Source organism: Xyrauchen texanus, chromosome 16 (genome assembly GCF_025860055.1).
Source record: "Xyrauchen texanus isolate HMW12.3.18 chromosome 16, RBS_HiC_50CHRs, whole genome shotgun sequence".
Lineage (NCBI taxonomy): Eukaryota > Metazoa > Chordata > Actinopteri > Cypriniformes > Catostomidae > Xyrauchen > Xyrauchen texanus.
In genome coordinates, this window is record NC_068291.1 from 20,782,897 (window position 1) to 20,927,075 (window position 144,179).

General features: G+C 40.3%; 1 protein-coding gene across 1 annotated transcript; it reads right to left on the bottom strand.

Moving 5' to 3' along the window:
* Nucleotides 1-33,954: 33,954 nt before the first annotated feature.
* On the bottom strand, nt 33,955-98,134 carry LOC127657323 (inhibitory synaptic factor 2A-like). Its single transcript, XM_052146058.1, has 5 exons — nt 97,990-98,134; nt 73,254-74,385; nt 61,450-61,521; nt 34,179-34,626; nt 33,955-34,056 (listed from the first exon to the last, which is right to left on the bottom strand). The coding sequence occupies exons 2-4, from the start codon at nt 74,378-74,380 to the stop codon at nt 34,455-34,457; spliced, it is 1,371 nt and encodes a 456-aa protein (XP_052002018.1). The 5' UTR covers nt 74,381-74,385; nt 97,990-98,134; the 3' UTR covers nt 33,955-34,056; nt 34,179-34,454.
* Between the last annotated feature and the right edge of the window lie 46,045 nt (nt 98,135-144,179).

The following is a 144,179-nucleotide window of genomic DNA, read 5'->3' on the forward strand; positions in this document are numbered from 1 at the left end:
AATGAATTAACATAACTTTACTTCCCCTTCTGTCGCTCTCTCCACGTTGTGTCGGAGAAGCGACACTAGGGGTCTCTCTTGAGTGCCGATATCCACCTCTGATCTATGAAAAAAGGCCAATGAGAGTTGGCAGCCAGTATTTGCATGTCCTGCCCCCGGACATACGGGTATTTAAGCGGCGCAAATACGGGAGTTCATTCAGAAAATTTCTTCGGAGCCGATGGTCTGTCTGCAGTTTGCTGCGAGTTTACACACCACTATTACGTTCCTGTTCCTCTGACGATCTGCATGCTGTTGGATTTGACGGCGCACAACAGCGGCTTTCTCCTACTTTGCACGGCGTGCATTGTTGCCCCTGAGCGCTCGACAGCGCAGACACACACACATACTGTGTATTAAAAGAGTTATTTCCCTTAAAAGAGTGAATTTCTCTAAAAGAGCAAAACACAGCGGCGTTGAACGTCCTTTTCAGGACGCCGTCTTTTCAAGATGCCCTTCCACCCCTGTGTTGTTCCTGGATGCGGTAGAGTGCTCTCCGCTTCAGACGGCCACAGGCGCTGTCTCGTGTGTTTGGGCCGCGATCACACCGAGGCGGCGTTTGTGGATGGCTCATGTTCTCACTGCGAGAACATGACCATGACCACGTTGCGGTCGCGGCTTGCTTTCAACAGAAAGCAAGCCACCCCAGCTGCACCCCGCATTGCTCCTTCTTCCCATGGGATTGAGGACGATGCGGTTGGAGCTGGGGGCGATTTGGGGGCGGTAGCGGGTGCAGTTTCGGCGGGTAACCCCCCCGCGAACCTCCCGCTGACACGCTCGCTGGTCCCCGTCCACGCTCGCGGCAATAGCGGCTTGCCTCACGGCCTGGCTGTCTATCCTCCCGAGCCCGAAGCAGATGAGCTCGCCGCTGCATCGGAGAGTGTGATGTCTGATGCCGAGGACTCCCCTGGACTGCCGCCTTCGGGCCAGCAGGCCCAGGCTGAGGCCGACGCTCAGATGTCTGACATGCTTTCCCGGGCTGCCGTGAGCGTGGGGTTGGATTGGAACCCTCCATCCTCCCCACAGCCTTCACGGTTGGATGACTGGTTCCTGGGGGCAGCTGGCCGTTCACGGCCACGCATCCCCCCGGTCCCGTTTTTCCCAGAGGTGCATGATGAGCTAACGTCTACGTGGAGAGCCCCGCTCTCTGCTCGTCTAGGTGCCACCCGCTCCACTCTCACCACCCTCGACGGCGGAGAGCGCCACAGATACGGGGCGATTCCCCAGGTCGATAGGGCAGTTGCGTACCATCTATGCCCCGGTAGCCCTACCTCCTGGCGTGGCCGCCCCGTACTCCCATCCAAGCCCTGTAGGACAACATCCTCGCTCAACGCGAAGGCCTACAGTGCGGCTGGACGCGCTGACCCTTGCCCTGCATGCGATGGCCCTCCTGCAAGTCCACCAGGCCAAAGCACTCAGAAACATGCACGGGGTGGACCTGATCCTGATGTGCTGCAGGAACTGCGCTCAGCGACCGACCTTGCCCTGAGAGCGACGAAGGCCACAGCGCAGGCACTCGGACAGGCTATGGCCACCCTAGTGGTCCAGGAATGCCATCTCTGGCTCAATCTGGTCGAGATGCGTGAGGCTGATAAGAACCGCTTCCTGGACACACCTGTCTCCCAGACTGGCCTTTTCGGCGACACCGTCGAGGACTTCGCCCAACAGTTCTCCACGGTGAAGAAGCAGACGGAGGCCATCAGTCACATCATGCCCCGCCGCAGACGGGGGCTGTGGTACCCACATTCTCAATAAAAGAGCTATTTCCTTTGCCTCTGGGTCACCTGGCCCGCAAATGCCGTTCTCACGGCAATCTGCTTTCAGATTACGACAGTCCCGGTACACCGGACGCGGTGATCCCGCCTTCCGCCTGCCCATGACTGTCCCCCGGCCAGCTGGTTCAGACGAGTCCAGAGGACGCCAGCATCAGACCTCCTCCTCAGTCATGAACCCACCCCCTGCCGGGTGCGCGGAGCAAGGTAAGTGCTTTGAGTCTATTCTCAGCACCTCAGCCTCAGGCCGCAACGAAGCCGCCCGACGCTGCACTACCTGTTCCGCCCGCTCGCAGGCCCGCCGGTACGTCCAAAATACTTGTCCCTTTGGTGCCCCTAGCGCAGAGCTGGGAAGCGTGGCTTTCGCTTCCCAACGCATCACGCTGGCTGCACGGACCATTCGACTTCGGTTACGCAATTCAGTTTGCCCGGCTCCCGCCCCCCTTCAGGGGCGTCCGCTTTTCCGCAGTACACGGCGAGCATGCCAGTTCCCTGCGCACGGAAATTGCGACCCTCTTAGCCAAGGGCATGGTAGAGCCCATCCGTCCAACCGAAATGAGGAAGGGTTTCTACAGCCCTTACTTCATTGTACCGAAGAAAGGCGGCGGCTTACGACCAATCCTGGACCTGCGAGTTTTCAATCGGGCCTTGTTAAAACTTCCGTTCAAAATGCTCACGCAGAGAAATATTCTGGCTGGCGTTCAGCATCTAGATTGGTTCGCAGCGGTAGACCTGAAGGACGCGTACTTCCATGTCTCAATTCTGCCACGACACCGACCCTTCTTACGGTTCGCGTTCAACGGCCAGGCGTTTCAGTACAAAGTCCTCCCCTTCGGCCTGTCTCTGTCCCCTCGCGTCTTCACGAAGGTCGCAGAGGCGGCCCTTGCCCCGCTACGAGTAGCCGGCATCCGCAGAGACCAGGTGCTCCGGCACCTCAGCCGTTTGGGGCTTCAGGTCAACTGGGAAAAGAGCAAGCTCACTCCGGTTCAGAGCATCTCTTTTCTCGGATTGGAGTTAGACTCAGTCTCAATGACAGCATGTCTCACGAGCGAGCGTGCTCAGTCGGTGCTGGACTGCCTCGCTTCCTTCAAGCCAGGCACAGTGGTCCCTCTAAAACTTTTCCAGAGGCTCCTGGGGCATATGGCGTCCTCCGCGACGGTTGCGCCGCTGGGGTTGATGCATATGAGACCACTCCAGAACTGGCTCCAGACTCGAGTCCCGAGACAAGCATGGCACCACGGCACGCATCGGGTAAGGATCACCCCCGCCTGCCTCAAAACACTCCGACCCTGGACAGACCTCTGCTTTTTACGGGCAGGAGTGCCCCTGCAGCAGGTGTCCCGATGTGTTCTGGTCACAACCGATGCCTCCCGGTCCAGGTGGGGTGCCGTGTACAGCGGGCACGCAGCAGCGGGCCATTGGAAAGGGGCCCCGCTGCGTTAGCACATCAATTGCCTGGAGTTTCTGACCATCCTTCTTACTCTCAGGAAGTTCCTCCCGTTAGTTCGGGACAAACATGTCCTTGTGAGATCGGACAGCACCACGGTGGTGGCGTACATATATCGCCAAGGCGGCATACGCTCCCGCCACATGTCACAACTCGCCCGCCGTCTCCTCCTATGGAGCCAGCAGCGACTCAAGTCACTGCGTGCCACTCACATCCCCGGCAAGCTCAACGTCGTAGCAGACGCGCTACCACGACAACGCCTGCCTGGCGGGGAGTGGAGGCTTCACCCCCAGTTGGTCCAGCTGATTTGGGAACGGTTTGGCAAGGCCCAGGTAGACCTGTTTGCCTCCCAGGAAACCTCCCACTGCCCGCTCTGGTACACCCTAACAGAGGCTCCCCTCGGGACAGACGTGCTGGCCCTCAGGGCTGCGTAAGTATGCATTTCCCCCAGTGAGCCTTCTTTCACCGGTGCTGTGCAAGGTCAGGGAGGACGAGGAGCAAGTCACGTCAGTGGCCCCCTACTGGCCCACTCGGACTTGGTTCTCGGAACTCAGACTTCTCGCGACAGCTCCTCCCTGGCGAATTCCCCTGAGAAAGGACCTCCTCTCTCCGGGACGGGGCACGCTCTGGCACCCACGCCCAGACCTCTGGAACCTCCATGTCTGGTCCCTGGACGGGATTCAGAAGAGCTAGCCGGCTTACCGGCGACCGTTGTGAATACAATCAACCAAGCCAGAGCCCCCTCTACCAGGCACCTTTACGCCCTAAAGTGCCGCTTGTTCGCAGATTGGTGTTCTTCCCAAACTGAAGACCCGCAGAGATGCGCGATCAAGTCAGTGCTCCTGTTCCTACAGGAGAGGCTGGACAGGAGGCTGTCCCCGTCCACCCTCAAGGTGTATGTTGCCGCCATTGCCGCCCACCACAATCCTGTAGACGGCAAGTCTTTGGGTAAGCACGACCTGATCCTCAGGTTCCTGAGAGGCGCCCGGAGGTTGAATCCCTCCCAGCCAGGCCTAGTTCCCTCCTGGGATCTCTCGGTAGTCTTGGCAGGACTCCAGAGACCTCCCTTCGAGCCGCTTGAATCAATTGGACTCAGGGCCCTCTCTCTTAAGAAGGCCCTGCTGATCGCGCTCACCTCTATGAAGAGGGTCGGGGACCTGCAAGCGTTCTCTGTCAGCGACACTTGCCTGGAGTTCGGTCCGGCGGATACGTCTGTGATCCTAAGACCGCGACCGGGAAATGTGCCCAAGGTTCCTACCACACCATTCCGAGATCAGGTAGTGAACCTGCAAGTGCTGCCCCGGGAGGAGGCAGACCCAACCCTTTTGTTGCTATGTCCAGTGCACACCCTGCGCATTTACCTGGACTGCACACAGAGCACCAGACGCTCTGAGAAGCTCTTTGTCTGCTTTGGGGGACGGCAGAAAGGGAATGCCATCTCCAAACAGAGGCTCGCCCACTGGGTTGTTGACAACATCACACTGGCTTATCACACCCAGGCCGTGCCCCTACCCTTGCGGGTCCGAGCTCACTCAACAAGGGGTGTTGCATCCTCGTGGGCACTGGCCAAGGGCACCTCCCTAGCAGACATCTGTAGAGCCGCGGGTTGGACAACACCCAACACCTTCGCGAGGTTTTACAACCTCCGTGTTGAGTCGGTTGCGTCTCGTGTTTTCTCAGGTCCAAGCCCGTAGAACTTCGGTAACACGTGAGCCGACCGGCCGGGTGGATCGCTTGCACCCAGCGCCTTTTCCTGACGTCAAGGTAAAGTAGTGCACCTTCTTCCCAGGGCGCTCCACTCCGAGTCGGGCCCCTGGTCGATTCCTCCCCAGCCCTCCGGGTCCGCGGTTCATCGGAGGAACTTCGCCGACCAAGCCACTGCGGGTACCCTGATGGCTACCCTGTACTGGTATAGGTGCTCCACAGGTAAGGCCTCCTGCGCGGACTCCCCTGTGTGTAATTCCACGGTTCTGTCCCTTACGAGCGGACCCCGTGTCTCCCTTAGGCAGTTACAGCTGCCCGGTCGCCGTGCTGTAGCAACTCCCCCTTTCGAGGCTGGATCTACCACCGCACCATACTTTCCACACGAGCCCTAAGACGGCCGTGTGACGCCTCTACCACTTTTCCTCCCCAAGAAAAAGGGCAGGTGTGGTCTCCGCAGGGTCTGGGTAAGACCCCCTTCCCTATATGTGTGTAAGGGCCCCGGCCGTGATTGCTCTATGCGAGAAACATAGAGAGAAAAGAGGCCCAGCCAGGCTGGCCCGTTCCCATGTTGGCAAACATCGCCTTGTTCCCCTCCCAGTGTAACTAGAAGGATTCCGACGTTCTTATGGGGCATTGGGGAAGGGTACATGCAGCCAGGTACAGACGATGCGCGGCACTGGATGAAATCCCTGCCCGCCTCTGTATCGGCGGTTCACGTACACGGTTCAGCGCATGGCAAGATTGGAATGGGTCCCCTAGTGTCGCTTCTCCGACACAACGTGGAGAGAGCGACAGAAGGGGAACGCTTGGTTACGTATGTAACCTCCGTTCCCGAGGGAGGGAACGACACGTTGTGTCTTTCCTCCGCCATGTCGCTGAACCGAGCCACTGTTGTGGCCGGACCATTTCCAGCTCCTCAGAAAAATCCTGAATGAACTCCCGTATTTGCGCCTCTTAAATACCCGTATGTCCGGGGGCGGGACATGCAAATACTGGCTGCCAACTCTCATTGGCCTTTTTTCATAGATCAGAGGTGGATATCGGCGCTCAAGAGAGACCCCTAGTGTCGCTTCTCCGACACAACGTGTCGTTCCCTCCCTCGGGGAACGGAGGTTACATACGTAACCAAACGATTTACATATTGCATATAATACATTTGACTTTTCTGCCAAGGATCTCTCATTGTCCTTCATACTTTGTAATAAACTTTGAATTGTAAATCATGTAGGTCAATTAAAACTGTATATTTTTTTTTATTTTTTTTTTTTATTAAAGGCAAACACAACTTTATTATGCCGAAATCACAAGAATATTAAGTCATGATCACGAGAAAACATCCTTTGTTATGTCGAGATCACGAGAAAACGAGACAGAAAAATAATAATAACGCAAGGCCTCTTTGAGCTTCCGCATTCGCCTCTTGCGGAGATGAATTTGGCTGGTGTGTGTTTGGACGGAAGTGTTGTGGACAGTGTGTTGTGGAATGGTCAGAGCTGCGTGGCAGCGAGTTGCGTTAAAATGTCTGCGTTGGTTTCAATATAATTTGTCATTAGACTGTTGGTCGATTGAAGGGAGTTCTGTGTTGCATGATGCCCCTGTATTCAGAATGCAATAAATCATGTTCTGAAGGGCACTTTGGAGGGAGAAACAATTGTGATATTCATGTTAGAAGAGGAACAGTCGCTGAAAAGAGCACGCTCCCTAAACAAGCTGCGGCGAGGTAATGAGGCTGACAGGCATCACCTGTGCTACAGAACCTGATTAAACATGCTGGGGATGAAATGGTGGTTGGATTGAATATTTAATCTTTGTTTCTCTCGCTTTCAAAAAATTGAATTCAAATGGCATAAAGCCAGAATGGTGCTGGCACTGCTTTACAGGTGGAAAGTTTAGATGATTAGCTGTTGTAGTGCAAGAGCAGCCAGTTTGCAGCAGCAACTTCACGCTATAAACTGCTTCGTCGAATGGAGCATAGAAAGACAGACAGGGTAAAAATACACACATATAAATATTCACATGTCAGGAGAGTTGTCACAGAATGCAGGTAAGCAGTAGTTTATGTACTCCTGCTCGTGGGCTGTGATTTGTCAGATTAAAATTAACATGCTCCTCCCGAACCTCTCTTAATTAACTCCATTTTGAGGTTAAATTATCAAATTTTTTGTAATTGGAAATTAGTGATTTATGACATTATATTATGTTGTCCACTTAATACAATACATTGTTAATACAAAACAAGAAGTTACCAAATGTAACAACAAAATTAACAATAAAAACTGTGTAAATATGCTTTCAAAGAGTGAAACCATGAAACTCTTAAATTATTCAAGCCCAGTGCCTGTTGGGAACACCAGCTTCAAAAAGTTAAGGAAAATTTACATATTTTATTAACCAGTGAGTTGTACTGAAATTAGCAAATAATTATGACAAGGTTTTCTACTTTAGAATTGATACATGATGAAGCGTTGTAAAGATAACAAAGAACCATAAATAAAGCTAATGTATTAATATTTACATTTAAATGTAGGATTTACTTAATGGGGGTCATTTTTTGAGTTTGAAGAGACTAGGTGCTTAGCCCAAACACAGACCCACTGCATCCCAAGCGCAAAATACAGCTAAATGCATTACTGATTAATTGTTTGCATTGTTTTGGTAGAACACTTTATTCCGTTTCAGTAACAACTCCTGTATCTACACTTTTCTGTTAATGCACACCATACTCTTTGTCTTTCATGGTGTCTACATCTTATTTTACTAATTGTTGTCTGTCTCTGTGACTCTTTCAGGGTGTCTCCATCTATTTCTTGTCTGTGTCTCTCTTTCCTCGTGTCTCCATCATATTGTACTATTTGTTGTCTGTCTGTCTTTCCTAGTAGGCTTATCTCCCTCATATTGTACTATTTGTTGTCTGTCTCTGTGTCTTTCCTGGTCTCTTCATAATATTGTACTCTTTCCTGGTGTCTCCATTATGTTTCACTCTTGCTGATTGTCTCTGTTTTGTGTCTGGTTTGCCTCTTTTTGAGGGGGGAGCATCAGACTGTATCTCCTTGATTTGAGTTCGTCAAATCTGTCAATTACCACATCATGCTCTAAATCAACTACACCATCTTTTTCAATGGACAGAACTGCCAGGTGATTAAGTCTATCCTGGTTTATTTTGCTCCTTAGCCATGTATGTAGATGTCGGAGGACACTGAAAGATCTCTCACAGCTGCAAATGCTCACAGAAATGCTTAGTGTATAAAGGCTGTTTGACTCTGAAAACCGTTTTTTCAAGTGGCACTGAGCATGTTAAGGGTCTCACCTGCCTTCTTTTTCCTAGCTAAGTACTGTTTGGCTATAAGTATATGATCTTAGCTGTAATTTGTAGTGTGTGGCTTCATTTGCTATAAACTCTTCAGAGAGGAATGTGGCTGAGCCTGGGTGGCAGGCCATGATGACTTTCATGTGATTAGCTCCCACACCAGAAAACCACTGGTCAAGCTATCTAAGCATTCTGTCAAGGCAGGGAAAAAACAATTTCCTTTTCAGATTATCTGCACTACTGAGTTCAGTGCTTTGGCCGCAAGAGGATTCTAACACATAGTCGTCCATCCTCTTCTGTTTGTGTCTTGGACCATCAGATGGCTCCTGGATGTGACTGGCCTCACATATGGTTTTTGCTTTGTTGTACAGGTCTCCAGCCATATTGTCAGTGCACTTTGCTGCAAGTGCATCATAGACTGCTTGTGCCAAGTTTACAGTCTCACCTTGAAGATATTTGTGAGTGATAAAAAGAGTACACACTCTAATGTGTCAAAGAAGTCACTGGCTTCTGTGACTGCAGGTGTAACATAAAACCAGGTTTAGTTAATTTGCATAACAGTGGATATATATGTTGCTTGCACGGAAGCGAGCCTGTACGCCACCAACTACACCACTCATAACTGACACACCATCATAAACTTGAGCCACACACTGCAGGTTCTCAAGGCCATTTGACATCAGCATTTGCTCTATTGCTTTAGTGATGAACTCTGCATCAAACCCTCTCAACTTGTTGAGTCCAAGGAAACGTTTCTTTAATTTAAATAAATCTCCATTGAGCCAGCAGAACTTAGGCAGTAGCCCTCCACTAAGCTTAACAGCAAGCAAGCTAATCAGGCGTTGGCTCAAAATAGCATCGTACAGGGTCGGAAATGCCCCCAAATTCTATATTTGAATTGCTCCTGTTTGAGTTGTTTTTTATATTGATAACATAACAGTCAATCCTCTGTGGTCAACGGAGGAACCGGTGCGATCACCTGACTTTTTTCCTGATAACAGCAGAAAGAAAGTCTGTCATTTTTGGTCATACAGATAAGAGAAAGACATCATTCGAAACTATAAAGGTTTTACTTTTATTTGTGTACACTCACAATAACAGCAAAACATTGTGTTTTTAAAAATAAAGAAATCATACCGACTTTCATCTCCTTGAAAGTCTGTCTGAAGCACGTCACGAAAATGAACTGAAACTCAGCTTATACTTGCCTTGCAGACATGAGAAATATGTCTATAGAAAGCTTGAATTGTCTACTTTTAAATTAACAAATTGAAACCGAAGACAAATATTCTCTGATTGTGTAATACGTATGAAACCAACGAGAGGCACAGTCTTTCTTGTTTGAGCTCATTATCATTTTTTGGAAGAAGAATGCATCTCACTCACAACACAGTTTGTGCTGAATAATGTAATCAGACTTAAGTCATTGATATGAGCACAAATAGTTCCAAACAAAGAAGAAAAGTGGTGTTTCGTTGCTGAATGATTCAGTGTTTTTGAATAAATCAGGTGTGTTAATCCTATGACCCATTCATAAAGAATGTCACTTGCTTCATGAATGAAGCACCCGGTTTGAACAAATCAATGTAATGAATGATTCAATAACTCACTCGTTAAGACTTGCCACCACCTATGTGGTTTTTGTTCATATTTATAGTATCATTTAATCAGTGATCACATTAAAGTTACTGATAGCAGAGACAGTATATGTAGAAATAGTGAATGCATAGATCAGCTGAATAGTGAATAAAGATCATTGTCTCTTTATGAAATGGTGAATATTCAGGTATTCAGGTGAATATTGTTTCTTTTGCATTCAAGTACGTTCAATTTCTTAAAAAGTTTCCCTAAATTAATTATCCCATCAGTGAAATGCTTTCATTTTTGCTGATATGGCTTGTCGTAGCATCAGAGATTACTTTAAGCGAGTTTCCGTCTAAGTGGCATACATAAAAGTAAGGGCTTATAACTCTACAAAAAGTAAGGTAGGATCAATTGCATGGTATAATTTGAAGAAAATTGATTTTGCTCATGTTTGGAAGCTCTTATATTACAAAACTGATGTTTTTACTGAACCTAATAACTACTTAATGTACATTTGCAAATGCCACAATAAACCAGAAACATAATTACACAGAATAAGTAACAAGTAATAAGATCCAGCATTGTTTCAGTAGTGCGCATGGTAAATCAAGACCTGTCAATCTAAACGATCAGTCCAATCCAAGCTGTTCAGCTGTGGCCGATTGGTCTTTACACATCATCCCTTCCCACCATATCCACAGACATACCTGAGATCAGGTATGCTCTTATTATAAGTTTAAGAGGTTAATCAAGATAGCTGTTTGTTAACTATAAATGAACACATTAGCTGTTATGTTGTATTTAATTAATTTAATGTAGAACAGGTTAGTTTTTTTTTATTAAATATGCTATAAGTTGATAATTGTCATTTTCTTCAATCTTCTGATTATTAGAACATCTAAAATATGTTGCTTGTAAGTGTCTGCTTCAGCCAGTGGAAGGCATGGTACAAGTGTATGTGTGCACATGATCAAGATGGTACCACCTCTACCTCATTTTGATCTGATTTGAGCATATACTGATAGAATAATGTATTCTGCTGCTTCTTCTTTAAATTAAAGTTAAATGCAGAGCCTAGGGAACAAAGTAAATTGTTTATGCATATTATGAAAATATTATTTTAGTAATAACTTTTTCAAATAAATAAAATACAATCCTGCTAGTACCTGACTTTTTCAAAAAATTGTCTGTATTTTCATTTATAATGTATTTTATATAAATTACAAAAAAGTGATCAATTATACCTATAACTACCAGGCATGGTCATTTTGACCGCACAGGACTTCTAATGTTAATCTTTCCCATGGTTGATGGTTGCTTAGTAACTGTCATTGCTAGCGGTCTCGAGTGCTATCGCTAATTTGCTCACAAATACAAATTATTAGATTAAACTGGCTGATCAGTACAATTGTTGAATAGAATAGAAGTGTCTGAACTGAATGAAATCTCTCAATTGGGTATTTGTTCTTTATAGATTGTAGAGTTTGGAATCTAGCAGTCAAAATGACTGCTATGGCCATTCTAGTAGAAACAAAAATACGGTAGTTCTAGTGTTAATGATAAAAAAAAACAAATTATACTCTTATTTTTAAAATAATATACATATGTTTATATAAACACATTTTGTCACTAAAAGGAAACTCTTTTCTTGTCGTGTGTGTACATACGCTTTACCAGCAATGATATAAAGTAATAGCTAGGTGGTTTATATACTGGGGAGGAGTCGAGCAAATTAAGCGGTGCATTCCTATGATTGCAAGACATGCAAGTAGATGTCTGTATATAATCGCTCAGCAATCCCGTTATGGTTAATAATCGGAGTAAAAATATATTATTGGAACTGGATCAAAAGACCCGGTGCTAGTACACAAAGACCCAGGGCTTAAGCCCCGGGAACCAGAGAGCTGCACGGGTCCGATTTTGTAAATCTGCACCCGCCCGTACCCGCAGTGCTTAAAACCGCATCCGACCCATTTTCCGACAGCAGCACTAATTAAAATCCGCAACCCGACACGATCCGCTTAAAATTGAACGAGACCCGACCCGCACCCGAAATAAAATCAGTTTAGCCAATCACATTATAGACACACTTTTTTCAAATTTTTATTGCCTTTGGCGGATTGCCTTAAGACAAGGACAACAGCTGAAGCTGTCAAAAAGCCGATAGCCTATACAGAACATGGCTAACGTTACCACAAAACAATGCAATTTCGTCTAGCACATCAGACAATTTCCCACCACACATAGGCCTACTTAACAGTTTTAAATTAGACAGTAACAAACAGTGTAGGCTATGTGATAATTTTAAATGAATGAAAAGTCCAGTTGTTTGCGAATCCTAAACGCTACATACACCGGCAACTAGGTATAAACAGCCTTACAATTAGGGCCGAGACGTGAAACTGTCCCATTTATGAATCCAGTGCGAGGTGATTAGATCCTATTTGTGGTGTTTTAAATTGCTGTGTAAAAAAAGCACATCATCCACTGTTGACGGTTTCAGCTGACTCCTCCACTCTTGGATAACGTATCCAGCACAAGAGAAGTCTCGCTCACTTTCAGCGCTGGATGCAGGGATGGCGAGGATAGACCTCGCAATCTGGGCAATATTAGGGAAAAGGTGAGCATGGTCTTGCCACCATGACAAAATGTCAAAATGGTCATCTTTTGGCGATTTGTGAATCATGATTTGTGAATCTTTTGATAAATATGCATTTATTTTTACATTTGCACGTGACTGTTTTGAACCCGTGTTTAGACCCGCGTTTCCCCGTGTCCGACCCGAACCGCATCCGTATCCGACACAGTTTTTCACCCGTTTGACCAAAATTTGCGGACACCCGAACCCGTGCAGGACTCTGCCGGGAACCCAGGCCTAATGACGCCACTGGGTATCGCTGTCCTTTTCTTCATATCGCTGCCCATGTTGTTTTGTGTCTGTGCAGACACTGTAGTGACCTTTAACTTTTGTGTCTGTATCAGAAAAATACAACTTCATAAAAGGACAAATGTCTAAAAATGTAATTCCTCTCTCTGGTGTAGTCTGTATATTCTGTTGTTTTTCTGACATACTATCCATATAGCACACACTAATTATAGGTATAAACTCACTCTTACTCTTTTTGCCTTTGCCATTCTCACTCATATGTAGGTTACAGTGTACCAAATATAGCCCACAATATAGACTTATTTAATTAAAACAATTACATAAATTGTGCTATAATATGAATATCTGTTGTATGAAATTATACAGGTATGCACTTTATTTTGTCAGTAGCATGAGTGCTGTGCTGGTCTAGACTGATAGTTCCACTCTGCTGGCTTCAGCTCTCTCAGGCTAAAGCTGCAGTACTGCTGTTGTGCTTAGATCCAGGCTACAGAATAGCTCAGGCAACATAATGCAGTTATCACCACGACTCTGAAAGCCCAGTAAAAACAAATCGGTCTCCAGGTGCGACTCTCTGATCCTGCACTGTGCTGCAGCTTGAGGGCTTTGATCTCTGGGAGGAATTGTTCAGTGTCTGTTTTCATGACTTTTCATGATGTTTCTAAAGTACTTCTTTTGAATGTAAAGCATCAACCCATAAATATGCCTTTTCTTTATTTTATAGGATTAGGATGTAATATTGGTTAATCCTTAATCTGTAATAGTTACTTTTGTGTATATGAGTCATATGGGAGGTATTTATGTGTATTGTATGAAACTGTTGTGAAAGGTTCATAGAGAAATCTAAGCTCTTACTTTATTCTCTGTTTTCAGATAAATCCTTATGTGGAAGGGCGGAGGGCGGGGCCGGGTTGTGATTATACACACCCGGTCCCTTATCAGGCTAATTAAGCCTCCGAAATAGATAAAGTCCGAGGGCAGATGGTGGTGCGACGAGAGAGATTTTATGGATATGTCTGTCATGTGTGTGTTTTTGTCTTTTGTTTAAGTTTAATCATTAAAATATGATTTATATTGACAAGCCGGTTCTCGCCTCCACCTTTCCATTGAACTATGTTACACCTTAGTTCCCCTTCTGTCACTCACTCGAAGTTGTGTCGATGTAGTGACAATAGGGGTCACACTTGGGAGCCCCAAACACCTCAGATCTTTGAAAGAAAGGCAAAAGGAATTGGCAAATGGAATTTGCATGCTACTCCCCCAGACATATGTGTATAAAAGGAGCTGGAATGCATCCACTCATTCAGATTTTGTTTTAGGAGCCGAGCGGTTGAATTCCACTGCCGGTCCATTCACCTCTCAACGAGAATGTTTGCTGTTGGATATATGGCGCATTCCAGTGGCTTTCTCTCCGTCTGCTCTATCAGTGCAGAGTACGCCCCAGGGTGCTTCAACAGCGTCCCCCTGCATCCAAGCAACAGGCAGCTCTGCCTCAACCAGCTCTCAGCCCCAGCGTTGAGTACCTCGCAGGTGGCGCACGACCTCCATCTCCATGACTTCCTCTATAAACCGAAAGGCTCCTAAGAACTCCTGAGACAGAAGACCCAGGGAGTCAGACGTTCGCTCCGGAGCTGGGACCAAGATAGTCGGCAAGAAAATCCTTGTTTTTCCACACTGTTAATAAGAGAGATTTCCCCACTTCCTGGGTCATCCAGCCGGTGCGTGCCATTCTCATGGCACACTGGCTCCAAAATCCTACAGTCCCGGCTCCCCGGACACAGTCACCTCGCCTCCGGACCCGAGACTGCTCAGCCCCGGCAGGCCAGCACTGACGAGTTCCAAAAATGCCTTTCCAGGACCTCTTCCTCAGCCTCTAACCTAACCTAACCTCTAACGGAGCAAGGTAAGTGCTTTGAGTCTTTTCTCAGCTCCCATGCCCCTGGATGCTCTTCTGCCTCCCAAAACGCTATTACTTGCTCCGGTATGTCAAAATCTTGCCTCGACATTGACCCTTTCAACGGTTCGTGTTCGATGGCCAGGCATATCAGTACAAGGTCCTTCCCTTCGGCCTGTCCCTGTCCCCACGTGTCTTTGCATCCACATACTCAATTATATTGAGGACTGGCTCATTCTGGCTCACTCTCGAGAGTTGCAAAGCACTCACTGGAAACAGGTGCTCAGGTAAAAAAAATAAAAATATTTGTCAAAACATTTTTGACTTAGTCATTATTTGATTTATTCAAATAATTACTTGGGCATCCTCAACTGCGGTCGCACCACTCGGGTTGATGCATATGAGACCACTTCAGCACTGGCTTCAGACTCGAGTCCCAAGATGGGCATGGTGCCGCAGCACATACCATGTGATAATCACCCACTCCTGCCGCCAGACGTTCAACCTCTGGACAGACCTCTGTTTTCTGCAGACAGGAGTCCCCTTACAGCAGGTGTCCCGATGCGCTGTGGTCACCACAGATGCCTCCAAACAGGGTTGGGGCACCCTGTGCAATGGGCACACAGCTGTTGGCTCCTGGACGTGGCCCCGGCTGAGTTGGCATATCAACTGCCTAGAGTTGCTGGCTGTATTATTTGCCCTGCGGAAGTTTCTCATGCTACTTCGGGACAAGCACTACTTGATCCTTTCAGAGAGCACTACCACGATAGCGTACTTATATTGCCAAGTCGGCATGCTCTCTTGTCACATGTAGCAACTCGCCCACCATCTCCTACTTTGGATTCAGCAGTGACTCAGGTCACTGCACGGCACTCATATCCCGGGCAGCCTCAGCATGGCAGCGGACGCGATGTCACAACAGGGCATGCTCAGCGGAGAGTGGAGGCTCCACCCCCAGGTGGTCCAGCTGATTTGGGAGTGGTTCAGCAAAGCAAAGGTAGACCTGTTCGCTTCTCAAGAGACCTCTTACTGCCCACTCTGGTACTCCCTAGCAGAGGCTCCCCCCGGGTCAGACACGCTGGCACACAGCTGGCCCTGGGGGCTGCACAAGTACGTATTTCCCCCAGTGAGCCTACTTGCACGGGTGCTGTGCAAGGTCAGGGAGGACGAGGAACGTAGTCTCTCTAGTGGCCCCCTATTGGCCCATGTGGACTTGGTTCTCTGATCTTATGCTCCTCGCGACAGCACCTACCTGACGAAATCTCCTGAGGAAGGACCTCCTTTCTCGGGGACTGGGCACCCTCTGGCATCCACACCCAGACCTCTAGAACCTCCACGTCTGGACCCGGGATGGGATGCGGAAGATCTAAGTGGCCAACCACCTGCTGTTGTAGACACGATCAACCAAGCCAGAGCTCCCTCTTCCAGGCAGCTTTACACCCTGAAGTGGCGTCTGTTCGCAAATTGGTGTTCTTCCTGATCTGAAGACCCGCAGAGATGTGCAGTCAGATCAGTGCTCTCATTTTGTCAGGAGAGGCTAGAGCAGAGACTATCCCCCTCCACCTTGAAGGTATATGTAGCCGCTATATCGGCTCACCGAGATGCAGTGGACGGTAAGTCCTTAGGGAAGCACGACCTGATCATCAGGTACCTTAGAGGTGCCCAGAGGCTGAACCCTCCCAGGCAGACCCAGCCTTTTCGTTTCTGTGTCCGGTGAGTGATTTGCGTACCTATCTGGACTGCAGGCAGAGCTTTAGATGTTCTGAGCAGCTCTTTGTCTGCTTTGGTGGACAGCGGAAAGGGAACGCGGTCTCCAAACAGAGGCTAGCCCACTGGGTCATCGACTCCATCGCTTTGGGCAATCAGACCCAGGCCATGCCTGCCCCTTGCGGGTTCAAGCACACTCGATGAGAAGTGTGGCATCCTCATGGGCACTGGAGAATGGCACCTCCCTAGCAGACATCTGCAGAGCAGCGGGCTGGGCAACACCCAATACCTTTACGAGATTCTACAATCTCAAGGTTGAGTCGGTTTCGTCCCGTATTCTCTCAGGTCTAAGCATGTAGAACTCGGTAATACAGAATGACTGACTGGGAGTTCCACTTGCACATAGCGCCCTTCCCCTCCACTGTGGTGATCACGTGCACTCTTTCTTCCAGGAGAGTCCACTAAACTCATGCTCCCTGGATATCTTTCCTCCATAGCCCTCTGGTCCACGAATTCAGTGGAGGAATTCCCGACCAGACCCACTATGGGGACTAACTACTCTGTACTAGAATAGGTGCTCCACAGTGTTTGGCCATCACGGCAGTTCACGTACACTGTTCAGCGTATGGCGTGATTGAATAGGGACCCCTAGTGTCGCTTCAATAGACACAACGTCGAGTGAGCGACAGAAGGGGAACGTCTAGGTTACTATTGTAACCCCCGTTCCCTGAAGGAGGGAACGAGATGTTGTGTCCCCCCGGCCTCGCTGTACCGAGCCACTGTAATGGCCGAACCTCATTCTCGGCTCCTCAGTGTAAAACCTGAATGGACAGAAGCATGATTCCCTCATTTTATACCCGTATGTCCGGGGGAGGGACATGCAAATTCTGTCTGCCAATTTCTCATTGGCCTTTTTTTAAGTTCAGAGGTAACCAAGGCCTTCAAGAAAGACCCCTAGTGTCACTTCAATCGACTACCTCCTAGACATTATATTTAATGCATTATAGCTTTATTAAAGTTCAAATAATACAGAAGCAGATCATGTAAATAACTGCAAACTCCGAAACTGGCATTTCTCTGTGCAGTCAGCGCCTCCTCGAGTTAAAGGTGGATTGAAGTGAACAAAAAAACAAGAGAGGGCAGTCTTCACCCCATTATACACTGCAACAAAATACATTTCTGATTTGTTTTTGTTTTGTATTTTGTTTTGTTTTTGTTAAATCAATGTACATTTTCTTTAGCAGCTATATTGCAGAAGAAAAAAAATGTATCTGAGTATACTGAATAGAATATTAAAAATACAATATTTTAAAATATCTAAACATATTTTAAAATAGATGCATTCACCTGAGAAGCAGCATATAAGATATTTAGACTTGCATTTAGAGAAAAAATCTTGAATATAAATATATTTTGTCTTTACTGCACTCACAGAAGTATAACCAGGTGAAATAAATACACTTGTCTTAAATATAAGTGTATACAAAATACACTTTTATATTTAACATATATCTTGTTTTAAGGATTTTTAGACAATGTTTAATGGAAAACATTACAAAAACACTTGATAACAATAGGAGTTTTTGCAGTGAATTTCTTTAAAGAAATTGAATTTTTTTTGCCCTTTAATTCAATGAGTGTCAATTAGAGGTATTTTTAAAGATTACAATTATTAATCATTGCAATAATCACCGAATAGTTGAATATAAATTATAATATCGTATGGCCCACTCGCCAGTACAAAAACTTACGCAGCGGGCCCCACTCCAGTTGTCCAAGAAGAATTTCTAACTGCAGCCCCTTGTTGTGCACCTGTGTAGATCTGAGATTCAGGTTAATGGAGGGATAACATTGGACATTATAAAATGGAGATTACTAAGCATGTGTGTTCCGAGAGAGGGTGTGTGGCTCTGCTCGGAGGTCTTTTTGGATTAATTTTGTAGCTGCTGGCTAGCACGAGTAAACCTCCACTCCACTGAGCAGAGAGAAGACAGTACCCAAGGAGCTGTCCTCCTCTCTCCTGCAGACCCTTGGCATGCATTATTCATGCATTATCTTCCAGGCATAGACCTGCGCCCTGGGCCTTTTGACCAGTCTGATCCCTGCATGAACTACTGCTGAAATTTTTTTATTTCTTCTGTAAGTTTTATGGGACAAATTCAAGCTACCTAAATCAAATTGAAATCTCCCGACTCCTGCTTTCTAGTGCTTGTGGGGCACCATGGCGTGAAATTGTACAGGCTTTAATGGCTACGGGACAATTTCAAAGGCTATTAGAGTGTTGATAGCAAGAACTGAGCAGTTAGTGGCTTACTGTAAATAAACACAGTCAGGGTCAGAGGGGAGAACAAATGGCCATATAAACATCAGTATTATGTTCCTCACTTTCTCACATGACCTAAACCTGTCATTTGTTTCTCACCCTGTTCAACTGTGGTACAGGATAACACAAGCACCATGCTGTTATAGTGTCTCATATTATTACGCTCTACATCTGACAAAACAGGGCAAGTCTCAAATGTGAGAATTGGGTTTTTAGGAAGACCATGTTTAACTGCTTCTTTTGATTTAACATTGTGCAGTCCACTTGTCACTAAGGTTTTATCATGTCTCTAAAATAGAACACATACAGTAATAGACGTACAGTAAAAGAACATGTAATAGAATGCAAGTATTCCATTAAATTTCTCGCACTCTTATAACATGATGCAATGCAATAAAGCATCACTAGCCACCAGTGATAAAGCGTTAGTAACTGCTAATTTTCTATTACGTCTGGCGCACTAACATGACGCAATCAAAAGAATCATTAGCCACGTGTTCTATTATGTCCCTTGCACTCTTATAACATGACGTGTTGCAATAAAGCGTCACTAGCCTCTAGTATTCTATTACATCTCATGCTCTCTTATTCCATGACGTGATGTGATTAAGCAACAGTAGCGGCTATTATTCTATTAAGTCTCTTCCTCTCTTATAACTTTATGCAATAAAAAGTAGCTGCATGTGTTCTAATATGTCTCTCACACTCCTTTTACATGACACTACATGATAAAGCTACACTTGACGCGATGCAATGAAGTAACACTAGCCGCTAGATTTCTATTATGTCTCTCGCACTCTCATAACATTACATGACATATTAAAGGGTTAGTTCACCCAAAAATAAAAATTAGCCCATAATTTACTCATCCTCATATATCCTAGGTGTATATGACTTTCTTCTTTCAGCCAAACACAAATACATTTTTTTACAAGTTATAGTAAAAAAAATTTCCTGGCTCTTCCAAGCTTTATAATTGGAATGAAAGTTAACTTCGATTTTGAAGCCCAAAAAAAGCGCATCCATGGCCGTCCATGCATTCACTGGCTTCCTCTATCCTCTGCGCTTCCACATTCATCACTTCTCACCTGCAATTACACTACACCTACATCATACACTGGAACTCGACTCTCTCATGAACACGCGGAGGGCCGTTACCGGAATTATAGTTTATGAAGTTATAAATATGGAAATTTTTCTTACAAAAACGCATTGCTTCCCTTCAGAACGCCTTTATTAACCCCCTGGAGCCGTATGGATTTTAGATGGATGGATGAGCTTTTTTGGGCTTCAAAATCTAAGGTATTCATTCATTCCAATCATAAAGCCTGGAAGAGGCAGGATATTTTTTATATAATTCCGATTATGTTTGGCTGAAAGAAGAAAGTCATATATAACTAGGATGGCTTGAGGGTAAACCACCAACCCTGCGATTAGCGGCCAACCCGCTCTACCACCTGAGCCACAGCCGTCCATCAAGGCCTCTTGAGGAAAACTATGGTTGGTGCTGGAAGAGGTATTATGGAGTTCAGCTGGCAGTTCTCACCTTGCAGTCTGTGTTGGTCATAATGCACCAGTGTAGTGACGGGGACGCTATACTGTATAAAGGCACTGTCTTTCAGATGAGACGTTAAACTGTGGTCCTGACTCTCTGAGGTCATTAAAAACCCCAGGACACTTCTAGAGTAGGGGTGTAACTGGTGTCCTGGCCAAATTTTCCCATTGGCTTCTATCCATCATGGTTTCCTAATAATCCCCTATATATGAATTGGATACATCACTTTACTCTCCTCTTCACCAATAGCTGGTGTGTGGTGGACATTATGGCGCATTATGGCAGATTTGCATCATCAAGGTGGATGCTGCAGTCTAGTGATGGTTGAGGAGGTTACCCTGATTCTATGTAGAGTGCTTTGCGTACCTTGAAATGCCCTGTATAAATGTAAGGAATTATTATACCATGACGAGACGTGAAAAAGCGACACTAGTCTAGCCAATAGTGATAAGCCTAACCACATCTCTTGCATTCTTATAACATCACACAACACGATAAAGCTAGACTAGCCGCTAGTGTTCTATTACGTCTCCATGATGCAATGCAATGAAGCAACACTAGCAGCTGTTACGTCTCTTGTGCTCTTACACCAGCCATGACAATGGGAAGTGACTTGCAACAGGCCATACTGTTGTTTGCATAGTTATTATATTTGCATCGTCGTTATCGCGACCCACCATGGACTTGTATTTGTCAAAAATCCAGCTTCTTATAATGTCAAATTAAATCCACCTTACATTAATCATAAAATATGGTTTGATTGGTTGTGGTTGTGCAGCCTTGTTCAGCAGTTTTGTGTTTATTGTGGAAAGACACCTCTGCAATCTTATCACATCGTTTCTGGTTAAGACATGACAATACAGTTTAATTCTCCCAGTGGTCAGTCCCCTCTCAACTGAAAAAAAACAAAACAATGCATAGTTGATCAACAGTATATGTTATGTTCTGAATGCTGGTCCACAACACTGGATGCTTTTGTGTTGGTGTTCTAATAAGGCTTTTTGACTAGCTTAACCAGCAGACTTCCTTAGCTTTACCAGAAAAACATACTGGTCGACCAGCTTCAACAGTTTGATCATTTTTGCTTCTGAAGAACATGGCTATGGTTGTCCAGAAGAAAGACCGGCACTAACCAAGCCTAGACCAGAATGGCAATTGTTTAAGCTAGTCATTTCAGCAAGTCTACCACCACTGATTGATACAAAATGCATCTTGCATTCTGTTGCAGGGTGTTATTAAAAAGAAAGTGTTGAATTTATTTGTTTTCTTTGTATTTAATAAAAAATCTCAGGGATACCCAAGTGAATTTTCCTACCCGGATGAAAATTACATTGTTTGGATGTCTTTCATACCTTGGGAACCTTAATGGAGTTCTCATTTGTGATTCATTTATAATGCCAAAAATGCATGCATGAAATTAAATATCTTTGTCTGATGTTTCTGCTAAAAATCCTTTGGAGAAAAAAATACAAACAAGACAATTGTTGACATAGTAACAGTATAGAGCAATAAAATGTATGTGAATAACATGGTTCAGATATTATGATCAAAAACGTTTGAGTTCAAATTGAAATCTTTTAATATCAGACTTTGTCACAAACTGTGCTCAAAGTTTCCAAGTTTCCATAGTTGATTTATTCTAGAGAAGACACAAATTAAATTAAAAGGGTATTTGTCTTTGGAAACATATCTGAGAATAGAAGACATACTGTAAAGGAATAGTTCACCAAAAAATAAAAAATCTGTCATAATTTATTCAAGCTCTTACTGTTTCAAACTCATTTGACTTTCTGTATTCTGCTTAAACACAAATGTAAATGTTTTGAAGACTTGAAATATGACACAAACTACGTTTCCTTCCTAGTATTTTTTTGCTAAATATGTTTTAGCGCATCAAAAAGCTGATGGAAAGCCAATTATTGCAAAACTTTCACAAGTTCGACATCATATTTTCCATTTAACTCTACCACATAAACTCTATGTCGAGACTTCAAATGTCGCGAATGACAGAGTTTACACCAATCGTTAGCCTGCGTTAATCATGAGGACAGTATACATCCTTGAAAGATCATTTATTGTACATTATTATGGATTGATCTTAATGGCATATAGATCCGATGCTGCAAACATGACCCTTCCACGAGTACCAACACTAATGTCTCGTATCCTGCACATCGACAAGTGCACAGAGAACAAATTAATGGCCACTGTTTGTGATTAATTTTATTGTGGTATCCGTTTATTTATTAAAGTTGCTTTTACACACCATTCAAAATAATAGACGGCAGTCAAGGAATTAGCCCACAATACAAAAAACATATAATTTCTATGGACAAAGATGTTTTAAATTAAAAATACATACACAATTGTCATGTTCTCTGTTGTCTTTTGTTTTTGTGCTTTCATGTTGAAGTTTAGTTTAGTTCTTGTTTCCTGTTTGGTTTTTGTAGTCCTTTGTAGTTTCATTTTATGATTGGTTTTCCCCTGATTAATTCTCATTCCCTAAATGTTTCCCAGGTGTTCCTCATTCCCTTGTTTGTTCCTTTTTTTGTATATAAGCCCTTTTAGATTCCTTGTTAGTTCTTGCATGTGTCACTATGCCCTGTGCTAGGTTTCCTTTGGTTTGTCCCTGTATTTATTAATAAAAAGTTGCATTTAGATCCACATTCTCTGCCTGCCTTCGTCACAACAATACTAGGAGAAAAGCATCAGTGTGTTTTTTTGGAACACAAACATATAGCCCGATTCTATAAAATTATTGTTTAGTTTACTTTTGAAAAAATGCCAGCAAAATGCCCTGTATACAATTAAATAAATTACAATACGAAAAAAGCATTACATTAAAAAAAAAATTTTATATAAATATATATTTTTAGACCTATACATGCCTTTTTCTTTATACAAACTTAAATTAGCCTTACCCTGTTCTGTAAATTAAAAAAGTCTGGACATTCTCAGAATGTTCTACACTTTTTTTCAAGACTATAAACTATCAGAACCATTTGTCCATTGCTGAGTTCACTTTTAGATAACGAGATTTTGAACATTTTAAAACGTTTAAATATTTTAAATCTAATCCTCTTTACCTCGGATAGAATTTGATGAGCTTCTTCAGAAAATGTAAATTGCATTATGACACTAAAATTAATTTGAGATGACAATCAAGTTCAGTTAGTCGTTAAAAGTTGCTGGACAAATATGCGGGACATAATGCAGTTGTGATGGCGATGCTTTAGATTAGATGATTGTTCAAAATAGCCCATTGAATATCAGAAACGTATCATATGTAATCCCTGATATTATACAGCATAATTTTTTCTTTAATAGCTGTGCACACAGCATATACACATCGATGGATGATCCTTATACTAAGACTGAAAGTTTCCCTCACTACTTGGTGCAGGTTGCCAGCTTGAACAGGGCCATGACTTTCGGGTCAGAACCGGTGGCAACCTGCTATAGACACAACATCAAGACCAAAATTACAGTCCTATCAGAAGGACAACTGGTCCCTTTTGATTGCAATTCCTCCTTTTCTGGTTGATTTTATTTGTGAAATTAAAATGACAGTAAGCTGTCTAATTTCACTGAATTGTCTCAATACTCTCCCCATTTTACCAAAAGAAGGAAAAAATTAGGGTAATCTGGGAGGCAAATTAGTGATAAACACACATTTATGTATGGCTTAAGGGCAGATTTATTTTGCAATAAAACAAAATTTATGTGACAAAGTGTTTTTTAAGGCCTGACGTCATCACGCACACCATTTTTATTGATAAAAGGCCATTCGAATGGAACCACGCAAAAAAAGTTTTTTTACACATTTTCACTTTGTCGATAACAAAATAGCATGAAAAGTGGATGGAAACTAGGCTAATGTTGCAAGGACTATTTTTATTTTTTTACAATTTTACATCCTTTTTGAAGCCTAAAAAAATCAGAATCACTATCCACGACCACTGTATTGAAAAAAAAAAAAAATCTTTTTTTTTTTCTTTCTTTTGTGTTCCACAGAAGAAAGAAAATAATTTGAGTTTGAAATTACATGACAGTAAGTAAATTATAAAACCATTTTCATATTTGGATAAACTATTCATTTAAAGGTGCACAGTTATTTTTTCCATATTAAAAAGTTAAATAATAAGTAAATGAATAATAATTTTAATAAAATATATATAAAATCATGAGGACTCATATGAGATAAAGACTCCAGTTACATCAGTAACTTTATAAAAGCTGTTTTATTCTACATGGAGAGGGTGTCCTCATGGGGGCTGTCATGTTGCCCAGCCGAATACTCACATACTCATTTAACCACCCTGTTATTGGACACTTTACATTGTATTCAATTAATCATGACTGACTGTGAAGAGTGAATTTTTACTAAGGCATTTGTAACTGAAAACAATTGCGTTTGAATAATGCCGCATCTACCAGTGTTGTAGTACACGTTTCCAGGACTCGGACTCAAGTCGCGATATTGCTGACTCGTGACTTGTCTTGGACTTGAACACTAATGTCTCAGACTTGGACTTGAGCATTGGGTGCATTCTGACCTGGAGGAGAGGACTCATTACAACCGTTAACTTTTGTGTTCTGCAATGTACCGGTTGCACGAGTGCGAATCTCTGCGCTCACACACAGTTTTGGAACCACTTGGAAATGACCTCTGTGGTCGAGAAAACTGGCAGAGACTGGGAAACAACTTCTGTGGTCGAGAAAACTGTCAGAGACTGGGAAACAACTTCTGTGGTCGAGAACACTTGCAGAGACTTCCATTTACATTTATGCATTTGGCAGACGCTTTTATCCAAAGCGACTTACAGTGCACTTATTACAGGGACAATTCCCTCGGAGCAACCTGGAGTTAAGTGCTTGCTCAAGGACACAATGGTGGTGGCTGTGGGGATCGAACCAACAACCTTCTGATTACCAGTTTACCAGTACTGTTTTTTAGACCACTACACCACCACCACTCCAGGACTTGTAAACGACCTCTGTGGTCATGTACATGGGCAGAGACTTGGAGATGTCCTCTGTGGTCGTGAACATGGCAGAGACTTGGAAATGATCTCTGTGGTCATGTACATGGGCAGAGACTCGGAGATGACCTCTGTGGTCGTGAACATGGGCAGAGACTCGGAGACAATCTCTGTGGTTGTGAACACTGGCAGAGACTTAAAAATGTAAACTCCTCTTCTCCTCCTCTGGACAGCCAAAATAGGCAACGCAGGCTCTGGGGCAGACGAGGCTGGCAATGCTGGCTCTGGGACGGACGAGGCTGGCAACGATGGCTCTGGGACAGACAAGGCTGGAAATCCAGGCTCTGAAACGGACAAGGCTGGCAACGCAAGCTCTGGTATTGACGAGGCTGGCAATGCTGGCTCAGGGATGGACAAGTCTTTCAGCTCGTTGACCTAGGTAGGCATGGGCATTGGCTCGATGCCCGTGGCAGGCTTTAGTGTAGGCTCGTTGCTCGTTGCAGGTGTGGGCATGGGCGTTGGCTCATTGTCTGTGGCTGGCGTTGCCGTGGGCGTTGGCTCATTGCCTGTGACTGGCATTGGCTAGTTGCTTGTGGCAGGCATGGGTGTTGGCACATTGGTCATGGCAGGTGTGGGCATCAGCTTGATGGTCGTGGCAGATAAGGGCACTGACAATTTTTGAGAAAGAGTCTTCTTGGCAGATAATTCAACTTGGAGACAAGGGCCATGAAAGGCTTCAAGCAATGAGTTGTGGAGAAGACAGACGTGGCTTTGACATGGCATGGAGCAGGCTGAGGTTTGACTTTGACATGGTATGGAGAAGGCTGAGGCTTGGATGTGACATGGTATGGAGCAGGCTGAGGCGTGGCTGTGACATTGCATGGAGCAGACACAGGCATGGCTGTGACATGGCATGGAGCAGACATAGACTTGGCTGTGAAATGGCATGGTGCAGGCTGAGGTCTGACTTTGACATGGTATAGAGCAGACACAGACACAGACATGGCTGTTCCATTCCATACAATACAAACATTTTTGTTGCAAGGGTATTATGCTATAAATGTGGTTTATGAGGGCATTTCTAGTGTCCCCATGATTCAAATCGCTTAAAAATACTAAACAATGTTTTTTTTTTAAATGTAAAACTGGAAAAAGTTTCTTGTGAGGATTAGGTTTAGGGGTAGGCTTAGGGGATGAAATCTAAAGTTCGCACAGTATAAAAATCATTATGTCTATGGAGAGTCCTCATAAGGATAGCCTCACCAACGTGTGCCAATAAACTTAAAATGGCAACAGAATTGTGACTTGACAGGACTCGACTCTGACACACTATTGGTGACTTGGATTTGGACTTGGACTTGAACAGTGCAGACTCGAAATCGACTTGGACTCAAGATCTAGTGACTTGACTACAACACTGGGTGTCAGTATAAGTCCAAGATGACATAAACAGAAATTACTGTTGCACTTTTAAGCAAAAGTCTCAAATTTATCTCCATTTAATCTTCATACTGTCTAAGAGAAACATCTGAAATATTATGAAATAATTCAGAAATATTATTTATGATGGATACCAAGCTTCCACTACCCTTTTAAATGTCCAAGTAAATCATATGCATATTGACTTTAGGCTCAGTAACATACACTTTCCTGAGTAAACTACCCTGCGCAGCTGCAAATAACCCAGTTATAGTCACTGATGCTGATCATTGTATCTTCTCAACCCATATTTTAGCATTGTAAAGCAGCATTTGAAAAAAGCAGGCTAGTCACATTTAGACTGATCACAAAATGCAGCATCCATACATTTAAAGCATAATAGAGCATTGTAGTTGCTGTAATGGTGCATGGAGATCTGGATAGGGCCACGTGACAGATTGCCCTAGGATAAGCATTTTACAAGTAGATTCGGCTCTTGCTCACATTAACCTTAGGCTGTAATTTCCATTAAAGCCCCTCAAACTTCTGTTGTCACGGAAATTCTACAACCCTTGTTAAGCCCACTGCTGAGTCTGAGTATCCTCATAAACATTTAAAGGGTTGAGGGCATGGGCCCCGGCTGCTTACTTTTAAAGCCTGCTATGCTCAAGTCCTCTGTCATTTATTAATGAGCTCTTAGGAAGCCTTGAATTTATAAAGCGTTGAGCAGTGGAGATTAAAATTTAGCTCAAACCAGTTGTTCACCACCCCCATCTGGCTGTCGCTGACACTATCTCACACCACTTTTCACTCTAGCGATTGTAATTACTCTTAATGCTAAAGTGTAATTAGTTAACGGAAGGTGGTTTGAGCAGTTCACTGTTTAAACCTTGCTCCTGCTGTGGGTGATACTGAGTTTTCCATTTAATTTGTACTGTTCCCCTCTCTCTCTCTCTCTCTGCCTCTTTCTTTTTTTTCTGTGGTTTTTCTGCTTGGTGATGTAGGGAAAATGACTATGAGGGTGACCCTGGCTGTACCTCATGTAAATGTGTTCTCTCAGTACGGCAGACAGGTCTCTGCTTCAAGGGCCATCACAAATGTTGTTACAGTTATTCTTTTGCCATTGCCTTTTCCAACCCAGGTTTAACCTTCCTGCTATTTTTGGGGACTGAGAGAGCCAAAATACATTTTAATTGCTAGCAAATAAATAAATAAAAATTACTTAAAATGAGGGTTGATTTTACTGTTCAACAGAACATTTGAGATCTGCGTTTGAACCTGCAATTCAGCAAGCTAATCATTTGACTAAGAAGCCTCATTATCTTCTTCATAAATTAATGTTAATTTTTGAAATTAATTTTCTGTAATTAAATAACTTTTTTCATTTCAAGTTGAGGTATTATAGAGCTCCTTACTGGGAGGGAATTTCCTATTTTCTATTTTCTGAAATAGTTTTGCATTCTCTCACAACATGTTTTATGTTCTCTTGTAATTACAATATTATAGGTTCCCTATTATATACCTATTAGCATTATCCATCCCTTATGAAAATTAACCATGATTATACTATTGCAACAAAAGTTTAACCATGGTTTTATGTAGTAAATGTACCGCAACCATGACAACGTTATTTTGCAGAATTATCATGATTTGTATTACCATAGTTGTGGGTTTTCTATTTATTGTTATGGTTTTACTAAAAATATTACAGTTGAAACATGTACAGTTTTGGGATTTGTGTGGTTTTTCTACAAATACTATACTTAAACCATGGTTCATTTTTATAATAAAGCTATTGCAAGAAATGTAAAACTTCAGATATTAATTTCCCAAACTGTCCCCTTAGGGGCTCAAATATCCTAACACTTCTTTGCAAATACCAAAAGACTAAGGCTGTGGTGAATTTTAAAGGTGGCTACTAAGATAACTGGGTCTTATTTCAATGCTTGGGGTTTGTGCTGAGGATAAATCATATATGAGTAACTGTAATTGCCCCAATAACGGCTCATGCTTTGAATACCTCTGTCCAACAAAATCCATATTTTGCCAATGGCCTTTTCAAAAACCTTTAGCTGGGAAAAATCTGTGTGGCTTTAGTCCCATGACCTAATAATAATATGTATAGACTATCACCATAGAATAATAACTATCTTGATTTAACTGTAGTCTTCCCCAAAAGAGAATCAATACCTAGATAAAAAGCTGCTGATATTTCACACTGAGTAGTAGTTTAAACCTGTAAGCAGCAATGCTCTGAAAAGAGATGAGACATGACAGTGTACTGAGGTACTCTTTAATACTCATGTTCTGTTGAGATTGGCTTTCTTTATGTTTGGGGTTGGAGAACCCCTAATGCTATAAATGTAAAGATAATAGTAATTTGAACCTTCATTTTCTCTCTAAATTCTTTTATATGTTCCTCTGACTTTATATTAACCAATTAGGCAGATATTACTAAAGCTTTAACACATCTGGTCTATCACAAAGATCACTTTTATCACTGTTATCCAATAGTATAACAGTCTGCATCTGTAATCTAAAGGAACATTGTATCTGTTTGGGATCAATTTGACCCCATTAAGAACACATCAATAAAGCATCTCCTTTTGTGTTCCACGTGAGAAAGTCATACAGTTTGAACGACATGAGGGAGTGTAATTATGACAGAATTTTCATTTTTAGGTGAACTTCTTTTTTAAGTAGAGTTGAAATAACAAGGACATAACCACAATCTGTTTCCAGACTCATTGTGGTCATGATTTCCATAATGATGAGCTCATTAGCTTAACTTGGAGCTGTCATCAGTCTCTCAAATAAGGAGTGAATGGTACATGCAAATTCCAGAGGCACTCAGTCGAAGTAATATCTCTGTGGGTCTGCACTGTTAGTTTTGCTATGTTTAAATGCAAGAGAGTTCAGAGGAATATTTTATCACTTGAGTCAAAGTGACTGACAATATCTTGGCAGCAGGTGTTCCACTGGAAGCTGTCCAATCACAGGGCATGTCTGTGGAGTGTGCCAAAGCTGAAGCCAATCAATTTTACAGAGAAGTGTTCCAACCGTCTCATGCTGCTGCTGAGTCCTGTTCAAAGCACTATTCAATCATGTCAGTGAATTGAGTTTCACCACTGCAATCCACTTTGTGAGAATCCAAAACAACCCTCACTCCTTTGGTCTTATTCTGTTGCAGTGGTTCCATATTTACATTGGACATCAAGCAGCGACCCAACTAGATACTAAAATTGTTTATTGAACAAAATTAAATAAAAGTATAATTAAAATCAAAAAATATTTGGATAGTTCACACAAAAATTCAAAATTTGTCATTATTTATTCAACCTTGCTCCAAACCAGTGTGACTGACTTTCTTCAGTGAGCACAAAAGGTGTATTTTTAAAAAGTGAAAATTTAAAAAATGAAAGTAAGCCATGGGGCGGGGAGTTGCCCCTGTAAAACAGGTTTCATTTTGGAGACGTGGAAAACGGTGAATACATTTAAGGTAAGGAGGTAGTTTTAGATGGATTGCCACCGGACTAATGGAGTTGGCAATGGGAAATGGCCTGATAAACTTGGGACGCAGCTTATGTGAGGGGAGTCGGTGCAGGATGTCCTTATTGGACAGCCAAACCTTTTGCCCACACACGTAAGCTGTAATCATCCCAGTGCAGAACACATGGTTAATGACTGATACCGCTGTCTCCCTCGCTGAATGTAATTTGTGGGAGGGGAATAAAATGAGCCACCTTCGAGAACCAGTCCACTACGGTCAAAATAACTATGTTGCCATGGGGGGGATGCCAGTTATGAAATAATGCCCACTGGGCATGTGGCATGGGGCACAGTATTTCGTAGCACCGCACAAACTTTAATCTCCACCTCCTAGGATACCATGTTATCCACACAAGTGGCAGGTAGAATGGTATCCAGTATGGCGGTGGAGGTCTCGATCTCAAAACATCAAGATAGGGAGTCGGGCTTGACATTTTGACAGCCCGGGCAAATAAGATCATGTGAAAAATTGTGCCCAGTGAGCCTGTCTAGAGTTGAGGCATTTGGCGCTACAAATATTCTTTAGGTTCTTATGATCTGTCCAGACCACGAAAGGTACCCTCGAACCCTCTAACCAATGATGCCACTCACCCAAGGCCAATCGGCGTTGACCAATCCGAAAGGCATAACCAAGTATTCAAAGGGCCCCATATGGGTGTTAAAAGCCATCTTCCATTCATCCCCTTTCCTAATACGGACAAGGGGATAAGCGTTTTGTACAAGTCGAACTTTGAAGGCTGAGGACATCAATGGCAAAGTGCTGTCATTCAGCCCCCGATAATCTAGAAGAAGCCTTTATTTTTTTATCACACATTATACATTTGCACATATACAGTAAAATTCTTTATTTTGCATATCCCAGCTTAGCTTGGGTCAGAATGCAGGGTCAGCCATGATACGGTGCACCTGGAGCAGATAGGGTCAAAGGCCTTGCTCAACGGTCTGACAGTGTCATCTTGGCAGTGCTGGGGCTTGAACCCCCAACCTTATGTTCAGTAACCCAGAGCCTGAGCTGCTGAGACACCACTGCCCAAATAATCGTCTATATAGGGTCTAAGCGAGCCATCCTTCTCCATGAAGAAGAACCACGGATGAGACCAGCTGCCAGAGAATCATTGATATGCCTGTTCATGGCCTCCTTCTCGGGAGTCGAGAGTGAATACAGCCGTACTGATGCGGCGAAGTGCCCGGAAGCAGTTAATTCGTACAGTCGTATGGGCAATGAGGAAGGGTCGCGGCACAGGACTGACTGAACACCACCCTGAAGTCATAGTATGTCAACAGTAGTCCAGATGAGTCCTCCGGTTCATCTTGCAACTAAACACAAGTCTGGGCAGGGGAAACAGCAGAGTTAAGACAAACAATAAGGACTCCAAGCAAGTATTGGTTGACCAGTCTATGTGTGGGTTGTGCGTTACCAACCAAGGATGCCCCAACACTACTGGTGCTGATGGAGTTTGGATAAGGTAGAAAGACAATAGCTCTGCATAATTTCCAGAGACTAAGGTGACTGGGTTTGTGGATTGAGTGATGACGGACAGCGGCGTGCCACTTAGGGTATGGGTGGTGATGGGTTTATCCAACTGGACCATAGAAAATCACCTCAGAAGCCAATTTGAAATCCATAAAATTCCCTTTGGCTCCAGAATCAACTGAGGATCGAGATCCATACTGCAGCTGGACCTGGAGAAGTGTCCAAAGTCCAGGGGTTTTGTCTGTCCAGTCCATTCAGGAGACGTAGTTGTTTTTCCCTGCGTGAGATTTGAGTTCTAGCGACTTGCATCGGCTCAGTGTCGGGCCATGATACTGGTGAGTTGACTGAAGAGGCAGAATGGGTAGGAGGATCAGCCTCCAGGGTAGGTGGAAAGCGGCATTGACAGTGGCGATGGCGTAGAGTCAGGTGTTGATCGACTCGGATAGCCAAATCCAGCAAGTCATCGAAGCGCAGAGGCAAATCCAAAGAGTAAATCTTGTCCAGAACGTCGTCAGAAAGACCATGCAGAAATCGATCCCACATAGCATGGTCATTCGCTATGTTTTATGGTATTGGCATATTTTTATTTTTGGCATTTGACAGACCAGACTAATTATTCACTTTCTTTTTAGGGATAATAAACTCTGTGCAGACTTTTTAAAATGTCTCCTTTTGTTGTCCACAGAAGATAGAAAGTCATATGGGTTTTTAGCAACATTAGGGTAAGTGATAGCTTTGTTTTTTCCTATCAGTGGCCCTAGAGCAGACGTGCAACCCACCCGTTAAGAACCACTGATCTAAAGAACATACATTGGACCAGGACAGTCGAGTCACAATATTTTTCTGTTTCTTTATTGTAAATGCACTGTGGTTAGAAACTGTATAAAATGTAATATTGCACAATATAAATTAATTGCACTTTAGCAAGGTATAATGATGCATCTGTGTATGCTACAAGAATAAGATATTCAGGTAGTATGTTCAAATTAAACAAGTTATTTGAATGAGAACCTGTGTAATGGAGATATTGTAAGGTGACCAAGTATTTTCTGGTTGAACATATTGTTACTAATACTTTTAAATATATGTTTAGATATATATATATATATAACCTATAGTTATCAAAATATCCTCCAGTTTGATGAAGGTTCTAGGACTACTAAATAAATGCAGTGTTTGCACTGTAGTAAAAGTGAGTCTCTTGAAGAAAGTTGACATTTCTGAATATCTAATACAAAGACTGTTTAAAGCTAAATAAATACTAAGGACAATTTGTATATACATACATAGCCCTCTATATGTTACCTGCATTATTATACTCCCGAACTTTTGTGTTGTGATTGTTTAATTACTTTGCTTAAAGTGGGAAACAAGCACAAGATTTCAGTGATTGACTGCCATCATTTTTAAATTTTAATTGAACAAATGACAAGTAAGCTTGAACAGAGGGGTGTGTGTGTTGTAAGATATAGCCTCTAGCTATAGTTCTGTGTTTCCACGTTGTGTACTTTCCACCACATGACACTGAACACTGTTCTAGACAGAATCTAGACAGAGTTATGGTGTTCTCATGCTTTTTCAGTACGGAACAGTTTAACCAGTCTTGACAAAATCTACAACCAATTCAGTCATATTCTCAATAAGTCCAAAAACTAAACTTGGAATTTAACTAGGTTTCACGCTTAGGTGTTAAATACAGCATCATATTGACCAGCAAATAATTTCAGCCCTGAATAACTGCAGAGTTGATTTGCTCCACATTAAATTTCTCATCATGAGCTGAATTTTACTGTGAATTTTACTGTGAATACTTCGGGAAATGAAATGCCAAAGTTTTTGTGGAGTATTATTTGATACATAAATCTATATAATTGAAAGACAATCACAGTTAGTATTTTCATAAATATAGAAATCTTTTAGCTTTTTTTTTTCCATTTCTTTTTTCAGAACACAAACCAGTTAAACCCATTTTCATTCATAAATTTGTAGCCTAACCATTGCTGACATTCTAATTGTGCATCGTCAACATTTTCCAGGAAAAATATCCCTGCAATGTCATAGATTATGGTGCATGCAGTCAACAGATTCTGCATTCACTCATTAGGTATGATTTCATTTATTCTCTCATAGAATAATAATCCATTTTCATTTAAATCATCTCTATTTAAAATTTGAGAGAGAGAAATAAATAAATGAAGAAAGAAAGAAAGAAAGAAAGAAAGAAAGAAAGAAAGAAAGAAAGAAAGAGAGAATACTGGGAGAGAAACAAATGTATCTCAGGTATCAAATATACTTAATAATTCTCAAAAGTTTGTGCTTTGCTGATTAGATGCCTTTGATGTACGACTCCAAAGTAGTTTTGTGGCAAAACAAGCATTTCACTTTGACGTTTCTTTTCAGCTCTTCTGGCCCCCTAAATTAAGAAGAGATAAATGAATAGAGAGGAGAAAGAAATCTCTTTCTCCAAGCAAGTATTAACATATATCATTATTAAAAACATACACACTGCATGTAATAACAGCCCTGCTCTCTTACCTTGCAAACATGTCTAAAACTAAGGAGCACAGTGTAATCCTTTTGGAAAATCTGAGTGCAGGTGAATTCAATAGTTCCCAAACTCAGAAGGTTTATTAGAGGGTCATTATTAGAAAACAACTGGTATTCCTTATTAAAATCCAAACAGTGGATAGCAGTGAGCCACCAAGTCACCATGTTTATCCAATAAGAAAAGCAGAATTCCACAAGAATTTGCTTGTTGTGGTGGTCTGATGGTGCAGAGATCCCAAATCCAAACAAATTCCTAGGTGTATGTTAAAGGAACCAGAGTTTCCAGCGAGCGTGCTTCTTGGACTTGCGTTTGGGAGTGGAGGTGAACACCTCATGTGTGTAAGGCAGAGAGGGGTAGGTCAGCTCCTCTAATGGACACAGTCTCTTCATTAAGGGCTGCAGTTTGTCCTCCTGAAGTTTAAAATCTAGTTCCACACTAAAAGAGGAAAAACAGCAGCATTTTAGGCACACTGTAAACCCTAGTAAATTACCAGAACTCAAAATATTGAGGCAGTTAGTTACATCCATTTTCATACAAGTTAATAAACTCCCATAAACTTTCAGATTTTGTACTACACATGCATGTTAAATGCTCTTGACTTGAAATACTGAATAAGCTAACTCATACATTTATCTGGCAAAATGTAAATGTATCTATTTGGCTGAACTTTAAATTACCATGTAAGCTCAACTTAAATAAGTAGAGGAAACAGAACTAGCAAGTACAAGTGAAAACTAGCTAGTACAGTGAATGCTAGCATGCTAAATGCAAGCTAATTGGAACACAGTGCTTTAATTAGCATAGCAATTGCTCAACAAGTAAAGCTACAGTATATTCTGTAGAACTATTGAGCCAGAAATATGCCAAAACAATTTGAAATTGAATTGTGTAAATTTGAATGATAGACTTTTGAATTTGAATTATAAGTGTGATTTTTGCCAAATTTAATATTATGTTGTATTTTAAATGGGTTTGAATTTCAATTTTTTAAACTTCAATCCTGGACATTTCATATTTAACCAAATGTAATTTTTTTTTTTATGGCAAAATTATTTTCAAACAGTAAATTTTTGGTTCTGAATTCTTACACTGTAAATTTTCCATTTAAAAAAAAATACAGCTTCAAGTTTTCAAGATGAAGAAGAAATTCAGAACACCAAATTCAATATTCCAAAATTCAAACCGCAGAAATTCAGATCTACAGAAAGTGGGTCAGAGATCAAGCTTCCGTGTTCCACAGGGAAGAGTAGAGGGTCTCGGAAAAGACGAACGGAGCATTTTGGCCGATTACAGGTTGAGGTGCAATAATTCTCTGGCACGAGCGTGATTCAACAGGTCGCCATTCTGACCATGAAGTGGTTCTTAAACTTTTATGATTTATATTGTTATGGTTAGCACGTTAGCAAATTCTCAGCACATGAGACATATGTCTAAGCGGTCTCTGGTATTTGTTTAAGTATAAGGTATATTTAGTATGAAATTGATTAGTATTCATAAGAGTAAGCATAACATATAACTCAATAATTAATGTAATTCTGCTTCATTCTGTGATCGGAATCCACATCAGATCCCAGTCGGATGTTATTTCAGACACTTGTTTGTGTTTGTAAGTGCGTTTTGAGCTCAAGACATGAACATCACGAATGATCATTCAGATGTGTGTGATTTAGCAGGCGTGATTACATTATACGATTAATTTCATGCAAATTGTAGGAATATTGTAAGGCATTTAATGGCTAATTTACACACGAACTCCAGCAAACGTTACAAACACAGTAAGACTGTCATTCTCACGCGTGCACATCCCTATTGATCTTTAGTCATTATGCTATTTATTTTTTGTTTGACTGGCAGAATAATTTTAAACTGAACATTTCATGTGTTCTTGTCATAAATCTTCAAAGCTGCAAAATAAGTTTAAACAAGCAGCATAAAAAGGTTAGATTTTGGGTAATGTTGATTAATGTTAATAATAACAATGTAAAAATGTATAAGCCTTTTTACTGTTTCATAATTTTATTCATTAGTTCAACGCCATTAATCCGCACGCGTTATTGATGCTCGCACGCGTGATAGAGTAGCCTAAAGCTGCGTACACACTGCCAGCGACTTTGTCGCTGCAGGTCGCCAGTGTCTGGCGGTGAAGTCGCTAGTGGGCGTTCCCACTACTGGTTGCCTAGTAACGTTTATAAATGACATTCACGGATGTCATTCCATTGCTCTTGACAGTAAATCGCTTTTCTTGGGGCTAAAAGCAAACATTTTGGAGGGAAAAGACTAAATATAAATGGAATCAGTACATAAAATGCTTTATATCAAAGATGAATGAGAAACAAGGCGTGCTGTTTGCCATAGCGGCTGTTTATCAAACGCCGGTCTGTCTGGGTCCACAAAACCATACAATTTCGGAGTCAGCACGGCGAGTACCACTGGCTGGTGCAAGAGCTGCGGCTGGATATACCATATCCATATCATAGAGCACTGGCAAATTGCTAACAGCAAGAATTAGCCTTTCATCCATCTTTCCATTACTGCAGGAGCTGAGAGAGAGAGAGAGAGAGAGAGAGAAGGATCACCTGAGCTCGTGTCGCCGGAAGTCGCTGTGCTCTCATTGAAAATGAATGGGATGGAGTTGCTGTCGCGCGATGTCGCTGGCAGTGTGTACGCAACTTAAAGCATTTTAAACCCTCGCACGCATTGTTGACACTTGCTAAAGTAGTTAATTGCCGCACTCTGAAACGGGAAGATTTTGCGCGCGCACAGGGGTGCCGCCAGGAATTTTGGGCCCCATGACAAAAAAATCTAATTGGGCCCCTTCTGCGCAGCTGTTGTCACCACATCTCTAGGGCCTAACTTTGCCATCAAAAGCTTTACATAACTCTAATCAAAGGCTTGAACCTGTCTTGTTTCTTGTAGTTCAATACTAGTACTAGCACAATATTTACTGCCAGTGATTTGTAAATGCAGGTCTGCATACAGTATGCAGTTCACTCTTTGATGCAAGATTAAAAGCCACCATAAAAAAGGCAATCCTTTACAGTCTCAATGTATTTTTATTGTAAAATTAATGACAGATTATAAAAAAAAAGAAAAAAGAAAAAAACTAAATATACATTAACTTTTTATTCAAAGTAAATTAACATCATCATCTCAAAACAATGAAAACAGCAGATTTTTTAACTTAACTGCACATATATGCCAACAACAAAATAAAGTTGACGTGTAAAATGGAATTTTCACATCAGGGTTATTATAGTGCTACAAAACAGATCAAGTGATCACTAAATCAATAGGTTTTGAGGTTTGGAATATGGTCATAAACTTAAACTACATGAAATGTAGGCTAACACCTGCAGCTAGCTAATTTTTTTTTTTTTTTTTTGAGCTAGCTAGCTTATTTCACTACAGAGACTGAGCGCAACGCGTCATAATCTGAAGACCACGCCCACCGGGAGGGAAGACAATCCAACTGTCTCCGTTGACTTTGCATTGCAAGAGGCTGCCTCCTTGTCATTTATGACATATAACAAAAGACAGAAAATGCCTAACTAAACCCAGAAATACATTTTTATAAGCTTCAGAACCATAAAAGCCAGCCTTTAAGGAGACAAAAGTAGATACAGGCAATAAGACGTGAAGCATCAGAAGGAAGAATGGGTAAATTGAATATATCTCCTCCTCTCAGGTTCACATAGGGTGGTGAAATAAGCAAACGACATGGTTAAAATTATGAATGCTGTTTTTGTTTTTTCTTTTTACAATATCATGTCGCGTTCCAGTGGGCGTAGTTCTCAGAGTAGTTCGGGTAGTAGTCTCCTTTTATGTCCTGAAACAAACCGTTTTTTGGTGTCGACAGCTTTTAAAAAATTATTTCTGGGTTATTTAGCTTGTTTGCTGTATACCTTGTCAAACAGCAGCTTTTAGACATTGTTTTTTTTTTTTTGTTATAAGTCATAAATGACAAGGAGGCAGTCTCTCGCAATGCAAAGTCAATGGAGACGGTTGGATTGTTCCGTGGCCTAAATACGCTCTGTCTCTATGGACAACAGGTTAATACCACTCACAGACTAAAGGCTACCCACCTTTCTTGGTGAAAAACTGGGTTACAGATTGACACCCTTTCCTTTGTCTTTCCTCTCTCTCTTTTCTCTCTTTCCTTTTTTGGAAACCAGATTTTCTTATACTGCTCAACATTTTAATCTGTGTTTCTGGCGCATTGACTAACTGTCTGCAACTAAACACTGTCATTCACTCACTGATGAGCGGGCTAAGGCAGGACCAAACCATTTCATGCAGATACAGGGGGGTGGTCGGTCAATATGGATGTTTACTTTTTGGTCAATGGGGATATTTAACTTTTATTGCCAAAATAAGTAAAATCAAAGACATAATTCATTTTATTATTATTTGAAATATACTCAATGATGATGGTTTATATAGTGTATAATATAATAAAAAAAAAATTTAATTAAATTAGTTTTTACCTATTTGTTGGGGCCCCCTGTCATTCAGGGGCCCTTGGAATGGTCCTAACCTTTCCCCCCTATACGGCGCCCCTGCGTGCGCATGACATCTTCTGCGCGCGCAATACAAGATCTTGCACGCGAGGATATGCTTGACAGCACGCGCAAGACAATTCCCCAAAGTCTCCCTCACTATTTAATCTCATCTGCTGCTTTTGCTTGCTCAAACACTTTTGTTTTTGGCAGTCATGGGGTGGGCTTTGCTCTTTTGATTGTAAACTAAAATGTCATTGGTTACTTAACCTTTTCCGGAAGTCTTTTTTATTATAGTTTTTTTTTAATTATTCTTGTATGAACATCAACAGAAAGGCAGTCATACATTTGTAAAGTCATTTACAAACAAAGACTGAGATTACAATTACATTTACACATCATATTCTCCACAACATACCAAACAATAAATTACAAAAAATAAGTAAAATAAAAGTTTTAGAATAAAATAAAGAAGGAGAATAGGATATTTTTACATTACAAAACCAATCCTTCAACAAAGAATACACATATTTTGTTTTGGGACTTTTCATCCCACTCAATGTCTCTAAATACATTGAAAATTCCTCTGTATTTCAATGTTCAGTTCTTCCTTTTTCCTTGCACAGCTTTACTCTATGGTGCATGCGAGCATCAATCAGTGTGTTTGAAAATACATATTTATAAAATTGTGCCATTAAAAAAAAAAAAAACTATTCAATTTGGTTAAATATGAAATGTCCAGGATTGGAGTTTAAAAAATTCAAATTCAAACCTATTTAAAATACAACATAATATTACATTTGGCAAAAATCACACGTATAATTCAAATTTAAAAGTCTATAATTCAAATAGTGTTGGCATATTTCTGTCTCCATATAGTTCAGACATGTGAAACTCTGAAATTACTTTCCTTTTCTGCTGATGTAACCTAGGTTATGTGGCTATTGGATAATCAGTGTGTTTACATGCACAGCAATATGCTGATAACTATCAAAAACTAGCTTATTTAAGAAATAATGGGAAAAGCAATACTATAATATTAAAAAAGTTTATTTGCTAAAAGTTCATTTTTTTTATCAATGTTTAGGAGTAGAATAGCATATACTGTAGATGACCTCAAAGCAATAGAAAAATAAATACACTAAAATTCAAATTTTGGTCTCATGGGGTCTTCAAAAGTTATTTCTGCCTTAGCAGAATATATACAACCTCATTTTTTATCCTTTGAACATTATGACTAAGCTTTTTAGCACAGTCTCAGTTTATAGTGTGTGTGTGTGTGTGTGTGTGTGTGTGTGTGTGTGTGTGTGTGTGCGTGCGTGTATGTGTGTTTGGCTGTCCTCCCATAGCCGTCTGACCTAGTCTTCCCTCTGAAGTCATCCCATGACAATCAGCAGATTCCTGATGATTGCATTGGCTAAACTCCCAGATTAACAGTCAGAGACAGCTTTAATCTGATCTAAATGAAATAATTCACAAAGCAGCAGGGCCCTCATACTGACTCATCAGTATAAAGAAAAAGCACAGACAAGCCAATAAACCAAAGGCCATTAGTACTACTCACTTTGTACAGCCTCATTATTTACTTGCCCCTCCCATCTTTTCTCTTTCCTGCTCTACAAATGAGCATATTGGAAATCAATACAGTTTGGTTTATCTATTACATCCATTTATAAAAGATTTGTGCAAAAAAAAGAAAGAAAGAGAGCTCACTAACCGAATTGCTGCTTCGGAGTCTATTATGTTTATCTACAGTATGTCCTTACACTAGGGTTTAGTTTGTCGAAGGAAAGGAATGCTTTATGGACAAACTGTCCCTTTGATGGTAATTTAAAGTTTTAGACCGGATTACGCAACCATTTTGTCTAATTAAAAGCTGGTATGCTGAAACACTGAAATGATGAAGATTTGCATTGAATTTCAAAGCCTTTTAATATTTGATAGTGTTTATCACTAATCCAGAAGAACAAAACCCAGACCAATGAATTCTGAGTTTGTGTTCCTGTTCATAGCAGATACTCTGTTTGTTTTTCTGACTGCACATTTACAGTATTGCGAAAACAGAGCACCGAAAATAGACTACAGATACAAAGAGATTTGCAGCTCATTTTCAAGTCTGTCCTGGATTTTCACAAATTATTAGGAAAAACGTATCTCTGCATCTACAATGTATATTTAGAAGATGCAGTGTTTGGTTTGTCTATTTACAGAACTTGTGAAAGCTCAGCGATTCTCAGCAAACTCTCAGAGGTGATTCTCGTTGTGTACTTGCAATAGGATGTGCTAGAGTACATGCTGTAATTCTTTACAGGAAAAACCTGAGCAGTTACCTTGTGTACACTACTAACAGGCAGTGGGGAACATATGTGTGGCTGGTGAACAAAACACACATTAAATTGGAACTGGCAAGGTAGAATCTGCAAACCTGGCTCTGAAATGTGGACATATGCTGAGGTTATCAAATATACTGCTCTGTATATTCTGTTGTCCCATTTGGGCTTTTGCAACAATAAATGCTGTTTGTCTGTTACAGCAGTATTCGATTCATACTTCACAAGGGATGAACAGATATGGAACTTCTGGGCTGATACGGTAACCGCTAATTTTTAGCTAATTGTGGCTGATACCAATACATACAGATAACCGATAGAAAATAAAAATAAAATTACAAATTTTACAGTTTTAAGCCTTTAACCTGGAACTGCAAGCTAATTTATTAAAAGCATCTCATTTAAAAACTAGGTTTCATTTGAAAGCTTGGAATTTGGACTTTGGCTGGTATTTAAGGTTTGGCGGATGTTTGACCAGAAATGTGCTTATATTACAGATTTATTCTGATCCGAATGACAAATAAATGACAATAGGCTTGTATAAATTGTATGGCACCCATTTAAATGAGTGTTTACAAAAATTCTGCTCACAGAGAGAGAATAATGAACTTCTAAAATCTGTAATAATTCATTAAATCAAAATGAGGTGATAAATTAACAGCATGTAACAAACATAAAACCACAAATCATACAATGCAAACCCTAATCCCTGTATGCATTGTGCAATACGTATGCTAGCAGCAAACTGCGAGTGTAGCAGTGGATTGAGCATGTTATTGATGTGCACACATTGTGCTCATGAGCGTCTCATTCACAGATGCGTATTTCAGCGCTCATCTGTGACAGTTCCACTGTATAACTTGTGAAATGTGATCACAGTAATACAGAACGAATATACGTCAGAATGTTAGAAAAGTGTCAACTAATAAAATGCAAGCACATACGTTTCACTCAGAAACTAGTGTTTTTAGCAATCTCAAGTCAGTTTCAAGATATGTTATTTTGTGTCGCTTCTAAGACACATTCGCTCAAGTATTGGCTTGGCTGAGCTCGAGCCTAGTTCTTCCAAAGTTGAACGGTGGTCTGAGGTACCACGCAAGTCACATTAGAATAATTGTGTAAATACAGATGGGTCTGTAATACAAGTAAAAAATAAATACAAAATTAGCAAAAGTATTTTGATATTATGTGAGTAATAGAGCAAAAAATAAGTGTAAAGTCATAATCAGGCATTGTTTGTTTGTTTTTTTGTATGTGAAAGTAATTTTTTTTTTTACAGGTTTTGTAGAGCCTCTGGTGTTACTTACTCTGGTGTTACTAAAACTCAGTTTGTAAAAATGTTGTTATAATCGTGTTCATTCTATGAGACTAGGCTGAAAAAAAGTGTTTCTTGTTTGTAAAACACTTCAAAAACACAAAAAAGAAAAGAAAATCCCATGAGGCCTAATATATTAAAGTTATTTTAAGGCTGTTTATACACTTTAAACTTAAACAGCTTGGAATTACACTGACACCTAGTGGCGTTGATGCGGCATCATTTAAAATCAATAGCAGGGCTGTTGCTTGGCAATCTAATGCCCTATGCCAGGGGTGTCAAACTCAGTTCCTGGAGCACCACAGCCCTGCAGAGTTAAGTCCCAGCCCTGTTCCAAAATGCCTCCTTGTAATCTTCAAGCACTCCTCAAGACCTTGATTAGCTGCTTCAGGTGTGTTTAATTAGGGTTGGAGCTAAAGTCTACTGGACTGTGGCCCCCCTAGGGAGCTGGTGCCCTACGCAGACTGCGTAGTATGCGTGTACTGATCAGTAGTTTGCGGTTTCAGATTCCATTGTAGAAATTTAGTATTCACATTCAGCCATGATTACTTTAATCAATGACTGAAAGTGAGTAGTATTCGGCTGGTCATGTGGTTCTAACATGGCAGCCCTCATATGCAAACCCTCTCCATGTAGAGAAAAAAAGATTTTATAGTGGTTTATGATTTCCTACGTATATTGCAAAATTTCAATTCATGTCTTTAGGAGTTAAATTTTTTAATGAGTGCATTTTTAATCAACTTCATTGAGACGCTGACAAATCATGTGGAGAATTTGAGGTCTGTTAAAGAAATTGTTCTGTCATCATTTACTCACTCTTATGTCATTCCAAGGTGCCAAGTTTTGAAACGAGGCAAAAACATTTCCTTTTGTGTTCCATGGAAAGAAAGTCATACTGGTTTCAAACAACATAAGGGTGAGTTAATATTGAACATATTTTCATGTTTGGGAGAAATATTCCCTTAACTTCCAGTTCATTTACAGAAATGTATTTTTTATTAAACATTGTGGGCACGAACAGGTGAATGTTAAAATAACTCCTTGTTGTTAACAATAAATGTAAGTGACCCAGGTTCTTGCTCAGTTATTTGCTTCACTGCCTCACTTTTATTTGCAGGAACATGCACACACATACATACATTCAAGCTCAGTCTGGGGGCTCTATGCAGCTAAATATTAAATCACTGTATCACTGAAAGTTATCCTTTAAACAGACAAGCATTCAGAAATGAGCTTCATTCAATGACAGGGTACAAGCCAGACACGTCAACATGCCACAAAGATGCATATTATGTTGTAGCACTTCACCACAGGGACAAACTGCAATAGTTTCAGCCAATGAGAGCATAATGAAAGGAACGGTTTAATTGTTAAACACAACAATGTCAAATATTATGTTCCAGTATGAGTCAAATTCACAACTGATTTGCGCATAAGTTGTAAAGAAGGTCTTTAATTGAGTGAGTGAATGGAGGCTGGTGCGAGATTTCAGCCAGATCATTTTCAAGGGTTTTACAGAAGTGAGTGGATTATCAAGATCTGTCTGTAATTTTTGTTTGAGCAGCACTGCTGTCCATCTCCGCTGTACACACTGCCGGCTATCTTTGCCATCTCTCATTCAAACTAGCCTCCCCTGTCCTCCCCTAGCCCGATGCGTGACACATTTGTGTCCATTTGCCAAGATTCATGTGGTACTGCATGGACTGGATACTTGGAGGTGGTGCTGAAGGATGGGGCTGCAGAGAGGGCTTATGAGATGTCTGATGGCCATGTTGTACATTCTGCTTTGACAAGGCTTTGGGAAAGCAGCCGCAGAGTTAATTTATCAGGTCTACTATGCTAACTGGTGCCACAGTGCCACTATGTCAAGGTTTGGCTAATTAACAATTCCCCTGCTGGTAGATACTGTAACTACAACATTTAAGGGGCAAAAAAATCATCAGTTTACAGTACAATTTTTACAATCCCTAACTAGCATTTACCATACTTAAGATACTTTTTCTAAACTCTTAACACAGCAACACACCTGCATCACACAATCAGCCAAATAGTAAATGTTCTGCTCATAGAAATATTTTTCATTAAATACCAACTCTACATTTCAAAATGCAAAAAAGCTTTCTCTGTATACACTAACTCTATCAATACACGACAAACCCGACTCAATATCTAATCATTCTGTCAAAACAATAGCACGTTTTCTGTCCAACAGGAACATATAGTCAATCATAGTACAAGGACTGTCAAAATCCTAACATTTGATGGCATTACAAAAACGGCATTACTTGTCATGTTTCAGTTCTGCCTGCATACAATAGAAAATATGAAATCCATTGTTTTTATAATTCTGTTTCCTTTTGCTATACACTAAATTTTTTTTGGTTGAGTGTTGAATGTGTGCATTCTTGGCAACATACTATCTAAAAGTGAATGAGTCATCACACTTTATAGAATGTACAGTAGAAAAAAAATAGTAAGTGACAGAATTGCTGCAGTAAAAGCTTTACAGTATTACAGTAGCAACATTAAATTGCTGCCAGTGCTCAACAACAAATCCAACATACATGGTCTTTGGTTCCAAATGTGTAAAAAGAAAACACAATTACAGTAAATCAGCTATTTCTTAATGTTTCAATGATCTGCAAATTCAAAAATGCTTATCAGCTGTTTCAATATAGCTTATGAGCTGCAGTTGTTGCAGAAGTAGAGGCTTTATCCCCATAATCCCCATCCCTGAATTGGCTACATCACTCTACTCTCCTCTCCACCAACAGCTGGTGTGTGGTGCGTACTGGCACACTATGGCTGCCATCGCATCATCCAGGTGGATGTTGTTCACTGGAGGGGGTTGAGGAGATTCCCCCTATACTATGTAAAGCGCTTTAGTGCTGGAAAAGCGCTATATAAATATAAGGAATAATTTGTACTAAATATAAGGTTTGGAAAATTAGGTCTTCATTTCTGGCATGCTGTGTGCAAGCATTTGTAAATAAGACAAGAAAGATCCATTATTTTGGTATTGGTTAAGCGTGTATGTAAAGAAAATTAAAGCATTTTAGAAACATGGTAATTGACTGTATATTCTTGTGTTAATGGTATGGTCCACTGCGGATGATGTTGTACTAATATTGTTTAGAGTTTTAAAAATGTGACTACAGATTGGACAAAAGGATGTTAGCAATTGCAAAAATAAATGTAATTGACTGCATATTCTGTGAAAACAACATGAATTGTGTTAATGGTATGGTCCACTGCAGACGGATGTTGTGCTAATAGTGTTTAGAGTTTTAAAAATGTGACTACAGATCGGACAAACAAATTGTAAAAAAAATTTAACATCCATTCAATGTTCACTGATGAAGTCAAAATTGAAATCACAACTGCAAAAGTAAAACATATATTACTTTATTTAGGGGATGGGAATCGTAAGAACTGTAACAATTGTGATTCCTCTTAAAGTTTCTTTTAGTACTTCTATAGTACTTCTGAGGAAGAAATACAGTTGAAGTCAGAAGTTTACTTACACCTTACGCCAAATACATTTAAACTCAGCTTTTCACTATTCCTGACATTTAATTGTAGAAAAAAATCCCTGTCTTAGGACAGTTAGGATCACTACTTTATTTTAAGAATGTGAAATGTCAGAACAATCGTAGAGAGAATAATTTATTTCAGCTTGTATTTCTTTCATCACATTCCCAGTGGGTCAGAAGTTTACATACACTTTGTTAGTATTTGGTAGTATTGGCTTTAAACTGTTTAACTTGGGTAAAACGTTTTGGGTAGCCTTCCACAAGCTCCTCACAATAAGAATTTTGGCCCATTCTTCCAGACAGAAATGGTGTAACTGAGTCATGTTTGTAGGTCTCCTTGCTTACACACGCTTTTTCAGTTCTGTCCACAAATTTTCTATCAGATTGAGGTCAGGGCTTTGTGATGTCCACTTCAATACCTTGACTTTCTTGTCCTTAAGCCATTTTGCCACAACTTTGGAGGTATGCTTGGGGTTATTGTCCATTTGGAAGACCCATTTGAGACTGAGCTTTAACTCCATGGCTGTTGTCTTGAGATGTTGCTTCAATATATCCACATTTTTTTCTTTACACATGATGCCATCGATTTTGTGAAGTGCACCAGTCTCTACTGAAGAAAAGCACCCCACAACATGATGCTACCACCCCCAAGATTCACGGTTGGGATGATGTTCTTCGGCTTGCAAACCTCACCCTTTTTCCTCCAAACATAAAGATGGTCATTATATCCAAACAGTTCAATTTCTGAATTTCTCCAAAAAAGTAAGATCTTTGTCAATATGTGCACTTGCAAACTGTAATCTGTTTTTTTTTTTGTGGTGGTTTTGGAGCAGTGGCTTCTTCCTTGCTGAGCAGCATTTCAGGTTATGTCGATATAGGACTTGTTTTACTGTGGATATAGATACTTGTCTATCTGTTTCCTCCAGCATCCAAAAATATATTTTGCAGTTGTTCTGGGATTGATTTGCACTTTTCACACCAAACTACGTTCATCTCTAGGAGACAGAATGCCTCTCCTTCCTGAGTGTTATGATGGCTGTGTGGGCCAATGGTGTTTATATTATTGTTTGTACAGATGAATGTAGTACCTTCAGGCATGTGGAAATTGCTCCCAAGGATAAAACAGACTTGTGGAGTTCCACAATTTTTAAATTGTAAAAAATAGTTCACAATATCACTGTTTTTACTGAATTTTGGATGAAATAAATGCAACCTTGGTGAGCAGAAGAGACTTCTTTTAAACGGTAGTGTCTGAATGTATAGTCAGATTACTTCTTTTAACTTAAAACTTAATTTTGATCATTAAGTCTCCTTACATTCATTCTCTTTCTTTGTTAGGCCCAGGGGAGGGGTCTTTGTCTCCTCAGGTTTGAATCACATCAATATTAATTATAGTTCATGCCTCCTTGCATATGACCTTGCATATGAGACTAAAAGTGTCTTACAAAAGTTAAATTACTATATTGTATTGTATGAATGAGTGATCAGGATGGTTTTCACATCATTTTGTAGCAAAAACTCTAGACTACAAGATCCAATTCTCAAACATCTTGTGGACACATTTTTATTATGTGTTATATGGCCTTATTTCAATTACTTAGAATTTTAGTTTTTTCAAAAACCATGCATAAACATTATTTTTTCAAAAATACAAACATGTACATACATGTTGCTCACATATTATTGTAGCCCAGTTTATGCTGAATACAGTGTTATCAGACTTTAGCAATTAATGTTTTTAAGCAACTGAAAAAGCACAAATGTCAAGGCAAATTAAAACTTCTCCAGGGCTCAAAACACCCTCAGACCCCAGAGGGTTAAGACTTTTCAGTAAACGGCCACTGTTCAGATTGGCTCTCTGCTCTTGACTGATGTTCTATCCTCACTGCTCACCACAACTGGGCGGGCTACAGAAGTTATTAGATAAAGTAGACATTGATGTGTTGTTGTAGAGGAAGTAGATGCAAATGTCTACCACTGTGTGACATCACAATAGTAGAGAATGAGTCGTTTAGGCAGCTTGGTTTCAACAAATGCTCTTTTTGCAGTGAGTAGGAAGTTTTGAGTTCTAAAATCTACAGTATATTTTTATCATAAAATGTATTATATTTTGTCAAAAGATCAAGAAAAACATATATTTCATGCAATTAACCATTTTAATGAAGTATCCTCATATTTGCACATGGTTTATACGTTCTCTTGCTATTTACTTTTTTTATCATTAGACAAAACAGTTAAAAGTTTCAGGGAACTGCTGAGGAGAGACAGGGGGAATGTAACACAGGAGCACTTTAAACATCACAAGCTTTTGTGCATCTGATCAGCCTGCACGCCATTCTGTTATTGTGGTTGCACGTATCACGTAACAACAATACAAATTGTGATTGGTCCTTTGAATGTCTCAGATGACTACTACACATCCAAACAGATGATTTTCTGTGCTTTCACGGCTTGCAAAATGAATGGCCAAATGGAACAAATTATTGGCCAATAACACACATTTAAAAATACCAAATATCATATGATTTATTGGCTTAGATGACATATCAGCCGACTACTGTTTAGGAGTACATTAGCACATAGATGTCCTCAAAGTTAAAAATGTTTTTAACTAAAAGCCACAAAACTGTAACTTTAAAAGTGCTTTATATTTTTCCCTGTCTACTGCCTTTGATATCCTGGCTCAGAATAGTAGCTAGTGAAGGGCTTACAAGGTCTTATTCTTGTGGTGTCATTAGCCATTCAGCTTTGTCGGAATGTCATGGCCATCATTTTCCTGCAGATCCATTGTAATTAGTCAAATGACATTTACAGCTCTGGTGATTGCTCAAAAAGTTCTGTGCCCAGAACAGAGTGCCCATGAGCAGAGATGACAGCAAGCAGGTCACACACTTGGCTTTCTCCAGGTATCACAGACCTCCTTGATGCCAACAAGATCACAATCAGCACATCCTCACTGCCCACTCTGCCAAAAAACGCATTTCCTGCCCAGAACTGGCAATCAGACAATCAGATTCTTCTTGTCTTCTGTTTCCTCAACTCATTTAGGTTGTGAAGAACTGGCCTGCTCATTAGTGCTAAGTGAAGCACAGCGTGTTCAGCAAGGTGAGCACTGGCATCCAAAATGCATGAATGTTCTCACAATTTCTCACAGTTTAGTAAAATTTCATATAAATCTCTCTCTCTCTCTCTCTCTCTGTGTGTGTGTGTGTGTGTGTGTGTGTGTGTGTGTGTGTGTGTGTGTGTGTGTGTGTGTGTGTGTGTGTGTGATTAGCTGCATTTCAGAGCTGCGAGGGTGTTAGTCTGAGAAATTGAGAGTGAAAGTGAGAGTGAGAAAACCAGGGCACTTTCCTATAGCCTGCGCAATATTCTGGAGCCTGCACAAAGCACAAGATTTACCCAGTTTATTCCTGGTTCATAAATACTTAATAGAAACTGACTCGCTGCTTATAATGAGAAATATTGCAGCCTTTGAAAGTGAGAGGAGGGTATCTACATCACACTATAACATACAGTTATTCTGAATTGCTAAAACACAATTCTTGAAACCTTCACCAATATTCTCATAACTTTAAACAGAAATCCAAATCTTCAAACTACATTCACAAAACAACTGTCCCTTCTGGCAAAATCAAACAATTGCCTCAACACCATTTAAACTGTGCTCAAAATCTAAAAATTATTTCAGATCATAAACACAGCAAGTCAGTATATAAGAACTACAGAGCATTCATTAGACTCTACAGTACATCAGAAAATGGAGAGCACAGTGTCCAGGGCATGTAGTTACAGAAAATGTATATTATTATATATAGTAAACATATTTTGTAATTACTGTCAAAAAAGTATAGTAATCACAATTTACAGTAGTACAGTGAATATATTGTATACTGTTAGTACTGCAAGTAATGCAGTATTGAATGTCTGTATATTCAGCACTTGCATACAGTAAAAATAGAGGAGTCCAACTGCAAAACCCTAAAGAACATAGAACACTCTAAATGAAAAACATATTACAGTATACTCAAAAATGTTGTGCAACTGCAAAATCGAAGTCAAATGAAAGATTCATTCTACCTCAGCATCAAGTTTTCACATAATTTAAAACAAGTGTGAACAAATCTGAGTCATTGTGTGTTAACAATGACAACTGTGTTGTAGTTGTTTATTAACTTTTTCTACTAGTGATTACCATTTTGCAACACAAGTGATTGATTCGACAAATGGGTTTCAGCATTTTGTTCAGAAAATGGGGTTCAGTGTTTTAGAAATTCTGAAAAACTGTAATAATTAATGCACACGTGACACTATAGTAATCTACTTGGAAAGAAACAAAGAAATGTAAAACCATGAACACATCCAAATGGAACAATAAAGCACAAGTGCTTTTGGAACCATTAATGGGACTTTTTTAGAACCTCCTAACAAGAATGATATTGCCAAAAGTCTGTGGGTACCCGCTGCACTGTCAAGAGATAAATAAATTAAGTTGGAAGTGAAAAGGTGCTAAACACGAACTGTAGAAGTACCACAGGGAGTTATCTTGGCCACTGTGCTTGAAAAATGGATGGTTGTCACTATTTCAAAACTCTTAATGGCTATTTTTTCCTATTTCTGATGAATGAGTCATGGCTGTCTCCCGTCAGCGCACCCTGAGGACAGTGGCTATGTCAGGACGGCAAAGGGTCATGCTGCCTGATCTGCCGCTATCTGTTTCCCAGTATGTGTCCAACTACAGTGGAAGAGCAGCAAAATCACATCATGTTGGTTCACTACTCTGACATATGAGAATGTAAAAATATACAAACAATCATGAATGCTGCTATATAAACAGTTGCTGCTTTTGAGGCAAATGGGCATGCTTTTACTATGTACTTTTTCATAAAAACCAGTTACATTGTTAAAAATTTAAGTAATCTCTTTGACCAAAAGCATTTGAACTACCAAACACTATACGTATGTGTGCTTGTTGAAAATTTTATTTCAAAACCATGGCTGTTAAAAGGGAGTTTGTACTCCCTTTGCTGATAAAAGAGCTTCCACTCTTCTGAGAAGGCTTTCCACTAGATGTTGGAACATGGCTGTGGGGATTTTCTCCTATTCAGGGACAAAAACTTCAGTGAGGTAAGTGACTAATGAGGGGTGATGGGTCCTGGCTTGCAGTTAGCATTCTGTGGTGGGGGTGAGCAATAGACAAACACAGTGGATATGCCATCAGGCCTTGGAGGTGCTTATTTGTAATTAATAAAAACATCTAAAACAGGGCTAAGGAGGAAGGACATCCAGGGTCCACACTTTTTTGAATGCGACTGAGAGAAGGAGCGCACATCTTCGCCTCAAGGGAGGGGAAAGGCGCCATACGCAAGCGGTACACCCTGCCAGCTGTCCCGAGACTTACCTCCACGTCCTGGGCATGATATGCCATAGCGATGGCGTCAATGACTCAGTGGGCGATCCTCTGTTTAGAGACAGCGCTTCCTTTCCGCTGTCCACCAAAGCAGACTAAAGCTCTGTGTGAGATCCAAGTAGATGTGCAAAGCACGCATCAGACACAGAAACGACGAGGCTGGGTCTGCCTCCTCCTGGGGCAGCACTTGCAGATTCACCACCTGAGTCATGGGAACCTTGGTCACATAGCCCGGTGTATGATAAATGAAAATGCAAACTGCAGTGCTAGCTGGTTATGCATTGTGTATTTGTATATGCATTTTTTCCTAGAATACTATTTGAATCTGCTATCTTTATCCTTACCATTCATTTTCTAAATGAGTGTATAAATTCAAAGATTATGGCCAGTTGTGTAGTGAACAGGAAGTAATTTAATGGGACAATCTAAAGATTACCAAAATTAAAAACTATTTATAAATTGGAAAGTTTCGGTCCTGATGCTGATAGGTGGGGTTACAGTTACCATGCTAACAATGGCCTTTAGCCATGACCATATTAACAGCACAGCCAGGAGTGCCGTACTGAATTTCTAAAACGGTTGCAACATATTAAAAATGTTATTCTGTTAAATGTTATTCTATGTGTGCCGCACAGTTATACACAGTAGCTAGGTGAACAGGTGCCCTGTGCCTTAGCTTCTATTATATTGTAAATACTACCTCATTTAGTCATTCAACATCAACTGTATTACCTGGTCAAATATTTAAACAAGGAACTAAATCAAAGAAACATTCTGATTTAAAATAAATAGGAAATATTTAGGGACCGATCGATCGGTCACCGAACACAATTGGACGATCTTTGTCTTAAATGTGATCGCCGATCAGCTGATCATGCCCAGATTCAGGGCTGATCTTTTTTTAATTGCAGCGCACTTGAGACCACACATACACTGCTACTCTAATTAATGAGCACTGTCTCAACCCTCAAAGCATGAAGTTGCAGCCACTGGAGGTTGAAAGTTTGGCAATTCTAAGCATTTACGAATTGACACTTTCAGACATGCTGTAATTCAGATTAATGTGCCTGATTGTTTTAAAAATGTGTATGAATTACATTTTTCAAGAGTAATTATGTTTCCAATTCTGACTCGCTCTGTTAGACAGTTAGAAACAGAGAGGACAAAGATATTACAAACGGCTGTAAAAATGAATTTAATAAATAAAGATGCGAATACATATCTGAGTATAAGTGATGTAACTTGAGTCACGACAGACGGTATGTGGTGCGATCTAAAAAAAAAATAAAAATCCTTACATTGTTAAGGCACGGTCACACATAACTTTGCTCGTGAAATTCCCAGAGTGAAATAAAGTCATCTCAATGCGAATCTGCACAATCGTAAGTGACTGCGGCATTATGCTAATGATAACGTTTGTAATGGATTTTTTTTTTTTTTTACATTAGAATAATACAAAATAGAAGCATTTTCACAAGTGGACTTTTGAATCCCTCTTTATATTCACAATATCACATCATCTATTTAATTAATAGATTTTGTGCTCTATAAATTTTTACAGACACCAAATTATTAATTTTGTTTTAGATTATTTTTATGGTCCTTTTGCATTTAATGTGATGCCAAAGGTGACAGGAAATACGAGGGAGAAGAGTGGGAATAGGATAGGACCTCACGAGCCAGGACTCCAATTCAGGTCACCTATGATGCTTCAGCACCATATGTCATGAGAGAAAGCCACTTGGTTACAGCTCCGACAGAGACAGACACCAAATATTTGTGAAGTCCCTACTGATTTAGCATTCTCTGAGATGTCTGATAACTGCAAGCTTTGATCCATGCTTAGGTTTGGAGACCAGGAAGAAAAAAATTAAAGAGGAATGCATGTTAAATAGTTTGCGCTGAGGGAAGGATGTGGCACTGTTTGAAAGAACAATGTGGTGCAGTATGCTACGGCCAGCCAGTTGCTTGTTTGCTAGGAGTATGTTGCTCTGTTTTTGTGCTGTTACAAAATCCTTTGAGAAAGTTGATCTCCTGTCCAATGGGATCTCAGGGCTGGGTGGTGAAGGTACATTGTATACAGTGCCATTATTAGGCATAACGTGAAGTGGAGTTTTGTCATTTAAGGTTGCTGCGGCAACGTCACAATTTGTCGCATTAATATAGAATTTGTGACTGCATTTTGTTTTATTTATTATATATCATTCTCTTACATGTTCATGGCAGTTATGAGGTGAAATGTTCACTGTGTTGTTCTAAGAGCGAAAATCTTTTTTCTCCCAAAAAGATGAGGTTTTTAAGATTAATGCTTTTTTGAGTTTTAAATCAACAAAACTGACCTCCCTACCCTAAACTATAAACCTTAACCCTAAAGGATATGGATAGTGTCAAAAAAAGCAAACGTTAAATTATAAACAGATGAGATTAAGGTTAATGCTTTATCAAGTTTAAAATCAACCAAACCCTAAACCTAAACCTAACAGTGTCAGAAAAAGCAAATGTGAGTTGAAATAACTTTGTGGTGCTTCCATTACATTTTCAGCTCACATTTTGATTCACATGCTCTTCAGGACTCATACCCCAGTCCTTTGCATCGCAAGTTCAATGCTCTATCAGTTGAACTACTGCACAATTTGATCTCACTCAAAGAACCTTGTAAATGTAGTTGGTTATGTATTGCAAATGTTTAAATGCTCTAATAGAAATGTTTTGATGTCATACCAGAGCATCGTGTTAGGAGCAAAGTGAAAAGTGTTAATGAACTGATAATCTGCTATTTAACATATGATTTTGTGAAAGAAAGAAAAATTGTTGTTTTAGTGCCTCTAGTGTTCATTTCACCAGGAAACTGCTGTGATTAGTAAAACAAGCCACTAATTATATTGCAAAAAGGTTTCAATGAGACCAGGTAGGAGAATTCAACTGTGGTCGCAGGTTTGCGTATATTGGCTATTTTACTCCAGCTTCAAATGTGGTTCCTCAAATCAGAATGTAGAAGCTGTACTATGCATTTTATAATATTAGTTTATCTCTTTTAAGTTTGTTGTTTTTTAACTGAAGTCTTACATCACAAAGCCGTTTTTGCCATGATACTAGGGTTATTATTTATTCATTATGAATAATCATATCTTTTTTTTTCACCCATCAAGTTCTAAATTAAAGGAGAAAATTATAAAATGAAGTACATTACATTTTTTAAGAGTTTAATTCACTATATTAACCAGGTATTACCACCTGATTATTTATTCTATAAACCATTTTTCATTAGATTTCCAGCTAAAATAACTATATCAAGATTTATACCGAGACCTTTATATGAAATTAATCATACCACCCACTTCTAGTCGAAGGCTGTAAAATTAAGTTATCAGACTCCCCATAAAAACAAACACATACACACGCACACAAACACTCAGCAGAATACTTTAAATTCACAAACCAATGCACATGCCATGACCACCTCACCCGCTCTTTAAAACCTCATCACTGTGGTAACTATGACAACCACATCATCTTCACCACTAAATGTCTCTCTCTGTTGCTGTTCAGTATTCTTCTCATACTGATGTCACAGTTTCTTCCTCAGTTAGAATCGTATTGTAGTTGTTATAGATGATGGGGGATCTCAACAAAAGGCAATAAACTGCAATTTAACACTGCTACTAATTAAAATCCACAGTTTTTTCATTGTGTGTTTTTTAGAAACAAAACTGATTACATTCGCAAATCAGATCCAGCAAACATGTTTTACTCAATAAAAATACGTAAGCACCCTTGAGCAGAACAGATGAATGTTAAAATAAACATACCTACAAAACAAACATTTTTCTAATAGATGTTGGCAATCATTGTATTATATTTTTCTTAAGCAAAATTACAATTTTAACTGATATGAAGTCTTTTAAATAAGGGATAGTTCACCCAAAAATGAAAATTCTGTGATCTCTTACTCACAGGGTTCCCACAGTCATGGAAATCCTTGAAAAGGAAATAATTTGGAACGAATTTAGGGTGAGTAAATGATGAAAGAATTTGTATTTTTGTGTACATTTTCCTGTAATCCTATTACACCTCATTTACAGTTCTTCAGTTTTATGCAGTCCATTATGCACTACTGTTTAAGTGTCATTAAGTTGTCACAGGGATTACATAATGGTTAAAAAAAAAGTTTCATTTTTAGCATGCTGAATGGTCTAACAGCACTCGTCAATAGAGCTTTTCAGCTTGTAGTCCAAAAACCCAGAAGAGAATTCGCCTTTGTGTTTTTGAACTTATGAGAAAAATAAGGTCTGTGGTAAACATTACTTAATGAAACATGAATGTTTTGTACCACAACATAAATTACCCAAAGTCATACCTCAAACATGAAATTTGAACCCATATTGAATTATATAAAAAAAAATTAAAACACACTTCAGCTTCAAAATTCATGTTTTAAGTTTGATTGTGTGTAGTTTATGTTGTATAACAAAACGTCCATGTTTCATCAAGTAATGTTTACCAAAGATCTTATTTCATTCATAAGTTCAAAAAACCCCTTATAAAAACCCATTGAAAAATCCCAAGGGGAACCCATGGTGAATCAGACTTCTGAATTCACCTACAAATTGACATCATGGCTGAACAGCTCAATGTCATTTGAGATGGCCAATTAAATCAAAGAAGTCGGGACTTAAGTTTCATACAAGCTAAGCGGGTATTATTCGGCGCTACACATCATGTGCATTGGTACGTAGCTAAACTGCGACGTTTGCCCACTATTTTAGGATAGAAATGTTATACCAACTGACAGTAATTTCCAAGGATGTGTAGCATCTGGACCAATCAGACACACATTTATTCATTATTTAATGAATAAGCCAACAGATGTCTCAAGACTGTTGCAAGCAGAGGCCCATGCAGGCTCCGTTATGTCTGCTCCCCCACTGATAATTATCAAGCCTTTACACTGTGTTTGCTGCCACTGAACCAGCAAAGAGTGGACCCCCTATGACATTCCAAGCAGGGGAAGTTAACTGCTGTATGCAGAGCAATCTTTCACCCATAAGAAATTGACTCAAAGCCCAGAACAACAGACTTTTCTTAACTAAATTATAGACAAACTGTCCATAAATGAACATGTATATCCCCAGGACATTGTGTATAGGATCATTACTGTCTTTGTAAAGTGATTTTGTACTGTATACTGTTTTATGCATGACTTGTGACAGGACTACCAGCTAATGTATAATTATTTAATTGACACCCTGCACAATGGTATATATATAATTCTGACAGCATGCATTGTATTCTTACTATATTAATCAGAGCATAAAGGAGCTTCAACTAACCCCAACCATGCAAATGAATCAGCTTCCAAACAAAGGAACATTTACAGCTTGGAAAGTGCACCTTTCTCATTGGCCAAGCCAGACTCGAGAGGAGGGACCTCCAGCAGAAGTTAAAAGACACGTCCCACCTCTTCCTCACTCTCTTTCTTCTGGCTCTTTCCCCTGACTCTCTGCTGCTGTTTGTGTGGGACAGGGACCCGGTCCGACCATGAGGCCATTAGGCCTCAACACCTTAAGCCATGTGCAACTTGAACATCATCGACTCGAGGAATCATCAAGACATTCTCCTGTGACTGCATCCGGGCTCTCTCAACAGCCAAGGCAATTGCAAGTATCGTACCAGTAGCTAACTGAACATCTCGGTTACTCGGTTAGACCGAGACGTTCCCTATCTGTCAATCACTCAACGTTGTGTCAATGAGTTGACACTAGGGGTCCCAATGGAATACTCCACAAGAGCTGAACCATGTTATGCAGACTGGCAGTGCGAGTCGGGCAGACCACTGTGTGCCTCGTAGCCAGCACAGCAAGCCGGTGCATCAAGTTTTGGGTAGTGGGGTAGTTACCCAAAACTTGATCTTCGAGCAAAACTCCACACACTAGGGCAACTAACACAGGAGAATTTGCTCCAGGCTCAAGAATGACAGCGCCGACTGTATGACAGGGGTACTCAGCTAAGGGAATTTGCACCGGGAGATAAGGTACTCGTATTACTCCCAACATCGAGCTCCAAATTACTCGCCAAGTGACAAGGACCCTTTGAGGTCACACGACAACTCGGTGAACTCGATTATGAGTAAAGCGAACTGATTTGGGGCGCACGTCAAATGTATTACTTCAACCTCCTGAAACTATGGAGGGAGGCGGTCCCTGTGACGTTGGCTATGGTAGTTCCAGAGAGGGCGGAGCTCGGGCCGGAGGTAAACACAAAACCTATTCATAACACTCCGGTCACTTGTGGGGACCACCTCTCGCCGTATCAGCTCGCAGGGGTTGCCAAGTTGCAACTAGAATTTGCGGACGTGTTCTCCCCTCTACCAGGTCGTACGAACCTCATCCAGCACCACATCGAGACTGAACCGGGAGTGGTGGTATTTAGCCTTCCCTATCGCTTGCCCGAACACAAAAAGAAAATAGTTTGGGAGGAATTAGATGCGATGCTCGATATGGGGGTGATAGAGGAATCCCACAGCGATTGGTCCAGCCCGGTTGTTCTAGTGCCTAAGAGCAATGGGTCGGTACGGTTCTGTGTGGATTACAGAAAAGTCAACGCGGTGTCTAAATTTGATCCGTACCCGATACCCCGCGTTGATGAGTTGCTCGATCGGGTAGGTACTGCTCGATTTTATTCGACATTGGATTTGACAAAGGGTTATTGGCAGATCGCCTTGACACCAATTTCCCATGAAAAAACAGCCCTCTCCACGCCGTTCGGATTGCACCAATTTGTGACGCTTCCGTTCAGCTTGTTTGGGCCCCAGCTACGTTTCAGCATCTCATGGATCGAATACTCAGGCCACATTCGACTTACGCCGCTGCCTATTTAGATGATATCATCATATATAGCAATGACTGGCTGCGGCACATGCAACATCTGAGTGCGGTTCTGAGATCGCTGCGGCGGGCGAGGCTCACGGCAAACCCCAAGAAGTGCGCGGTTGGGAGTGTGGAGGTACGGTATCTGGGGTTCTACTTGGGCCGCACTTTGTGGGGGGGCGCTTTTACATGCACCTAATTTCTCTCTCCATTTTCTATTACAGACGGACGCTTCAGACAGAGGGCTGGGGGCCGTACTCTCGCAGGTGGAGGAGGAGGACCATGCCCCACTGCAATGGCTTCACCGCATGAAGGATAATAATGCCTGGATCACCCGGTGGTATCTGGCTGTGGCAGGGCGGAGGGCGGGGCCGGGTCGTGATCCTACACACCCGGTCCCGTATTAGGCTAATTAGGATAAAGGTCGACTGCAGGGGATCGTGCGGGACATGTCCGTCATGTGTGTGTTTATGTTGTCTTTTAAGTTTATCATTAAACCATTATGTATATCGTCAAGCCGGTTCTCACCTCCTCCTTTCCATTGATCCCTTTACACTGGTGCTGAAGCCCGGAAGGAGGAGGGATACGCCGTAGTAGAGTTCTCACCACTACCGTCCACCCCAATGGAGGAGCCACGGCCATCTGCCGGGGGACGAGGAGCCCAGCCGCCTGAAAGAGGACGATGGCCGCTGACCGCGAGGGGAGAAGGGGCTCCTAATCGACCAGCTGCTGAAACGAGGTGGGTTTTAAGACCGCCGACCGCGAGCGGGGAGGGGCTCACTGCCGACCGCCTGGAGCGAGAGAACCGCTGCCAGGGGCGGGGGAGACCCCTTCTGTTCCCCGAGAACGCGGCGGGGCATTCCATCCGCCAGGGGCTGGAGGACTGCTTCTGATTCGCCCGGAGAGGCACGGCTGTCGTCCGAAAGAGGGTGGAAGAGTGGCCGAGGAACAAGCTGCGGCGTATCGGAGAACTGGCGAGTAAGAGGTTTTTTTTTTCCATCCCTCTCTCCTCTCTCTCTCACTGTCGCTCTGCGTTGGCCTTTTCCCTCTTTTAAATTTTACAGTTTTTGGGGGGGTACTACACTGTTACAGGAAGTATCCCCCCATTTGAATTATTTCTGTTTCCCTCCCTTGTCCCCTCCCTCGTCCAGGTAGATGGGGATGACCTGCCGGCAGACTAGACTTAAAGCATGCCCTCCCCCAGGGAAAGGGGGGGTACGTCAGGCCAAATTTTTCAACAATTTTACGGCTGTCGTCAATTATTCCATGCATAATAGATTATATTTAAAATTATAATAACTTCATAATTATTTATTGAATTATTTTATTTGTGATTAATTTAATTAATCATCACATTATGTAATTCATTTTATTACAAATTGTAATTGACTGACAGCCCTAATAATTGTGCCCACATGCCCAACAACACTTACCGCTTTGTTCACTGGGGGCAAATTTGTCCCCAAAGGTGAGTCAAATCTGTCATAACTTGCCTTTGGACAAAAAATTAATATATAATAAAGTACTAAATAATATCTTAATGAAAATATAACTATGAGATTAGGGGTAAATTAATGGTTTTGCAAAAAAATCCTTACCTCAGTATAAAAACAATAAAAGTCAATGGTAAGACTCCCAAATGAAAAACAAATGTTTGTGTGTAATACAGATCTGCTCTATTCTGAGTTTCATGGTTTCTCATAGTACAGAGTGCACTATTTTTAAATTCAATATTCCTAAACAGCATATTATGTTTCTCATTTTCAGCTATTCTATTGCTTCTTAAAGCCATGTGCTTTTGTGTTTGTATGAGTGTAGAAAAGCCAGAGGAAGAGAGAGGAACATGGACAAAATGCTCTCCATTTGCATACCAACTGAAAACACTTAAGATGCTTTCAAAGCACAGCCTTTAGTCAACAAGCTTTTTAACTGCAAACGCATGTAGAGATTGCTGCTTTTGTAATGAAATAATTAACAGCAAATCCTTTCATTTGGGAAGAATGGTTATGTTTCTAAGAATCACGCAATTACATGACCCATTAGATATAACTTGCATCCTTATACGTTATGTGAAGGGAGAATTAAATTAACTTTCAATGAAATGAAATGAAGCAGTGGTTTTGTAGCGTTCAGTCTGCCATTGCAGAGAGGATTTTTCATTTGGTCTGGTGAAAGGATGAAATCCATAGGCAAGATTCATCAAAGGAATGTATTTTTCATTTTTACCCTTGAAAATTTTCATTGGTACACTGTAAAAAAAAAAACACTTTACAGAACAACCTGTTCATTTTACAGTTTAAAATTGTTGTAATTTACATGCTGGTACTGTAAAAATATATATATATATAAATCTGTTAAATTTACAGTAAAAAAAAATCATAAACATGCCTTCTGAAACTGTAAAAATCTGTTGTTTACTTTATAAGGTATTTGTTAATCACCGTAGTAACTACAGAAGGGCACATGATGACATGAAGTTCATCAGTAGTGGCTCTTCCAGGAGCAAAGTCCACTGTCTATATTCATATAAATGTATATAGACAGTGCTCAGTATCACTCACACAAACACTAAACACCATCATAGTAACACATGTGAGATTTAAATAATGCAGTAAACATTAACTAAATTACATCAGATATAACACAGAACACCCCAGTGTACGTAACTGATATATAAAATATGATGAAACATAGCTATTCCCATAAAATATAATGAAATGTAATGGATCACGCAGGGAATTGTGGGAATGCCCGATTACTGTTTTTTACTGTAATTTTATCAATAATTTATAGTAAAAAGTACATGTACTCTCTTGTTCATTTTACCATTAATTATACACGAAAATCTTACTTTTTACATTTAAACATAATTTTATTGTAAAAACTACTGTATTGTCTTTTAAAATATATTAAAACATTTTAATGTATATTTTACAGTTAATATTTGTTAATCAATTAACATTTTATTTCATTGTAGAAAAGATCAGACTAATAGCATGGATTTTATCCTCTCTGGTTCTTCAAAGCTTTACTGCAACAGAGACAAATTTGAAAATATGATTGGACACTGCAGCTGCATTTGTAAAAAAATTTGTTGGGGACATCTGTGACTTATTACACAAAGAATCTCTTGGGGGAAAAAATGGATCAAGGATTCAATTTCCTCTCTCTAAATGCATTGTCCATGAAAAGTTAAAAAGTACAAATAAACAGCATTCCTACTCTGGACAAATATGTGACAAAGTGTGTTTTGGCCACAGTCAAAGACTGAGATAATGAAGACTTTAGATACTGTTTAAAAAGAGACTCACCTGTATATGATGCAGGCACTGTTACGACATGTGTCACAGTTGGCTGTATCTTGCCCAGTTCGATATGAAAGTCTGTGGAGGAACAGAGTATGATAAATCATTTTTCCAAAACAATAGAAATACTGATAACTGAATATCAAATACAGTAAACAAACAAATGGGAGTGAATTCCCTAAAGATTTGTGCCACTATTGCGTGTTTTTATTATGCGCAAAAATCTGCTAACAACCCGCAATCTAGTTTAAGCAACCACAATCAGCACTAAGATCGTGCTACGTCGTGAGGTAAAGGTGCTTTTTTTTCATGAAAAGGTATGCAAAACAATATCCTACTGCCTGAAAGATATTAATGAAATAAGTGTTCTATGTGACTGCACTAGACTGACAAATATTTGTACTATTAATAATAATAATAATAATAATAATAATAATAAATTGTATTATTTATTGAACATTGTCTTTCATCATATGGTTGTTGCTGCTCACTGTAATACTCTTGTAGCTTATTGCTTTAATCTGCCCTGTGACCAAGATTTCAATGCATCATGTGATGATGGAAGGGACTGGGATTGAATTCTATGTATCTATCCACTGTTCATTTATGGCCCTTGGGCTTTAGTGGCATTAATGTATGTACAAGGGGATGATAGATCATGCACTAGCCTGGCATACTTGAGAAGGTTTTAATATATTATTTGTGTGCTGATGTGACATTGTGGCACATGCCTTGCATTTCTCCAGAGACAATAACGGGGCTGTACCCAACAGCCATGCAGTTATGCATTTTCATTAAAGCTTAATGAAAGCCTAATTGGATCACTTTATCCCTCTGAGCATTCAAGTGTCAGGATGGTCACTGATATTCGGCATTTGGATAGATCTGACGTTGCTGAGGAGTTTTTAGCGACAATGGTTACACGCATTATCTTTAAATGCAGAGGACTTGAAAAGAAACAGCATTTTGCTGCAGACATGCAGTAGAACACATCACCTTTAGTGAGATGTTACATGACTGAATTATTTACAGATATAGTTCTGGAATAGAACAGGAAAATTCTTTCATTATTTAGTCACTCGTGTTGCTCCAAGCCTGTATGTTGATATTTTCCCCGTGAAATACAAAAGGAGATATTTTGAAAAATCTTCACACAGCTTTTTTCCATACAATGACAGTTTAGTGACATTTAAAAAATTCTAATTAAAAAAAATGTCTGAGGAAGACCAGTACTTCAAATGACTCTTCAAATGCTTTTAGTGAGCAACAAACCAAAATGTCACTGATAATCTTTCAATGAACCTAAACATACACAATTCATACACAAACTCACTGACTTAATGATCCAGTTGTAGAAGTTCTCGTGTTAAAAGCAGTGGATGACCTCAAATTCATTTGGCTGCATTCCAGTTCAAATTTTTTGCTCTTCCCTTGCTAACTACACTCCATCGCATGGACTCAGATGTACGAATTTGCTTACATTGCACTAGAGCACATTACTGGTAGAACCCGTGTATTTGGTTTAAATGAAACCGTCTAAGCCTAGATCACTTCACCGGCTACTGAACCCACCTTCACTCGTGCAATAAGGCTGATGTTATTTTATGGAATTATTTGGTGATGTTTGCCCCTGAGAAGACATCATCTCCAGAGATTGATGCAATCGCAGATTCAGGTAAAGTTAAATTGTAATTTCAGAGGCTTAAATATAAACTGTGTCTGTAAAGAAAATAAATACTTTTGATTAGAATTGATTGTTATAAAGAATCATTGTTGACTCAACCTATTGTCTCAAAAGGCTGTTAGCTGTTTGACTTTAATATCAAATTATAATATCTTTACCTGATTATTGCAGTGCAATATAATCTGCAAAAAATCTGAAAATATTTACATAAAGGACAATGGTAACATTCCATTTAAATGCCTGTCGTGCAAACTCCCGATCGATTCTTTCCTGCTGGGAGAAATCACATGGAAATCATTGGTGCTTTTGTGATCGTGGCTCGCATTTTGCTCACATGTCTCACGTGTGAGAATTTAAAGTATTACCATGGCATTGATCCCCACAATAGTAAGGGTCATTCTGGTTGGATACCTACTGTATGTGTTGGCTTGCTCACTCTGTCAAAATCAAGGGTTTGAGTGTCAGCAAAAACTTCCCTCGCCCACTGCCGAGTCCAGAAATGACTTCCTAAATGGTGGTGGAAATTCCCCTAGGGAAGTGCTAATGGAAGCTAGCCAAATGTATGTTTAAAGTGAAGTGGAATGCTGCCTTGCTCTGAACCTCACACAAAACTATTGTTTGACCTGTAGTGCTTACAAGAATATAGTACATGAGTTGTATGGACTACTTTTATGTAGCTTTTTTGTCATTTTAAAGCTTGACACACATACTCCCTATGATCTACATGGAAAAGAGCTTTGTGAAGTTTCTTTAAAATTCTTCTTATATCATATATGTTTTTAAATTTTTTTTTATTTTAGGATGAACTATTCCTTTAAATAATGAATATTTTTACCCTTACCATCGGCTCAAAATCAGAACACCACATGTACAGATAGCACAGAGCAGTGCTTAAAAGGAAGAAAAATCAATATGGTCACTATGATCTGAAATAAAGGAATGGGATGAGACTGAACCCTTATCATGGTCAAAGAGGAATTATTCTAAAGGTGAGGCACAAACATGGTGCAGCAGGGGAAAATGGTATTCATGGTGGTCAAGGTGACCCAAAGAAGATCTATCTGACGTGCACGCTTGTGTTCGTTCGTGCGTGTGTGTTCGTGTGTGTGTGTGTTCGTGCATGTGTGAGTGTGTGCGTGCGCGTGCGTGTGCGTGTGTGTGTGTGTGGGTAGGTTTGGGTGATTTACGTGGAATTTGTTTTAGGTTACAAACTGGTAATTACAAGGTTATTATGCTATTAATGTGGTTTATCAGGAAATTATGAACAACCCCAATTCCATCAGTATTAACAATGCTAATAACTACAAAAATGAGTGATTTGTAAATTAGATTCACCCATTGCTATATGGAAAGCACTAGAATAACACATTATATGATGTTTTACCCTGTGAAATTCATTGTTTGTTTTTTTTTTCTTTACAGTAATTTCAAATTAGATGATTGCAACATGCACCAAAAACATTGGGACAGTTAAGTGTTTACCACTGTGAAACATCACCATTTCTTCTAACACTTATTAAGCATTTGGGCACTGAAGAAACATGTTTTTTTAAGTATGTGTGTTTTTCCTTGATAGCTGAGCTGAAAATCACTTATGGATAATTTCTGTATTGATGATTGACACTGAATTGTTTTGTCATGCAGTGTGAAGGCATGGACACTGGACGGGTGAAGTTATTCCAGTAGCCTCAAACCACAGCTGGGTATGTTGGCAAAATCCCATTGTTTTGCAGACACTGGCAATCTGTTGCCAACCTGGATAGGCTAGGGAAGTCATTGACACACTAATAAGCTAGTTGAGATAATGATTAAAAAGCAGTGCATGCATCTGAATCCCGATTTGCTAACAACATTGAGTTACTGTCCTTGGAAAGCACTGTATGAAAAAACACTACCATTATTTAATGTAGTGGTGAAATGAGCCTTGGCGAGTGTAACAGTGTTTTAAAGAACTTGTGAAGAATGTGATGTTGCTATAACCCATTGTTGCTATGTTGAGGAACCAGCCAAGTTAAACCAACACAAAGCTTTATTTATTTGTAATAGACAATTATCTCACAATTGCCTCCCTTAAAAAAAGGATACTCATGCGATGAGAGTTTTTTCCTTGAATATATGTGACAAAATTCACAAGTCATAGACCTTAGTCTGGGTAGACGTAACATTTAATGCTTCGTGATTTAAAACTAGGCTGTGAAAAGCAAAATTACATGAAATATTATGTCTTGTTTTCATAGAAATCTTAAAACATTTACAGAGATTTATTCTTCAAGTCCCCATGAAGTGCCTTGATGAGAGCAGTCTTTGTTTACAATGGGGCTGGAGCCATTGTTCAAGTCAACTCTGCTGAAAAGACCAGCTTAACAAGCATGCAATTCCCATGCTGGTCTAGGTCTGGTTTATTCTGGTCTAGCTGGTGGAAAAGCATAGCCATATTTTTCACAAGCAAAAGTTATGCCTGTTGACCAGCATGGTCTTTCTTATTAAGCTGGTTAAGCTAGTTTAAAAGCTTGGTGGGGATACCAGCACACCAGCAATTGTGTGAAAATTTTACTATATAATACTATAATTATTTTCCTGTCAAAATGCATTTATTTCCTTTTTAGAAAAGAAAAGAAACAATATGAAACAATATTTTTTATTAACATTTACCAAACAAATCCTTCTACAGTATAAAGATAGAAATGCACTAAAATGTTACCAATTCAAGTAACATTAAACGTTTCACTAAGTCTAAATGGAAGGTTGACTCATTTAAAAAACCAGTCGCCAGGTGGAGACATCGCAAATGTTTCGCCCTTTTCCGACCAGTGTACTGGAGTGGTGGTGGCGTAGTGGCTAAAGCACAGGGCTGTTAATCAGAAGGTTGCTGGTTCGAACCCCAAGGCCACCATCATTGTGTCCTTGAGCAAGGCACTTAACTCCAGGTTGCTCCGAGGGGATTGTCCCTGTAATAAGTGCACTGTAAGTCGCTTTGGATAAAAGTGTCTGCCAAATCCATAAATGTAAATGTATATGCTGGTTTATGCTTTATTAACGCTCAATGCATTAATCTTGATTAAGAAAAATGTGCGCATTAAACCTTTTTAATTAATGTGATAACTTTAAAAGGACCAAATTAAGAATAAAAGAATGCTTAATCCCCGTTCACACTGTTGCTAAGTGTTGCCTTTGTACTATTAAGTCGCTATTGGGAGTTCCTACTGCTGATGCTCTAACGTTTTTAGTGTACTGCACAACTGGCCGTAGCTTTAGAAATTCAGCTCACAGATTAAATATACTGCTGGTAAAACTAAAGTATCATTCTAATTTGACAAGAAGCCAGTTATCTTGCCTCTAAAACTGAACATTCTGCAAGATAGAGTGTTTCATATAACCTGCAGCAGAGCTCATCGCATCATATCATTAAGATGAACAATCTATCAAAATATGAATCAAATTCACTCAAAATACCAACAGTATCTGACCCAAATTTCCGCACATCATTATTTTTATTATATCCTAGTTACAGACAAATGATACTGAACTGTGAAATACATCACAATATACTAACTTTTCCTTTGTCTTGCCTGCACTCAAAACCAGGATGATTTGCATAAAATTCAACTTTTCATCATGTCCACATCTTGTCACCAGCAGTTGCTGTCACTCGTTTTGCCTGAAGTTGCTCTCATTGAACTTTAATGAGATCATGTCTCTTTGTTGCTGTGTGTCACTGGCTATGTGAACAGGGCTTCACTTGTGCTTTACAACTTTAATTTTGATATCACTTGGTGTTTAAATAAAAAAAATGCCAGTGGGGTAAGAAAATTAACGTAAAAAGAATACAAGCTTATTTTTCTTAAACCACTGCCAAATTTAGCTTGTTTTAAGGATGTCTAGATATTTTTACTGGAAAACAAGACAAATATACTAACAAAGAAAATTATTTTATTTGCAGATTTTCCATGTGGCTCGTTGCACAGATAATATAGTGTAATTATTTAGTATTTTTCTATTGCACACTAATATCTATGAGGTAACCAAATCAGTAAATTGCCAGGCACAGCACAACTCTATTAGAAGAAAAAGTTGGCTCTACCAAAGGTTTCTACCCTGGTGTGCCAAACATATCCATGCCAGGGCTTCTAAGTGCTTGGCATTTTAAGCTCTGCCCACCCTGGCTGTCAGCAGCATGCAGACACTTTGTTTGCACTAAAATTGCTGTTCTCAGACAGAGGGGAACATCAAACCATTGGCTGTGGCTGGTCTTACCCAGGGAGTGTGACTGGACTTTCATGTGCCCACACTGAGCCACTCATCGTTTTGAGCTCGGCTGCTCTGATGACACCTAGCATGTGGGAGTGCAGGCGCAGAGGTTTTGCCTCTAATAATAGTCTCCATACTCTTTGTGGAAGAAGATGGGAGCCACACACACATAAACAGCCATACTTCTCCTTTGGGAGATGAAAGGCCTGCCTGATGAGGTGCTGGTTTGATGGTTTGAGTGGTGGTTTTGTGCTCTGAAAATATGCCCTGCTTTTCTCACGCTTGGCTGGGGATTAGAAAGAACCCTACTGCTCTTTAGACTGTAGGTTAGGCTTGAGGGCCATTAGCTGCCCAACGCAATGCCTGAAGTACCTTAAGTGCTGAGACTGAAGGTTTTTAGACCAGGTCCATTGCTCTGGGTGAGTAACCAGTTTGATACATTTCTTCAAAAGTTTGAGCTGAGACACATAAATGCAGTGAAAGTAAATGTATGTCTTATGACATAGGCCAAAGACCATTTTTTCCCCCAAACCCATATGACCCTTTCTTTCTTCCATTGAATTATAGCCTCAGTCACCATTCAATTTTATGATTTGGAGAAGACGAAAAAAAAGATGCAATGAAAGTGAACGTATGTGAGGATGTCTGACTAACTTCTCCTTTTGTGGAAGAAAGTTATTGCTTTGGAACAACATGAGGTAGAGTAAATGATGACAGATTTTTTTGTTTTTGAAAGAACTACCCCTCTATTTAGAAGTAGAGAATTTTTAAACATAATTAAGCTGCACCATAATCTAAGTATCAGACAGTCATTACTGTATTATTTACATGTTGTGGCTTTGCTATTTGGTCCAACAAAGTTTACACTGTCCCATCACTTTACCAATGCCAATGAAATTTCATGATTCTTGTTACCAATTTTCAATACCAGAGCAAAAACGAATATACTAAAGCAGTGGTTATCAACCTTTTTGGCTCCAAGGCCCCTCACTGTCCAAGACAATTTTTGAAGGCCCCCTCGCCCAAAACTTGACTTGTCTGATTAAAATGTTTAATCATGGATCCATTTTTATTCTAGAATTTCAGAAGGAGTCTGTTTAAATATTTAAATATTTCTTATTTTAAATTAATTTTAAGTCATCTTGAGGCCCCCTTGGAAGTGTGCTGAGGTCCCCTAGTGGGTCCCAGCCCCCTGGTTGAGAACTACTGTGCTAAAGAATGCACTTGTTTTAATGAAAAGTTTCAACTGTAATGTAACACTTCACAGTAAAGTTACAATACTGAATGTAATAGTAGCCATTAACTAATAAATAACATTAATTTTACAGCATTTACTAATCTTGGTTATTTTTAATTTCTATATATACCAACACATTTTTTTAATTAAAAGTTGCATATGTTAAAATTATATAATGGATTATGAACTAACATGAATAACCAACAAACCATAGTACTGATGAATTATAATTAACCAAGATTAATAAATGCTGTAAAAATGAATAGTTCATTATTAATTTATTATACCAAGTGAATTAACTAATATCAAGTGAGTCCTGTCGTGCTTTTATGATTTAAAACTGACTCGACTATTTCTGCACTCTCAGAATGCATTTTACTCGTTCTTACCATCAAACACTCCATAAGAGCTTTCACAACATTACATCAATGTAGGCTCACAAAACATACCTCGGGGTAGGACTGTACAATTAATCAAAATAAAATCGAAATCCCGATATGACCTCATGCGATTATTAAATCGTAAAGGGCTGTGATTTAATTAAAGAAATAGTCTGCTCGCTTCAAAGTTTATTTGCGCTGCTCTGTCCAGTCTATATTAAGTTAGAACATTATTACAGTGTTTTCAGATCGGATCTGTACTCCACAACTCCCTCTCATGCTTAAGAGTAACAGAAGTGTTCAGAGTCCGCTTCCATTGCTTATGTGCACTATGCTAAGGAAAAGGTAAGCTACATAAATCTACTTTTATTCTTCATGTTACATAGTTGTTTACCCATGTAACGTTAAATGTAAATTTTTATGTTATGTATTGGATTTTTATGTTTTTTTAATTATTTCTCTAAATGTTAATGATTAATTAAAAATGGATTCCAGTGTATTAAAACACAAAGCACAGTAATAAAAATTTAATAATTTACTATAAAAATAGTTTGCGAGATTTACCCCGCTAAATTAAAGCAGATTAAAAAAAAAGGGGTCATAAAACTTTAATTACAAAAAACTACACACTATAATCATGATACAACAATACACAAAATAGTACACAACTACAGTACATCATTTAAGACCATTCCAAAAATATGAAAGCATTGTTTACTTTTGGACATCTTCCAGAGATTAATAGCAGAACCCCCACTTATCGACCCTTACTAAATAAACTGTCACATTCTGTCCAGCCAACAGCTTAGCCAAGCACTTATAAACCTTCACAGGTCTCGATCAGAAGAGATGTCCACTTAATGGAGGGGTATTATAATACATGAGGAGCACTGATTGTATCGAGTTCTTCCTCTCATCGGGCTGTCCGTCAAGGAGTGCAGAGCAAAGTTGGCTCCATGCCTGTGAAAAGCATCAGGTACTAGGGAATGCATGATGACATCTGACATTGAAGTGTCCCTGTGTTGCTGTGCGAGTGGCTTTCAACAGGCACTAAAGCATCTTTTCACCTCATTTGTTTCCCAGGCTCTAATTTCAACATTCACCACAACCCATAACCAAGAAATTTTGGCACTCAGGAAAGATATTGACATGAAAATGGAGCTGAAGTGGATTTAACGATAACCGTTGTTATGAAAGGATATTTGAATTGTTCACAATGGCAGTTTAAAGCGGTATGGTACTGGCACAGTAAATGTAGTGAAATTAAAACATATAATTAAATACATATTTCCTGCTGACTTCACATCTGTCTCTCATTTATACATTAGGTGTGGCAGATCATTTTAGAAATGGTACTTGCTGTTTATAAGTGACCTTGTGTGATAAATGAAGTATAATACAACAGAACTCAGTAGCTCTAGCTGTTTTTTCTACATGTTTTCTTACAAACATTATTCTTAAATCTTTGAGAAGTGACTACAAAAGCCAAGAAATTGGCCTGTAAATAATACATACAACAACCAAATACACCACTCCAGGCCCATTAAAGGTATTACAGGTGATTCACAACTTAAAAGAGTAGTTCTCCTAAATATGAAAATTCTGCCATTACTTACTCACCCTCAGGTTGTTCTGAAACTCATATGACCTTCTGTCCTATTTGGAACACAAAATGAATAATACAATTGTTGGATGAATTCAGTACAATTGCAGTACATAAAGACTAACTTAAAAGTTTAAAAAAGCACCCAAAAGTGTTATAAAAGTAGTCCATGTGACTTGTGTGTCATATACGAAGTCTTCTGAAGGCATACACATACACCGATAAACAGGCCTTATTTTTTAGTCCTTTTGTTACTCTAACTTCTAGGGATGTCCCGATTTTTTTTTAATTTATTATAGTCTATTTTATTTTTTTTCTGAATTCCATCTCAAAAATGTATTTCAATTTTATCATCAAAATGGTGCTTAAATAAATGCATTCATTAAAACTTCAATCAATTGAAAATATAACAATTATTTTTCAACATAATATTGTATAATTATATGTGCTATATAACAGAGCATCACAGAGATATTGCTTACTAACTACTATTATACACTTACTATTGATTTATTATTATTAGTAGTAGTAGTAGTAGTAGTATTACAATGAATATTACATAACTATATAGAAGTAATCTATTTCTGTCATACGTTTTTCCTTTAAATTCGGCATTTATTTTGAAGTGTTTCTTTGCTGTTATGACAGTAGCTTCTCAATCCAGAAAAGCTGGTTGCTACGTGACTCAAAGTGATTACTAAAATGCAAAAGGCTGCTATTTAATTAAATAAATATGTAGTCTCTATGTGCCTCATGTTAAAAAGTGAATTAGCGCTCTGCCTGCTGTCATCTGCAACAAACAGAGCGTGCAAGGTGTTTTCCGTGTAAGAGTCAAGAAGCTCTAAAATTTATGAGCACTTTGTGTCTTTGTGTCAGCACAACACAGGCTCCACACATTCATAAGCACTCACATTTAAAGCACCGCATAAGCAAACTGTATGTTTGCGGAATGACATCGAATGTAAGATGTTATCAGTTTTTGGTTTCAGAGCATTTTTTTGAGCATGAGTACCAGTATCGGTATCGGAACATCCCTACTAATTTCAAATTAAATCATTTAAATAGCACTGAAATCCAGTAAATTTCACATGGACTACTTTTATGACACTTGGGTGCTTTATTAAACGTTAAAGCAAGTATCTATGTACTGCCATTGTATTGAATTTATCCAACAGGACATTTATTCAATTATTTCATTTTGTGTTCAGCAGTAGAAAGAAAGTAGTTTAGGTTTAGAATGACTTAAAGCTGTATATTGTAACTTTTTCGGTGTTAAATTTTTTTCTTTATATGCAGAAACAACTAAAAGCATGCATTCATAGATTATGTTTTCTCGAAAACTTTAAACACTGTGTCTCTGTGGCACTATAAAAATTCCTGTGTTTGTTTTGAGCAAACCGCTTAGACTTCGGGCCTCAGTCACATTCTTTGATCAGACAATCAGAACATTTTGATGTGCAGGTTTAAAGCTATTTTTTATATATAGAATTTGGCGTAAACAGAATGAGAACATGGATCCATCATGCCTTGTTACCACTGGTGCAGGCTGGTGGTGGTGGTGTAATGGTGTGGGGGATGTTTTCTTGGCACACTTTAGGCCCCTTAGTGCCAACTGGGCATTGTTTAAATGCCACGGCCTACCTGAGCATTGTTTCTGACCATGTCCATCCCTTTATGGCCACCATGTACCCATCCTCTGATGGCTACTTCCAGCAGGATAATGCACCATGTCACAAAGCTCGAATCATTTCAAATTGGTTTCTTGAACATGACAATGAATTCAATGTACTAAAATGGCCCCCAAAGTCACCAGATCTCAACCCAATAGAGCATCTTTGGGATGTGGTGGAACGGGAGCTTCGTGCCCTGGATGTGCATCCCACAAATCTCCATCAACTGCAAGATGCTATCCTATCAATATGGGCCAACATTTCTAAAGAATGCTTTCAGCACCTTGTTGAATCAATGCCACGTAGAATTAAGGCAGTTCTGAAGGTGAAAGGGGGTCAAACACAGTATTAGTATGGTGTTCCTAATAATTCTTTAGGTGAGTGTATATATATATATATATATATATATATATATATATATATATATATATATATATATATATATAATTTTTAATATTTAAAGATAACTATGTATAATTATTTCTTCATTGTTTTTGAATTATTGTTATATGAAGGGCTTTCTCAGCAAATATCTGTATATGCGATTAAATGCGATTAATCCCGATTAATTAATCAGGATAATGATAAATCATTAACAATGCAGCCATGTTTTCTAACATTAAACAGAGAATGTAGCCTATGAACTTGTTAGTCCACTTGAACCTTCTCCTGTTCCATCTGTCACTCCACACAACTTCTGGTGCAACAAGTGGAAGGGCTAGGTTTTTAAAACCATCTATGCTTGATGAACTCAGAGTGAAATGTAATGTGAATTTTTCTTTTATTACAGCATGCATTAAAGTACTCACACTGGGGGATCCGTCAGTACAGGAAAAACTCAAGGTTAAGGTATTAAGATATGATGGTAAACAATTTAAATGGTTTCATGAACACGTGTGATTCTATGGTAGAAATCTCTTTGATCTTAGTAATAGCATCATAAATACAGTAGCTGGATTGTAAATGTGTTATATAGATTATGACTTACCCCTCTCGCTGCGCCTCTCCTCTTTCCAGCTCCTGAATGACCCCCAGCAGCACTTTGATGGTTTCTCGACTAGAGCTGATCAAAGACTCCATAGCTTGAAGCCTGGCTTTCACATTCCCATCTACTCCAGGGAGAGCAATCAACTGTCCTGCTGTGCCCTGCCATGACTCAGTGGTACTTGAGCTTTTACTACTTTGACAGTGAGCCTGCATGTGGGCCTGGGAGGCACAGCTAGCTGAATGCGGCAAAGCCTGAGATCGCGCCTGCAAGCCGTTCAACTGCGTCAAGTCTTTTTTGCGTTTGCAGCTTCCTGAGGGACTCTCTAGGCATTCCACTTGTGTCAAAGATGTCCATGCGATAGGTCCAGAAATCTTTGAACAGTCACCCCTGGTCTGTAGAGGTTGAGTTGATGTGCTAGAGGAGGCACTCTTGGCACAGTTTGACTGCTGCCCTGCCCCTACCTCACTTTCACCAGGTAATCCTTTGTGCTTGACCCCACTCTCTGGGATGTTGCCCTCTCTCCTTGAGTCCAACTGATCTGAAATTGTGTTTGTATCTCTGCCCTGGTGCGATGGATCAGGGCAGAGTTTTCTATCTGGACAGTCAGGCCCAAAACATAATTCCTTGGCAGCGATACACTGCGGCGTACTGTGAAGTAGTACTCTGGTCTGTTGCACCCTGCCGTCACATTGCCGTGCCCCTTCCTCCCCACCCCTTACGTCACTCAGGAACCCATTATTGTGATCTGGGTATTTTTCCACCTGAGCAGTGTGTTTAATGATGTTCCCCTTCTTGCGTTCGAAGGGGAAAGTCTGGTAATGCTTCTTCGAGTCTGGAGAGGTTTGCACACCTGTGCTTTTGGTGACATTGGGGATGGAGCGGCGTGCTGGCATGGTCATGTACCGCCTGTGGATGATCTTGCAGGAAACGGATCGGTTTCTGGCACTTCGATGGGCGACCTCATTCTGCGCCTCGCAGATGTCTTTGAAGCGCACCTGCAGGGCTTTGTTTCGCTTGCGTACAGCGTCCACTCCACCACCGCTCTCTCCTCCCAGTGAAGGACCACCGGACTCCGAGTCAGACTCTGAGCTTGACAGAGTGTAGCGGCCTGGCTCCTTACTGACCATAACTCCTGCGAGAGAAAGAGACCCTGTTATACCTGGTATTACGATGGAAGTGCACAGTGCTAAATACAAGAATAAATATGATACAATACGTTTTGTCATTCGATCATGCAAACCACATTCAGAAGTAGTTGAAAACATGTGACCAGGTTGCATTTGTAGTGTAAATGCTAATCCATCCTGATGCTTCTCATACAACAATAAAGGACCACCTACACAAGCTTAACCAATCAAAACTCTAATCACTGCCCCCCAGTATTGGAAATGGAATTGTTGTTGAATGTATGGGCATGTGTGAGCTTCAGTTTCTGGGTGAAATGTCCACAGAGTGGCACCAAATGTGCATTGCATTTTTAGTTGTAAATGAATGCAGTAAACAGGAATACACTATTTATTAACTTTACCCCCAAAACCTAACCTTAAACCTAACAGTTAGTGGAGTAAATGACAATTCAAACTTCGAACAGAGCTCAACATTGTTAATGTGAACACAATACATTTCTGTTGTCCATGGGACTAGAACCTGTATCTCAGAGGTTGCTCGGGCAATGTGCTATCAGTAGCACTATAGGAAAATGTGAACTTGTTTGAATTGATGCATACATTTCTGATGGGGAATGCTGTTTGTCATCATAATTTAGATAAATAAGGTGTTGATTTTAGGGTACATGAACTTTTGAATGTGTAATAAATATCCTGTGTGATCATGTTTCACAGATCATCAAAAACACATGTTCAGTTAATTCAGGTATGGGGAATGATGTTTGTCATCATAATTTAGATAAATAAGGGGTTGATTTTAGGGTACATTAACTTTTGAAAGTGTAATATCCTGTGTGATTATGTTGCACAGATCATCAAAAACACATGTTCAGTTAATTCACTAAAATAGCAGCACAATTGGGCATAAAACTCAAATATACTGCACTTTCTCTCTTAAAAATGTTTGTGCTTTATCAACATGCACTGATGTAGTGAGTGATGTATAGTTGCGAAGTCAGAGACCCTCACCTTGAAATCTAATCTCAAGTGGTAACAAGAGACGCATTTGAGACAGATTACTGACTTAGGAGCGATGTGTCTCACCTGACCACTTGTGATAAGATCACCTTAGATGAATCTTAATACCAGGTGTAAACAGGGCCAGAACAGAGAGAGCATTTAGCGATATTAAAATGGCAGTAATTGCAGCTCAAGCACAGATGGCCTAGTTTTGTCTTTTCCTTAGCTCACAACTTCCTGGCAGTCAAAGCTTGTTTGAGTGTGTGTGTGTGTGTGTGTGTGTGTGTGTGTGTGTGTGTGTGTGTGTGTGTGTGTGTGTGTTTTGTTTAGCAGTGAAAGTCACAGCTGACACGGAGCGACCTGCATTCATGCTCTCTCATTATACTCAGGCTTCATCTCTCTAATGAGTCTGCCAGTACATGGGAGATGGAGATGGACGCTAAAGCATAGGTTGCCAGCAAGACGGAACTGGGCTTTTGAATTTTTTTATATAAAATGGAACTTACTACTTGATGGCAAATAAAAAAAAAGAAAGTATGACACCATAATCTAGAGGAAAATATACATCAAAAAGCATAAACAAAATTGCAAAAGTTTTAAAACGGTCACATAGAAAGAGTGCTCTATATTATACATGACAATGGTGACATTTAGCTATTTGGATCAGAAGTTGTTGATAAACATTTGAACACACAATATGGCTGGTACCAAAAACGCTTCCATCTACATGATAACTAATGGATATCTAATGGATGCTTAAATAGCCAATGAGCCATCAATAATTTGATAAATGCTTTTCAACTATGGATTGCATATTTGAATGTATTATGAGAAACTAGAATAGTTTTTTTGTTTTGTTTGTTTTTTACCTTTTCTGAAAGAAATGTCATTAAATTCACCACCACAATGCTAAGGTGTTGTGGGTTGTTGCCAGAAGGGTTGCTATGCAGTTGCTAAGGTGTTTAGGGTGGAAGGCATTCTGTGTGTTCTGCATGGTTGCATAATTGTCATTTTCAGGTCCTTAGATATGTCTTGTATCCCTCCTTCAATGTATGTCTATGGGATTTTTTCATCTGTATTATCATCCACAAGGAGACAATCACAAGTCTGACTATTTAGAAAAGTTATAATACACTTTTCCTCAACAAGTTGCAAAATTTGAAGTGCCTTTATGTCTGGTGCGGGACGAGTTAAACATTTGTTCAAGTCCCATACCCTAAGTCGGATCTATAGTTCACTGCCTGGTCAAAAAAAAGTTCAATACTCTAATATTTTGTAGGACCACCTTTAGCTTTGATTATTGTACATTCGTCATGGCATTGTTTTGACAGCCTCATGTAACATCACAACATTTCTCTCCATCCAGAGTGGCATTAATGTTTGCCCAAGATCTTGTACTGATGATGGGAGAGTCGAACCACTCTGTGAAGTCTTCTCCAGCACATCCCAAAGACTTTCAATTGTGTTAAGGTCAGGACTCTGTGGTGGTAAATTAATGTGTGAAAATTAATCCTCATGCCCCCTGAACCACTCTTTCACAATTTGAGCCTGATAAATCTTGGCATTTTCATCCTGGGATATGCCCATGCCGTCAGTGAAGGAACCATTGATGGCATAACCTGGTCATTCAGTACATTCAGGTAGTCAGCTGAATAACATTGCTGAGCCTAGATCTTACCAATTGAAGCAACCGCAGATCATAACGTTACCTCCAGAGGCTTGTATGATGGGTGTATTGCTTCATGCACTTCCTTTCTTACCCTGACGCGCCCATCGCTTTGGAATTGGGTAAATCTGGACTCCTCAGACCAGATGACCTTTATCTATTGCTCCACAGTCCAATAATTTTGCTCCCTAGCAAATTGAAGTAATTTTTTCTGATTAGCCTCACTATCAAGTGGCTTTCTTGTTGTTACACAGCTGTTTAGTCCCAATCCTTCTCCCAAAAGTTCTCGTCGCATTGTGCATGTGGAAATGCTTTTAATTTCACTATAAAACATAGCTGTGAATTCTACTGTCGATTTGTTATGATGTGACATAACCAAGCGCTTTAGTGATCTTTGATCACGATCATTCAAGATTTCTCACCACTATCCTTCCAGGTTTTAATAATGTGTTGGACTGTTCTTAGCCCAATTCCAGTGATTTCAGCAATCTCATCAAATTTTTTAATTTTTTTTGCTTGATGCAGGCCAATAATTTGCCCCTTTCCACAGCAGGCACGTGCCATGGGAAAGCATTAAAGAATTTTAATACATATTATTAAACGCTGTGCCCAAAACACATTATACATGTAATGTCACCAAAGTGTTATAGATGTACATTGTTGCTTTATAACCCACAAGTCAATGTAAACAATTATGTTATAGTGGCAAAATTAATGACCAAATTGTTTTAAATTCAGGACAGTAATATTGCTCATATAACACAAATTAAGGATTGTTATATATTGAGCCGAACATATTTATGTCCATTAAATCATACAATGAACCATAGTTACAGAAGAGCTTGTTTTGACATACAGCAAAAAGAAAAATGAAAGATTGCCAGTTACTAGTTTCAACATCATAGGCCTCACATGTCACTCTTCCCACAGTTCAGAACAACTGGAATGGACAGCAACAATTAACTAATCTGACCACCAAAGACAACAATCGTAACTCGTTGGCTTGAACATTAGGAGTGTTGCAGCGTAAAGAATTACTGTCTGTGCTGCTAAACTGAGATGAAAGATGACTAATTTGAATGAAAACAGTAGTTTATATTAACAATTATATTTAAATATTTCATAGTGTCATTTTTCTTTTCACCCTTCTGTTAGGTAAGCACTGCTTACCTTGCTTATATGGACGGCACATTACTGAACCACGGGATACAACTTCCGACATGGTTGTTTAAGAAATGAGAAGCTACACACTGCATCAGTTAAAGTTAAAAGAATTGTTGCCAGCTGAAACTTGTTAATCACTGCAATAATGGTCCAATCATATACTCTTATGTATCTGCTTACTTAAATCCAAATGGCAGGTAGTGTATTAGATACTGTATGCTTACCTTAGTAAGAAGCACTAATTATGGTTTAAATTACAGCTCAACACCAAAACTCTGTTTTAGATCAATAATGATGGACGACCAAGTGCTAATATTGTTGGGTAAGTAAATTCCGTGTTCACACAATTTGTAACAAGCAGCGTCTGAGCCATGCAATGTAAAATAAATGTTTTGATGTGTAGATAAATATAGTGGCAAGACAGTTTTTATTCTGCATCATATTCATTTCACTCAGCTGTGGTCCATCATTTACTATTAGTCACTGCAATGTCTGGCAGGCTCAGTAACAGGGAAGAATACAAATGGACATCTTGTCATCCGTCAGGCAGCAGCAGTGTCTTGCAGTGTCTGATTTTTGCTCCCTAAGCTTATCTGACTCAACAGTGATAACACTCATCCTCTTTGAATCATTGAACTGCCCCCCTCTAACGATTCAATCAGCTCACTTTTGTGTCTCAAAATAATGAGTCCAGTACCCAGTCAATTTCTGGAGCAAATATGGAGAGTTACTTTCAGCTAGGTAGCAGAACACACATGGGGGATGGTGTAGTTTATGTGCCTGTGCTGTATGCATTGTTTTAGCACACTATTCACTTCAGGAATTATGCAAATCAGGTAACCCCACAAACACGACCATACATTTTGTGCTGAATGCAATTTGCTGTTTGCAGATTCCTGATCTTACTCTTTGATTTGCTGCAAACTGCTGCAATCTGCCACACTTTACTGGGACTGTACAGCATCGCTCCACCACTGTGATCCTGACACCAGAATCGACTGTGCACTAAACTACACTGAGCATCTGGATATATGCCGTTTATAACAGTCTTTTAATTATTTAATAAATTACTGCTGCCATGACCAATAGAAAATGTAAGAAAACATCTCTAAGAAAATGTTACACAAGCATCTAATACATTTCCGTTTGATGTCTGCTTTCTGTAGGCAATAATAATGTGACGTTTATTACATCATGCAAATAGCACTTCAAATAGAGTGCAATCATACTGCCCAGTACAATCTTTAATAAGCCCAATGGACCCTGTTATAAGACTGCAATGGCACATTTTTGCCTTAATTTAGCAGTGTGTATATTTAGCAAACTTATACACATTTTATGTTTTTAACACTTTTATATTAGGCTGACTTTAATTTAAAAAATTGTAGTTTGGATGTCAGGGTAGTTTGGAAAGTTGCTGCTGAGGGAGGGGCAGTACAAGAAAAAAAATCTGCCAATGGGGTAAGCAAAATAAACTTAATACAAGTTTATTTTGCTTACCCCATTGGCAGATTTTTTTTCTTGTTTGAGTCTAAAGTTCACTAAATTTAGTCAGATTTATCTTAAAACAAGACTTAATATCTTATCCCATTTTGCTTGACAAGTAAATAAATCGTGTTTTAAGAAAGTTTAGATAATTTGACAGGAATACAAGACAAAAATACTTGTCTAGAAAATAATTTTTTGCAGTGTACATGTTTAATTGCAGTGATGTTTGTGGATGTATAGTGAGAAAAACACTGGGTTTTGCACTTAAATACTGAACTGGTGCAACTGTTTAATGAGTTCACCTCAAAGTGTATTATGCCACTATGTATTCATGCATTTACATATGAAAGCTTTTCATAAATCTACAATCACTTGTGTCAAAATGGTATTGTCTTGCACATGTCAAGATACTTCATAGCATCTGCACTGCCACCGATCTCTGATTTATAGCACCATCTGTTCTTAAACAGATGGTGATGGCTGACTGATTCATTGATTTTGTAATTTAATTAAATCCACATGGTAGAGGCTCACCTGCATGTCTTGTAAGTGCCAACTGGATTGCAACTATGATTAGTAATAAAAACAATCTTTGGGTAATTTATGAGTAGTCACTGTGATATTCAGAGAAGTGTTTTTGAAAGGTCTTGGGCAGTGCAGCACTTTTATACATTATTGGACTCGAAAGCAGTCGCAAAACACTCTCCTAGTTGGACGACTGATCGACGTGATCTTTTTCCACACAATGAAAGTGAATGGTGACTCAGGCTTTCATTCTGCCTAACATCTCCTTTTGTGTCCAATGGAAGAAAAAAAGTTTTTAAATTTTGGAACAACATGACATCTATCGCTTAAATGTCTATGATGCATTTCTTGAAATCATCATCATCAAAGTAATACGTTAGTTAAGTTGACAAGACCCTCAAACCCTTTAAAATCTATTACCGGCAACTTAAATGGATCTTTCTGCTTGGTTTCACAGTTTCATCAGAGGAATCAGGAACAAAATAAACAATATTAATGCATTCTCTTCTATATTCGAGAATAAAAAAGTGTTATTAAAAATCGCCTCAGTCTGCGCATGTCTGAATTTACATTACAGAAAATAAGGTAAACTTTAGTAGCAAGTAATTGTAACAGAGGGGTGATATATTCATAATAATAATATACTGTACATTTCACAAGAAATATGTGTCAGGATCCTGTCACCTTGGTCAGTCAGATTGATTTATTTGTTCTTGATGGGTGTGATCTTTAGGATATGTCCTGGTCGAGACCTTCTAGCTGGCCTGGAGTGACGCAATCACGCTTTATGTGATGTACGTAATTCGAGAGCGAAAAGATCGAGCTGTCTGAGGAGTCGGTTGTCATCACTGCCTCATTGCCATTGAGAAAGGAGGACTGATTTTTACTTCAAGTAAATGGGTAAGTGCTTTATGCACTGTTATAGCAACATCAGGAGTTTTCTAAGTGTAAATTAGGCTGCTTGAACATTCAGTGTCTGATCAAGTTTATAAAAGTAGTGCTGCGTTCAATTCAACTCGGAAAGTCAGATTTTACAACTTCCTCCTAGGAAAAGTGCAATAGAATGCATCTTTAAATCAGAATTATAACTTCAATAGCATGATGTCACACAAACATTTCGACACTCAGTGAGATATACAACATAAGTGATAAACATTCAATTTATTATGTAATATCAATAATTGAGTACATTTCCACATTACATTATATTAAAAGCTTGTTTAACAAACGCCTGCAGAAACAGGTGTATAAAACATAATCTATTTTGATAATCGTACAACTGTAGCACAAATGCTAGTGCTGCAGCATTGTTTATCAGTTGGGTTGCTAGGAGACATCTCTAATGAGTCAAACCTCTGCTAAGCTAGAGGGTTGCAGTTCCGAATATCTGGGAATGGAATGCATTTATTGTCGGAGATATCATGTAGGAATATCCCTCATCCAACTTGAATGGAAAGCAGCAAAACCGTGTACCCTGACGAAACAAAATTTATTGCAAGCAACATTTATTATTAGATAGATTTTTCCAGGTATTATAGACATCCTTGGTAGATTCATATGAAAAATTATGATTTTTGAATGTCTGTTCGTGAGACGTTCATTTCACATAACAGTCATGCTGCAGTTAAAATTAGACTTCCTTGAGGATTTTAAGTGTCGTTTCAAGTTCTGGCTTTCATGCGTGGATGTGTCTTTAAAACGTAAATTAAAATTTCTAGTTAGCTGCGACATAATGTATGATGCCCAAAGGCATAGGGTGAAATTGTGTTTTATTAATGGCATGAATAACACTGAAGGGCCTAGACTGTAAATGCACAGCCCGCCACTGCTGACACATATGTTCTGTTTCTCTGAGTGTCCGGTTTTTGATTGTTTTCCTTGCTGTGTCCTCTGCTCTTCTGTTTAGCCTGCGCTTCATGTTCAGAGCATGGTGCCTGGATCCTGACTGTTCGGTCTGGTTTGGTCTTGTTACTGAGTCGGGATCCAGACACTCATGCTCCATGTCTTGTCTTTGTCAGCGCATGGCTTCGTGTTCAGTTTTGGTTCTCTTGCCATGCGCTCTTATCTGGTCTTGTCTTTTGTTTGACCACTTGGCTAATGGTGGCTTTACTGCCATGTAACCAAATGTCTTGTCATTGTGTTTGTTAGAGCACATGACCAGTGATTGCCACATTGCCATGTGCCCTTCCTGTCTGTTGTTTTTGGTGTGTGCACATAGTTCTTGTGTTTACCCGTTGTTTACCATGTGCACTCCTGTCTCAAGTCCTTACCCTGACCCCCGTTACCTCATTATTATTGAATTTGCTTCACCTGCCTTCCTCGTTTTCTTTCCTATTTAACCCCATTGTGTTTTTTGTCTTGTGCCAATTTGTTGTAGATGTTCCTGTGAATGTTTCCCAGCCAGGTGTCTGTTTGTCAGTTCCTGTCTGTCCAAGCCCTGTGTCTCCAGCCCAGCCAGTCTTCCTGCCCTGAACTGTTGAGATTTCTCCTATGGGGTATTTTTGTTTGTTTTGTTTATTTTTAAGTTTAAATAAAGCCCATCCTCAGGTTGATACATATGATACCGCTTCAGCACTGGCTTCAGACTAGAGTCCCGAGATGGCATGGCACCACGGGGCACATCGCGTGGTCATCATGCCAATCTGCTGCCGCTGCTGTTCAGCCCTTGGACAGACCTTCCATTTTTGAGGGCAGGGGTCCACTTAGTGCAGGTGTCCAGGTGCCATGGTTACAACAGACGCCTCCAAGTGTGGCTGGGGCGCCGTATGCAATGAGCGCGCAGTCGGACAGGGCCACAACTGCGTTGGCATATCAACTGCCTCGAGTTGCTGGCAGTATTGCTCACCTTGTGGAGGCTTTGGCCGTTTATCCAGGACAAGTGCGTGTTGGTCCGGACGGACAACACGGCAACAGTAGCGTACATCAACCACCAAGGCAGTGTGCGGTCACGTCTCATTCCCTCATAGGATCTCTCTGTGGTCCTACGGGACCTGCGGGGAGCCCCGTCTGAGCCCCTGTAGTCAGTTGAGCTGAAGGCGGTCTCTTAAAGACTGCCTGCTGACTGCGCACATGTAACCCTGCGCACGTTCTCAGTCAGTCACGTTCCTGGAGCTCACGTTGGCATATCATCCCCCTTGGGGCTATGAACACACTCTACTTGGAGTGTGGCAGCTTCCTGGTCTCTGACCAATGCCGCCTCTTTAGCAGACATCTGCAGAGCTGTGGGCTGGGCAACACCCAACATACTGCCCAGTGAAGACCTATGCATTTTACCCCCAGTTTTGTTCACAATGTTGTGGATCCTGGATGTCCTTCCTCCTTAACCCTGTGGCAGGCGAGTTTGCGGAGAAACTCGCTGCCGGCCCAGTATGTGTGCTGACTTGGCCTTGTACTGGGGTAGGTGCTCAACATGCGCTGGTTGCCCCTATATAACCCCATGTGATGTACCTCCTGTGAGACGGTTTCCCCGTTGGTAAACCTGCATCTTCCTTGGGTAGAGACCCCTCTGTCCCTGGTCGCCAAGTTTGTAGAGCTACTCCCCCCTCCGGGTAGGACCTACCACGGGGACTTACCACATGAGACACTGCTGACAAGACTCGGTAAGACCATGTGATGTATTTTCACACAATTTCCTCCCCTTGTGCTCCCAAGGGTAATCCCAAGAGGTTACGAAAGTAACCAGGACGATTTTATCAAAGCCATTGTTCTTCTTCCTATATTTAGTCATGTTAAATCACTTTTAACACCGAGTGATTTTAACGAGATAGCATGCAATTTCTATGTTTGGCAGTATTTTGAAAGTATGTTTTCATGTTGAGGAGGCAAACACCTGAAGATATTGGTTACAATTTTAGCCTTAATTCAGCACTTTTGGACCAGATAGCTCCCGTAATGACGCACTTACTGTAAATTCTACTTAAAGGGATGGTTCACCCAAAAATGAAAATTCCCTAATCATTTCCTCACCCTCCTGCCATCTATGAATTTATTTATTTATATATTTGTTTATTTCTTTATTTATTGGTGAGAAACAGCCTAAAATGTATATTAAATTGAAATCTTGATTTTCAGCATATCTCTCAATTGCGCATTCATGAGTGCATGAAAGAAGCTAGTTTGAAGCTAGAAGTGGCGTAGTGGGCTAAAGCACGTAACTGTTAATCAGAAGGTTGCTGGTTTGATCCCCACAGCCACCACCATTGTGTCCTTGCGCAAGGCACTTAACTCCAGGTTGCCCTGGGGCGATTGCGCAAGGCACTTAACTCCAGGTTGCCCTGGGGCGATTGTCCCTGTAATAAGTGCACTGTAATTCACTTTGGATAAAAGTGTCTGCTAAATGCATAAATGTATATGAGCTTCTCTCATAAGAGTAAATAATTACATAATTTTCATTTTTGGGTGAACTATTTATTTAATAACAAACAGTCTACATGCTCATTTCAGAAACAGGCATCGGTCTATTGAAAAATAACAATTTATGAAAATTAAGATTATCTTAAGAGCATGATTTTCAACCTTATCTGCAAACCCGGCCTGTGTTTACTCTTGTGGGAAGTATTAATGGTCAGTCTCAGAAGCCTAAGCAACACTGCCATGTTGTAATGGCATTCCATGACAGCAATTACCATCATCATTACTGTCATCATCAATAATTTACGGTGAATATTCCTCCTTCCGAAGGGCAATCACCAAAAATACAGTGACATTTTACAGACTGAGTAGAGACAGTGCTCTTAAACAAACTCTATCTCTCTTTTTTAGCCACACATGCAGAGATCCCCTTTAGACCCTGACAATTTGGCCACCTTCAACCTTAGGATTATGAGTAATGCATTGAGTCTAAAATTGCAAAAGTAATCCTCTTAACTCTCCTCATGCTCTTTAGCCTCACTGCTTCTATTGAAAATGGCTGGTAAAAAGAAACATACTTTAAACTCTATAGCTGTGTGTAGTTTTTTCAATACATTTATTTATTAATTTAACCCACAAAATCTTTCCTGACATTTTTGGGGAAAAGATCTCTTATCATCAAGAGCAAAATACATTTACTTTTGTCATATACGTTTATCCAAAGCATAGTATATACATTTTATAAGTAGTTATATCCTCTGGGAACTGAACACATGATATTGGCATTGCAAGCGTCATGTTTTACCATTTGAAATACAGATGCTACCGGAACAAAGCATGTGTACATAAAGCTACACAAACAATATCTTATAAAATATCTTCTAAGATCCATTTTCATTTATCATCAAATTCCCAGATATTTATTTTAAGTTTTAAACTTTATTTTATGACTGCTTCATGAAAAATGCCTGCATTTTTGTAAATCCTCTCAAATGAGAGAACAAACCCAGAAATGCACTCAGCTGTTGCAGAAAACCTACAAATATCATTCATGTTTTGTAATGCAAATGAAGCATGATGTGTGAATGATGCACTGTAACATTTAGCAAGAAATTTGTGTTAATGGTTTAGAGACATCAAGGAGCAATTGCCTATACAGTAAAACATAAACCTCATATATTTTATAAAATCATAAAGGCTTAGATGTGGCATTTGTAGACTTAACCCCTCAATATATAACGCAACAACTAATATTTTAGAATGGCACCTTTATTCGTTTATTGTGTATAACCATTGTTCATTCTGTTAAATTGCTAAATACATTGGGTCTCATTCACTAATAATTGAGTTAAAGTTACAGATGCATATAGGTGCATGTACACATAAATGTGTTCTTACCCTCATTCTATTGTGTTAAAGTTAGTAGACTTTCAACACAACCTCACCTACAGTATACAGCTACTCATCACTAACTCCAAACGTATTTTACACACTCTAAATATGAGGTCTCGCCTAAGATCACATGCAGCAAGATCTTCGAGCAAGTGTGCCATTCTCAAAACAAGTTGAAACATGTAACCTAGAGCTACAGCAATGACTTTAATTCCTTTTGACACAAATAACAAGTAAAATGAATGATTAACATTTCATAAACATCAAAACACTTTTACTATTGTTCTTGGTTTGGGTTGTGGTAATGTGTTTCGCTGTTCCCTTCTTCATATTGCGGCCCCTCTCAGTATATTGTGGCACTGTTTCCTGACCCCCTTCTGTATATCGTCTCCCTCTTTGGCCCACCAGGAAAAGTCCTGCTTCTCCCGATGGCCAATTCACCCCTGGATATCCTATTTAACATTGTGATCCTTTTGAAAATCTTTGAAACTTTTAGGGCAACAGAGTAAACTGTATATAGATACATTCCTGAGATAAAGAGCTTTCATTTGAATATGGTTTGTCTATTTAAGTGTTATTTGAAAGACTTCTATATTCATATGAATATTTCGACCACATGACTTCTAGGTGGTGCTGATTTGCTACACAAATGTTTTCAGGCCTTATTTTGTACATTTTGTAAAAAATCGTTCAGATTACAAGCTTTCAAATAATACCCTATATGCCTGATTTATGTATTTAGAGATTTTAACATTTTAAACAAACTTTTTTGCAACATTGCGCTTTTGGACCCGCTGGCGAGTTTGCAGACTGCATTCAGACTACCAATGTTTGTAGAACAGCATTCTTCCACCTAAGAAATATTGCTAAATTAAGGCATATGCTCTCTTTTGCTGATGCCGAAAAACTAATTAATGTGTTCATGACCTCAAGACTAGATTACTGTAATTATTACTGGGAGGATGTCCAGCAAGATCAATAAATAAACTTCAATTGGTTCAAAATGCAGCAGCCAGAATGCTAATGAGAACCAAGAAATATGATATTATGATATTAGCCCCATTTTATCATCCTATATTGGCTACCTGTTAAATTCCATATTCATTTAAAAATTCTGTTAACTACATACAAAGCTTTAAATGGTCTAGCTCCGCAGTAATTAAGTGACTTCTACCACACTATATTCCATCGCGTTCATTACGATCGCAAAATTCTGGCCTGTTAATAGATCCTAGAATATCAAAATCCACAAAAGGAGGTAGATCCTTTTCATATTTGGCTCCTAAACTATGGAATAGTCTCCCAAACACTGTTCGAGATGCAGACACACTCCCTCAGTTTAAGTCTAGACTAAAGACTCATCTATTTAGCCAGGTATACACCTAATTTATCCTCCAACCCACAGTTAGGCTGCTTTAGTTTGGTCTGCCAGAACCAGAAATCAGATTTATAACGGCTGGATCCAGCACCATACCTGCTTCATGTCGGACTCCACTGCTACGTGTCGCTGAATGATGATGACTAAATGCAGCCGTGCCAGCCAAACATCACTTGAGTCTATTACGATGGACTTCAGAAGATGAACTGTTGCCAACTCCAACATTAAGACATGGGATACTTCATATGCCATTGTCAGAACCTTGGATTTAGGATGGACCACACCGAACCTCACCTAAATTACTGGCCAGGTTGAACTGCATTTCATATCACTGATCTCTGCCTGCATCACCTCGGTCTATTGATGGATTACGATCTTGAAATGGAGTAAATAGACTATCAATTGCCAACAAAACCCTTCATCAGTCAATTAACAAGGACAATATTGCATCAATGTGAACTTCTGCAGTTAATTCAGGATGGACTTCAAAGACATTGGTCGTTAATCTTACAGTTCAAACAAAATCTATGTTTAAACACTGACCCTTAACACTTACTTAGTTTAATCATTTTAAACCATGACTTTAACTATACATAAGTAATATTTACATTATATTCATGATGTTAGCCAGAGGGGAACTGGCCCCCACAGTGGTTATTTTTCTCCATTAATCAACATCTTATGGAGTTTTGTGTTCCTTGACACAGTCACCTTCACCTTGCTCACTGGGGTTATTAATGCAATTATTATTTAATTACTTATTTTTAAAAACATAAAAATCACATTTTATTTAATTACACAATGATGATTCATCGACATTATAGACATTACAGTTTTATCGTCTGTTAATGCCTGATCTTCTGTAAAGCTGCTTTGAAACGATGTGTGTTGTGAAAGGCGCTATACAAATAAAATTGACTTGACTTGCAAGTCAACATGTGAGCAAAAAGTGTCCAAAGCACCATGAAATGACTTGGTTGCTTCAGTAATTGTGTTTTTTATCTTACATTTGCCTTTTATGACACTATTGGATAGGTTTACATTAGGGAGGGCGGTTTTCTTTATTTAAAACTCAATAGAGCGTTAACCTTCTAAACCTCATCTGTTTGGAATATTTAACTCGGAAGAACATTTCTTAACACTGTCCTTAACACAGCTTGTTCTAAATTTTATCCTAAATTTGAAAAATAACTTAAGTGCGAACTTATTGATGAATCATTATTTCTGCATGAAAATGTTTGCACACCTGTTTAACACACAAATAAAGTACATGTGTACATGGTCCATGAAAGAGACCCATTATGAATGCATACACAGTATAAACACACTGTGTATATGTATTTTTCCGTATCTGCACAGTGATACTCCTAAAATACTGCTTTTCGTGTCTTTCTTTTCCATTTTCCTTTTTTGCATTTCTCTGATGAAGTTTTTAAAAACAGTGATTGAATTAGACAACTATCTACCTGCAAAATTTCAAACCTGGGAATAAACTCTGAGATTCAACAAAGAGTGGAAGGGAGCAATAACGACTGTTGTACAAGCGTCTCAGCCATAGCTAAAACAGCACCTGACTGCACTACTGCATCATGCTAAGGTCTAAACCGTCCCTGTCTGTTGCTCTTTTGATAACACACTACACTGACATATTTCATTACGGCCCTTTGAAAAAGGGCTGATTACTTTGTAATACGATATTGTTCAAAATGTCATAGACGTCACAATGTGACATATTTTAATAGTGACGCATGCCGGTTGATTAGCATTGGGGTTCATAGTAAAAATTAAGTCTGACCTGACATTATAACAGTTTGTCAGATCTCAACTTTATCAGTTTTTTGTTAATACTAAACAGCTAACTTTAGAACCACTAACTCGTGAAGTCATACCCCTGTGATGGAACTTGAAAATTGACTGCATCAATTAGTCTTGTTCACTAACCATGTGTACCATATGGCTGTATGCAAGCTTTTTTATTATAAATCTTTTTTTCTAAATTTTAACAACCAATACAGACCACACACATATACACATATATATATATATATATATATATATATATATATATATATATATATATATATATATATATTAATGTGACTTACTTATTTCAGTGTAACAAAAATGATGTGTTAAAGCTCAGTTTTCAGTAGGATAGGTTCTGCATTCCAAAATTCTTCTTTTCACATCAACTTTCATATAATTAAACCACCTTTCCTTCACCTATACAACTTTATTTTCCACCTTAACTGGACCAGTTGCATGGAAAGACCTTATATGGAGAATGATTGTGTATTATGCTAATTACTACCTGTGGGCACACTCATTTAGAATAATCCTGATTCCTCAACATTAAAATGAATGTAAGGATAAATTTGTGTGCTTATGCACCTGTTGTGAATCTGGACAAGAAACGTTTCTGCACTTATACAGTAAGTAAAAACACTTGCATGCAGGTCTGGACTGGGATTTCAATTCAGACACAGAAAAAATCCAGCCCATCTGGCCCACACGTGGGGATTTAGGATCTTTAAAATAAAAAATAAAAGGACAGTAACCAATAATAATATGAATATTATTATTATTGAATCTCAAATGCAGTTAACAATATTAAGAGAGCATACTTTCTGTCACTTAGAACATATTTGACAATAAAGCATTGATTTTGAGTTGGGATGCAGATGTGAATTTATTATATCAACAACAACAAAAATCTGTAAAAAGTCAAAACATCCGTAAACACAGAATTTATGTAGGCTATGTTCAAACATTCTGAGAGTAAAACTCCATAACTGTTATTGTTTTTCTTTCATCGGTCTCTTAATTATTAAAAAATAAAAACATCCTTCAATTAAAGTTAATTAGAACTAAACATATTTACAAAGGAGAATATGGGGTCCAGGTTTTAAAGCTCTTTTATTACATTTTCCTTTTATTTGCCCTTGTAAAAATGTACCATAGCTCTTGCACATTATCCAGAGTTTAACTGTGGTATTAGTTATTTCATGCTTCTCATGTAGAAACTAAAAAAACCTCTAATAAAGTGTCTTACAGTATATTCCCCTATATACAAAATTAAATATAATTATAATAATAGTAACATCTTATATAAATATAAACAAAATGTCTGCCAAAACACAGTAGTTTCTACATTTAGTGTTACTACAGTATCTGCAAGTTAAATTTCTATAAGGGTGGTGATATGTGGACTAAAGGCCTTATAATTACCATTGTGCATGACAACATATTCCTGTTTACCTCGTCACTGCTGTTTACAATGTCAGGGCTGTGTAATCTGGTTTCAACTAGCTTCAGTACAGATCCTTTAAGGTTCCCATATACAGAGTAAAGGTGTATAACAGATCATTCTGTGTCGACTTCAAATTGGTCACACGACTTGTGCTGTGTCTACCACCAGACAGGGCGGTGCGATTAGTTGGGTGGATGAGATAGACCGGTCCTGCTCTGCTCTCATACTGCAGCCAGCAGATGCGCTCCACAGTTTAATCAGGTAGTGTCGATTCTTCACACTTTTGGAGTATTTCGCTTTTGGTCGTTTTGCCAAATGACCCATTACTTGACCGACTGGCCCCGCAGCCCACTATTCGACCAGCCCACTGGGAGTCCCAGTGCTCCCAATGGCCAGTACATCGGTGCTTGTATGCGATTAATCTCTAATCTCTGTGTTTTGTTCTTCAAAAGGCTTTGAGTAATCTCAGCTGTAGCCTCAAACCTTAATGTGGAAAACAATCGAATGATTTTATTAGCTAGTGTAGCCTTTTGTTGTCGCCACATCCATGCACAGTCTGAAAACCGAAAGCACTGACACAGAGTCACTGAAAGGTTGAAAGAAAACGGTGCTTGTCAAGAAATTTCATGGGGTCTTTAAAATCTGTTACAATAATATAATTATGAGAATGTTGAAAGAATGTGAAAATGAACATTTAGTTTTGCTTGTTATTTCAGACTAGGCACTAGCTAGAATCTATAGATATAGCAAACCCCATAGAGTTGGCTGGAGTTTCCATTTGCAAGTTATCTTGGCTAGGTTTAAGGTGCATTTACTCTAACAGCAAGTAAATTGCTTAAGGTCGCTGTGTTAATTGGTTGCAAGTAGGCGTTTTCCCGTAACTGTATCAGGTGACGGATCACTTGAGCTCCACTGTGTGCTTTCTCATTTGAAGTTGCTAAGGCTCAAATTAAAATTCGATATTCTAAATTTGTTGAATTAAAAACTGTCAGTGCACAGACTTTGCATTCGAATTTTAGATGTGTGCCAAGCACTGACAATGACTTAGATGGAGGTCTTTGGCTGTTGCATCTTGATCTCTTTTCAGCGTCTCACATCATTAGCAATGTGTTTTAGAATGTTGTCAAGTTGAAACGAGTTCCATTTCGGAAAGCACGTCTCGAGATCCCAGTTTTCTGTTCCGTGCTGCTGTGCTTCGTCACACATCCTGTTTGAGCAGCCCCTATTGCAACTCAGTGCTAAGATACATGCCTTCACAGTGGAGGGCAGAGTCGGAGCTGCAAAATCCGATTCACAACTTAGTTCAAAAGAATACCGCTACTGTCTGGGAATATTACTATCATGCATACAACTGTTATTAATCAAAAACACTGTGGTACCACCATTATTTTAAAACTTGAGTACCTGGGTAGTACTGTTGCATCAGTATGCCAAGCAATACTAAGTTACCAAAGAACCATCTATTGAAGTGTTTCTTTTCAAATTTTACTAAGATTTGCAACCTAGTCTCATATAATAATTGTCAAGTCATTTTTAATTGTATAGCACCTGTCACAACACAAATCGTTTCAAAGCAGGTTCACAGAAAATCATGCATTAACAGAAAATGATAACGTAATATCTATTAAGTCTTACAGTGGTCATTGTGTAGTTTGATTCAATACGTTTATGAAGTGTGTATAAAAATAAGTAATTCAATAATAATTGTATTTATAACCCCAGTGAGCAAGCTGAAAGTGACTGTGGCAAGGAACACAAAACTCCATAAGATGTCGATTAATGGAGAAACATAACCTTGGGAGAAACCAGACTCACTGTGGGAGCCAGTTCCCCTCTGGCTAACATCATGAATATAATGTAAATATTACTTATGTATAGTTAAAGTCATGGTTTAAAATTATTAAACTAAGTAAGTGTTAAGGGTCAGTGTTTAAACAAAGATTTTTTTAAGAACTGTAAGATTAATGAATAATGTCTTTGAAGTCCATCCTGAATTAACTGCAGAAGTTCACATAGATTCATTGTTCTTTGTTAGTTGGCTGATGAAGTCTTATGTTGGCAATTTATTGCTAGTCTTTGTATTTCATTTTAAGAGTGTAGTCCATTAGACCAAGGTGATGCAGGCAGAGATCAGTGAGGTGCTTAGCAGTTCAACTGGCCGGTAATTTCGGTGCGGCCTATTCTAAATCCAAGGTTCAGACAATGGCAAATGAAGTATCCCATGTCTTATAGTTGGAGTTGGCATCAGTTCATCCTCTGAGGTCCATCGTAATAGACTGGAGTGATGTCTGGCTGGCGCCGGCTGCATTTTGTTGTCATCAAGCGTTACTTTAGCAAAATTTTTGCACACTGAATTTCTACGTTTTGCTGCAGTTTCCTTGTGAAATTAACACTAGAGTCGCTACCACAAAGTGTGTTTTATTCACTTTCACACAAATCAGGACATGGCTTATTATGACTTTATTAACACTTATTTCTCTCTATTACACAGACACTTCTATGTTATGATATCAAAACACTTACTATAATGCATCAGTTCTGTTCACTATTTGTTAGGTTTAGGGTAAAGTTTTAGGCTAGGGAGGTACATTTTACTCATTCAAATTTTCATCTAATATTCACCTTTAAAACCTCATCTTTTCAGCATCATTTCACTTGCTTTTTCTGCCCTCACTGGACATTTCACTGGTAAACTGTAGCCAAACGTGTAATGAAGCATGTAATTTTGGTTTGCCAAAATGTTGCCATTGTCACATAAATTTCATGAGATCAAGATTTGAGAATATGAAATAGCTAAATCTTAGAATTTATCATTTTAGATTTCGAAGACAACTTCTATTTTAATATCCGACCTTGTAGCTTTTTCTCCAAACTGAAATGATATGTAATAATATGTAAAATTCAAATATAATTCAAATTTTGGTCATATTTAAGTTAAAACTTCTCAACCCTAAAAGTTACTCTACCCTGTTGACAGCCCTAGTAGTATCCACACTGCTCATTTGCATAATTTTGAATTCAGTTCAGCTTTGTCAAATTTGTCAAGTCATTTAATTGGTATAGCCATTTTATTTGAATGTGTGGGTATTTCAGCCTGTACCCTTAGCTTTCTCTGTCTCTCTATGAATATGCTGCGTCAGGCTTAGCTAAACATATTGCCTCTGGCCACTGGCAAGTACAAAGAAGGTGCACTTTATAACATTGGATTTACAGACTTATCAGTATGCTTTGTATGTAGAGGTACAGTGGGATCAAATGACTGCTATTACCACAGCTCTGCACGAGGGGCTGTGAATGACAAATGTGGAGCTAATCCCACTAACAAGCTAAAGTATTAAAGTGCCTGGGAAGCGAGGAATCACCCTTTGGATTTTTGATGTACTCTGAGGTGTCATTAAACCCTTGTGAGGAGTGGGTTTACAAGAGAGGAAGAAGAAAGAGGAGAAGGGAGTTCTACAAGTTGCTGTGAATATTGGTGCTCAGATTTAATTTGCTCAATAAAATTTGTGAAATATTGTAATTTGTATCATTTAAATTATCTTTAACTTTGTTTTCCTTGGTTCACACATCTCTAGCTTTGAAATACAAAGGCTGGCATCAGTTGGGCTTGATGACTTACAGAAGTGAATAAATACAGAAGGAACTAAAAATAATGAAAAGAGAGTAAAGAAGCCATGGAGCATGAGTAAATGAATTAATTCTCTGTTTAGTTTGAGGCCTAGACTGCAGAGGCATTGTTAGACTTCAGTGTCATCTGGGGCTTAGCCCACAGGCAATATTATAATATAAAAATAAGAAGAATCCTTCCTTCCATGACTTAAAAAATGAACACCCTATCTGTCAAATAATAATTATATTAAGCGCAACACTGACACTGGTTCAGAACTTTTTACAAGCAAATGTCAGGCACACAATAAACAGATCAAACACGTTTTAATTTAAATTGCGGATCAAAGCAAGAATTACAACTTGTCGGCTCATTTTTCATTTTGCAAAAAATAATGCTAACAATAAAATCAAAGTAATTTAAAGATTAACATTTTCATTTATCATAATATTTTGAGAATAAAGTAAAAATGAAGAGAAGTCAAAGCATTACGAGATTAAAGTTGAAATATTTTGAGAATAAATCAAAAGGGACGTGATGTGGTGGACAACAGCAAAGTGGAGCATCTGGGTTGTTACATACAACACCACTAACTATGCAACAATCTGAATTTGTGGGAAGTTTTTCCGAGCTCTCTGTTCATGAATGAGGTGTGCAGGGGTTTTCAACATATGTGCACCTGTCAAGGGAGGCACGAGATGATAATTGTTAATAATATGAGATAATAAAGTAATTGAAACTGCTGTGAATTATATAACTCCATATCAAATATTGTGGTTAGAGTTATGGTATTGTTTAGAGAGGAAAACTCAATAACAACGATGAGTGGGACTGCTCGAATCTGTCTGGTTCTTTCTCCTGAATAAATAACATTTCCTACATAACTGCTGCAGTGTCCGGATACTATTAACTCTGATGTGCCAAAAGACCAAGGATTTCTTTATTGCAAAATCCTATCCTAAAGTATGATTTAACTCCTCATTCATCTCTTGCATTAGCGAAGCTTCTGGCTCAGTGTCCGTTCTATCGTTTTGATTTTGACGCTCTGTTTAGACTAATATTGAGATTTTTTCCCCTCTAATATACTACTTTATTCTCACAATGCAATTACTTAATTTTTGCTTTATTCTTAAAATGTTATGACTATAATTTCAAAATGCTAAGATTATTCTAATAATTTTACTTTATTCTCATATGAAATTGAATATCATAATGCTACAACTTTATTCTCAAACTATTACGACTTTAATATCATAATGCTTCAACTTTATTATATAACTTTTATTTTATTTGAAAAATATTACAACTTTATTATCGAAATCGTATTTTTTTAATTTTTTAATTTTTTTATTTAACGTGGCAATAAAACGCCGTTGTGGGATCACCGAGTATAGTTAACAAAACAATTTATAAATGCTTCTCGAAACACCTGTTTTGAGTTTCATGCATAATTCCAGGTTGTTTTAACAAAGAAAAGTTTCAATGCTTGATAAACGGTAAGAGAGAGTGTTTTTCCCCGGTTTGCTCTGGTGTGCAGACTTAAGTACAATAATTTGACAAGTTCAATGTCATATGATTTAAACCATTTAAAAATCAAGGCATCCCCAAAGAGGCTTATTAAATGCAGCAGTTTAACTCCAAGCACATGACATGTAAATGTGAACCAGTATGGGCAGACCGCATATACAGGTAGTGACAGTTTGATCATTTTTGTTTGACATGATTTTATAATTTTATATCCTTTGTATTGTGCTATTTGGGCTTATAGCTCACTGTGCTATTATTTTGAGTTGCATTTGAGGAAATTCCATTGCCATAAACATTCCTTATTCCCGCATACCGACACGGAAGATTAGAAAAAAGCAGGGGTGGAGCCAGGAGTTTTTCAAAGGGGTGATCAGGCAGGGGCAAGCGATCAGTCTGTGGTGGCACAGAAATGTTTGAGCAGCAATTTAATATTGCCGAACTGTGTGGGGGGTTACAAAGGTTAAGTGGATACAATGACACCCAGAACGGAGAGGTGCGGTGACCTTGGTCTGTGCTCAGGTTAAGTTTGTACATTTGTACAGAGATTATTTCACCTCTATAGAACTAAATTTTGCCAAAACATTACCCCCAAAAAATTTCTAAAACAGAAACTTTTGCGAGTGGGGTGGCCAATGGGGTTTGGAGCATGGTGGCCACGGCCAACCCTGGCCACCCCCTAGCTCCGCCACAGGAAATAAGGCTTGCATAATAAAACTTCAGTGCCTCTGATACAGAAAAGCTGCACCCCCTTGAGAGAAAATAGAAAGTTCCCACACGCGGCATTTGTAATCATTCGTCTGATGAACTTGAGCACGAACAGCAGGTAAAAGTCAAAGTGTAAAATGTCAATTAATGCAAGTTGGGCTCACTGATTGAAATTAATTTACATTTGAAGCCAGAAATGAAGCCTGCCTTGTTGCTTTTTACTCTGCTGTAATTAAAATTAAAATTAAGCCTTACATTTTTCTCTTTTTTTCTCATCACAAAAAAACATTTGGGGCTATTAAAAAAAGATCCAGGGCTTCAGCCCTATCAGCCAGGGTCTACGCCACTTCTAGACTGTGCAAGACTCTTGTAGTGGAGTAGATGTTGGAAGGAAAGACACAAACGGGGAATAAAATGAGATGGAAGGATGACACTCTGCCTGGTTACGGACCTGAGAATGATATCTCAAAAGGTGAGTCTGTAAAAAAAAGAGCATCTAATCTTCGCTCACATAGAAAGATGATGAAAGACTGATGGAAGGGGGACAAGGAGGAAGCGTTTCACTCAGAACTCCAAACAGGTGAGATGAAAAGTAATATGGTGGAAATGTCTTCACTCTGACATGTTTTCAAATGCATGAAAGTTCATTCCTGAAGAAAATGAGATTGTGAATCACAGTACAGATAGCGAGTGTCATTCTGTCATAGATGAGGACATTGGCAGAAACTCAACCTGTAACGATGGAACTATCTCTTTCTCTCACAAACACACACATAGTTTGGTACAATATTATCTGGTAGGGATGCAGTCATTTAAAGGAATATTTTGTAATGTTTTATGGTTTATTTGTTACATACATTTTGTCTATGATGAATACTATTGTCTGCAATATTGCCTCTAATAAATGGTTAATAAATGGTCTGTAAGCACTAACATGTATTTTTGACAGAAAGTTTGTTTTCCACAATTAGAACCTTATTCAAATGAAAATCCCAGCATCTAATCGCAAGCACAACATTTTGTTGTGCCTGTTGAGGCGTGGGAGAAAAACCCTCACCCACGAAGGACATCCAATAATCCAACATTCATTAAAATCCCTTTATACCTAGAAATATTGATTTTGTAGATTTCAGGATGAATTGTGACATATGATGATCTTGTTCGGTTTTAAAAAGACTTTCACAACTAAAACGTGCAATAACTCAGGCTGTTTCATCAATATATTTTCTTAACCACGTAAAAACAAATGCTGAAATAGTTTTAGACCAACCATGTAAATCTCAAACCTCATGAGCTGTTATTTCTCCACCATCCCCAAAGGAAAGTAAAAGTGAAATGAATTATAATCCTCCAGTCCATGGCACAGACATAGACGAAATGTAATTCAAAGCAGGCTCACTCACTCAGCCCCAGTACAGTAAGTAACCTTCAGCCAGCCTTATTTGAATTAAGCCTTCAGATGTTGCCTGTAAATCAGATTGTAACGCAAACTGCAGACCTTGCTGCTCCATTAGCTACTTGATTTGAAAACAGAGCGCTGGACGGAGGGCAAACTCACCCTAAGAGGACCATTAGCGGAGGAGAGGAAGACAGAGAGCGCGTCAGTCTCCCGTGGCACCGGGGCATATCCGCTTCTTTAGCAGCCCACTCAGGAGGAGCGCACAGACAGGAGACATGTGAGGCGGCCGGCTGCTGCAGCTGTGCCAGACGCGCTGTACCACATTGGCTGAAGTGCAGCAGTGAGGGTTTGCTCGACGCCTGAGCTGCAGCGAGCAGACAGACTCACGCGCACGCACGCACGCACACACACATGCGGGAGCGTGCTGGGAATGTGTGTGCCGAGCGCGGAAGCGTGTGCTGTGTTGCACATCCACTGCGTTTAGTGCGTCAAATTGAAATCCACCACAAGGAGGCTTGAGAGATCAGATTCCGGCAAGGTTCGGTGTGTCCTTCTTGATTTCTCACATTACCGAGAGAAGCACGTGTGCACACTCGCGCACACAAACGCGCAGATGATGTTCATCACCCGCTGCTGCAGACCCGGCTTGTGTTTGCAATGCGTGTGTGATAAGAAGTGATAGAGAGAGGAGGGGGGGAGGGGGGTGTAAGGAAATAGAAAACCCAAAGTGTTGGGGGAAATTCCATTTAAAAAAAAAAAATTGTTTAGCAAAGATATCCTCATCCCACATTTGAGCTACCTAACAGTTATATAATCAGTGTGTGTGTGTGTGTGTGTGTGTGTGTGTTTAGGTAACAATGTGGTTTATGAGGACATTTCTATTGTCCCCATAATTCAAATGGTTTAAAAATCATACTAAACTTGTGTTGTTGTTTTTTTTTGGTGGAAATGTAAAAATGCAGAACGTTTTTTTTGTGAGGGTTATGGTTAGGGTTAGGGTTAGTGGATAGAATCTATATTTCGTACAGTATAAAATCATTATGCTTTGCAATTCTTCCCATAAGTCCTGCACCCCTGAGTCTTCTCTTTACTGTTGTACATGAAACTGGTGTTGAGCGAGTAGAATTCAATGAAGCTGTCAGCTGAGGACATGTGAGGCGTCTATTTCTCAAACTAGAGACTCTGATGTACTTATCTTCTTGTTTAGTTGAACATCTGGCCTTCCACATCTCTTTCTGTCCTTGATAGAGCCAGTTGTCCTTTTTCTTTGAAGACTGTAGTGTACACCTTGTATGAAATGTTATGGCAGTTTTTTGGCAGTTTGAAGCATTATGTAGCCTTCATTCCTCAAAACAATGATTGACAGATGCGTTTCTAGAGAAAGCTGTTTCTTTTTTGCCAATTTTGACCTAATATTGATCTTAAGACATGCCAGTCTATTGCATACTGTGACAACTCATAAACAAACACAAAGACAATGTTAAGTTTAATTTAACGAACCAAATAGCTTTCAACTGTGTTTGATATAATGGCAAGTGATTTTCTAGTATCTAATTAGCAATCTAGCCTGAAGTTGTGGCTGCTGGAAATGGGGCCTGTCTAGATTTGATAAAAAATAACTTTTTCACATAATGATGGTGCTGTTTTATATATCACTAATATCCTGACTATATTTGTGATCAGTTGAATGCCACTTTGGTGAATTAAATTACAAATATTCTTCTGAAACAGCAAAATCTGTACATTATTCCAAATTTGGATTAACACATTATTCATTTTGGCCGCCAGTGTACATGGACTAGACTTCTTCAGCATGTTTGCTATCAACATGCAAGCAATGACATTGTGATAGATGAGAAGGACATAGGCTTCATCTAAAGTTGATTCAGGTAGCACTAAAATAACTCAGAATTCTACACTAAACGTCATGTTTGTGCTTAGATTAAATCCAAGTATGACCTTCAGAAACGGTGCACAAATTATGCACACTTTCTTTTTAATCTTGTTCATTTTGTACACTTTATTTTTATGCAGTAACTGGCAGCAGCACATTGTCGTTATGATTGATGTATGCAGTCATGAAATCACACAGCCTCCTTTCGAAAACTGAATCTGTCAAATGTTGGACAGCATTTGTAATAATGATCCATATATATATTCGCCAGGTCGCAAAATCGTGCCATGTCGCATCTGTGGTACAATGTGTGCATGGGCTCATGACCTCCCGAATGTCAGAACTCGTATGGTGTATGTCTGGCTTTAGTTTTTAGTAGTTTTATAGCTTTGTATAAAAACAATAGAAGTCTATGGTATGTATCCATTTAGATAGCTGAGCAAGTGTGTGTGTTGGGAGGGGGTTAGGGTGGTTTACGAGAACTTCTTTTTAGGTTACTAAATGGTAATTACAAGGGTATTATGCTATAAATGTGGTTTATGAGGACATTTCTAGTGTCCCAATAATTCAAATTGCTTAAAAAAAACATATTAATCTGTTAAAAATGTAAAAACTAAATTTGTTAGGGTTAGGTTTAGGGTATAGAATATATAGTCCGTATAGTATACAAAATCATTATGTCTATGGAGAGTCATCATAAGGATAGCCCCACCAACGAGTGCGTGCGTGCGTGCATGCGTGCGTGTGTGCGTGCGTGCGTGTGCGTGTGTGTGTGTGTGTGTGTGTGTGTGTGTGTGTGTGTGTGTGTGTGTGTGTGTGTGTGTGTGAAATAGAGAGAGAGTGCGAGAGAGAGAGAGATTTCAGAAGCTGAGAAGTAATAATACTTTCGCTTTTTAATTGGCTTGCCCATGTATTATCAGACTGATTATACCTCGTTACAAGATGACATGATTTAAATGAGAAAGAGATGGAGAGATTGCAAGATCAGAATGTGAGTATAGCAAAAATAAAATCTAAGGAACAGTAATTGGATTGTTAATTAACGCTAGTCAACGCTAATGTTTAATAATTACCAGAATTCTTCTGTGGCTAAATCAATCATGTTCTGGCTGCCGCCCCACACACACACACACACACACACACACACACCCTAACCCAATCATCCACAGCTCAAAAGTATGCAATTGTTCCAGCACCATTTTGACTCTCTCTAAACAGGATTTTTTTCCACACATGCCCAAGCCCAAAAATAACTCCATTCCCTCAGTCATGTTTGCATCTTGAGACTGAATCTTCTCAATCTTCATGAGGAGCTAGAGGAGTTTTACACTTTGTATGATTGCTTCTGTACATGAGGTGACATGCATTAGTGCATTAAATCAGTGTTAAATCCCTTTCACTGTACCAGCACAGAAATACAGCAAGTCAACTGTTATTGATAAGGATAATACTAGATGGTTGTTACGGATTCAATCCACACAAGTTTCTTTTTTTGGAACCAGGTGCAAGAGCGTTTATTGACACAGGTAAGTATACAGATAAGTTATAAGTAAGTGGACTTCTCAGGAAGATGAAAGATCTGTAAGTTGAGTATCCAGGTAATATTAACCACAGAACTTAGGAGGAAGAATCAGGCAGAGAATCTTAGTAACCAAAAACAAACGACAATTTAAATCTTAAAACTTTGATAAGCCTCAATAAATGTACATTGCATGGGAGCAGCATGGTCAAAGTATAGTTCTTGGTGTTGGTGGTATAGTTCTTGACAGTGAACTGAAGTGACTTATTTAAGCAGTCCTTAATGAGTGAGCTGACTGTGTGCAGGTGTGGCAAATTAGAAGTCCGGAGAAGAGGAGTGGAACACTGTGGGAGGTGGAGAGCCGAGGGGCATGACAATGGCCAGTATTCTTAACAACTACTTCAGTGGAGTCTCGATAGAGACATATATCACCCAGACTGATTAATAAGATAATATTTGGCCACTTTGATATTATCATCAGTCAGTCTGTTTACATGGGCAGTTATAATCGAGCTACAGCATGTTTTTTAGTTGAGCTACATTTTTTATCTGTCAATCCAAGTATACATTGCAAAATGCGTAATCACATATTTGCAAGAAGCTGAGGAAGCGTTAAATACGTGTTGTGTGTCATCTCTATAATTCAGGGCTTGCACACCATGCCGAGGACAATTGTGGTCCTGCTGGACGAGACATTTTCTAGGTCTGTAAGTCTAACTTTGATAATTGAAATGGCACAATTACAGTCAAACTAAAGCATTCACGTGACATTTTATAAAGACAAATTATTGTTTTATTCTGACTGAAATCAAATATTTTATGTAATTGATAACATTTGACTGATTGATAACTGTGCCCAATTGGTCTATTAACAGAAAGGGTAATTGTGCCATCAGTGTTCATTTAATTTCATTATATTTGCTGTTATTAAATAATATCTGCATCATATTGTATTGGGCATTAAAATAAAGCATATCAGTCAACCACTTGTCCATTGCAGTTCAGCAGACTTGATCCAATTGGCTCATTTGTTTTTTTAGGTTTCAATGGAGAACATAAACAGGCTGCATATACAGTAGCTTTTAATTTAACTTTTTATTTATTTATTTATTTTTTACATTTACCTAGTAAACTGCAATTCTTGCCAGATCATTTGGAATGTAATTTGCACTGGTAATCTTTGTACAATCTTCACAGATTTCAGCTTGATTGCTTTACAAATTCAGCATATGCTGCAACAGCTAAAAGTGTTTCCTACATCAGTAAATGTTCTAATATCATATTCACAAACTCGTCTTCTGAAAAGAAAAGAAAAATTTGCACACATATTTAGCAATTAAAACAACTAAAAAGGCTGTTCTCATTAGAGAGTAAGTAGAGAGTTCATACTCAGTGTCTTTCGCAGCCACAAAACATTCATCTCTGCAGGTGTCTGAGCAGAGGAACTTCTCTCTTTTGCCTCAGGCCATTCTCTATCATTAACCAGAATGTAAAAAAAAAAAAACGTTCTCTCTGCCAATTACTGAAAGAGAAAAAACATTTTCATAGTTCAACAGAAATATAGACCACGGAATTTCAGCAAACGCAAGCAAAGCATGAAGCTGAAGTGTGTGACTTTTGTGACGTTGAAATATTTTCTCTTGAGTGGCCCATCTAGCCCAACATAGCAACACTGACTCAACCAATGGCATGAGTTTGGGGCAGAATAATCTGTTTGCTCGATCAAGGCCAGACAGTTTAGTATTCGTGAAAGCTGTTTAAAAACTATTGCTATTCTGTTTCATTGTGCTAGTGGCACAGAAATTATTTGTAATTTTTAAACCATTTGGAGACACACACAAAAAAATATTTGAAATGTAGGGTCTATTCAATAACCTAGTGAGCTTCCTTTGGAGGCAGCATTTTAAGACATAGAGGTAGGTATCTTAACTAAGCTGCCTGCTAAGATTTATAATCAATTCAGTACTGAAAAGGTTTGTTAAAAATGTTTCAATATCTTATAAAATGTCCTATCTTACCCAAAATTTGTTTGTATGTGTATCAGTGGGGATTTCTTTAAGACTGCAAGGGAAGCTCAGCTTCCCCTATAATGTTAAAAAAATAATGGTCAAATATGTACTATTGTGTAAACAATTTATTGACTAAAAATGCGTTAGAACACGTTCATCTTCGTTCAGAATCAGCTACATTACATATAGCAGGTCGGCTGACTCGATTTACTTCTAATACATTCCCGTAGCGTCAGTGCATTTCCCTGTTGAAGCCGAGCGTCCATTGACTTCTATGGGGCTGCTCTGAACAGTTTTTTTCAGTGCTCCGAAAATAGACGGTCATTGGATAAATGCTGCGATTATGTCCCGCCCACGGACGCTCAGCGTCTCTGGGAGTGAATGAGGAGTGGGCTGGCCCGGACTCCGGGCTTCCGCGTGATGATTGGAGGATCTGTCGAAAGACTGCATCTCCTTTTGATTGACAGTGAATCTGTACTATAAGAAGTCACTGAAGCTATTTCGCGCTCAGTCCCATCGCGGATTTCTCAAGTGTAGTCGAAAGACAAACTGCTGCAACCTATTTCTTTATATTTGTTTGGCGAAATTGCTAGTCAATTTGCATAATACATTTCACACAAGTATACACCACATTCCTTGTTTCAGTTTTACCAAGTTTAATATATTTTGTTTTAGATCGTTCGTTCGTTCATTCATTCATTCATACAGTAGGCTAGGCTAGCGTCGTACGGGTGAAACTGCGCACGATGGCAGACGGTGCTAATATTGTCGACCCCATTTTGGCGAAGCCATTTGAAAGTCTTCCTTACGAGGAAAAAATTAGAATTAAACAGCAGGGCAGATCAACACCTAAGATTGATTTAGTGCAAAAAATAGGGTAAATAAGTTTATAATGTAGGCCGAAAATGAGCTTCCCCTGTTTGAAAGACCAGCAGTTGCCACTGATGTGTATTTATGCTCATTAGAGTATTGTGTCATTCCTCTCACGACACCTGTATTGAAATCCGTTGCGATTTCAATACAGGTGACGTGCGCAACACTTTGAACGTTTTTATTTTTTTTTTACCAACAGAGGATCTAAACAACATAGATTGATTGCTTAGTACAATGAATACAAACAGTTTGTTTAACAGTTAGTTCCGGTCCTCAAATCTGATTGGATGAAAAGCATTTCAAGTGTGCTGATTGCTCACACCATCAGAAGTAGGAAGATTTACTGTTTGTATCACTCTGCTTGTGTTCGAGACATTCCATTCATGTAAGAGCAGTGCATATGTGGGAATTTTCCTACATACCTTTGACATTATAGATTTGAGCCAGCTGGTGGCGACAAAAGACCATCTTGTGTGTGCTAAGAGTGAGTTTTGCTGTTGTTGACAAACTGTCATCAATCAGTGCAGAAATTTCTTTGAAGTCATCCTGAATTGTCTGTCACTCCATGATTGCTGGGATTGCTACTACACTATAGCTGAAAAATGGAGTTAAACTAACAGCTTCAGTATTACTGACATTCACAGCTGAGATATCAAACACGCTCAGGGTGCCTATCTGATACAAGTTAGGAGAAAATGTCAACTTTCAACATGGCAGAGAAGAGACAGCGTGTCAGTGTCAAAATAAGAGTTCCACAAGACACAGGCATCTTTAATGTTTTCTCTCTGGCAACATAACACTTGAACGTGAGTAAAATAATAGCACATATGGAAGTATCACTCCATGATTACATTACTATCACAATACAGCTCAGAAATAATGTTAAACTAACAGCTGCAGGTAGTCACATGCTTAGTCTCACAAACACAAGTCCTTGTTTCTCCAGTCTTAGAAACAGCCCAAGCTGTTGTTACTAGTTCTAAAGTGTAGTCTTCTAATTATTAATGGAGGCTTGGGCGCATCTTCCAAACTAGCAACGGCTAGATCGGGTGGCGTAAGAAGTAGTTCCACAAGACAGTCCTTAGTTTTTCCCTACTTTTATATTTACTTGTTCGTTGAACTGTATAAAAGCAGTATCACACTCGTAATCGTGTTGAATTGTCCATCTATCAGCACGGCTGTGATTACCTGCAGCACTTGACCTGTGGCCTCATACCCATGGTCAAATCACAGCCATGCTGATAGCTGGACATACAATACCCTTGGTCATGTGATATAGCTTTATAAACTCTTTTAATGTATTGTTTATTATTTATAACTTATTAGCTATTAAAAACAGAAGCTATTGTGTGACATCATATCCCATTGCCCATATTCATTGTGGGGTTTAAAGTGCTTTCGCATTCTCAAAGCCTAAAGTGACTATCTTTAAGACCCCATGATCAGTTCAGCTTTCTGCCATGAACCATGATTTGCTACTTACTGGTCTATTTCAGGGGTATGGGCATTCTCAAACTAGAGAGCATTTGATTGGACAATAATCTGTGCATCAAGAGTCATCAATCTATATTTTTTGCCGTTTTCCTGGAAGAGAAATCCTGTACATTGAAATTGTGTATATCATATAAAAGTTTTTTTTTCTCTCCAACATTTAGGATTACACTGTCATATACTGTAGATGTCCTTAAAGCAAACACATGTGGACTAAAAGCCACAAAACTTTCACAGTCCTGTCACTCTGTCAGTCTGGGGTTTTGACTGGCAGGACCGTGACATCATCGATCTATGTCTATCTTTTGTTTCGTTTTCTGTCTTTGTGTGAGCACACGGTTTCGGTTGTGATTTGCCTGCCTTGCACTCCTCGATTGGTCTCATGTTTCATGTTTGGAGCATGATGTCTGGATCCTGACTTCCCTGTCTGGTTCTGTTTTGGTTTTAGTTGGTGTCAGGATCTGGACATGCATGCACCATGTTCTATCTGTTACTGGCGTGAGTGCATTGCGCTTATGTCATCTTGGTGGCATGCACTCATGTCAGTCGTTTATGTCTGTCTCTTGCGATCAAGGAAGCGCTACGCTGCGCGCCCGGGTTGCGAGCTGTCTTCACGCGGTTCCGTCACTTCACTTTGAGGTGTGAGGTTTTTGTGTGGCCGAACTCTCACACGTGTGTCCTGTTTCGTTTTGTCGCCTGTTGTGTGCATCGCGTATTGTTTGCCTAATGATGTACTCTCAGACTTTGTCTAGTGTGAGAATGCATGGCATTGCTTTGTTATTGTTGCCAAGCATTCACTCGTCTTATCTGTAGGTTGGCATGAGCGCATGTTGTCTGTTGTCCTGGCAATATGCTCTCGTGCCATTCGGGTGTCTGTGTCTTGTGAGAGCACGTGGCTTTGTTTTGTTCCTTTATTTCCATGTATCTCTCAGTCTTGCGTCATACCCCGCCTTCTTGTTTGCCCATTATTAGTTCATTTGTTACATTACCTTCCCTATTTTAGTCTCCTCATGTGCGCTGTCCAGTGCCAGATTGTCTTGTTTCATGTCTCATGTCGGTCCTGTTCATAATCTCTTCTGTCGGTTCCGGTTGGTCCTGATCCCCATTTGCCTGCCCCAGTCCAGCTCCAGAGGAGAGTTTTACCCCTACAGGGTTGTATATGTTTGTTTTTACCTTTTTTGTTTGAGTCCTGCCTCTGCTTCAATTTGTGACACAAAACTCTCATTTTGATTTCATGGGGTCTCTTTTTAATACCCTCATTTGGTATCCTCAGAGGATTTTGTGGTGTAAGTAGAAATGTTCTGACCAGAAATCCACCTTCATATTCAAAGATGTCAACAACAGGCAATAAAAGAACATAAGGAAATCGTTTTCTGAGAGAAATTCGCTTCTGATTGCTTGATCGCTGATCTGAACATGCCCTTATGCACGAGCCTGTGTTCCTATGAAGGTAAGAGAGAAAAGGTAGAGACAGCTGAGATGTTTTCTGAGATGCTATTACTCAGCAGGGCTAATTGGAGTAACAAATAGAGGGGGAAATCCTCCCTCTGTACCCCCCTGCTCGACACTGTGCACATTCTCCAGCTTTCTTCTCATGCTGTCGCTAAGAAGCAGTCTGACTGCTTGATCCCCATTGGTTCAGCTCTCAATAAAGTCCATTGGCTTCCTCTTATTGTTACAGAAACAAATCACCCTGCTCATTCATTTCAAAATGCACATGCATATTCCCTAGGCTACAATTACCTTTTATGATGACTTTATATAATAATAAAATGACTTATTATTTTTATTTCCTTACCATCCTTCAGTTAATTTCACTTCACTTCCATCCTCTTTTACTGTAGGATATTTTCATTATTATGTTTATCTATTTTACTTGTCACTATAATTGCTGTCATTTCTACATGATTTTATAAATATTCAAGGATAACTTGATTTGCATCCATAACACAATTCAGAGTGGTCGAAAATTACAACTTGTAAATGTGGCACCACTTAAAAATGTAATTCAGCAATTAAAGGAATATTCTGGAATCAATACAAGTTATGCTCAATCGACAGGATTTGTGGCATAATGTTGATTACCACAAAAAATGTATTTATACTTGTCCCTCCTTTTCTTTAAAATTTTTTTTTTTTAAATTATGTAGGATACAGCGAGGCACTTACACTGGAAGCTAATGGGGCCAATATTTGCTGGGTTTAAAGGCAGAAATGTGAAACTTTGAATTTTATAAAAGCACTTACATTAATTCTTCTGTTAAAATCTCATGTATTATTTGAGCTGTAAAATAGTTTAAATCATAAATTTTAAGTCGTTTTAGGGTTTGTTGACATTACATCATCATGGCAACCAAGTTGTAAAATTGGCTATAACTTTACACAGAAAAGGTTAGTAAGTGACTATATCACACAAAAAAATCATGTGACCATGCATATTGTTTATGTCTTGTCACCATACTTGTTGAAACAGTGAGTATTTTAACATTAACAGATTGGCCCCATTCACTTCCATTGTAAGTGCCCCACTCTATACCAGATTTTTGTTTTTAAAAAAAAGAAAAGTTTGAGCAAGCCATGTTTAATTTTTGTGGTAATCAACATTATGCCACAAATTATGTCGACTGAGCTTAACTTGTATTGAACCCGGAATATTCCTTTGAACAAAAATGTTTAGTAAGTGGGTTGAATTTTGTTTTATAATATTTGAATTTAATTCAATTTAATAAAAAAAAAAAAAAAACACCAAGGTCTTTTTTTACGTTAACTAATTTGGCAGATATGCATGAATGTAACATATTGCAGGTAAATAATCATTAAAAATTTATTTTGTGGTGGAATAAACATTCTGCCAATAGTTTATATGTGGTTTCTAAGATATATGTTGAGATTATAGAGTATGAGCTGTGTTCATCTAATGAGTGTTTTATTGAGAGGTTTAGGCAGATGTTACGGGTGCCGAGGGACTGAGAGACATTGGATGTTCTTCAGGCTTTGTGAAGCATGTATGGTGTGCCAGAGAATGACTGTGATTATCACTGGTGATTGTTTAAACCTTTACTCATACTCATGCTTTGTGATGTCAGCACAGCTCTCTTGGCAACATGTGTGCGTGCGTGCGTGCGTGCGTGTGTGTGTGTGTGTGTGTGTGTGTGTGTGTGTGTGTGTGTGTGTAGGAGTGAGTAAATAAAGCATTGGTCTTGTCCAAATTTTGACTTTTTAGATATGCTGAAGCATTGCTTCCCCCTACCTTTTTTTACCTATATAAACCCAGAATGATTTTTCACAATGATAACGGGGATTGCATGGCTTGTTAGACACAGATGGTTACGGCACAATTGACCACACTTTAATCATTAACCTCACCTTGTTATCAGCGGAATGCTTCCTTAGAGGGACATGGACACCTTAGAGTGTAATCCATAGCGGGCCGATCCACCATGGGCGAGTCTAGCCCCTTTTTAGGGGTGCTTCAGCACCCCTAAAAAGGAGCTCAGCACCCCTAAAACTTGGAGTAAGAAATGTTGTTATTCTAAAATTTTTGTTCGTCTTTGACAAGGTTAAATAATGTCCAAAACATACTCCATAGTTTGTGGTTTAAAATGTATGTGTTAAGGATGAAAATGAAAACACCCCCGCTTAGCAAATGGATCATCCTCTTCTCTTCTTCTACTCCTCTGTACCTGCACCGCTCAGCACGACCGTTATCCAGTGCTAAACACACGCAGAGGGAGTACCCGTTATGTAGTGTTGTGAATCAACTAAGTTGCTCCAAAGCTGTGTCTCACACTTCTTTACTTTTACCTTGAGTTGTTCCGATTCCGAAACCATATCGGTGAGTACTGGAGTCAGTATCCTGAATCACCATGGTACACCTATAATAAGTGTTTATTTTCGGACTATTTTAGTCCAGCGGGTCGCCGCCGCTGTGGAGTAGCACAGGACCTGGGTGACTCGTCCATAGTCATAAACGGAGAGAAGTAGCGCCGGTTACAATGTTCTTCCGCAAGACACATGCAGTTCTGTTTATTAACTGCTAGAGCGTGAAACAAAAACAGCAGCGCGACAAATAAACTGCGTACCTGTGTAGTGCGTACGTGTGTCTCTGTTGTTAACGTTTATCGTTCATTTGATACTCATTTTAACAATCGGGATTCATGTAAACATGAAGCCCTGGCGTTTGGACCAGAGTAAAACAAACATATCACTGTATACCACCATTATGTGTGAAAACACTCACTGTGGCTTTTTAAATGAATTGTTATTCATTCCTAGATTTATATCTGTTATTTTTCAGTTGTGGCTGACTATCAAACTAGACAATAAAAGAAAGTTTAATGTTTTTCTTTTGCTGTATTTATTCATTCCTCACACACAGAGGATTTAACCTGAGCCAGGCTTAACTCCTGAACTCCTAGCATTACTCTCTCTCTCTCTCTCTCTCTCTCTCTCTGCTGTGTGTGTGTGTGTGTGTGTGTGGCCTGCCAGTGAGCAATGGACATAGGACAGTTCTTTAAAAGAAAAAAGACAGATGCAGGTGAGAGACTAGGAACAGTCCATAATGACCTCTGTCTTGTTTTTTTTTTGTTTTTTTGTTCTTCTGAAAAGTGTTAAGCTAAAGTAACAGATAATGCAAACCAGCTATCTGTTGTTATATCAAATTACTTATCTAGGCAATCCCCTGCTTTTATTTTTTTACATTTATTTCAAACCTACAATGGAGAATACAGCTTCTCTTGTGAAAGAAATTTGTGATTTAAAAAAGTTTCTAAGCCCAATAATAATAATAATAATAATAAATACATTTAAAATGGCACGCCTCTGTGTGCCTTTTGATCATATCCTTAGAATCTGTAAATGGTCTCCATAACATTTTTGTGACATGACAAACTGACCTCATCTCTCCTGCCTAAAATATATTTGTGTATGATTGTCAGTGCCAAGGGAAAGAGAGGGAGTTGGAGAAGGAGAAAGGGAAAGAGAGGGAGATGGAGAAGGAGAAAGGGAAAGAGAGGGAGATGGAGAAGGAGAAAGGGAAAGGGAGAGCATGCAGGAAGAACCAGGTGAGGAAACAACAAAAATAAATTGACATATAGTGAATAGTGGCAAGCAAAACAGTAACTACTCATACTCCTATACTAACTTATTGGCATTAAGTAGCCTATATTACATTTACTTTTTGTAACATTATTTTACACCACATTTTTTCATAATAAAGGAGTAGGAAAACAACAGGGAGAGTCCATAAGGGATGAGAGGGAATTGACTAGTGAAAGAAATGAAGAGACAGAGGGAGTGCAACATAGAGACCACCAAGCCAAAGCAGCAGAGACAGAAGAGAGCTGTTCAGACTTAGGGGATAAGGACACTGGTCCTAAACAGTTAAAGCTGTCTCAATACCCTCATACTCAGTTTGGCACACTAAAAAGAGCCTTTCATGAACCATTTTTGTAAATAATTTACAGAAGATGATTTACATTTTGTTGTCCAAGTACCTGTTACTTTGTTCAATGACAATAAAGTTGAATCTAATCTAACCAATCTGATGACTGTTGATACAAAAGGAGGCACATGGAGTTAACGGTCAGGAAAACCAGCTGAGTGAAGAAGGTTTTGTGTTTGTTACAGGGGGCTGTCTGTGTGAACTCTCATAATTAAGCTGGTGCTCTGAAAAGGTCTAAAAAAAAAAAAAGAAGAAAAAGAATCTGGATTTTGGAGTTAGTTGAATCAATGTTAAAATGATAAAGTTATTTTTCAATCGACATATTTTTTGTTTTTGTGTGAAAAGATGGTGGGTGGTGGCAGTGGGGCTCATTGGGTGCTCAGCACCCCTAACGCTCTGACCCTAGAATCTGACCATAATCTTTGAATTTACCAAATCAAACTGCCCTTTGGTAGTGACACGTTTCAGGAACAAAAAGGACTTTACCTGTCAGGTCTGCAGTTTTGGTGGCATGTGGAAACAGAGCCAAAAGAGTGTTTATAAAGAGAATTTGTTCTTCAACTGATTCTTTTAATCAATGCAACAAAAGTATTTTGAACATTATATTTTTTATAATAGTGAGAGCACCTCTGGAACAACGTCTAGGTTACGTATGTAACCTCCATTCCCCGATGGAGGGAATGAGACGTTGTGTCGGAGAAGCGACACTAGGGGTCTCTCTTGAGCGCCGATATATGCCTCTTATCTATGAAAAAAGGCCAATGAGAAGTTGGCAGATGGTATTTGCATATCCCGCCCCCGGATATACGGGTATTTAAGCGTGGCAAATACGGGAGTTCATTCAGGATTTTTCTGAGGAGCCGGAAATGGTCCGGCCACAACAGTGGCTTGGCTCTGCGACGTGGCGGGGAAGACACAACGTCTCTTTCCCCCCCTTCTGTCGCTCTCTCCACGTTGTGTCGGAGAAGGGACACTAGGGGTCCAACTTCAATCATGCCATGCACTGAGCCATGTACGTGAACTGCTGATACAGAAGCGGGCAGGTATTCTTACGTGCAAACGCGACCAGCTGTATTAGGCTGCACGTACCCTTCCCCAATGCCCCATTAAAGTCATCAGATTCACCCGGCCAGTTCGTCAGCGTGTTACCGAGTTCTACAGGCTCGGATCTGAGAAAACACGGGACGATACTGACTGAACTCAGAGATTGTAGAATCTTGCAAAAGTGTTAGGTGTTTCCCACCCTGCTGCTCTACAAATGTCTGCTAGGGAGGTGCCCACGAGGACGCAACACTTCTGGTTGAGTGCGCTCGAACCCACGGGGGCACGACCTGGGTGTGATAAGTCAATGAAATGGCATCGACAACCCAGTGGGCGAGCCTTTGTTTGGAGACAGCGTTCCCTTTCTGCTGTCCCCCGAAGCAGACAGAGAGCTGCTCAGAACGTCTAGAGCTCTGCGCGCGGTCCAGATAGATACCCAAAGCACGTACCGGACACAGCAACGAAAGGGCTGGGTCTGCCTCCTCCCGGGGCAGCGCTTGCAGGTTCACTACCTGATCTTCTGAAGGGTGTGGTAGGAACCTTGGGCACGTAGCCCGGTCGCGGTCTTAAGATCACGTTTGTGTCTGCCGGACTGAACTCCAGGCAATTGTCGCTGACAGAGAACGCTTGCAACGACCCTCTTGATGGAGGCGAGCGCGATCAGCAGGGCCGTTTTGAGAGAGAGGGCCCTGATTCCAGCTGAATCTAGTGGCTCGTGAGGACCACCGAGAGATCCCAGGAGGGGAACAGACTTGGCCGGGAGGGAGTTAGCCTCAGGGCACCTTTTAGGAACCTGATAATTAAGTCGTGCTTACCCAGAGACTTGCCGTCTATTGTGTCGTGGTGAGCCGCGATGGCGGCGACATACACCTTGAGGGTGGAGGGGGAAAGCCTCCCCTCCAGCCTCTCCTGTAGGAACACAAGCACTGACCTAACTGCGCACCTCTGTGGGTCTTCAGCCCGGGAAGAACACCAATTTGCGAACAGGTGCCACTTTAGGGTGTAAAGATGCCTGGTAGAAGGGGCTTTGGCTTGGTTGATTGTGTCTACGACGGTCGATGGTAGACCGGCTAGACTTTCCTGGTAAGTGGTCTTACCAGCTCCGGAACTAACGTCTCGGTCTCTGGTGCGGTCATCTCAGGAGCGCCTGGGAGCCTTCCGGGTCCTCGAGGAGGTCCGTGAAACGAGGGCCGTCCAACTTCTGCGGGGAGCTCGACACTGGGGCCGAGAGCTGGGCCCACTCTCTTTTGTTAGATGAGGCGGAGCACCACTTTCTTTTTTTCTTGAAAGCCGCTGGAGGACGCCCTCGGCGAGCAGACAGGGCATGGTCCCTGGTGGCAGGTTTGCGGCAGGGTGTCGCCAAGTGGTGTCGCCGAATGGACGGATCTGGGAGACAGGAGCGTTTGAGAAAGTATGCTTTGTCTACCTCCTATACTGCGACCAGGTCCAGTCCATGTGTTACGTTTCTGGACCACGAGGGTGGCCATCGCCTGTTCGAGTGCAGTTCCTGCTGCATGTCAAGAACAGGACTACCCAAGTGCAAATTTTTAAGTGCCTTGGCCTGGTGGACTTGCAGGAGGGGGCCATGGCATGCAGGGGGGAGCGGTCTGGGACCGTTCTACCACCGAGGGTAGCGAGAGAGGAGGAGCGAGGAAGCTCGGCTTGCTCAGCTCGTCATGCACATCCGGGAAGGAACCGGGGGGCGCGGCTGTGAGCGGCGCACATGCCTGCGGAACCAATTAAGCCAGGGGAAGCATAGCGGACCTCCGTGCGTCAGGTTCAGACTAGGCGGCAGACCCGAAGGTGGCGGACCAGGCGAGCTATCCGCATCAGACGCCGCTGTGACGCTCTCCGATGCAGCGATGTCGTCATCCAATGTCCGGGAGCTCATCCCGAGCTTGGGGGAAGCAGGCAAGCGTGCCGGGGAGGCGGGAGGTTTCGAGGGGATTTACCCGGCGAAAACGTCCCGTTATTCTCCCAAAATCTTCTTCATTGCCCGCGGCGCCTGCCCTAATCCTGTAGGAAGGAGGCGAGGTGTGGGGGGCGGCTGAAGTGGCTTTCTCTCACTACAAGAAAAAGACGTTCACGCCGCTGTGTTTTGCTCTTTTTAGAGCTAAATTACTCTTTTAGAATAACTCTTTCGAGTTGTCTGCGCTGTTGAAGCGCCATGGGGCAACAATGCACAGCCGTGCAAGGAAGGAGAAAGCCGCTGTTATGCGCTGTCAAATCCAACAGCATGCAGAGCGTCAGAGGATTAAACAGGAACTGGTGTGTGACTTGCAGCAGACTGCATGCACGACCATCGGCTCCGAAGACATTTTCTGAATGAACTCCCGTATTTGCCCCGATTAAATACCCATATGTCTGGGGGCGGGATATGCAAATACAATCTGCCAACTTCCCATTGGCCTTTTTTCATAGATCAGAGGCATATATCGGCGCTCAAGAGAGACCCCTAGTGTCGCTTCTCCGACACAACGTGGAGTATGGTTAAGTGCTTTGCTTAAAGGGATAGTTTAACCAAAAATGAGAATTCTGTCATCATTTACTCACCCTTGTGTTGTTCCAACCACACATGACTTCCTCTTATGTGAAACACTAAAGGAGATATTAGGGAAAATGTTAGCCTCAGTCACCGTTCACTTTCATTATATGGAAAATTAAAACATTCAATGAAAGATAATGGGGATTAAAGCAGTTAGTACAAAATATTCTATCAAAATATTTTTGGGTTTTCCACAGAAGAAAGAAAGTCATACTGGTTTGGAATAACTGGTTTGGGTGAGTAAATGTTGACAGAATAAAATGTTTTGGGTGAACTATTAATTTAAAGGCACAGTGGTTAAATTATTAAAATATTAGTTGTCAATCACAATCACTAATGGATTCAAGTAATTACTTGTAAATCCTGTGGAGAGATGTGGGACAACTAAAACTATATAATGTCTGTGCAGCATTGAGTCTATGGTAAAACTGGATTTAGCTAACTGACATTTACCAGTCTGAAAGTCATTAAAGAGTATAAAAGCTCAATCTTTAATATGGTGACTCTGACAGTTGCTGCTGACTCTAACACTGTGAAGTTGATTTGAAAACACAGGAACTGACCTTCCACTATCAGAAGCAATACAATCACATTTCATAATTGATGTTTTAAAGCCAAACAAACAGAACAACTGGTTTTTCTTTGCCATGCTTTCGAATGATTCAGCACAGCTTTTGGTTGAAAACACTTTTAGTTAAAAACTTGGTATATTTCTTGATTAATCTGAGGTTTTTAATGTAATAGTGCATCTATTGTACAGCTATTTCAATATTCCTAAAAACAAGTGATTCAGCATTCTCTTGAAATTTATTAAGCAACATTTTTGTCATTTTGGACTGGAATTTAATCAACTTGTTGATTCTCAATTATGTCTATAACAATTAACCACAAGAGCATGAATTGAAAAATGTAGTCCTTGATGTTTCTTTTAATGATTGTGAAATGTTCATTAAAAAACTGTGTCTTCTTCTGTCTCCACAAAATATATTTATATATATTTTATTATTATTATTATTATTATTTCATGACTTTTCACAACTGTATGTATATCTAATTTCATCCTGAATTACCTTGCGTGAGACATGCACAGATTTAATTAGAGTGACAATTTGCACCCAGGTGTACAAAAAACACCTGCCTCACATCACGTTTATTTACTCCATTTATGACAAACATTTATGACAAACTGCATTGTACAATAAGTGGTGGTTGTTTAAACTTTCACTCATACTCGTGCTTTGTGGCGTCAGTACACCTCTCTTGGCAACATGTGTGTGTGTGTGTGTGTGTGTGTGTGTGTGTGTGTGTGAGAGAGAGAGAGAGAGAGAGAGAGAGAGAGAGAGAGAGAGAGTCTGAGTGAGTGAGTGAGTGTGTGTGTGTGTGTGTGTGTGTGTGTGTGTGTGTGTGTGTGTGTGTGTGTGTGTACTTATAATAATACATTAAAATATAAATAAAGGTAGTTTTAATATAGTAATATTGTAGTAACCATGTTTTTTGGTAGAAACCGTAATTTGATGCAGTTTACAATTTTGTTACTACAGTAATATGGTGATTATATAGTAACCATAGTTTTTGGTAACTATGATTTTACTAGAAAATACCATGGTGATACTATGGTTACTGTAGTAAAACCAGGGTTAACTTTAGGGGTAGTGGTTGGTGAAGTGTATCTAAATAAACACAATATATATGCTACAGTGGTGCCCTTATACAGTTAGTATTTAATTAGGGGTGCAAACTGCATCAACCACTTTTTGTACCAAGACTGGGGTGCAAATAATATTTGTGACTATATGTACTGAGTGTAAATAACAGCTACCTTTATTTTCAACAGGGTGCAAATAGCATCTGCCTCTCCGTAAATGTCCAATGGATATATGCTGAATACGGTGTTTACATTATCTAAATATTCAGATTTCTAGAAACCAGAATACTGGCTATGGCAATCATGTTAACACGATACCTACATAATCAGAATATTACCAAATTCTGATTCATATCAGAATATTATTTTTGCATGTTACCACAGTGCATGAGCATTACACATTTATGCCAGAGCAAACATAGAAGAGCAGATACCATGTCAATAGCCATTAAACTATGTATTTATACATCTGTTTAACATAACACTTTCTGTTCTGTGGCTTGTTCATCTCTGTTTGAAGCAAATGCAAACGCAAAGCATTGAGGCGTGTTGGCAAGACATGACAGCATCTCTCAGATCTCACTACATGAGAAGGGTTTACTGTAAAGGAAGGACTCCTGAAAAGAATATCGCTGCTGTCAAATGTCCCTTTGTCACTACACACAGCAAATAAGAGGAAAGTGTAAATGCTGATACAGTGGTGGAGTGTTTGTCCTCTGGCAGTGCATGACATTGAGACATGAGAGAGATGTATAGGGGTTGTTCAACATATGTTAGTTGTTACTTAGATTATTTTTATTGCCTGTGAAGTTTTTGCAGTGTGGGGTAGATTAAGTCATTTGTTGTTAATTATGATAATTTATTAATGTTTCCTTACTTGTTCTTTCTATAATTGGTTGAGAGAACAGTTTATTTTCTTTGCTCTTGAAGACCATATCCTGAGGCATAAACAGTGTTCTATTTAGCATTTGTAAATAACAATAATAATAATAATAATTGAAATCCATAAAGAGTGAAACTTATAACAAGGCAGTCTTACTGTGGATCTGTTTCCATAATGCCACAGCATGCGTTGATATATTCTGTATGCTTGATGTCCCCAAATGTCCCTAAAAAAGAGGTTTTGCCAGGTTTTTTCCTCAGACTTTTTGACAAACATTTCCCCAAACTACAGTACATACAGCCACACATATGTAGAGCCCAATAGGAATCTGTGTACTGTAATTATTGGCACAAACTGCATTACAGACTAAATGAGAGTGTAAACTGTGTTTACAGAGCATAGCCATCTGATTTTTCACCTCCACATATCTTGTGTTTAAAAAAAAATGTAGGAATATTATGGCTTATTTTAGGTTAGTCTTCTGCCTGGTCTGTTAGAATGTAATTACGGGTCCTTAAATTAGATTTAACGAGTGAACGAACAGCTTCATTGAGCGAATTCCCCTGACATCTGACAGAACTGACCCTTGTGGTCAGAGAGCTTCGGCTTGTCATATAATGACATCGCCAGGGACAACATCGGCCACACTCCCACATAAATGTCACAATGCTCAGTGTTGTGGAACCTTTCAGAGCTTTAGACTACAAATTAAAGAAGCACACGTGATTTTTTTAATGAGCACTGCTACTATTAGTGGCGAAAATTGAGGTCTCTAACTAGTATGTTTTAGCTTCACGTGGGATACATTCTGAAAAATTAATTTCCATTGATGGCTGATCCAGTGTCTGTGGGACCCAATGCTAACATTTGCATTGTGACAAAAGCTTGCTCAGCTCTAAAGTCGACATGCCTAATTTGTGTAAAAGATAATCTGAGTTTGGGGAGAAGTTATCATTACTTTATTATGTTATATGAACAAACAGACCACACAGTATCATTCATAATTTCATGGGTTGATTTTTTATTTATTTATTGGGGAATATGAAATAACACTTTGGGTACCATAAAAAGTAATTATTGTTTTTTTTTTGTGTGTTTTTTTTTGGTATCTGCAATTACTAAAGCAGGATTCTGTAGATTAGACTATTATTCTCCCTGCATTATCATTATCCTCTCTTAATATAATGGGGTCATTCAGTGATATCATATTTGCTCACATTTCTTTGCAATTACTATGGAAATAATTTTAAAATAATTTTAATAATTTTCAATTAGACAAAGTTGGCACAGACACAGAATATATATCATCATGTTTAATTCAGGCTTTGTAAGTTAAAGGGATAGTTCACCTAAAAAGGAAAATTATGTCATTATTTATTCACCCTAATTTTGTTCCAAACCCTTATGACATGCTTTACTATGTGGAAGAGTCTTCACGCAGTTTATAATGGTTGCCATATAATTAAAGTGAATAATGCATTCTTGTCTCATAGAATGAACGTTACAATAACAACATTTTTGCAAACTGACTTTAACGTTCCGATTTCCAGCAGATTCCTGGTGAAATTAACACTAGAAGGTTGTGGCACTACAACAACTGTGCATCTCATTTACTTTCACACATATCACGGCAACAACAGCTTATTATGACTTTATAAACACTTACTTTTTGATTTATTACTTACACAAACTGCTATGTTATGATATCGAAACACTTTTACTCTTATACATCAGAAAACATTTGAAAAATGACTGACCTGGTCTCATAGTAAAGAAGTGACTCTTTATACATTTTTGCAAAACGTCATGGTTACTGTTGTAACCTCTGTTGCCCGCGGGAAGGAACGAGACGTTGTGTCGAATTAAGTGACACAAGGGGTCTTCCTGGGATGCCAAACCTATACCTCTGTTCCTGAGAAAAGGCCAATGTCAAGTTGGGAGACAGAATTTGCATACCCCGCCCCAGTCAGGATTTTGCACTAAGGAGCCGAAAATAAGGTACAGCCGCTTACAGTGGTAGGTCTAGTGCTGTAGCAGGAGGGACTCGTTCCTTCCCTCGGGGAACAGAGGTTACAACAGTAACCATGACGTTCCCCTTCTGTCACTAACTCGACGTTATGTCGAATGAAGTGAAACAAGGGGCCCCATATAAAAACGGCATGCACTGACCTTGTTACGTGAACTGCCTAGACAGGTGCAAGCAGGCTACTGCGTGCTAGAGGCAACTGTGTCTGCTGCACATAACCCTCCCCAATGCCCCCAAAGAGGTGTCACATACAGACCTTAAGTTCCCTGTACCCCTGAGGGGGGGAACAGGCGCTACATGACTTGTATGGGAGCAAGCCCGGCAGTGGCACCTTTTCTGTCATTATGTCTTTCACATAGGATGTGACACGGCTGGGGCTATCTTAACGCTATGAAAAGCGGCGGGGAAAGCCATCTTTCCCGGTCCTTTTCTTTCAGGGAGAAAAGACCCTGCGGAGGCCAGATCCTGCCCAGTCTAGGGGGAGGTAACATGTGGCAAATACACCACGAGGGTTGTGAAGCCGTACGTAGGTCGGTGGTAGGTCCAACCTAATGAGGGGTGACTCTATAAGCACGGCGACCGGGGCAGCGGGGCTGCCCTAGGGATTCTTTGGTCCACCGACGGGGGAAATACATCACGGGGAGTTTGCCTGAAAAGGGAACTAAGCACTAGTGAGTCTGGCCGCAAATTGTTCCGCTGAATTAACCGGCCAGAAGGCTAGGGAGGAGAACATCCAGGGAGCGACGTTTAGTGGTCTCACGACCTGGTCCCTGAAGGGGGTCGTAGGAACCTTGGGCACGTAGTCTGGTCGCGGCCTCAGGATAACGTGAGAATGTGCCGGACAGAACTCCAGGCAGGTGTCGCTGACAGAGAACGCATGCAGGTCCCCCACTCTCATGATGGAGGCTAACGGAGGGCCGTCTTCAGGGAGAGGGACTTGAGTTCAACTGAATCAAGTGGCTCGAAGGGGGGTCTCTGAAGGCCCGAGAGGACCACAGAGAGATCCCAGGAGGGGAACAGGTTAGGCCGGGGAGGAATCAGTCTCCGGGCACCTTTCAGGTACCTGATAATCAGGTCGTGCTTACCTAGGGACTTGCCATCTACTGCGTCGTGGTGGGCTGCGATAGCAACTACATACACCATCAAGGTGGAGGGGAACAGCCTCCCCTCCAGCCTCTCCTGCAGGAATTAAAGCACTGACCGAACTGCACACCTCTGCGGGTCTTCGGCTCGAGAAGAACACCAATTTGCGAACAAGCGCCACTTTAGGGTGTAAAGTTGCCTGGTGGAGGGAGCTCTGTCTTGGTTGTTCGTGTCTAAGACTGCTGGTGGTAGATCCACTAGATCTTCCTTTTCCCGTGCAGGAGCCAGACGTGGAGGTTCCAAAGGTCTGGGTGCGGGTGCCAGAGGGTGCCCCATCCCTGAGAAAGAAGGTCCTTCCTCAGGGGAATTTTCCAGGGAGGTGCTGTCTCAAGGAGAGTAAGATCCGAGAACGAGGCCCGGGTGGGCCAGTAATGGGCCATCAGGATGACCTGTTCCTCGTCCTCCCTGATCTGCACAGCACCGGTGCAAGAAGGCTCACTGGGGGAAATGCGTACTTGCACAGCCCCTGGGGCCAGCTGTGTGCCAGCGCGTCCGTCCCTAGAGGAGCTCCTGTCAGGGAGTACCAGAGTGGGCAGTGGAAGTTGTCTTGGGAGGCAAAGAGATCTACCTGTGCCTTGCCGAATTTGGCCCAAATCAGCTGGACCACCTGGGGGTGGAGCCACCACTCGCCGCTGGGTGAAACCTGCCGCGTCCGCTGTCGTGTTGTGGTTGTTAGGGATGTGAGTGGCGTGCAGCGACCTGAGTCGCAACTGACTCCAAAGGAGGAGTTTGCGGGCCAGTTGTGACATATGACGAGAGCGCACGCCGCCTTGGCAATTTATGTGATTTATTTACGGTGCTGTCTGAACGTATCAAGATGTGCTTGCCACATATTAGTGGGAAAAACCTCTGTAGGGCAAAAGATACAGCCAACAACTCCAGGCAGTTGATGTGCCAATGCTGCCGGGGTCCTGTCCAGAGGAGTGCCCCAACTCTGTCGAGAGGAGTCTGTGGTCACCATGGCATGTCTAGACACCTGCTGCAAGGGGACTCCAGTCTGCAGAAGGCAGAGGTCTGTCCAAGAGTTGAAAGTCTGACGGCAAGAAGGGGTGATTGTCACACGGTATGTGCCATGGCGCCATGCTCGGGACTCGAGTCTGTAGCCAGTGCTGAAGAGGTCTCATATGCATCAACCCGAGCAGCGCGGCCGCGGCTGAGGATGCCATATGACCCAGGAGCCTCTGGAATTGTTTTAGGGGAACCACTGTGCCAGGCTCGAAGAGAGCGAGGCACCTGAGCACTGACTGAGCTCTCTCATTGGTGAGACACGCTGTCATTGAGACTGAGTCTAACTCCATGCTGAGAAAAGAGATGCTCTAAACCGGGACAAGCTTGCTCTTTTCCAATTTGACCTGAAGCCCTAGATGGCTGAGGTGCCTGAGCACCTGATCCCTTTGAGCGCAGTGTAACTCTCGAGAGTGAGCCAGGATGAGCCAGTCATCGAGGTAGTTGAGTATGCGGATGCCCACTTCTCTTAGCAGGGCAAGAGCTGCCTCTGCGATCTTCATGAATACACGAGGGGACAGGCTGAAGGGGAGGATCTTGTACTGATACGACTGGCCATCGAACGCAAACCGTAAGAAGGGTCGGTGTCGAGGCAGAATGGAGACGTGGAAGTATGTGTCCTTCAGATCTACCGCCGCGAACCAATCCAGCTGTCGAACGCATTTAAGAATCTGTTTCTGTGTGAGCATTTTGAAAGGGAGTCTGTGTAAGGCCCGGTTGAGAACTCACAGGTCCAAGATTGGTCGCAACCCACCGCTTTTTTTGGGTACGGTGCAGTAAGGGCTGTAGAAACCCTTCCCCATCTCAGCTGGAGGGACGGGCTCTATCGCATCCTTGAGGAGCAGAGTCGTGATCTCTGCTGGCTTTGTCTCCACGCACGGAAGTGGAGCGAACACCACTGAAACAAGGCGGGAGCCGGGCAAACTGAATCGCCTAGCCGAGTCAGATGGTCCTGGCCAGGACACGCATCCACGCATCCAAACTCTGCACGAGGGGCACTAACGGGATGATAGATTGACGTACCGGGCAGGGCTTCGCGGCAGGGTAATAGTGCGTCAGGAGGCAGAAGAGCGTCCCGAGGCTTGGGTGCTGAGAAAAGACTCAAAGCACTTACCTTGCTCCGTGCACCCGGCAGGGGGCGGGTTAGAGACTGAGGAAGAGGTCCTAGAGAGGCGTGTTCGGAAGTCGTCAGTGCTGGCCTGCTGGGGCTGAGCAGTTGCGGGTCCGGAGGCGAGGGAACTGCGTCCGGGGAGCCGGGACTGTAGAGTTGACTGTAGATATCGCTCTTCATTGAGAATGTGGGTGCCGCAGCCCGAAGGCAGTGCGGGAAATGAAACAAGGATTCTCCTCCTGGCCCTCCACCGGGGGACGGAGTGGTCTTGGACTGCCTGGGTCACCCGTCTCAGGAGCGCTTCGGAGCTTTCCTGGTCCTGGAAGGGGTCCTAGAGACGGGGGCGTATGCTGTCTGTGAGGTGCTCGATGCTGGGGCTGAGAGTTGGGCCCGGGTTGAGGCGGAGCTACCTGTTGTTTAGCCGCAGGGGGACGCCCTCTGCGAGCAGGCGGTTTGGCGGCAAGACACACCTATCACTTCTGAATATATTTATTTAAACTCTGGAGTCTTCTGGATTACTTTTATGCTTATGTTTGTTTTTTTAGCTTTAAAATGTTGCCACCCATTCACTTGCATTGTAAGGCCCTACAGAGCTGAGAAATTCTTCTAAAAAAATCTTAATTTGAGTTCAGCAGATGAAAGAAAGTTATACACATCTGGGGTTGCATGAGCATGAGTAAATAATGAGAATTGTAATTTTTGGGTGAACTAACACTTTAAGGGCACTTGTCAGATCTGGATGAATTTGTCAATAAGAAGAGAAATTTGGAAATATTTCTAGTAATTAGTACAGTGAAAATTAGTAAATGTCCCACAAGGACATTATATATAATGCTGAAGTATAAACCAAAGCTAGATCATGCTCCTTTCGCTATTTCATAGCTTTTAAATTCCTGTGTGGATTCTTATTTTAGTGTAATTACAGTTTTCATTGTCGTAAGTATTTAGATCGTTAGTTCTATACAGCAGTTCCGCCGCTCTCTAAATGCAGAGTACACAGCCTACGTAGGGCACCAACCCTGATTGTGGAACACTCGCTGTGTCTGAAATCACCCCCTATCCACTATATAGTGCACTATTTTCAGTGTATTTGGTTGGAGTGTCTGAATTCTGAGTGAGCCACTCATTCCCTACCTTTGTTCACTCATTCTTACCCAAAATGCACTTTAATTTCAAGTTTACATTTAAGTACACTCGATGATGGTTAATTTCCCACAATCCACCACAGGGAAGACGTACGAGCTGGGAGTTTACTGCTTCCTTTTTTTTGCTGAATGTAGCAAATTACTTTTTGGCTAATCATTACTGGATTAAAATAACATAACAACATATAGAGAGGCAAAACAAAAAGATACATTTTAAAATGTACTCTTTATTTGATCAAATGTATTTACTCTTAATATTAACACACAGTATATATATAAAAATGACAAATGTAATGAAGATTTATTAGATTAATATATTATTTAGAATTCGAGCCAAAACTTACCTCAGCTTGCTGCCTTAATTTGGAGCTGTGACTTTAATCTTGAAATATCCGTTTGTCTTGGTGTTAAATGAAGGCATTGAATGACGAAATTATTCTTTTTTTCACTGTGTGGAGCGAAGAAAGTGTTTCACTTTGAAGAGCTTGATGCTGCTGCACTGATGACTTGAGTGACAGTCTCATCACTCAAGTGGGAGAGTCTCATCGTGCACAGTTGTGAACTTTCGCTCTCGTAAAAGTCCCATTCAATAATCTCTCAATAAATTACAAATTACTTCAGATTAAACCCAGTAATGTAACGACAGTAACACTACACATTGTAAAGAAGTAAAAGCAAAAACATTTAATTAGAAATTTACTTGAATGAGAATAAAAATACCCACTTTTAAACCTACACTAAAAGTAAATTTTTTCCCAAAAAGTTACTCAAATAAATGTTACACGTTACTACCCACCTCTGCACTCGGCTGTGCTCAGAGGCATGTGATCAAACTGATTTGATCTGCATTTGTGCTGCTGTATACCTGGAAAGAACAATGGACTCAGAGGATCATGGATCAAAACCAGACAAGAACTCAAGCTGACACATGACACAACAGAGACATAGAAGCGACATGGATTGACGTGGTTGCTTCAGAAAATGTGTTTTTCATTCACATCTGCATCTGAAATTGGTTAAGGTTAGGTGATTGTTATACGGCGCTGTTTTCTAACATCAAACCAAGAATGTACCAACTAGTTAGTCCACTTGAGCCTTCTCTCAGTTCTCTCATCTCTCATTCTCACTACTTCTGGTGCAACAAATTGGAAGGGCTAGTTTTTTAAAACCATCTTTGCTGTGAATCAGAATCCCATGCAGCATTGCGATGTAAACAACATGATGGCACACATCCCAACAATCACATTCATAATTGCATCTTATGTATTATAATCAGTAGTTATAAACAACTTAAAATGACATTATATGTTTCCTTATATAAAGTTCCTTCATCCTGCTGTGAGGTATAAGGCGAAATTCTTTTAAATACAAAACTCATGCTGCATGGGCTATTAGTCAGTACAGTAAAAACTCATGTTCAAAGACTTTAAAAAGAATTATAAAACTAAAATAAAATAAATCCATACTCATGCACTCTATACCAAGCATTCTGAATTAATTTGATCACTAAAGCGCTGAAGTCCAATATGGCAACTAAATCGATATGATTTTTAAAACTTCACCTTTTGTGTCATGAAACTAGAACTTTACAATATTCAGACAATTCGGTTACCTGGAACTGGAGTCAATTATACAGTTTAGCAATGTAATTTAGTAATTATACAAAAATATTTGTATAATGCCAATTGATCAATCAGAATGAAGTATTCCAGAGAATAATACCTATATTTAATGCAGTGTATCTGTGTGTTAGATTGTTAAAAGTTGCGACTGTTTTTACGTGTATGTCTCGTCTCCCTCTGTAATCTGCATCAGAGGGTTAATTAGTGCTACAGTCACAACCGCACCTCCTTGTTATTATTGCTTAGCAATTACAATCAGCACATTGTCACACTGAGCACAGAGGAGAACAGATACCACATTAGCCTAGTTGACAGTTGGCACTCATCCACTTGAACTTAATTTTCCCCCCATAAATCACTGCTAATGTTGTCTTGGCACAAAGGTGTACAAGTGCTCTTGAATGTAAATATACTGGCTCTCAGGTAAAAGCAGTTTGTTTCCGCTAAGTTATGTCTTGAAGTAACAGATTTCAGCAGCATATGGATGTGATCTATACACCCACGTATAGTGAATTAAGAGTAATTTCTCCAAAGTGTCCTGCTGCGTAAAGAGAAATGACATCAGATATAAATAATTGGTGTTATGATTACAATGTGTGGTGACATTTTATTATATTTGTCATTCATAAGTCATTAATAAGCATAAAAAGAAGTAGTTTGTGTACATTTAATTATGACTATATGTGAAAGTAGATGAATTAAATTTCACTGCATTTCTAATCATAGCCTATTTGAATTTTAATTAACTAATGATCTGTTAAGGATTATGTAATGTTGTTAATGAAAGTTATTATGTTTTATATTATATTTTGAAGTGGGTAATACTTGACATTAAGGCTCTAACATTAATTATGAATATATGTGAACAACACCCGGACTCACTTATTATAATTTTTGGGGATTTAAAAAAAAAAGCAAAGCTCACATGTACGAACTGTTCAAATACAAACAGCACATTACATGACCAACCAGAGACAGAAATATACTGGATCAATGTTACACTACATTAAAGGATGCATATCGCTCTGTCTCTGTATATCTGTGTGTTAGATTGTCAAGTACACGTTGCTTTGAAATGCAGAGAGGAAGGCACAACTGTTTTTATGTGTATATCTCTTCTATGAGACTTTCTGATCACTGTCTGGTTCATATTCTTTCAAACTACAGGCAGAAACTAAAATCAGCTAAGCATTTAATTAAGGCTGTAAAGAGATGGACCAATGAAGCAGAGGTAGAACTACAAGCCTGTTCTTACTACACTGATTGGAGTGTTTTTGACGCTGCAGCCACCAACCTGGAGGAGCTCACAGATGACATCATATATCAGTTTCTGTGAGGATATTTGCATTCCTACAAGGACTTATTTAACATACAACAATGACAAACCCTGGTTTACAGCAAAACTCAGGCAGCTTCGTCAGGCCACAAAAGTGGGGATAAATTATTGTATAATCAAGCCAAAAACATACTGACATAGGAGATTAGAGCGGCTAAAAGAAGCTACTCTGAAAATCTGGATAACAAGTTTTCATCAGTGTGTAGAGGCCTGAAAGACATGACCAACTACAAAACACCATCCCCCAACACTGTAGGAAATCAACAACTGACTGACGACCTGAATGTGATTACTGTAGATTTGAAAAGCCCAGTCTCACAACCCACACCTGCTCTGACCTTCACTTCACACAAACACCTCCTGCAACCCTCTCCTCCCTTCTCCTGCTACTCAACCTGCACTTAAGATCTGTGAAGAGGTTGTGTGCCGAGTCTTCCAGAGACCCACTTGTCTAAAAGCCTGTGCTAATCAGCTGCCCCCAATATTCACACAGACCTTCAACATATCATTGGAGCAGTGTGAAGTTCCCAGCTGCTTCAAACTCTCCACCAGCATCCCTGTCCCAAAGAAACACAAGATTGCAGGAATTCATGACTACAGACCTGTCGCCCTGACGCCTATGGTCATGAAGTCATTTGAGAGACTGGTGTTGCCCCACCTGAAGGACATCACTGGACCCTTTCTGGATACCCTGTAGTTTGCTTATTGAGCTAACAGATCTGTGCATGATGCAGTCAATTTGGGACTGAATTACATACTGCATCATCTAGACAGACCAGGGACTTATGCAAGGATCCTATTTGCGGACTTCAGTTCAGCTTTCAACACCATCATCCCTACTCTGTCAAGCTTCTGAAGTTTGCAGATGGCACTGCAGTCATCTGCCTCATCCAAGATGATGACGAGTCTGCATAAAGAAGGGAGGTTTTACAGCTGGCTCACTGGTGCAGTCCAAACAACCTGGAGCTGAACACGCTCAAAACAGTGGAAATGAGAGTGGACTTTAGGAGGAACACCCCAACATTAACCCTGCTCATAATTCTAAACAGCACTGTGGCAGCAGTGGAGTCATTCAGGATCCGGGGCACTACCGTCTCACAGGACCTGAAGTGGGACACCCACATCCAACAGATGTTGTACTTCCTTTGCCAGATGAGGAAGTTAAACCTGCCACAAGCGCTGCTGATCCAGTTCCACTCAGCAGTTATTAGGTCTATCCTCTGCTCTTCAATAACTGTCTGGTTTGTTTCAGCTACCAAGTCCTGCTGAGCAGGTTATTGGTTCTCACCTTTCCACCCTCCAAGAACTGTACACCTCCATAGTGAGGAAAAGGGACAAAGGGGCCCAAGGTAAGGTAAAGGCAGGGTAGAAACATATACTGACAATCACTGATAATTTAAGTGTGTTTTTCTAAAGCCTGTATCAAAAATGAATGACTCTCTGGGATTGATCTTAGAAGTCAGTCTTTAAAAGGCAAATATTGTACTGTTCTGATTGAATGCATTAAGCTTGCATTGAATATTACACAGAATGTTCTTAGCTCAGTAAAATCAAAGTGTTTCATATTTGAAACTTGCTGCCATTGAATTTAAAGTTGGTTCTATCAACATGATTGTTTTTGAAATTAAGAATTCAGACCTATGCTGTATTATTTTGTAAAATCGCAGCCTACTCAATATTGGTTAGAGGTGAGTTTCCAATTCTGAATTGCGTTTTAAAAATGTATGAAGACCCTGTGATAGCAAACAGCACTGGGAATAAACTCCAAAGGACTGATTTACTAAGGCAATTAGCATGTCTAATTGGCTAGTACATTAAATTTTTAGGAGTCCATTATGGGCAGCTTTGTGGACTGATACTATTGCATCCAAATAGCTTTGCAGTTTGAGATTTATGAACATACAGTACTAACAGCTGTCCTTACATTGCAAACATGTACCAAGACACATGAATTGTTTCCACCTCCCACCCATACATAAACTGCATAAACTGTCACTGAAAATTGAGAATTTTATAAAAACCTTCCAAAGTGAAGACATTTCAAAATGCTGTTTTCTGTTACGCATGTGGACAGGTGAAAGGGAGATTTTGAAATACAGTTGTTTTTAAATATTGGGCACGAGATTGAATTTGATAAGCAGGAATATGACCGCAATGGTGGAATTATCGTTTCGGTCGAACGTTCCTTTGGTTGTAGTCTGCTGTCATATACTCTGATGTCCTAAAGTCTCTGGAGGTTCAAAAGTCTCATGTGGCAGGGAAGACAGCATACATCTTCAGAGGCAGAGCTTTCATTAAAGGGCAGGGTGAAATTATTCTTTCCTCTTAAGATTTTTAAATTCATATACCTGACTTAAAAACAAAATAAGACAAAACATCCTTTGACTATCCGGTGTTATGAGACCTATTTTTATTATTTATTTATTTATTTTTGGCACATTTTGATTCTTTATTATGCTTTTCTTATAACAGGTTAATAGTTATCATTAATTCGTTTTTTTTCTTTCATATCTTTGAATTCCAGGGATTTAAGAGAACTTTTTAAAAACAAGGCCTTGTTTTTGTTTACCAGACAGTTCAGTTCTGACTTTTCAAGGGTTTCATTCTAAGGATAATGATAGTCATTTTTGAAAATCGCAGTGGGGCAGCAATATATGGGGCAGTCTCATGACTAGGAGCACTCAGCAGCGGTTTCATTTTTTAAGAATAATTTCACAGGTGATGTTTTGCATTCTGACTGTGATGAGTCTGGCCACTTTATTTTATAAGTCCTAAAATGTTATAATGTAAATCTTATTGTTGTTAATTATTATGGATATAATACCAAATCTGACAATTACCAATTTTTGTATTTTATTTTTTATTGGAGGATAAGCTCGCTTATTGGCAAACAAAATTTCCAAATGTATTTTTATCAATAGGTGTGGATCTTAATATTGTCTTAAATGAGTCTCTTGAAAGATGCCACCTTGTCAGCCCACAAACATAAACTCTACTTTAAAAGCATTTATGAGTAGATTTGAGATTATAGATATATGGAGGGATACATATATGAATGATAGGGTGTACAATTGGAACAACAAAGATGGTTCTAGACTTTCACAAATTGATTTTTAGTTTGTTTCTGAAATTTTGATAAGAATAGTTTGTGTTGATATTATGGTGATACCGCTAACTGATGATAAGTCTGTATCTATTAAAATCATACTTTCTCCTGATGCTAGGGGCAGCAGGGGTTCCTCCTACTGGAAAATAAATAGTTATTTACTTAAGTATAATGAGGTAAAGTTAGAGCTGGAAAGACTTATATAGACTTAATAAAATATTATTGGATAAAAGCTACAATTATAATATATTTTGAAATAATTGGTAATTGTTCAAATTTGAGATTGGGAAAAATATATTTCTAATTTAACTAAATCAAAACATCTTGCAGAGGTACAAGTAGTCAGTGTCTATTATTAGTTTGCCACATGATAGTTTGTCAGAAGGTCAGAGAGCACATTAAGCTGATTTACAAGATAAGTTGGATAATATGTATAGAATGCAGCCAGAAGGTGCTTTTATTAGATCAAGGCAGAAGTGGTTGGAGTATGGAGAACCGATATCTGCTTATTTCTTTAAGCTTGAGAAGTAAAAAGCTAAATATTATTCTATCTTTCAATTAAACATCTGTCTATAACAGAAAATTCTAGAAAATCTCTAAATTGTGTTTATCTATTACTTGAATCTGTACAAATCTAAATTGAGTGAGGCTGATATTGTTTCTTTCTGTAACCGCCTTGGAAGGGTTAATTCCATTAGTCAGTTACTGTTGACGAAATTAAGGTAGCAATTTCTCTCTTGAAAAACAATGTCACAGAGAAATGAAAGGATCACAACTGAGTTCTATAAACTTTTTTCTGAGCTTCTTTATCCATTTCTTTTCAAAGTGCTCCGAAAGTTTATTTTGCTCTGAACTTCCAACAAGTATGAAGCAATTGGTAATTTGTTTAATCCTAAACTTAGAAAGGATACTCTTTTTATAGAGAACTGGAGACCTATCAGCCTTTTGAATAATTATTATAAAGTGTTTAGTTTTAGATTCAATTATTGATGAAAATCAATCTTTTTGATGAGCTTTTTTTAATACAAACTTTATGAAAAACCAACATATATTTAATAACATTAGATTATTTTTGACCTTATTGACTACTCTGACCTTATAATTGATGATAGCTTAATTCTCTTTTTAGACATATTCAAAGCCTTTGATGCTGTCAAACATCCCTTTATTTTTTTCTTGTTTTCTTGTTTTGTCTTTGGGTCTTTTTTTCCTAATGCAATGAATACATTCTATGCTAGTGGAATTAGTTCTGTGAAATTAGGTCATGGTACAACTCCAAGGTTTGTTTTAGAAAGCGGTATCTGGCAAGGTGGCCCATCTCTGTGTATCGCTTCCTTATTGTTGCTCAATCTTTTTGTCATTTTATTAAATGTGAATACAGTTGTCACGAACTCAGAGAGCGCCTCTCCCTCCAGTCATCGGAGATCTGATTCTCCGGAGTATTGATCGCTAGAACTACATTTCCCATAAACCCGCATACCTAGGTCTGATTACACTACAGCTGTTCCCTGTTTCCCACGCTCTATTTATAGCCACGCTGTTCATTCATTCATTGCGAAGTCTTGTTTGCTCCGGCGACTCTACCAAGCAAGTTTACATCCTGTTTATATTCTAGTCTTTCTGTGTACCGATCCTGCCTGTTGTTTAGACCCTGTTAGTTTGCTGCCTGCCTTCTTCATCTCTCGCCTGCCCAAGTTCTACGATTGTTTGCTGCCTGCCCTGATCTCTGCCTGCTCTTGTTATTCTTCTGCATGCCTGCTACATTCTCTGTTTGCCTGCCTTTGACCCTGCCTGTACGACTTGTTTGCTGCTTTCAATAAATACCGCAGATGGATCCCAACTTGCCTGAGGCTTCATTACAGAAGACTTCGCCTCACCATGATCCAGCGGTGATTTCGCGCATGACGGAGGAACTCACAGCCCAAGCTAATCAGCTGTCAGCGCAACAACAACAACTCGTTCGGCTTATGGCAGCTGTTGAAGAGATGATGCGCTCCATGCAGGTACTTCATCAGCCGGCACCCGCACCGGCACCTGCTATAACTCAAGCCAGCTCGGCGGCGGCCGCCACGCCCCTCGTATTAACCTCCGCGAGCCCGTGGCTCGCGCTGCCCGAGAAGTTTGACGGCTCTCCGTTGAAATGCAAGGGGTTCGTCATGCAATGCTCCTTGTTCCTCTCTCAGCAGCCAGCACTTTACCCCACAGACGAAAGCAAAATTCTGTTCATGAACTCCGTCCTCATTGGCAGAGCGCTCGACTGGGCAACCGCATTGTGGACTAACCACGGATTTGCTCAATTTACTTTCGAATCCTTCCAACAAAGTCTGATTGATGTCTTTGATCACCCTGAGGGCGGCAAGAATGCTGGCGAACAACTTCTGGCTCTCCGCCAAGGCACACGGACAGCAGCGGATTACGCACTCTCCTTTCGAACCCTCGCAGCTCAAACTGGCTGGCTCGAATCCACGCACAAACTCCTCTTCCGACAGGGCCTTGTTACAGAACTCCAGTCCGAGCTGGCCTGTCGTGACGAAGGTATCTCTCTTGAACAGTTCATAACCTTGGCCATCCGCATTGACAACCTAATCCGTTCCAGACGCCCAGCCCGGTGGACGACACCGCTGCCTCGGTCCGTCAACACTTCCGAACCCATGCAGGTCGATTGGTTGCACATCACCCCCGAGGAAAGGGAACGCCGTTACGCCAACCGCCTCTGTCTCTATTGCGGCCAAGCTGGACATCAGCGCGTCAACTGCCCGACGCGTCCCTCACAAGCTTCACATCCTGGGGTGAGTCTGCTTGTTTCCTCTACTTTGCCAGGAACCTGTCTCGAAGTACCCATTAAAATCACCTCCCGGATGACCAATACTAACACCCAAGCTTTGATTGACTCGGGGGCAGCGGGGAATTTTATCGATGAGTCGTTCTGTGTACAGTATCAAATTTCCCTGACGGCATGTAATCCTCCTTTGACAGTGGCGGCGCTAGATGGTCGTCCCCTGGGATCCGGCAGAGTGTGCTACACCACCCGTGATCTCCTCCTGCAGGTGGGGGTACTTCACACTGAAACTATTTGCTTTTACGTCATCCAATCTCCCCGCAACCCTGTGATTCTTGGCTTTCCCTGGCTCCGACTACACGACCCACGAATTTCCTGGCGAGATAATCAGCTCACTCAGTGGGGCCCCACTTGCTCTACGAGATGCCTACGCTCCATTCAACCTACCCCCGTGGGGGCTGCCCACGTCATCAGTAACTCCGACACTGCTTCCACGATTCCTCCGGCATACGCCGACCTCAGTGAGGCCTTCAGCAAGGCCAAGGCGTCACAACTTCCACCACACCGCTCCAGCAATTGCGCCATCGAGCTCCTCCCCGGAGCCTCACCGCCCCGTGGAAGAGTTTATCCCCTCTCAGAACCCGAATCCCTCGCCATGAAGTCCTACATCAAGGAAGAACTGGCCAAGGGGTTCAACAGACACTCCACCTCTCCAGCCGCAGCCGGCTTCTTCTTCGTGGGCAAGAAAGACGGCTCGTTACGCCCCTGTATCGACTATCGTGGCCTGAACGACGTCACAGTCAAATTCCGCTACCCACTGCCCCTGGTTCCCTCAGCCCTGGAACAACTGAGGTCGGCCAAGATCTATACTAAGCTGGACCTCCGAAGTGCCTACAATTTGATCCGCATCCGGGAGGGGGACGAGTGGAAGACCGCCTTCTCTACCACCAGCTGCCATTATGAATATCGGGTCATGCCGTTCGGCCTGTCCAACAGCCCCTCAGTGTTTCAATCCTACGTGAACGACGTCTTCAGGGACATGCTCAACAGGTGCCTTATTGTCTACATCGATGACATCTTAATCTACTCTGATTCCCTCGAGGAGCACATCGTCCAGGTGAGAGCTGTCCTAAAATGTCTTATCCAACACCAATTGTATGCCAAGGTCGAGAAATGTGAGTTCCACTTGAGGTCTGTTACCTTCCTGGGGTACATCATCAGCCCCGAAGGGGTGGCTATGGACGATCATAAGGTCCAAGCTGTCCTAAACTGGCCTCAACCCTCCACTGTGAAGGAACTCCAGCGCTTTCTGGGATTTTCCAACTTTTACCGAAGATTCATTAGAAACTTCAGCACCGTCGCTTCACCCCTCACCAACCTGATAAAGGGGAATCAACACAAGCTCCACTGGACCCCCGACTCCCTCCGGACGCTTCGGCTCAGCTGAAAGAACGCTTCACCTCGGCACCCATTCTGCACCACCCAGACCCCGACTTACCGTTCGTCGTGGAGGTGGACGCCTCGAACACTGGCATTGGAGCGATCCTCTCCCAACGCCAAGGCAACCATCCTAAGCTGTTTCCCTGTGCCTTCTACTCCCGCAAACTTTCTTCAGCCGAGCAAAATTATGACGTCGGCAACCGGGAACTCCTGGCTATGAAAGCCGCACTGGAGGAGTGGCGACATTGGCTGGAGGGGGCCCGACATCAGTTTCAAGTATTCACGGACCACCGCAATCTCGAATATCTTCGCTCTGCCAAGAGACTCAACCCCAGGCAGGCCAGATGGGCTCTCTTCTTTACTCGTTTCAACTTTACTATCTCTTACCTCCCCGGGTCCAAGAATATCAAGGCCGATTCTCTTTCCCGGCAGCACGAAGCCATACCCCAAGGCTGCTGCTTCGAGCCCATAGTCCCTTCCGAGTTGATTCTAGCCCCCATCCAGTGGGACCTCATGGCAGACATTACTCAGGCCCATGCCTCCGCTCCGCCACCACCCGAATGCCCACCTGCTCGGACCTCCGTACCTCCCAGTCTGCGGGAGAGGACCATGCGCTGGGTACATGAGTCTCCGCACTCCGGTCACCCCGGCATCACAGCCACCATCCGCCTGCTGCGGAACCGCTTCTGGTGGCCGACGCTGTCGGAGGACGCGGCCGACTTTATTAACAAATGCCAAGCCTGCAACGTTGCCAAAACCCCCAAACAGCCGCCAGCTGGCCTGCTTCAACCCCTACCCATACCTCGTCGTCCCTGGTCGCACATCGCAGTGGACTTTATCACTGACCTCCCCAACTCTCAACGCCATACCACCATCCTCACCGTTGTTGACCGTTTCTCCAAGGCCTGCCGTCTTATCCCACTGCCCAAACTACCCACTGCCCTAGAGACCGCAGAACACTTGTTCCAGTATGTCTTCCGATACTACGGACTTCACGAGGACATCGTCTCCGACCGGGGCCCACAATTCACGTCCCGGGTATGGAAAGCTTTCTTCCACCGCCTGAATGTCAACGTCAGCCTCACTTCAGGGTATCATCCGCAGTCCAACAGTCAGACTGAACGCTTGAATCAGGAGATCACAAGATTCCTACGAACATACTGTCATCACAATCAGGCGGACTGGAGCCGCTACCTTCCTTGGGCCGAGTATGCCCAGAACTCCCTTCTCAAACCCTCGACCAACCTGACACCCTTTCAGTGTATTCTGGGTTTCCAACCCCCTCTCTTCCCGTGGTCCGGCGAACCCTCCGAAGTTCCCGCCGTCAACGACTGGTTACAGCGCAGCGAGGCAGTATAGGACCAGGCCCACGTCCACCTACAACGGGCGGTTAATCACTCAAGAGAGCAGGCCAACCGTCACCGTCGTCCCGACCCCAGTTACGTCCCTGGCCAATGGGTTTGGCTCTCAACCAGAGACATCCGCATGCACCTACCATGCAAAAAACTCAGTCCTAGGTATGTGGGTCCCTTCAAAATTCTGAGACAAATTAACCCAGTTTCTTTCCGTTTACAACTCCCTGCTAATTACCGTATTTCTCCTACTTTCCATGTCTCCCTTCTCAAACCGGCTGATGCTCCGAGGACTGAGGAGGGGGCACCTCCCGGGCCCCTCCCCATGATTGTGGGCGGTGAGGAGGCCTTCCTGGTACGCACCTTGCTCGACTCCAGGTGTCACCGAGGTCAGCTCCAATACCTGGTGGATTGGGAGGGGTATGGCCCGGAAGAAAGATCCTGGGTCGGCGCGAATGACATCCTGGACCCCAACCTCATCACAGAGTTCCACCAGACCCATCCGGAGCGACCAGCCCCTAGACCTCGGGGAAGACCTCGGCGCGGGTCGCATCCTCGGCGTCGGAGCAGCTCACAGGGGGGCTCTGTCACGAACTCAGAGAGCGCCTCTCCCTCCAGTCATCGGAGATCTGATTCTCCGGAGTATTGATCGCTAGAACTACATTTCCCATAAACCCGCATACCTAGGTCTGATTACACTACAGCTGTTCCCTGTTTCCCACGCTCTATTTATAGCCACGCTGTTCATTCATTCATTGCGAAGTCTTGTTTGCTCCGGCGACTCTACCAAGCAAGTTTACATCCTGTTTATATTCTAGTCTTTCTGTGTACCGATCCTGCCTGTTGTTTAGACCCTGTTAGTTTGCTGCCTGCCTTCTTCATCTCTCGCCTGCCCAAGTTCTACGATTGTTTGCTGCCTGCCCTGATCTCTGCCTGCTCTTGTTATTCTTCTGCCTGCCTGCTACATTCTCTGTTTGCCTACCTTTGACCCTGCCTGTACCACTTGTTTGCTGCTTTCAATAAATACCGCAGATGGATCCCAACTTGCCTGAGGCTTCATTACAACAGTTTTGTTCTTAAAAAACTCTGGTCAGGTTCAGCTTGCAATTAAATGATTAAACGATTCAATTATTATTATATAATTATAATAATATTCAGGTTTGTGCCTTAACTTTAAATAATGTGAAATATTTGCTTTAAAAATGTTTACTACATCTATTGATAGTATTCCTGTTAAAGAAACGGTTAACTATATGGGTATTATTATTTCCAAAAGTGAATAGAATAGAGTTTCTTTGAACTTTAATCCTACCATTGAAAAGATAAAAAACTAATTTAATCACTGGTTTCTAAGAGACTTGTCGCTTAGGGTTTGAGTTCTTCTGTCAAAAGCAGAAGGCATTTCAAGACTCACTCATATTGCTTCTTCAATACATTTAGACAACAAAACAGCTATAGTTATTGACCAGCTACTATTGAATTTGTTATGGAAAAAACGTGCACACTGTATTCAGAAATCTGTGGTTATTAACTCTTATAAAAATGGGGGCCTTGATTTATTAGATTTTTACAATTTGAGTAACACCTTCAAAATTATTTGGCTAAAATACTGCTTTAAAAATCCATCCTCTATGTGGAACTTTAATTCTCAGTTTGTTTTTGATCAGCTTAGTGGCTTTTCTTTTTTTATTAATGTGTGATTATAAAATAGACAAAATTCGGTAAGACTTTAAAATATTGGTCTGTCATTATTAGGTAACTATGCAGGTATTAATGCAGGACAAATGAGTAGTACTACATTAACACTTTAGTTACTACTATTAACTAATATGGAAACATGATTAACCAATCAGTAAGTAATAGTGAACTGATGACTGAAGTAGTTCACTGTTAGCCAATCAATAATTACTCAATTTAATTTTCCTCATTGAGAACTATCTACTAACTATGGCTAATTTAATATAACTAATAATTAATTACTAATCAAAACAATAACATGTGTCTAAAATGTGAAAGATTATGTTTTTATTGTGAACACAATCATGAAATGTGCCTTCAGAGAAACATGCGCCTTAATTCCAGCTTCTTTGCTGGAATTAATTTATGAACGTAACAGCTCTCTAAATCATGGCGACAGTGTCTGGTAGAGTATCATTGTCAGCTTACCTGACATACTTTGTCAGTATGTGCCCAACATGTGTATTCCTTGGGATATCTATTTTGTTCATTACAAATTATTAACTTCGGCAGGTTTGATATTGCTGGAGGCCTTTTTAAACTAATTTTGGAAACCTATTATGTAATGAGTCAAGTGTTACCACATAAACATGAAGTAATTGCTAATTGTTTTAAAGTGAGGGTCATGGTAACACATTATTAATTAATGAAAACACACTTGAATATACACTTCTTCTTTTTTTTTTAACCAAACATTTTTCAAATTATTATTTTTTTCATAGATACTGTAGGTTAATCTTACAGTAAGTGTTTAATTTTATGTGAAGTGCATTTTTTTTTTTCTGAGTAAGTTAATGGATCAAATTAAAAAATAAATAATGAGTGTCTGGTCCATCAAGTTTCTAATCAGGGTTCGCCATGTGCAATGCTCGTGATGAAATTGAAAGAAGAGCAAGTACGATTTTGCTCCACACACCCATTGATCTGCCTGCACACAGAAAACTTTAACATACATTCTGTTCTGTTCATACTGAACATAGGCAAAGGAGGAAACATGTCAAATTAATTTGATAAAAACTGTAAGTATTTACAGAGTGGGCTGTCTAGGGTGGAAGTACACATGAGGAATCGGTCTCATGCTGCACGCTGGTTTTCTCTCCGTTTTCTGTTGAAGTCTCGTGGAGATCAACACATGTCCTTTAGACATATACTTTTATTATTTTACTTTATGTTAAGAGATAAGACTTTTAAAACCTGTTGTAACCGTGAGCACCAGCAATTAAAAGCATCATCCTGCTTAAGGTCTGTAGCCTATGCAATTATGTTCAATTATTTAAATGATTCATAATTCAATGCCAGAATTTTTTTTGAATGTTTTAAATATGTGGTTATATCCATGATTATGATTACAGACACTGTAGCCTTGATTTAGCGACCTGCTACATTCATAATTTAATTCCCACAAAGAACCCATGCATGATCTTGTTCACAATAAAAACATAATCATTCACATTTTAGACACATGTTAATGTGTTGATTAGTAATTAATTAGTAGTTATTTTAAATTAGCCATAGTTAGTTAATATTTCTCAATGAGGCAGATCAAATTCAGTAAATATTGATTACCTAACAGTGAACTACTTCAGTCATCAGTTCGCTATTACTTACTGGTTGGGTAATCATGTTTCCATATTAGTTAATAGTAATAACTGAAGTGTCAATGTAGTACTACTTATACTCATTCATTGCTCTTTGGAAATGCAATTTTTGGTTATTTAAAGTATGATAAAAGTCTTAAAAATGAGGCATATGCAATTAATCATTTTATTAGTTAGGTATCACATACATAAAAGTGTTCCAATAAGAAGTCCCTTTTCTCTGTAGCTTTTAAAGAAATGGAAAATTATGTATCTATACTATTAAGGATAGTACCTATAGAAAAGCTATAAAGACTGTTAATTTATTTGCTGTTTGAGTAATACTTTTCCTAATAGCACACAAATATAACCTAGACATCTATTTGATGTGTGCTTGTTTACATCTGGAAAATGTATTTTTTAGGTGGTTTGCTCATCGGCAATACATCTAAAAGAAATGCCCTCGCGGATGTCAATAAGATGTTGAGATGTTTATGATTAAGAATGTTTGTAAATCTTTTTAAGATGTTCAGTAGATATTATTTAGAATGTGATGCTTTCCAGATGAAAATATCTAAAACAGGCATCTCGAGGACATACGTGTGTGTGTGACAAGTTTCGTTGTGGGACAGATAAAGTCAGGGTTTATTATCAAATAAAAAAGAAATCGCTTTTCAGCTTGTACTCAAACAAAAGTCTGCTTTTCAGCTTAAATCATAACACTCTAGTAGCAGGCACATAGTCTCTGGTCTGCATCTCTCTCCCTCTGTGGACTGGGTCACTTTTTATCTCTCCCGGCTCTCACTGCAAACATAGAAATGGTAATTAGTAGCAATTAATCTCAGGTGGAACTCCTTACCGCTTTCTTTCTCTCCAGACAGGCACTCAACCCACCCTCAACTCTACGTACCCCCACTGCCCTACTCAGGCCGGGGGAACTATCTGGACTGCCCCCCCCCTCCCCTTTTCTGGAGAGGAAGTCTGCCACAGCCATCTGTGCCCCGGTCTGTGGACCACCTCAAACTTAAACGGCTGGAGTGCCGGATACCAACGCGTTGGCTTCCTTCATGCGGTGGAGCCATTGGAGTGGGGCATAGTCTAAACAGAGAATGAATGCTCATCCCAACAAATAGTACCGGAGAGTAAGGACCACCCACTTGATGGCCAAACATTCCATCTCTATGGTGCTCTACTTCGTCTCTCTCATAGAGGCGCAGGTTAACATGTTTAAAGTAGTCCAAGATGATCACACAGGAAGCCATTTGTTGTTTTCGAAAGTTCCAATACCCTAGGATTGGCCACATTATCCCGATTCACTGAAAAGTGGCATCTCATATCAGACATTTTTGCACCGGATCCACTGTGTTTACCTTCCCCTGTGGCGCAACCAGATGTGTTTTGTGTCAGCAGTGTGGGAGACTAGGATTTGGATCCTACTTTGAAACCAGGAAATAATTGTGTTTGTATAATCAATGACCACGTTTACATGCACTTAAGAAAACAGTTTATTCCAGGGTATTTTCAAAAAGTGGCATTCTGAAACGTCATGTAAACGAGAACTGTTTTTGAAGAGTGCAAATGTGCATGAACAGACCTGATAACAAAATTCATAGGATGAACAACAAGTCAAAACATCGGAAAGAGTTCAACATTTCTGGGAGTACAGTGGAAAAAGCATTTGCAATCATACCAATAAGAGAACAACCTGATCCAGTTGGTTAATTAGTATGCTCACTATATAACATAACATCAGGCCAGAAAAGACTGTTAAATCCAGTGCTAAATAAACACGTGAAATAAAAAAACAGAATGTTCCTTGTACTGCTATTTGCTGCCCATGCTCCAGAGGGTGTATGCACAGTCATTGGCCAATTATCTCCCTGACACAATAAATTGAATGCGCAGACAGGAGGCTCAGAGTGAGATTCAATCAATTTACCACATTATGAATCACTGTCTCATGATAAAATCTTTATATTGCTATGTTAGATGGAAATGTTCACTGCAGACGTGCTACTGTAGGTGAGATTGTGTGCTCAGTTATTCACAGTAAATGAACCATGCACGCTGTGGCAGAGGGGAAGACAAACAGCCACAATGGCTACAGGATCTACACTGGGTGCCAGAGGTCTAGATGAATAGAAAAGCTGCCTAAATATGATGTTGTGCAAGTACTTTGTTATGGTGGCAGCTGTTATGGAGTTTTAGCCATTCACGAAAACAGAACAATTTGAAATATTTGACATGCAGGGGCACATTGTCACATTAACTTTAGAGGATGTTAACAAGTGAAAAGAATGATATTATGGCCCATGGCCTAAGACCAACAATGTGACATTACCGGAGGAAATGGATCAATTTAATGGACCATTAAACCTATCATTTAGTTATGGTATTGATATAGTTTTCTTAATTAGTTTTATTAACAGATGAAAGAAAGCACTTTACTCATATAATTTTTGAACACATATTCTATTAAGTGTCTGTTTTTTTGAGAAGCAATAAATAACTGGCATTGCTTCTTATAAACCTTCAAGGCAAGTGCAAGGTATTGTTGCCCCAGTGAGTTTTGACTTCTATTTCTGGACTGCTGTTTGGTGAGTTTGGGTGTGAGGGTTTTTTTGTGTGTGTCCTATCCCCAGGATACTAATAAAGGCAGTGGATTCAGATGCAAAATGATATGCATAATAAGAAATAGGTGTTCGGTAGAGCGTAAGGAGAGGTCTGAAGTCATAGATTCAGTCCTGGAATATTAAACATGAACTTCTCTTTTATTTTTAAAATCACTAGTATGTGAAAGTGTTCCCATCATGTCTCTGAAACTTCCTTAAGGGTTTGTAGTACCCTTTGTGGTATCTTTTTTCCCACAAGTGAAATCCCTAAAACAAGCAAACATTTTTTAGTTAATTTGTATTTTTGTTTAAAAAATAATTAACATAACTGTTAATTTAATTAATTTATTTGTGTATGTTTTTATTTTTTGCACACACACACACACACACACACACACAAATACAATTGCAAAAACATTTATTTTTGTTGCACCATGTATTTTTAGTTAATTTTGTAGCACACATAATTTAATTTACAAAATATTTGTTTTTTATGCTTTCAGTAATTGTGAATGCACAGTATTTGTTTGTGTCAACTGCCGAATGGAGTCATCCACCTGCTGAGGGGCTTCATCCACACAAGCTGACGTATAGCCATAATGCCAGAGATGTCCAGGGTCCGAGATGCTCGGTGCAACAAGGCCAACTTCTGGAGCGCCTTTGATGGTTCTTCTCTCTATCTTCTGATAAGTTGTGGATGTGGTCTGAGCGTATTATGCTGGTGGGCATTCAACTATCTCCTCGATGACTTGCAGTGAAGAACAACAGCGTGATGATGGTCGTGCTGGATCTTGGCTGGAACTGTGTTGTGATGTTGCTGATGGCATGATAAATAAGTATAAATCCAGATTAAAAATGTATTGATCCAATGTCTAAAGAGAAGATAGAGTCTGTACATGACCTTGTCACGTAGCGCCATTTCCATGACAACCTAATCATTCACATGTCTCACTCTTACTCACATCCCCCAGAGACACCCGCGCACCATCTCAGCCATCAAAGTCAGAGGTCACGATGAGCTCAAAGCAGCAAAAACTCTTTACTTGTTTCTTACGATTATGTCAAGCAATGTAAGTTGCCATGTGGTAGCTGAATTTGTGCTTTACACTGCATTCACGCATAGTCCGTGAGCAGGGCATGAGCAACGGGTCGCCTTTGGGCTTTCACATTGGCTGCGTCTCTTTTCTAGGTTCCTACAGCAACGGCGGGCAGTCACTTGCACTTGTTTATCAGCATTCTTGGTCATGATTGGTTAATATATCAAAGCTCCTTTCAAGGCAAGTCAGTCCACTCTGCGGTCTTCTTTTGGCAGGTTTTATTTGTAAACAAGCATCATAAAAGTACAGTTCCTACTTGAATGTGGGAAAGAATGAAATTTCCATAATGGTTGGTCATGATTTCGATCAAACAAGATATTTAAAGTCAGCAGTAAAATCTAACAACATTAGTATTATAAATTGTGCTGCTTTACTAGATAATGCTAAAAAAAAAAAAAAAAAGCAGCTAATGCGCGTGCACATTCTTGAGTTGATTTACAGGTGATGTCTTTATCTAAAAGTTGATTGGCTCTTTTACCTGTAAGGCGGGCGATCCAATGTCTCCCATTCATTTGAAAACCAGTCACCACATGGCAAAAATAGGCTCGGCACCAAACTATCCGCTCACTGCCGCACCTGGTCACCTCGTGACTCATCTTTGCAATGTGAAGGGTCTAATCTGTTAACATGGGTGCCGAAATGAAAAGGAGGATATTTGAAACCGGCATAACAAAGATTAAAACATTTTTTTTTTTTTACTCTTAGTGAATATTAGCAAGCTATGAAATTTATTAAGGGATAATATACAGTTAATGTTATACAGCTATCGCACAATAAGCCCAGACAGGGTGATCAGGACCCTGACGCGAAGTGATAACATCCGGCTGACCTTACATTATCCTGCTTATTACACAGCTACTAACCAAATAAATAAATACATGGACATAAAATATTGAAGTTCTAATGCTTTCCGTCATTAATACACTGAGATGCGAGCATCTCAGAATGCACAACATTTCAAACCTTGAGGTGGATAAGCTACAAAAGCAGCCTAATAAATTGCACAACATTCTGCTTTTGTAGCCCATCCACCTCAAGGTTCGAAATGTTGTGCATTCTGAGATGCTCTTCTGCTCACTACAACTGTAGAGAGTGGTTATATGAGTTACCATAGCCTTTCTGTCAGCTTGAACCAGCCTGTCCATTCTCCATTGATCTCTCTTATCCACAGAACTGCCGCTCACTGGATGTTTTTTGTTTTTGGCACCATTCTGTGTAAACTCTATAGACTGTTTTGAGTGAAATTCCCAGAAGATCAGCAGTTACAGTAATACTCAAACCAGTTCTTCTGGCACCAACAATCATGCCACGGTTGAAATCATTGAGATCACATTTTTTTACCCATTCTGATGGTTGATTTGATCATTAAATGAAGCTCCTGAAGTGTGTCTCCATGATTTTATACATTGCACTGCTTCCACATGATTGGCTGAATAGATAATCAAATGAATAACTAGGTGTACAGGTGTTCCTAGTAAAGTTTTCAGTGAGTGTAAGTAATTAAAAACACATGTAATACTAAATTATCAATTTGACTCAATGAAACAGTGAAGGATGTTGTTCCTCTACACACACTGTATTAGGTGTGTAGATGTTACTGTACATAGAATGGGGTCCTCCGTTAATTTATAAATGTCTGCATTGATCGTAGTCTGTAGATGGCATTGCATGATTTGTTCCATTCATTTACTGGATTGGCAAAAGTTGTGTTGGTGATCGTAAAGATTAAAACAAATCAGTAGTTATCAAGACTTTTAAAATACCAGGGGGAGAAGATCATCAGCAAAAAAACATATAATACAACATATGTAAAACCACTCCAATCTTTTATTAGTTTGATATTTCAATAGCAATTGACATATTTGCCTCCCTGGAAAATTCCCTCATGGACTGCCTCTACAAGAGTGGCTCAGACATC

Excerpts from the sequence above, each read along its gene's own strand:
- LOC127657323 (XM_052146058.1), bottom strand. The coding sequence starts at position 74,380 with ATGGTCAGTAAGGAGCCAGGCCGCTACACTCTGTCAAGCTCAGAGTCT. Across the intron at positions 61,522-73,253 it reads GGAGAGGCGCAGCGAGAGGG|ACTTTCATATCGAACTGGGC; the intron begins GTAAGTCATAAT and ends GTTCCTCCACAG. Across the intron at positions 34,627-61,449 it reads AGTGCCTGCATCATATACAG|TGTGGAACTAGATTTTAAAC; the intron begins GTGAGTCTCTTT and ends TTCCTCTTTTAG.